At 38.0% G+C, this 111,524-nt stretch overlaps 6 protein-coding genes across 7 annotated transcripts; 3 read left to right on the top strand and 3 right to left on the bottom strand.

Moving 5' to 3' along the window:
- The first annotated feature begins 15,272 nt into the window (after window positions 1-15,272).
- On the top strand, window positions 15,273-15,902 carry LOC126708440 (uncharacterized). The gene has a single exon (XM_050408235.1). It carries the CDS (start codon window positions 15,273-15,275, stop codon window positions 15,900-15,902), a length of 630 nt encoding a protein of 209 aa, XP_050264192.1.
- Window positions 15,903-31,019: 15,117 nt separating this feature from the next.
- On the top strand, window positions 31,020-31,904 carry LOC126708441 (uncharacterized). The gene has a single exon (XM_050408236.1). The coding sequence runs from the start codon at window positions 31,020-31,022 to the stop codon at window positions 31,902-31,904; it is 885 nt and encodes a 294-aa protein (XP_050264193.1).
- Window positions 31,905-48,330: 16,426 nt separating this feature from the next.
- LOC126709154 (expansin-like B1) lies at window positions 48,331-50,993 on the bottom strand. Its single transcript, XM_050409266.1, has 4 exons — window positions 50,794-50,993; window positions 50,495-50,601; window positions 49,394-49,705; window positions 48,331-48,846 (listed from the first exon to the last, which is right to left on the bottom strand). Exons 1-4 carry the CDS (start codon window positions 50,930-50,932, stop codon window positions 48,649-48,651), a joined length of 756 nt encoding a protein of 251 aa, XP_050265223.1. The 5' UTR covers window positions 50,933-50,993; the 3' UTR covers window positions 48,331-48,648.
- On the bottom strand, window positions 48,331-88,039 carry LOC126709155 (expansin-like B1). 2 transcript variants are annotated; one of them, XR_007649326.1, is made up of 5 exons: window positions 87,781-88,039; window positions 87,475-87,581; window positions 86,898-87,209; window positions 86,105-86,409; window positions 48,331-48,535 (listed from the first exon to the last, which is right to left on the bottom strand). XR_007649326.1 is itself a non-coding variant. In XM_050409267.1 (4 exons), exons 1-4 carry the CDS (start codon window positions 87,917-87,919, stop codon window positions 86,212-86,214), a joined length of 756 nt encoding a protein of 251 aa, XP_050265224.1. In that variant the 5' UTR covers window positions 87,920-88,039; the 3' UTR covers window positions 85,898-86,211. The 2 variants fall into 2 exon arrangements, 1 of the variants encoding a protein (XP_050265224.1); XM_050409267.1 differs by lacking the exon at window positions 48,331-48,535 and having other exon boundaries at window positions 85,898-86,409.
- Window positions 66,913-68,352, top strand: LOC126708442 (uncharacterized). The gene has a single exon (XM_050408237.1). The coding sequence runs from the start codon at window positions 66,913-66,915 to the stop codon at window positions 68,350-68,352; it is 1,440 nt and encodes a 479-aa protein (XP_050264194.1).
- Window positions 88,040-98,152: 10,113 nt separating the features above from the next.
- LOC126708719 (ATP-dependent Clp protease proteolytic subunit-related protein 4, chloroplastic) lies at window positions 98,153-110,991 on the bottom strand. The gene is made up of 7 exons (XM_050408597.1): window positions 110,622-110,991; window positions 106,761-106,964; window positions 101,786-101,841; window positions 100,443-100,569; window positions 100,046-100,123; window positions 98,457-98,570; window positions 98,153-98,375 (listed from the first exon to the last, which is right to left on the bottom strand). Exons 1-7 carry the CDS (start codon window positions 110,868-110,870, stop codon window positions 98,304-98,306), a joined length of 900 nt encoding a protein of 299 aa, XP_050264554.1. The 5' UTR covers window positions 110,871-110,991; the 3' UTR covers window positions 98,153-98,303.
- Between the last annotated feature and the right edge of the window lie 533 nt (window positions 110,992-111,524).

Genomic DNA, 111,524 nt, shown 5'->3' on the forward strand with positions numbered 1-111,524 from the left:
TCCTTGTTTTACTTTTTGGCAAGGCTGCCTGCACCTGCGGTTTTCTTAATTTTGTATCTAAAACCTTAATTATTGCTTTTGGAACTAAATCACTTTCTTTTGATTCTAATTAGTCATCCATATTTGCTAAGTCTTATTGTTTAGTAACATTTTCCATTTTCTCCAATGAAGAAAACTTGGATTCAAATTTCTCTCTTTCATTTGTTACATGTATCGGGGTGAAAAAAAAAAAAGTTCATCCAGATTAAATGATTCTGACCAAAACTACTTAAGCAAATCCAATTAAGTGCAAGCACAGTGAGATCAAACAGGAGATTGCTCTGCACGTTTTTTGCAGGATGTGGAAGAAGCTAACGAGAAGTTTCGGGCATGTGGAGGAATCTACTCCTACCCCATTATTTGACAATAGGTTTGGCCGTTTGGCAACATTTTTGTCCTTTATTAATTTTTTAAGGATATATATAATTCAGCGTGAAAGAGTTAAAAGTTGAAACATCGGCTCTGTTTGGGATCTGCTTATATTGTTAAAACTGAAAACTTTTTATTAAAAGTATTGTAAATAAAAGTAAAAATTAATTAAGATAGTACAGTGAGATCCATGAATAGTAATAGAAATAAACTGAATAGTAAAATAAACTGGTAAAATTAAGCCATGCCAAACGTACACATCATCAAATTGAGAGAAAACTCAATCCCTGCTTGAGAGGACTGAAGTGGTGATGAAAGCAAATTGTCTGATTCACAGCCTAAGATGCACAAGTACGGGTATGGGACCACGGGTAGGTACAAGATATGATGATATGACAATTTTTGAAAAAATAGAATACGATGTAGTGGAAGTGTATATATTAATTACTTATTAAATATGTTTTATTAGGTATTTATTTTTCATATATATATATATATATATATTGTTAAGTGTATAACAATTAAGAGTAATTATAGATAACAAAGTGAATCCATGACATTAAATAACGTTTAGAATATAAATCAATCCCAAAAGAGTAAATAAAAACTAACTAGATAAGTATTCAATATTAAAATTAATATATAAAAAATATATATTAAAACCCTTGCAAGTTTAGGCTATCTCTTAGTATCAAGGGGTTGAATTACAATTATATTTTAGTCATATCACTGGTGTATCTTGGACGTATCAACACTTTTTTTTTGAAAAAAGAAAAAGAAAAGAAAAGGATTGGAACACACATGTAGAGGTCGCATGTACAATCATATTGAATACGGATAGTTTAGCAAAAAAAGGGAGTATTTGTGCACCCTAGTCACAACTCACAACCATATAAATATTTATTCTTTCATTTTTGTATGTTGTTTCAAATGGTTGAATCTAATCATACATATCATTACATAGATATTTTGAATTCTTCTTAAAAAAAAAAAAAAAAAAAAAAAAAAAAGAAATCAAGAAAATCAGTTGGGATGCACTTTTGATATCATTTAAGTCAAATCTAAAAAGACATGAGGTAATTACAATTGAGTACCCTTAAAATAGACATTTCCATTCATAGTTTACACATGAATAATTGTTAAGAATATTACAAATTTTATTACATAGCTTTTACAAATAAATGTATGCAATCACAAGAAATTAATTCTGACAATAATTTATGATGTTATATTTGTATTTATCTGTCAAACTTTTTTTTTGAGAATATTTTATTTGTCAAACTAAAATGCAAAAACTATTGGCTTTAAACAACTGGATAAACCCACGGCCACCAAAGCCATCATTAGGTTTAGTTGTAACGCACTAAGAGGTTCTGTTATACCTATAAGTATATAACTATATAACTCAAAGGTATATGTTTCCTCGTGTCAAAGTTTGGGTTAGTGGATTTGGGGTATTCGCACTCATTATAAGTCATAACTCCGTTGCTAGGATTTCGAAAACAACTTGGACAATAACTTTAATTTGGGGTACTATGTGAATGTGGCTCAATTTTACTGTATCAAAGACCACCCTTGGAAAATTCTCTCCTTGCCTCAAAAGATCCTTTCATGAAAGGGTAGCAAGTTATCTTACGCTAAGAGATTTTTCTTCTACTCCATGAGCACTATGTTGGTATTGAAATGGTCAATAAGCTTCTACTCCTTTAGTACACTGCCTGTGTGCTTTGGTTCCCTCTATTGATTTCTTTATTCTATGAAGTTATATTATTTATCAAAAAATAAGTTTCTATTCCTTTAACAAACAAAACTCAGCAAAGCCATCTGTCTCAAGTCAGGCTAAGTAAAAATGTTCCACATATATCTTATAATAGAAAGCCACATTCCACTTTTCATTTCTTCAGTCCTAACCTCATTTCTTTTTAGGAACATGTAGAGCATGCCAAAGCTGCTTTAGCTACTATAGCTGTATTCATGGACCCTTATAGATATATACATTAAATCCATAGTTATTAAACTCGGACTGATCCAGCTGGTTGGACTGGCAATTTGGTGACTTGGCACCTAGACTGGTCCGGGTGTTTAAATAGACTGTTTATGCATATGACCTAGTCAAACCCGGCGGGTTTATGGTGACCCGAGTAACCCGGATAGGTTTATATAACCCGGTTGGGTTTCTAAAATTTGTAAAATTACATCTATAGGTTCACTTTATTGACTTTTTTGTTTTTTAATGTGTTATAATATAGTAATTTAAAGATGAGAAAACTTTAAAAAAGAAAAAAAAAAGAAAAAAAAAAAGGAACTTCTTTGTCTATCTACTACCTTCAAGACTCACATCTTATCAAAAGACTACTATGATATTGTAAAAACTTGATTTTGAATTATAATTGCAAATTTAATTTAAGCATATGCCTATTTTTTAAATTTGCATATTTATATTATGATTTTTCAAACATATATATATATATATATATATGGTTTGATCAGTGACCTGCTGGTTGAACTGGTGACCTAGTGACTCGATTCATAGACTAGGTCAATGTTCGGCCAGGTTTAATAACTATGATTAAATTTATGCTCAATTTTCTTGAACCTTTTTGCTATTTATAGCTTGAACACTAGAAGCCTACGAACATAGGATAGATCAATCCACTGTACTCTTAGAAGATATTTTGGCAGAAATCTTATCAAAGGTTGATAATCCTGAAGCTTCTTAATGCTGAAAGCTTCCCAATGGCATACACAGTCTGGATTGGAGCATGCCCTCCTTGAAATTCAAAATGAGGAGGACTCTATATTTTAGTATTCAAGACCTCAACAAAGAATTGAAAGAAAAATTCAATTTTGCTTTCATTTGCCCTTGAAGCAAAACGGTGTCTAAAACTCATTCAAAACTAACTGAATGGTATAAGTTGAAGCACTATGAATAGAAAAACACAATTAGACAAGTTTAAGCCATTGACATTTTCGATGAAAAACTAAGTTATGTTTGAAGTTTAATCAGATGCTAGATAAAGCTTAGAAAACACCTTTGTACCATTGATAAGCAGTTACTGTGATAGACTGATAGTGGATCACCCTGGAGTAGACCTTTCCTGCCATGCCATCAAAATAGGCTTCCAAACTGCCATTAATAGCTACTTTTTTTTGAGAACTAATACAAAGCTTGACCCTATTTTTGAATTTGTAAAGGCATACTGTTAGGACATATGTGAATCATGTTAAGAACATATGTCAATATTTTATGTAATTGGCTAATCCTTTGACAAAACACACTTTACTTGTAATTGGATAGATCTAGAATGTGTTTAATGCTTCAAGAAACAAGGTTTCAAGTTCAAGTGTTAAAGCCATGCAAGTCTGTCCAAGAATCAAGTGAAGAAGTGCTGGATTTTAAAACTCAACAGCTAGTATCTATCGAGATTTAAAAAGCTGCTGAAGCCTGTGGCTCGACAGCTAGCTCGATAGATGGCTATCTATCGAGGTTTATGAAATTCAGTTTTTCAGAGCTGATTTCAATCCAATCCATGAGAATGTGTTTAGGTCTTCTTTTCTCACAACCCTAAACATATATAAAGATTATTTTGAGAGTTGTCAAAGGTTACATAAGTTGCACAAGTGTGAAGCAAAATTTTGTTTTATGCAAATTGTGACCGAAGACAGAATTTGCCCTAGTTCATCTTTCTCTTGAAGAAGCTGCTGTGTTTATACACTGTAGGGTTTTGTGACCAAGGAGTTTCTTGATTTTCATCGTGTGATGAACTGAAGAACTTTGCAGCCAACATTCTTTCTCAAGTTGGTGATTAAGTCACTTATTGGGATCCGCGCAATTAGTTAGTCACGTACTGGGAGCCATGCATTAAAAGGAGAGATTGTCACTACAGAACAAGTCCAATTGGGTATTGGGGTAAAGGTTCAACTGTAGGTTGGTATAAGGTATTGAGATTCCTTTACTTGTAACCGCTTGTTGTGATAATAGTAGATTATCGGAAGTGATGACCTTAAATCACCTGGTAGGGTTTTTGCCGTGTAGGTTTTCCCTATTCATAAACAAATTATCGTGTCAATTTAATTTCCGCTGCATACTTAGTTTAATTGGTGGTTTGTTTGTGCTGCCACGCATTTTTCATATTAATTTGGTTAATTAATAAACTTGGCTAATTAATCAATTAATTTATCACAAGGGGTCGATACATTCTTGGTCTATCACATACCAATCTTCTCTAAAGTATAGAAAATAAATGGAATCATACGTAGTAGTAGACCTTGTAGAAGACCCTTCTCTATGACAATTCTTCACAAGTTCCTGACCAAGCATTGCACGTTCAGTTACTCATGAAAACTGTTTGAGTAGGACTAATGAAATCATTAAAGTGAGAGACTTTACACATAAGGTTCTAGATATGCAAGATGGTTTTACAAGAAGATTTTGGTTAGACCTTCGTTTTAACCAACATTTTGGGTTCAAGAGCGAGGGTTGTGGGCCTTGTGGCACCAGCTCCAAACAAGAAATTCTCTAGAACTTTTGTTTCAGGAGGGCTTTATGCATTTCCTGTGAATACATAAGTACGCCGAAGTTCTCTCTGCTTTTCGATATAGACATTATGGCCAAAACGGAGCCATGATTTTATTTTTAAGGGAGTCAAATTAAAACTAAGATGATAAAAAAAATTAAAAAACAAAAAATTTAACCTTTTTGCATATTATGCATTTTGTTATATATAAAAATATTTTATAAGAATGACAAAGTTTGGTTACGAACTTGGTTGTAGTCGTTGATTATAATTCGCACTAAAGAAATCAATATAGTTACGTATATTTTGAAAATCTAACCTTTGGAGTGCATGTTCTTTATGTTCTTAATAGGTATGTCAATTTTTGTGCCAATTAGATGTTATATACTATTTGATCCATAAATTTATTTTTATGCATAATTTTAGACTATAAAAACTTGAAATTTAAACATTTAATTAATGATATAGCTATTAATATTTGATTATTTGCAAATTTTGCAAATATAAAGAGTATAAGAAGAAAATGTAATCCAATGGTAGTGTTAGGACATATGTGATTCAATGTTAAGAACATATGTCACTATTTTATGTAATTGACTAATCCTTTGACAAAACGCACTTTACTTGTAATTGGGTAGATCTAGGATGTGTTTAATGCTTCAAAAAACAAGGTTTCAAGTTCAAGTGTTAAAACCATGCAAGTCTGTCCAAGAATCAAGTGAGAAAGTGCAAGATTTTAAAACTCGACAGCTAACATCTATCAAGGTTTAAAAGATGTTGAAGCCCGTGACTCGACAGCTATCTTGATAGATGGCTATCTATCAAGGTTTATGAAATTCAGTTTTTCAGAGCTGATTTCAATCCAATCTGTGGGTATATGTTTGGGTTTTCTTTTCTCACAACCCTAAGCATATATAAGGATTATTTTGAGGACCGTAAAAGATTACACAAGTTGCACAATAGTGCAATTCCACAAGTGTGAAGAAAAGTGTAATCGGAAACCTAGTCTGCCATAATTCTTCTCTCTCTTAAAGAAGCTGCTGTGTTTGTACATCGTAGGGTTTTGTGACCAAGCAACTTCATGATCTTCATCGTGTGATGAACTGAAGAACTTTGTAGCCAACATCCTTCTCAAGTTGCGTACTAGAATCTGCGCAATTAGTTAGTCATGTACTGGGAGCCGTGCATTGAAATGAGAGATTGTCACAATAGAACAAGTCCAATTGGGTATTGGGATAATGGTTCAACTGTAGGTTGGTATAAGGTACTGAGATTCCTTTACTTGTAACCACTTGTTTTGATAATAGTGGATTCTCGGGAGTGATAACCTTAAAATCACCCGATGGGGTTTTTTCCATATAGGTTTTCCCCATTCGTAAACAAATCATCATGTCAATTTATTTTCCACTGCATACTTTAGTTAATTGGTGATTTGTTTGTGCTACCACACGCTTTGCATATTAATTTGATTAATTAATAAACTTGACTAATTAATCAATTAATTTATCACAAGGAGTCAATACGTTTTTGGCCTATCAGGTAGATTTGTCAAAATTTACATCTAATAAAAATATATCGAGTGGAATTGTAACCATTGTCAATAATCAAATTTGGACAATTGTGTGCTGAGATTAACTAAAAGATTTTCTCAAAAAAAAAAAAAAAAAAAAAAAGATTAACTAAAAGATAAGTAAAAAAGAAACTCGTTCATTTTCTAATTCATTTTGTTGTGAAGCATGTAACTTAATTATTTTCACAAGTGGGGGTATGTGGTTGTTGGAAAAAGCAAGGACGCAAAGAAGCTCATTATTTGTATATTTTTTTTTTTAAGATTTAAATGAACCCTAGATTTACCACACGGGGTGTGGCTTGATGGTAGGAGTTCTTGCCCCAGCACTCAGAGAAGAGCGGTTCAAGTGATAACTCTAACAAGGCTCATGTGGTACACGTGGTATTACCTATTACCATCACGTGACGTGGGGTTGATAAGCCTACACTGGAAACCCATTTTTTCATTTAGGAAAAAAAGAACCCTATACTTCAAAATTTTAAATGGGTTTGGGTTAGCACCCCTAAGTATTGAAAGAGATATAAATATTGGACCTTGTTAGGTTACATATCTTTAGATACGGATACCTTCTTTTGCAATATTAGGAAAAATTGAAAGGGCCAAAATGGTCATTTTATGCATCCAATGCTAAAAATCTTCATTTACATGTGCGTAAATTTAATCTAGACTAAAAATTCTTATCATAATGGGTCATTATGGAATTCAATGACAAAGTTGTCATAAAATCACAAGTTTTGACCAAGTCACATAAAAATATGATTTTCAATGGTTAAAATGATTTTAAAGTGAGCATAAATGTGTGGAATTAAAATTGATTGATTTTGATTGGTTCTTAAGAGGAGTAATAGTCAAGAGCCTCGTAGTTCAAATGGTTAAGGATAACTGACTCCATGGGATGACCGACAGCCCATGGAGTCGGTCATCCCTGTAGGATCAATTTGGGTGTAAGGTTGATGATCAAACGAGGAAGGTTTGGCACCCCGTGTCGATCAATCAAAAATTATCCTCATCATTTATGTTTTGTATTAATATTTGTTTGTGAGAATTTTTTTTGGAGGATTTGTTTGCGAGAATTAGTGAGAATTGTAAGTGTGGTTTTAATCAGTAATATTAGTTAATAGTGGACTTTAGTTAATGGTACCCATGGATATAAGCAGCAAATACAATTCTTTTGCAACTAATGTAATGGCAATTAATGGTTATTCTAGAAACTCCAACAAGGAAATAAAAGCTCCTTGATCTTCATAAAATCTACTATTTTCACTTGAATTTCAACAATACAGAAATTGACTATATATCTTCATTCTGCGAACCATATCCTTTAATTTCTTATGCTTGGAGAGGTATTGGGCCACTTACATTTAATAAAGGTAGATTCATACATATCACTTATGTACACACTACATGCATGACCCGCTATAGCAGAATCCCATACAGGTTGCAATATCTGAGAACTTTGCTACTTTGGTTATTGGAATATATATCTGAAGTTCTTTGTTGTCTGAGTGATTTGTAGCCTATCTATCGGGGAAGCTAGCCAAAATGGTTTATGGGAAATTTGGTAGACATTATGCAAACATTGTCATGGGAATTTAATGTTGACAGGGTTAAAACTTGTCTATGTGGTGTCGAATGTGATATAGATTCGTATAGTTTTAGGCTAATTAGAATTGTTGACCTTGAAGGTTTTGGAAGTATCATGTCAACATTGATGTTGGAATGTTCAGACTTGAAAGGGAATTGTTGAATGATTTTTGATTAGGAAAATCTACCCTAGCCGGAAACAAGGACGGAGCCAGGACTTGGAATTTGGGACGACGATTTTGCTACTGCCTACATGTAGAGATTTAGCGTTTGACTTTGCTGCTTAACTGCTAAGGGGTTTAATTTATTTATTTTTGTGTGTTTTTGATGTGTGCCTTGCTTCTAGGTAAGGACAAAATTATTTCATTTAAATTTTTTTTACAGGATCGGGCTGTTTGTTTTTGGTAAAATTAATTGATTAAGCTTAATTGTTTTTATCTTTACTATTGATAATTTTGTTGTTGGGTTAAATCTTTTTGGGCTTGTATATTTTTTTCTAGATTTTAGATCAAGTTTTTTTTATGACATTTAAAAGGAGGAAAATGCTAGAACTACAAACATTTTTTTTTTTTTAAATTACTAATGTAGTGAGTAGTTATTGGTAAGTTAAAAAGTGATATAAGTGGTGGGCCTAGATGCGAACTAATAAGAATTTACTACCTCAATAGTTTGTAAAAATGTTATAGAAAATTGTGGTTATAGCATTACTCGTAAAAAAAATTAATGATATTATTAAGGGAGCAAAGTGTAATTTTATAGAACAAACTTGCTAAAATTAGTACCTATATAATACTAGTATTTTTTTAAAAAAACATTTAGGGGAAGTCATTGCCGCCCTTCGTCTAACTATGCCTCTGTCCCTGGCTAGAAAGCATTTAAAGAGTGTTGATTGACCAAATGGTACATACATAAGAGAAATTATAGAAGTCACATTTTAATATTAATGAGTCACTACGACGTATGAATGCAGTCACACTCTTCTCTAACAGGTTTCATGATTATTAATTTGTTTTGTTTTGCAGTTTTTTTGGCTAAATAAAAAAGAAAATGTGAAATTTTGGGACTAGTTACTTTTAACCATGACGAGTTAAACTCCTATGTTAGATGGCTTCACCAACCCTGGTACTAAGGCATTCCTCACAACTCAAACTTAAGCACTAAGGTGAGTTAAACTCGTGGTCAAAAAAAAAAAAGAAGGTGAGTTAAACTCCTATGTTAGATGGCTTCACCAACCCTGGTACTAAGGCATTCCTCACAACTCAAACTTAAGCACTAAGGTGAGATGGACGAGATGCTTGACCACTAAACTCCCACCCTGAGGTCATAATTATTAATTTGCGATCCACTCTTGATTTGTAAATTAAAAGGAATGGCCAAAGTGAAATTTTCACTCCATTAATTTGTTTTGACATTAATATTTTCTAGATTATAAATCATTTTCTAAAATGTATTTTTTAGAAAACTATATCATTTTCTAATATTTGGTAGTGATCTTAAAATGAGTTGAAAAACTATTTCTTGACTTTCCTTATTAAGCTTGGTGTGAGATAGTGTTGTTTTCCAGAAAGTTTTAGCAGAAAACAACTCTATTTTATGCTAAGTTAAATAAGAAAAGTTAAAAGATAATTTTCCTTTGAATTAGTGTTTTTTTCCTGATATTACTAAATATAAGAAAATACAAAAAATTACCTTTACATACTGTTTTCCATCAAAACAAACAATATATTTTTTTTAAATTACTAATCCACAGCAATACATAGAGTACTTGTGCTGACAAAGCATAAAATACAATCTTTAGACTAGTAGTAACTAATATAGAGCCGGTGGTCCGATGCCCAGTATCTACGGTCTGGTTACTAAAACCTCAGTCAATTTGATTGAACCACTTGGCGGGTTAGCCATGTCCCACACTGCCACGTAGGCCCTATGCATGGCCCTCCATTGCTGACAATCCTTCCGCACCATAAAATAAAATAAATCCATCCATCATTTTAATAATTTCATATATATACCAATTTATTTTTTTGCTGGATAAAAAATGGTAGGATTATGGAGGTAAATCACATCTTACTTGATAGGATATCGTAGACACTCGATTTTGCACTTATAACTTAATCAAGGAAGATGGATAGAGTGACCATTCATATACCCGAAAAAATCATAGTTGCTTTGCATGCATTAATTCATTCACTGCATAACATAAAAATGATCTTAAGATTCTAATGATCGCGATGGTATGACCGATTTCCAAATTGGACTATCAGATTGAAAGATATTACATAATCAAGTTAGCACGGTCTGCATGCATTTTGTTTGGGTGGAATCAACCACGCGTGATTAATTTAAGTTAATTTTGATTGGTTAGATAATTAAAATTAATTAAATAATTTTGTGATTGGTTGTTAGTTAGTGTCAAAAATAGACGTGCTTGCATTGGAATAAAGTGGATAATCAGATAATAATGAAATTGTGGATAATTAAGACTTTTTGGAATATTTATCTACAAAATAATCATCACTTTAGAGACTTGAATATCTAGAAAAGGGGTTTAATTTTTAGAATACGGATTAAAAATGCGTCTAAGTGCAATTTCTGGCTAAAAAATCCTCAAAAAAGGAGTTGAAAATGGACCAAAATTCAAACGCGGATCCAACACCCAAGAGGGCCATTCGGCACTCTTGGAGTGCTGATCGACACTTCCCAAGTGCCGATTGGCACAAACTCAAGGCCCGGCCCAAGGATTCCTGAATTAAGATAAGTTCTACCCTTTTCGATTTTTTAGAGATGAGGATGCATCCTAATTCGTATCTGATCATTCAGCTAATTTTTCAAAGCATTTCAACCTCTATAAATAAATGATGCCTCTCAAAATTTAACACACTTTTTTAGACTTTCTGACCCCTCCCCCCCCCCCCCCCCTCTTTCTGACTCTTCTCTTAAAAAAAAAAAAAAAAAAAACCCTTACGTTAAAGACGTTCTGGAGGCTCTCACCTTAGGAATTTCTTTTTTGTAAGTAAAGTATTTTAGGCTTCAAAGAGTTGAATAAATTTATTTGAATCCTAAAATATTCTTTTACTAGAAGAGCATGCTCATGCAATTGGTTTCTTCCCTTCTTTTTTTTTTTTTTTTTTTTTTTTTTTTTTCCTTTCATTACTTTTTGTTCTTGTTTGATGATTGAATATTGTTTAGCATGCTTTTATTATTATGTTCTATTCTTGATATATTATTGCCATGCTCATATGTTGCTAGACTTTTCTTTAATATGTGATTGTTTACGGTAACTCTTTTTCTTGAGTTTCAAAATTTGCAATGGCTAACAATTTTTTATGAGATCTAAAAACTTATTTGAATTTTCTGATATGATTTTTTAACATAAAACTGATCTGTATTTTCATTAAATATAGATCTGATTTTTCTCTAATTCAAAAAAGATTTGTATTTTCATTAAATATATATATATATATATATATATATCTGATTTTTCTCTAATTCAAAAACTGATCTGAATTTTCAGACCTGATTTTTTTCTAATTCAAAAATTGATCTGTATTTTTCAGGTCTGATTTTTCTCTAATTCAAAAACTGATATGTATTTTTCAAATCTAATTTAAAAAAAAAAAAATAAATAAAATAAGGTAGATCTGTATTTTCATTAAATACAGATCTGATCTTTTTTAGAAAGGATTTTCTTTGTTATAAAATTGCAGGTTTTGAAATTTAAAAGAAGAAATTGAAAGTTTGGTTGAAATTTTGTTTTTGTTTTTTTTTTTAATATGTGATGCATGCATAATAAATTCACTTCATGAATGTGGATCCTCTTTTAAAAAGTCTTTTTTTAATTTGTTATTCATAAAAAATATATTTGATATTTCTTGATAAAATCATTTTTTTATAACAAAAATAGATCTGATCCTGTAGGGATAAAGGCCCAGAATGATATGTTGGGCCTTGGGCTTATGTCCAAGAACACTGAATTATCCGAGGAGAAGCAAGTAGTTATCAGGAGTCCCCAGTGAAAGTCTTATAAGTGAGGAACAAACGGAAGGTGATCTGAGGAGGAGCTCCTCCTTGGATATGATGAATGCAGCTCAAGCATGCATTCCAACAACTAAGGTAACCCTCCAAGAAGCTCCAGCGATAGGAACGTGTCTCATGAATGTGCAAGAAAGATGAAAACTCAAAAATATCTAAGGGAAAGCTGCTACCACCGCATTAAATGCACTACAGTTACTTTTCTGGCCGCATTTATGTGGAGAAGACTTCTGAACAGTGTTGCCTTGGCGAATGCAACTCACAGAAAGCCAAAGAGGGTGTCTGATGGGACATGGTACTTAAGTAAGGGCTCAATTGATCAACAAGTGTAGGATCAAGATGGTCTAGAGAGGGCTATATAACGTGAAAGACCCTCCATGGAAAAAGGAGAGGAAAAACTGTAAACAAATCTGTAATAAAGCTTTAAGAGTAAATATTTAAGAATCAGTATCCTCAGACCAATCCGAGAACGTTATTCCTTAACAAACTTATGTTATCTTTCTCTTTTTAGCATCAAAACCTGTTTTTCTGTTATCTGGTTCATGAGAGCCTAGTTTTCTAACCCATTATCTACAAATTTATTATTTTGGGCTGTTTTGGGCTCAAGTCCATATACTCGTTGGGCTAGAAGTCCAAACCTAGTCCTTACAATTGGCGCCGTCTGTGGGGAGGAATACTTGGGTGTTAGTGAGCGCAACGTTCAACTATGGTAGGTTCAGATCCACGACAGGCAGAATCCATAGGATCCCAACGACAAAATCCTTTTGTTAACCTTGAGCGGAGAAAAGATCGAGAGGGGAGTGTGCATAGTGCCCGAATTGGAAGAAGCCAGTCACGGGGAAAGGGTCATCTCTCTCAAGAAGAGAATACCAGAGCACTGCAACTGGAAATCAACCAGCTGAAGAGAAAGCTGCCCCATGCACAGCGAAGGCGAGCCTTCTCTAGCCTGGACACCTCCCCTGACGGTGAAGAGGATGGTAGCTACAGAAGAAGGTCAAAGACCCCACCTAGCGAGTCTTTCTCCTACGAAGAGGAGCACCACCACAAATGTAGGCATAAGAGCCCCCCTCGAAAAGGTGTGGGAAACGACGCTATGGGCAAGGCATTGGATCAAATCTCCCGATCGCCTTTCACGCGCAGAATTGAGTAAGTAGAACTCCCCTGGCGGTTCACTCAGCCTTCGTTTACCATGTATAATGGCAGGACAGACCTCGTAGAGCATGTGAGCCACTTCAATCAGAGAATGGCCGTCCATTCTAGAGACGAAGCCCTGGTGCGCAAGGTCTTCCCATCCAGCCTAGGACCTGTAGCAATGAGATGGTTTGACAGCCTGAAGGCTGATTCCATAAACTCCTTTAAGGAGCTCACCTAGGCGTTTGGTTCTCGCTTCGTCACCTGCAACAGAGTCCCTCAGCCTAGGGATAGCAATGGGGCGGGGCGGGGCCGAAGGATGGGGTCTTCGCCCCTGCCCCGCATGGATTTTTCTTGCCCCATCCTCGCCTCGCCCCGCATGACGGGGAAAATTTCTTGCCCCATCCCCGCCCCTTAAGGCCCCGCGAAGCCCCGCCCCACCCCGTAAAACTTTATTTCTTGTTAATTTTCCCTACAACTATAACATTTTTTCAAATAAAATGACATGTTTCAATAATAAAAATATACTTGAACCTAATAAATGTTATAAATTACTAAGTAGTGTGCATTATTTTTTTTTTGACTTCGAAGATAGAATTATATTGAAAAAAGGGACTGAAGCCCAAAAACTTACAAAAAGTGAGGATAGTAGCAGACAACAGCCCTCCAAAAAATAAAATAAAATAAAGTAACAAATTGTGTCCAAACAAAGAAAAACTATAAGAAGTATTGGTTGTCTTTTTTTCCTACGCATGTTTAAAAACTAGCACACTCAGGTCCTCCCATTTTGTGACTATTTCATAGAGAATGGGACAAAGTCTCAAACATGTACCTTATAAGTTATAACAGCCAAATGCCCACCCACACACAATGACACAGACACAAATATTTAGGGTCTCAAACTCAGGCCCAGACCTGTACCACATTAAAAAAAAAATTATGTTCATGATGAAAAGTAAGTTGAGAAAGACGAATGAATCATGAATGAAATCAGTAATTCAATAGTATATAAATTTGTTTCAAATAAAGACAAAAGAAAACGTTAAAATTGGTACCTTATTTCCAACTTTGCTAGAGAGAAAAAAGAGGTAGAGAGCCATATTAAGTAGAATAAAATAAGTTGATGATATTTTTGTTTAAATAGTAGGGTTTTAGGGTATGAAAAAATTACAATTTAATCCTTATTAATGCGGGGCGGGGTGGGGATGGGGCAAGGCGGGGCGGGGTGGGTTTAAAAAGTGTAAACCCATCCCCGCCCCGCCCCTAGGTGCGAGTCTAAAATCTTGCCCCATCCCCACCCCACCACCTTTGTGGGGCGAGGAAAACCCACACGAGGCGAAGCGGGGAGGGGCGGGTCAAAGCAGGGCGGAGCAAAATTGCCATCCCTACCTCAACCCCTATCTTCCCTACTATCCTTGAGTATGAGAGAGGGAGAAACCCTAAAAACATACTCGGACAGATATTGAGAGATGTACAATGAGATGGACAGTAACTTTGAAGACGTCACCATCAGTACCTTCAAGAGTGGCCTCCCAATCGAGCATGGTTTAAGGAAGTCCCTAACGGGAAAACCTGTCACTAATCTGCGCCAACTCATGGACCGGATTGACAAGTATAAGAGGGTCGAGGAAGACTAGCAATTGGGTAAAGGAAAGGATAAGGTTATCCCTCAAGAAAGGAGGGATTTCAGGTCGAACCGATACAATAACAATCGGCCATGGAGAGATTTTGCTAGTCAGTTAGGATCTACCAATACTCAGGCAGTCAATGCAGTGTTTCGAGAGCCAGTGCACCAAGTTCTGGAGAAGATTAAGAATGAATCGCTCTTTAAATGGCCAAACAAGATGGCTGGAAACCCCTTAAGGCGCAACCAGAACCTTTATTGCCAGTACCATTAGGATCAGGGGCACATTACGGAGGATTGCAGGAATTTGTAGGACTATTTGGACCAGCTGGTCCGAGAAGGGAAGCTGAAACAGCTGTTGCATCGTTCTAATGGCCGGGGGGGCTAAACAAATTCAGAACCCAAGATGGATGATTCTTCAAGACCGCCCTTGGGAATGATTAATATCATCTTTGCTGCTCCTGGAAAAACTGGTTTTTGTCCTTCTAGAGTAATGTCTGTAGCTCGATTTCCCGCCGAAAGTAATAATTCGGAGCCTAAAAGAACCATAATGGAAATCCGACCCGTTCTGGGCTTTTCAGACGAGGACAAGATCGAAACCATCCAACCCCACGACGATACTCTGGTGGTCACACTCAGGATAGGGGGGTATGATGTGAAGAGAGTGTTAGTGGACCAGGGTAGTGCTGTCAAGATCATGTACCCCGACCTGTACAAGGGGCTGAGGTTAAAACCCGAGGACTGGACAACCTATAATTCCCCTTTGATTAGTTTCGAGGGGAAGACTGTTATTCCAAAAGGTCAGATCAGACTACCCATACAGACTGGTTCGGAAGTGGTGGAGGTAGACTTCATCGTCGTGGATGCATATTCCCCCTACACGGCTATTGTGGCCAGACCCTGGCTCCATGCTCTGGAAGCCGTCTCATCCACCCTGCACCAGAAAGTGAAATACCCTTTTGGGGGCCGCGTCGAAGAAATTGTAAGGAATCAACCTGTGGCTCGGCAATGCCTTGTGGTCGCCATCTCACATTGACATGAAACTAACTCCTCGGCCACTACCGAAAGGGACTTATAGCAATCAAAAACTCCGGAGTTGCCATCCCATGGACTAGTCGAAAAGCCGAAATTGCGAGGATTTGGAAAAATTTGTCATAGGTGGTGATCCGGAGAAGTTCTTTCAGGTCGGGGCTCAGCTACCTCCTCAAGAGAAGGAAAAGTTTTTTGGTGTTCCTTAAAAGAAACATTGATGTGTTTGCATGGGACGCTTATGAGGCCCCGGGGTTGGACCCAAATTTCATCTGCTATCATTTGAACGTTAACCCATTCGTCACTCCCAAGAAGCAATCGCCTCGATGCCCATCGAAAGAACATGCAGACGTTGTCAAGGAAGAGGTAATGAAGCTCAAAAGGCAGAGGCTATCAAGGAGGTCTTCTACCCGAAATGGTTTGCCAACACCATAGTAATGAAGAAGAAGAGCGGGAAGTGGCGAGTGTGCGTGGACTTCACGAATTTGAATAAAGCCTGCCCAAAAGACCCCTTCCCTATGCCTCGAATAGACAAATTGGTGGATGCAACAGTGGGCCATCCTTGGATGAGTTTCTTAGATCCCTTTTAAAGGTATCATCAGATACCACTTGCCTTAGACGACCAAGAAAAGACAGCATTTGTCACTCCCACTGGAAACTACCATTATAAGGTGATGCCATTTGGCTTAAAAAACGCAGGGTCAACCTATCAAAGGATGATGACAAGAATGTTTGAACCCCAGTTGGGAAAAAGTATTGAGGTTTACATAGACGACATGGTGGTGAAGAGTAAGGTGGTGTCCGAGCACGTTAGAGACCTCGGAAGCATCTTTGAAATCCTGAGGAAACATAGGTTGTGCCTAAACGCTTCCAAGTGCTCGTTTGGTGTCGGATCAGGCAAGTTCCTGGGATACATGGTGACTCACAGGGGTATTGAGGTCAACCTCGATCAAATCAAAGCCATTAACAGTTTATAACCACCCCGAAATCCCAAAGAGGTCCAGAAGCTTACTGGAATGGCTGCCGCCCTGAATCGGTTTATTTCTCGGTCAGCAGATAGGTGCAGACCTTTCTTCCTCTTGATGAAAAAGTGGAAAGGATTTGAATGGACCGAAGAGTGTGCATTGGCTTTCCAACAACTTAAAGAATATCTATCGCGGCCACCTATCATGTCCAATCCTGAGGTGGATGAGGTCCTGTTCGCTTACATCACCATGGCCCCTCACGCTGTATATTTGGTGTTGGTACGAGTTGACAATGGCATACAACGGCCAGTTTACTATGTAAGCAAATCACTACATGAGGCCAAGGTTCGGTATCTACCACTAGAAAAGGCCGTCTTGGCGGTGGTGCTTGGTACACGAAAGCTTCCCCATTACTTCCAAGCACATACAGTTGTCGTCCTAACTTAGCTTCCACTTAAAGCTATACTTTGAAGTGCTAATTACACAGGGAGAATTACTAAATGGGGCACGATCCTAGGGTCTTTTAATATCAAGTACATGCCTCGTACCTCTATCAAGAGCTAGGTCCTCGCGAACCTGGTGGCCGAGTTCGCCGAACCCCCATCAGAAGAAGTGACAGAAGCACAACACATGGATGGAAAATCGGTTGGCATGATCTCCCAATAGGACCCCCAATCCTGGAAAGTGTACGTCGATGGCACAACAAACTAAAAGGGGTCCGGAGTGGGGATAGTATTAATATCCCCCAAGAAAATCACTATTGAGAAGTCGCTAAGACTAGGCTTCTTGGCCACAAATAACAAGGCTGAATATGAGGCCCTGCTAATGGGAATGACCATGTTTCAAAAAATGGGTGGGAAGGCAATAAAGATGTTCTCGGACTCAAGATTAGTCAATGGCCAAGTAAAAGGAGAATTTGAGGCAAAGGATGAAAGAATGCAAAGGTACTTAAGTCAGGTGGGACACCTATGGTCAGGATTCGAATCTTTCAACCTGTTGCACATCCCTAGAAGTGGAAACACCCATGCTGATTCCCTAGCCACGCTTGCTATCTCTTCGACACAAGGTCTTCCTCAGGTCATCCTTGTGGAAGATTTGTACAAACCCGTAGGGATGAAGAGAGAAATGGTTCATGTTCACCAAGTCAGGGTAGGGCCTAGCTGGATGGACCCCATAATATCATTCTTGAAGGATGACATTTGGCATGCAGGGCCATCACTCAAGGCTACTAGTGGCCAAAAATGCAAAAGGAAGCATAGGAATACATAAGGAAATGCGATCAATGTTAAAGGCTCGCACTAAACATGCATTAACCGGGAGGAGCCCTTAATCCTCTGTCCAGCCCTTGGCCGTTCACGCAACAGGGCTTAGACATTGTAGGCCCTTTCCCCAAAGCAGCAGGAAACAAGAGATACCTGCTAGTCGGCACGGACTACTTCACCAAATGGGTTGAAATCGAGCCCTTAACAAACATCAGGGACGTGGCCGCTAAGAAGTTTGTTTGGAAAAACATTGTCACCCGATTCGGAGTCCCTCATACCCTCATTTCGGACAACGGCCTTCAATTCGATAGCAAATCTTTTAGGAGATACTGCTGTGACTTGGGAATCAAGAACAGATATTCTACCCTAGCCTTATCCCCAAGGGAATGGTCAAGTTGAGGTCGTTAACAAGGTCATAGTGAATGGACTCAAGAAGAGGTTGGATGATGCAAAGGGAAAATGGGTAGAAAAACTGCCACATGTCCTTTGGACATATCAAACCACGCCTCGCAGATCCACCAGGGAAACCCCTTTTTTGATGACATACGGTGCCGAGGCTGTTATTCCCCTAGAGACTGGCTTCCCTACACTGAGGACTAGCTCTTTCAATATGAGCAATAATAGTGAGTTACTAGAAAAGAGTTTAGACTTTATTGAAGAAAGAAGGGAGAACGCAATGGTTCAATTGGCATACTACCAACACAAGCTCAAGCAAGGTTACGATGTCAACGTGAAGCTAAGGCCATTAACGTTGGGTGACTTGGTATTAAGAAAGGTCCTAGGTACTGCAAAGAACCCAACATAGGGAAAGCTAGGGCCCAATTGGGAAGGACCATACCCATCACCTTAGTGGCTGGTATAGGAGCGTATTTTTTAGAAGACTTAGATGAGCATGTAATACCACGCCCTTAGAATGTAAACAACTTGAAAAGGTACTATTATTAATGAAAGTTTTCTTTATCAATACGTCCATTCATTGTATAAGTGCGTTGTTCTTCTTTTATAAGTGTTTAAACAGAACCTTAGTCATACCTGAAGTCCTCGGACCAGATGCTTTGGGGAAATTAATAGACTATTACATTTTTTATAAGTGTTTAAACAGAACCTTAGTCATGCTTGAAGTCCTCGGACCAAATGCTTTAAGGAAATTAATACACTATTACATTTATTACATAAGTTTTTAAACAGAACTTTAGTTATGCCTGAAGTCCTCGAACCAAATGCTTTGGGGAAATTAATACACTATTACATTTTTTATAAGTTTTTAAACAGAATCTTAGTCATGCTTGAAGTCCTCGGACCAGATGCTTTGGGGAAATTAATACACTATTACATTTTTTATAAGTGTTTAAACAGAACCTTAGTCATGCCTGAAGTCCTTGGACCAGATGCTTTGGAGAAATTAATACACTATTATATTTTTTTACATAAGTGTTTAAACAGAACCTTAGTCATGCCTGAAGTCTTCGGATCAGATGCTTTAGGGAAATTAATACACTATTACATTTTTTACATAAATGTTTAAACAAAACCTTAGTCATGCCTGAAGTCCTCAGACTAGATGCTTTGGGGAAATTAATATGCTATTACATTTTATATTAGTGTTTAAACAGAACCTTAGTAGCAACAACACAATGCTATTCATGATGGTGATAATCCTCAAAGCATATAAAATAAAAGTGCAAGGGATTTCTGAGATAAAAGAAAAAAGAGAAAGACACTTCTATTAAATAAGATGAGTACATTACATTCAAACAAAGTGTCACCACAAAATCCCTAAGTACTATAGAAAGCTCCTAAGTACTAAGCCTTTGCCCTGGGAGTAAGAGGATCTTCTTGCTGGCCTGGCTGAGAGGTAGGAGCATCCTTGGCCTTATTGTCAACTTCCTTAGTCCTGGCCTCTGCTTCTTTTGCCTTAGCTGCAGCATCCTTGTCCTTGGCGACGTATTTGACTTCGGAGGAGGACTTTTTCTCCTTACCCTTGCCCTAATCTTTGGGCCCTTCAGCCCCTTGAACTTGGTCACCAGCTAGGCTAGATCCTTGTGGAACCTCGGGAAGAAGGAGTGCAGCTTGAGTAGTCAGAGGTTGCTCCAAGGACTCATGAGGAAGGATAGAGGGAAGTAGAAGGCCTCGGGATCGCACGAATATCAAGGTGGTAGTAGGTCTTTCCCTACTGCCTCCACTCTGAGTCTGCAGGAACTCCTGCAATATTAAGGGCTTCAGCCCATGTGGCATCACAGTAGTCCCTGCATGCCTCAGCCAGCTCCTTAGTTAGCCTGGCTTGTGTCTCCTCTATGCCAAAAGTAAAGGCTGCTTGTTTCTCAGCCTCCAATGCCTCCTTGGCCAGCTGAGCTGCGTCCCTGGCCTTCTGTAACTCCGCCTTCAAATCCAGCGCAAGTTGCCTAGAAGTGGCCAGCTCTATCTTTGTTTGATAAAGCAACTTGCGCTGATCCTCGGCTTGAGTCTCAACATTCTTGAGGTTGGCCAAGGCGCCATTCCGATCCCTCTCTGAGGTGGTCAGCTTGGTGGCCAAGTCTTTATTCTCCTCCTTTGCGGCCCCCAAAGCCTTCTCGGCATCGAGACGGAGGTTAGCCTAATTCCTGGCATCGTTCCTAGCTTTGTTGACCCACTCCTCGGCCACATAAACCTCTTGGGTAATCTGCATAAGAACAATATTGTAATCCCATGTAAACAAACGAGAAAGCATACTAGTGCTAAAATAAATAAAAAGAATGAGAATGTGGACTTACCAGAGCAAGGTCCCTTTTTAGGGACAGGAAAAGGTCATGCTGCTTCAACTTCCTCGAGACATCCATATCCTTAGGCAGGAGAAGTGGTTGCTCCAAGGACTCAACCACATGTGCATAATGACCTCTCTGATACTCCCTAATGGAGGCGTTCCACAGAATCGCAGCCCCGTCAACCTCTAGTCAAGGTAACCACACACGCTGTGGTAGGCGCACCTCAGCCAGGTTCTACTCTTCTCTACTGTCCATGGATGAGGACCTCTTATCCTTTGGATCCTTGGCAGTCTTTTGCTGCTTTGTGCCCTTCTGAGGGAGCAACTTTCCCTTCTCAATCTCTTGTATCGGCCTTTTCTTCTTTAGGTCCCTCATCACGTGCAGGCCAGGATTGGTAGGGAAAGGAGTGGAAGGGGGAGGAAGAGTTGGAGGAACTTGGGACTTGGGTACTTCTTGTGAAGTTGCCCCCTTGTTCCTAGAGGCCATGAGGTCTCGTAAGCTTCTCCTCTGGTTTAGGGCCATTTCTTCTTCCTTGAAATCGGAGTCAATCTGGGCAACCACCAGTCCCGGAGTATTGGCTGCCGAAAGCCTATCAATGTCAGCCTTGGATTCCGAGAGCACTATCGGCCCGCCTGGAGCTTCACCTTCGTCCTCAAGGTGAAATTAGTCTATCTCGGTTGAGAGGGACAAGCGTGTAGAATCTGTCCCTTCTCTTGGAGCAGCTACTTCCTGGGGAACACGCTGGATGGGCAACTGGAAGTGTGGAAGATCTCTCCGAGCTAGGAATCCTGGCTTGGAGACGTTTATTCGGTTCAATTGAGGGTCGCCAGCCTTTATTGCCTGACCTGCATCCTGGAATATATGAGATAGAGGCTTATAGTCCAAAATTAAAGAAGCAGCCCATAGTTGTCCGTCCTCACTTACGAATATCTCAGATCTCAGCAATTTGTTAAGGGCCGGTACGTTGACAAGACTTAGCCTTGGAGCGACGTGGTTTTTGTCTGCAAAAAGGACACCTGTGGAGGAAATGATGGTTAGGTTAACAAAAACTATCATCTAAGAAGACGAAACCTCAAGGAAACTAAACTACGGGACCTAATCTTAATGCACCCTACCTGGATCCCTTGCCCGAGTTGGGTAGTGAAGACTGTCATGCCACTCCCCGGAGACCAGGAGGTAATCGTCCTTCATACCCTTATTTGACTTGAGAAGGTACGATATCAGTTTGACGATGTTGGACCGGGACTTTAGGTAATATCCCGCACCGGCGAGCTTATGGCACTCGTACAGGTGGACCACATCAAGCCATGTGAGCCCCAAGCCCATCTGCTCATTGAGAGCGTCTACATAGCCCAAGACCCTAAAGAGGTTGGGGGCGCACTGATGGGGAGTCAGCCTGTGGTTAATCAGGTAGTCCCTAGTTACCCTACCCATGGGAAGCGTCATTCCTTCCTTCAAGAAAGCAATCATCGGAATGATGACTTCACCTACTTCTCTATTGGTGAGAATTCGATCTGGGGCACAATATTGCAGGGCTACTCCTTGTGGAATACGGTATTTGGCCCTGAAACCCTTCATAGCGGCCGAGCAGTCTACTAAGTACTTGAACCTACCCATCTAAGTAAACCCAGGGGATGCTAAAAAAAAAATTCTCTCAAAAGAAAAGAGAGCCGAGGAGGCCAGCCGAGGAGAAAACAATCTGAGGGAAAAGTGAAAACTTACGGAAAGTGAATGAGCGACATTGTAGGGAGTTCTGGAGAAGTTGAGAATTCTTGAAAGTTTGAAAGCTTTTGCAAAATGAGGAGAAAGAAGTCCTTCAGGCGCCTTTTATAGGGGGAGAGATTGAGTGTGAGTTATCCCGCTCAAACTTAAAAAAAAAAAGGTCCACCGTTGGATATACGCCTCACAGTCAGATCTAGGGAACAAGGCACTGCCTGGGGCAATCAATGGCGCCTTGCGAACTTCGAAACGACAGCAGCAATTATAAGGTGCGTTAAACTGTACTCCCACACGTGTAAATCAAGGGGTCAGTTGACTTCATCTCTTGGGAGTCAAAATCCCATTTTTTCTCCTCAAATGAGAGGGAAAAACCATAATTTTGAGGGGTTATTGTCGGGATAAAGGCCCAGAATGACATGTTGGGCCTTGGGTTTTGTCCGAGACCGCTGAATTGCCCGAGGAGAAGTAAGTAGTTATCAGGAGTCCCCAATGAAAGTCTTATAAGTGAGGAACAAACGAAAGGTGATCCGAGGAGGAGCTCCTCCTCGAATATGATGAATGCAGCTCAAGCATGCATTCCAACAACTAAAGTAACCCTCCAAGAAGCTCTAGCGATAGGAAGTGTCTCATGAACGTGTAAAAAGGAACAAAACTCAAAAATATCTAAGGGAAAGCTACTACCACTGCATTAAATGCACTACAGCTACTTTTCTGGCTACATTTATGTGGATAAGACTTCTGAACAGTACTGCCTTAGCGAACGCAACTCACAGAAAGCCAAAGAGGGTGTCTGATGGGACAGGTACTTAAGTAGGGGCTCAGATGATCAACAAGTGTAAGATCAAGATGGTCCAGAGAAGGCTATATAATGTGAAAGACCCTCCATGGAAAAAGAAAGGAAAAACTGTAAACAAATCTGTAATAAAACTTTAAGAGTAAATATTTAAGAATCAGTGTCCTCAGACCAATCCGAGAACGTTATTCCTTAAAAAACTTCTGTTATCTTTCTCTTTTTAGCATCAAAACCTGTTTTCCTGTTATCTGGTTCACAAGAGCCCAGTTTTCCAACCCATTTTCTACAAATTTATTGTTTTGAGCTGTTTTGGGCTCAAGTCTATATACTCGTTGGGCTAGAAGTCCAAACCTGGTCCTTACAGATCCTTTTTTATAAAAATCTTATTCTTTCTTTCATATAAAAAACAGATTTGATTTTTCTTTACAAATCAAATTTTCTTTTCTACACAAAACGGATCTGAATTTTCTTAAAAAAGGAGGATACATCCATAAGGTAAATTTATTTGAATTAATTCTAGTCAAGTGCCTGTCATGTATGTTCAAGATATCATTCACCTCATGCAGAAAGGGGTATATTTGTCATTAGAGTCTAGAAGACCAGACTCTATCTGGGCGGAATGAGTGCCTAATACCTTCTCATTCCATAACCTAACCTCTGAGTTTAGGATTTTTGGATAGGTAGATTAGTGTTTTATTCTTTTTTAATTTTTGGTAGATTGTAACTAGAACCAAAGTTTTTTATTCTTTTGCATAGATTGTAACTAGGACTCAAAGCCTTGTAAGGTTTAATTTACCAAGATTGTACTTGTTTTCATTTATCAATGACAATGAAGCATTTTATTATGTGTTTTGTATTTTATTTTTTCTTTTCTTTTTTTTGTATAAAAAATAAGTTGCGACTTCACACCACTTACCCAAAAAGAGAGGTGCCCTTAAAAGCACCTAAATCTCTTTTTTTGAGAGCACCCTCCTCAAGGAAGTTTGCGGTCTCTCACAAATATACCAAGAGATTCTTTCATTGGCTTATGGCCCTGGTGCTAATGAGTCCCACACTACTTGAATTCAAGTGTTATGGCTAGGTGGATTAGGTGCTTGACCACTAGACTTCCATACTAAGGTTCATATGTACACAGTACAGCATTTTGGCAAGCATGTCATAGCTCCAATTACTACCTTTCGAATACTATTAACCAGAAAAAGAAAGAAAAAAAGAAAAAGAAAAAAGAATACTAGTATCCAAAATAATACCTAGTAGTATCACTTAAAAGGGATTAATAAATAACTAATATGTTAGAATCCCAAAGGATTAGTTTAGGAGTTTTTAGTCTTGGTGAGTCATGAAGTTATTGGTTTAAATGTGAGTTGGATTAATTTTAGTTTATTTACGTGTGTATAGATTTTAAAGATTCATTTTTTCTTTAGATAAAACTATACATTTATTGATTTTCAAACAAATAAATTAAGCCGTTAAAACTTTTTTTTTTTTGAGAGAGTTTCAACCTATGGTGTTCGCTCCTGATAATAGCTCTTTATTATCAAATCAAGACACCAATCAGTTTTTGGTGTAGGCGGTGATTGAACCCCAAATCTCTTATACAACTATCAGAAACTTTACCAGTTGAGCTAACTGGAACTCACAATTAAGCCGTTAAAACTTAAAAAAGAAGTTAACCCCCTTTTAAGAAACAAATACACACATACAAATGAGAAAATTGAGGTTCAAACGCAAAAACACAAGTTAACTAATCAAAACACAAGTGAGCTAACTACCTATAAGCTAGCCATATAAAATCATAGAAGGTGTTAGAGTGACTATAAAATGATTAATTGGCAGACTTTATCATCTAAGAAATGAATGTTTGAAATAAATTTTTTGGTGATTAAATATATGTTTATAAGATTTATGTAATAAAATTAGTAGAATTCCTAGTATTACTATTGTCAGTGATGTCGTTTTGTCCAGCAACAAATATATATATATATATATATGTACTATTTATAAGAGGATTTTCCTCATTCAACTGGACTTTTTTCATGTCAAAAATGCCCTCATCAAGTATCCAATAAATTTTCTTACAAGTTTTTAAAAAATAGGGTCAATAACATCACACCAATTTCCTTTTTTTTTTTTACAAGTTTAGGCTTGCTTTTTTTCTTTTTTCTTTTTACTTTCAAAAACAGACATCCTTAAATTTAGGTCTCATTTTTCTAATTTCTTTTCACGTTCTTTAATTATTTTTCTTTTTTTTTTTAATTTCACGTTCTTTTAAATCCTGTACAGCTCAGATTTTTTTTTTTTTTTTTTTTTGTTGCTATATTTTTTCACGTTCTTTTTCATTCTGTAAGGATGAGTTTTTTTTTTAATAGAATTATTGATGTAGATTACCATGGGATAAGGATAGGGTTTTTTTAAAAGAAAATTCAACCTATTGGATGAGGTTTTTTCTTTTTTTGGATAGAATTATTGATGTAGGTTACTGTGAGATAAGGATAGGGGTGGTTTTTTTTTTTTTTTTTTTTTTTTTTTTTTTTTTTTCTTTCAACTTACGGTAGGTTTTGTTTTGATGAGTAGGGTTGTTTTGAAAACATGAGTTAGTGGAAGAGTGGTTTTAATTTTTATTTAAAAAAAAAAAAAAAAAACCCTAATCCCAATCTTTTCAAATACTACAACACTTTCAAATACATATTCAAAAAATAAATTACATTTACCACTTATCTGTTAAAAAAGAAATGCACATTTATCTTTTTATTTGTTTGAAAAAAAAAATCATGTACTACTTTCAAATACAGATATTAAAATCACATTATAAAAATATCTCACATTCATCTCTTTTTCTTTTTTTTTTTTTTAATTATCTATACTACTATTTAAGGAGCTTTCCCTGTTTGGATTCCTTTTTTTTTTTTTTTTTGTTCAAAAATGCCCATATACTCCTATGTTTAAATAAAGACAAAATTAAAAGACAATCTGGTAAAAATGCAACTTTAACTCCGACTAAAATATTGCTTAAAAATAGGGTCACTCTCCTATTAATTTTCAAATTGCTTTATCCACTTATAAACTAAATTCTCAAAATAAAAATTATATATAATAAAATAAAAACACAGATTTTTGTTTTTCTAAAAAATAGGACCACTAAAACAAAATAAAAAATAAAAAGCCTCACTGCATGCGCAAAGCGCATGTGATAAGACTAATAAGTGAATAAAGCAATTTGAAATTCAACAGGAGAAAGACTCTATTTTTTAGGCAATATTTTAAGGGACTTTCCCTATTTGTTATCCTCATTTTTTTTATATTAAAAAAATGCCCCTACGCCCCTATGTTTAAGTAGGGACAAAACTAAATGATAATTTAGTAAAAATATAACTCTAACTCCCACACATTGCCTAAAAAATTAGAGCTGCTCTCCTATTGATTTTCAAATTGCTTTATCCACTTATAAATTAGATTCTCAAAATAAAAATTATATATATAATAAAAATACAGTTTTTTTTTTTTGGCTAAAAAAAAAAAAACCTTATTGGACACGCGAAGCATGTGTGATGAGACTAGTCTCTTTTATGTGGTTCCTAAGATACCCTCAAAAAATAAACCATAACTCCTCTTAGAATTAAGGTTAGCAATGTCAAACACCACTCAACCTTCCCCTAATAAAAACATAAAATCAGTGAACTCACTCAATACACAATCATTCACCTCCCGTCTCACTCTATTTTTTCAAAGCCATTTTGTGAATGAATACTACTGAAAAGGTGTGTAAACCTTTAATTTTGGTACCACATCCTCTTTGTACACAATATTTATTCATTGAATTTATTTCCTGTTCATGTAGATTTTTCGCTAGAGCCATTTTATGATAGAATTGCACAATCAACACAGTTGGAAAGGAACGTATGCAACATTAAACCTTAAATTTTGGTAGTCATTAAATTTATTCTTAGGTTTCATTAAATTTTGGTTGACAAAGTGTTTTTTTTTTTTTTTTTTTTTTTTTAAATGCAGATTTTTTGCTAGAGCCATTTTGTGATAGAGCTGCACAATGAACACTACTGGAAAGGAAGGTATGTAACCATAAACCTTAAATTTTTTTTTTAAATGATATATTTTTAGATAAATAAAACAAAAAAAACATATATCCGATATTTCTATATATATATTTTTTTCGTTTTTAAGTGAGTCTGCAAATCTTATAGGGAAAAGTCTGCTCTTCCTCATCATTACGTTTTTTGTTTGCTTGGTTCTCTTTTTTATTATTTTCCTTTTTCTTTTGTGATTCATGGTTTTGTATTTTGCAACAATATAGGAATACATAAGTTGTTTACTTCGAGTCATACTATTAAAATAGAATTCCTTAAGTTCCCTCTTTTATCAGATTCATGTTAGGAAATAAAATGCCATTCATATTTATTTAATAAATAAAACTATTGGCATGAACAGAAAACAAATTCATTAAAATCTATATATATATATATATAGATCTCTTTTATGCTTTACAAATCTTTACGTAAAAAATGGTATCTTAATTTTAACTACAAGTATTGCCAACGGGAAAAATTCAAAACCCAGCATCACATGACTATACAAACGTGATAATGGACTCCACAGTACTTAATAACAATGTACATGTTCATGATATTGTTCATTGGGAGATTTGGAAGAATAATCAATCAATTTCAAACATGGAGGCTATTGATAATAAGGTACAATTTTTTTTTTAATAAATTCTCCCACTTATTATTTTATCCAAATTAATATTAAAACAAATGTCATGCCACCAATGGGTTAGGTTTGAAAATTGCAAATTTATTCGCTCGGCTGGGAATTTTCTATTAAAGCTGACAAAAAAGTGTTTTGTAAATTGGTGAGGCAAGTCTTAGAGTCACAAGGTGTGAGGTAAGTTATGGCATAATATTTTAAATGATATTAACTAATATGTAATCTTAATTTTTGTAAACCAATTCCTTTTCTTCATTTGAAAGTTTCAAGAAAAGAGACAAACAGAAAATGAAAGTAAAGGACAATGTGGTTTCCAACATCAATGAGGATAAAGGCAAACTGAAAATGAAGGTCAAGGACAATGTTGTTTTCAATCTCCATGAGAATAAAGACACACATAAAATGAAAAAGAGGCTCGATGACGCAGTACTAAAGCAGGTACAATCACTACTACATCTACTTCTACAAATAATTTCATCATACAGTTCTATTAAAATTAAGTTCCTAAATGACAGTTCTTCAAGTCCCAAGTTGAAATAGATTATTTGACATACAAAGAGCTATGCAAAATCATTACAAGGTACGTAAATATATGTGCTTCGACAAGCATATGCTTGATTTGAATTTAAGTTATTATAATGTTGTATATGCTATAAAGTTCCTATGTGTAACAAAAAAGTATTACATTTTACAATGTGAAAATAGGTTAATGGCAAATGCGGCTGGAAAGCAATTGGAATGGCGAACAAAAGATATTGCTCCACCAACTTCTTCACGAAAGCTTGTGCAGCTTGGATATGATTTTTTATGATGTTTCTAATGTAGTGAATTTATATACAATTTCTTTTGATGTAAATATTTCAAATTCCTTACACTGGTCCATTAACTTCTTAATAGTAAATTCCATAAACATTTGCACACACTATTTTAAATGGCTTATAATTACAAAATCACATTACACATTTTCACTTGATGTAAATTTTATATAATTTATTTTGATAGTCTAAAAAATTAACACTAATCACGAATTCTTTGTTATTGGAATCATGACAAAAAACGCTACCTATAGCCGCGTTTGTAAAAAACGCGGCTATAGACACCTTACAACCACGTTTGATATAAATGTGGCTAAAGCTATAGGGCAATTATGTAGAGCATTCTATATTTTCCAGTAAAAAAAAAAAACTTAATAGTGTTATGAGTATTATACATTTGTGGGTGAAATTTTTTTTTATCACACCCTTAGGTTTTTTTTGTTAGAGGCTAGTACATATATACAACACGCCGTGAGGATAATTGCTATTCTCATGGACCTTGTACAGTAGGTTAGGTTATAAGTAATAAGCAGAGTATTTGCATGCAATCCTTTTGTATTCAACGTCAATCACGCCGTAAGGAAACAGCTGCAAACCCACGTTGGGACGCGTGCCAGCCTTGCATAGGCACGAGGGCTGAGGATGACGCCAGTTTTGTCTCCGTCACCATAGTCAGTCACCACTTCATCAACGCATGCAATATTATGCTGCTGTGCAGTTAACCTATTGACTCATTAACAATTATGAATTTGGAAGAAATTCGATTTCATTAGCTTGAATGGATTCTTTGGTTCAAACATTGTACGACACCCAAACACCCAAACTCATATTGGGCCTTAGACCATGAATCAATGATATGGGTCAAGGATCTAATCTGCACATCGACAATAGCCCCGGCCCAAACCCACGAATAGCCACCAACGTGGACTGAGTATTGCCAGGGCACTTAGAAAGCGAATCGTATACGCTCTGCTCACAGGATACTCGGGAAACCGTTCCTAGTATTTATGCACTTGCTCGGTCATGTCGCCCGGACACATCACTGTTTACGTGCCCGACAGAATCTAAGGAAACTCCGCTGCCAAACATATTTACTGGAGTGGGAACCATTTCCAAGGCCACTCATACCTAAAAACCCACTTAAGCCCATTAACATTGGACCCTTTTTTGCACTAAGGGAGAAGATTACGTGCCCGGCAAAATCTAAGGAAACTCCACTGCCGAACATATTTACTGAAGTGAGAACCATTTCCAAGGCCACTCATACCTAAAAACTCACTTAAGCCCATTAACATTGGACTCTTCTTTGCACTAAGGGAGGAGATTACAATGATCATCCCATTAACGAAGGCTATAAATAGGAGAAATGAATGGATCGAAGGGGATTAAATTCTGAGGGTAAGAAAAGAGTAAGAAAGAGAGAAAAAGAGAGAGGAGTTAACGTGTGGAAAAAGGGAGAAAAGTGTTTGCATTGGGTCCCTTAACCTAGGACAACCCAAGGTAGGATACTCAGACCCACCAAATAAATAGATTGTGAGCCCAAGTAGTGGTTTGGCCCATCAAGCCCGTCTTTGGAGCCTACAACTAGCGCCCACCGTGGGGCTCTCCTATGACGCTATAGTTCTAGAGGGACTCAAACTTGAAGACAATGTTTGAAAGGCGTTTGGGGGACCGCGCGAGAACTGGATCCGAAGGGTCTTCTCGGGGGTCGAGTTGGTGAGAACGTAGACAGAAAGAGCGAGAAGATAGGAGGCATGACCAACTAGAAGTGATGTCCGGCACCGGAGAAGGGTCATATCAAACCCAACAGACGGTTTCTAGCGCCACGGGACGTAGGCGAAGGGAGGAACAGGATGAAGAAGTCGAACGGCTTCGCAGATTAGTCAGGGGCTTGGAGCTGGAGGTGAGAGGTAGGCGCCGGGGAGGGGACAGAAATGACCGGTAGCAGGAGGACGGGATCGGGCGGAATAGGTATGAAAAGGGGTCCAATCAGTCTGGACATCAACTGCAACGGAGTCATTCACATTCCCGAGAATCATATCGGTATCGAGACCGTTCGCACTCGAGAGGGTTTCGACGAAATAGGAACCGGTCTCCCTCCCGGGAAATGGGGCAACGTCGAGGCCGTTCACATTCTCAGGAAAATCAAGTAAGGGATTCCCTCTCCCCAGAAGAGGGACGACCCCGGAATGCTGCCATGGACGCCATTAGCTGCGCTCTGCGAAAAGCAGCTCGATCACCATTTTCAAGCAAAATTAAGAGAGCCGAAATGCCAGACAGGTTTGCCCGCCCACCGTTTAACTGCTATGACGGGAAGACTGATCCGGTAGAACACATTAGCCATTATATTCAGATGATGTCTTTGCATACTCATAACGATGCGCTCATGTGCAAGGTATTTCCCTCAAGTTTGGGACCGACTGCATTGAGATGGTTCAATGGGTTACGAAAAGGATCCATAAGAAGTTTCTCCGAGCTGATTCAAGAGTTCAGAGTCCAGTTTGTGACGTGCAACCGAGTACCTCAACCAGTTGATGCACTCCTGTCAATGAAAATGAGGGCAGGAGAGACCCTCTGTAGTTACGCCAGCCGGTATTGGGAGCTATACAACGAGATCAGCAGGGATAATGAAAGGGTGGCGGCAAGCACATTTAGAATGGGGTTGCCCGAGGATTCAGGGCTAAGAGAGTCATTAACCAAAAAGTCACCCAAAAGCGTACGGCAGCTTATGAGACGCATCGAGGAATACAAACGATTAGAAGACGACCAGTTACAGAGCAAGGGCAAAGCGCCAATAATGACTCGTCCCCGGCAGGCAGGTTTCCCGTTTAGGCTGTGTGGGGGTCCGGCGATTCAAGAACCGGTCACACAAATGGGAGAAGTAAACCTGACGTTTAAGGAACCGGTATACAGGATTCTTGACCGGATCAAACATGAGCCGTATTTTCGGTGGCCAAACAAGATGGGCAGGGATCCATCCAGAAGGAATTAAAGTCTTTATTGCACTTACCACCGAGATAAGGGTCACACCACCGAACAATGCTGAGTATTAAAAGACCACCTCGGACAGCTAGTCAAGGCCGGGCACTTAAAGGATTTCATGCTAGACTCAGGGGACAGGGTAGTAGGGCAAGATATCCGGCAAAGGGGAAACCCTCTCCCGCCCCCTGTGGGGATAATTGAAGTGATCCATGTTGCGCCGAAGAAGCTCATTGTGGGAAGAAGGAAAGGAGTGTTGACAGTAGTGCCGGTAGAAGGTAACCCGGATTTACAGTCGCCAGGTAAGAAGATGAAGTTTGCATGGGAGCCTGTCTCATTTGACGATGGTGATCTAGAGGGGACAATTCAGCCACATGATGATGCGTTAGTGGTCACACCCCGGATAAACGGCTTCTTAGTAAAAAGGGTGATGATAGACCAGGGAAGCGGGACCGATGTGATGTACCCCAATCTGTTCAAGGGGCTTGGTCTGAAGAAGGAGGACCTCATGAAGCACACTGCACCTTTGGTTGGATTTGATGGCAAAGTAGTGATTCCTGAAGGGCAAATCCCCCTCCCCGTGATCATGGGAGGGAAGGAGGTTTCTGTGACGTTCACAATAGTAAGCTCATTTTTCCCGTATACTTCCATACTGGGAAGACCATGGATCCACTCAATGAGGGCCGTCCCATCATCATTGCATGTGAAGGTTAAATTCCCAACTGAGGGGGGTGTTATTGTAATAAAAGGGGACCAGCAAGCAGCCAGACAGTGCCTTACTGCCGTAGTAAACTGGAAGCAAGGAAATCAGGTTAATCAGGGAGAAATCACCGGGAAACTGGATGGAGACATGGAGGTTGGGCGGCCCAAACAAGGGCGCGTTGAACAGGAAGATGTGTCCTGAAAAACCCCTTTATAGCAATTAAAGAGTCCCCGAGAATGAATGGGGGCTGGGTGTGTCGAGGAGTTAGCAAAGGTAAAAATATTGCCGGACACCAATAAACATTTTCAGGTCGGAGTAAGCATGAGTCGCGAGGAAAGAGTCCAAGTGTTACTATTTCTGGTTCAAAACGTAGATGTTTTCGCGTGGGATCCCTATGAAGTTCCTGGGGTTGATCCCGGGTTTATCATCCACAAACTCAATGTAGACCCCTCATATCCTCAGAAGAAGCAGAAGTCGAGAAGGTCGGCTAAAGACCACGTTGAGGCGGTGAGACAAAAGGTGGAGAAGCTGAAGAAGGCAGGGGCCATAAGGGAAACCTTTTTTTCGGAATGGCTAGCGAATACTGTTGTTGTCCGGAAGAAGAACGGCAAATGGAGGGTTTGTGTGGATTTCACGGATCTGAACTAGGCATGCCCAAAGGACCTGTTCCCCATGCCAAAGATTGATTAATTAGTGGACGCCACCTACGGGCACCCAAGGATAAGCTTCCTGGATGCCTTCCAAGGGTACCATCAGATTGCCCTAGCCGATGAAGACCAGGAGAAAACGGCGTTCATATCCCTCGATGCCAATTATCATTACACCGTGATGCCTTTTAGGCTAAAGAATGCAGGGGCAACATACCAACGGATGATGACGAGGATGTTCCGGGATAAAATGGGGGATACGATCGAAGTGTATATCGATGATATGGTGGTGAAAAGCAAGCAAGAGGTCCGGCATGTAGAGGATCTCCGAGGGGTATTCGAGGTGTTGCGAAAGCACAGATTGCGTCTTAACGCAGAAAAATGAGTCTTTGGAGTAGAGGCTGGCAAATTTTTGGGGTACTTGATCTCCAACCGGGGGATAGAAGTAAATCCCAACCAAATTGAAGCCGTGAAGCGACTCCGGTCTCTGAGCAACCCGAAAGAAGTGCAGGTATTGACTAGGATGTTGGCCGCCCTCAACCGGTTCATCTCAAAATTTTCGAATCGCTGCTGACCTTTTTATCAGCTTTTGAAGAAATGGAAGGGGTTTCGGTGGGATGATGAATGTGAAAAAGCTTTCCAAGACCTTAAGGAGTACCTAGTGCGAGCACCAATGTTGAGTGCACCAGAGCCCGGAGAGGAATTATTCATGTACCTCTCAGTATCCGAACATGCTGTGAGTGCCGTGTTGCCAAGGGACCAAGGAGTACAACAGCCAGTGTATTACATCAGCAAGACTCTAGTTGACGCCGAGACCAGGTACTTGCCCTTGGAGAAGTTGGTGTTGGCCCTAATACATGCTACCAGGAAATTGTCTCAGTACTTCCAGGCTCATACCCTATATGTGTTGACCGAACATCCCTTACAGTCATTATTGAAAGATTGATCTTACGGGGCGAATAGCTAAATGGGGGACACGGCCCGGGGCATTCGACGTAAGGTATAAGCCGAGAAGTGCTGTGAAGGGATAGGTGTTAGTAGACTTTGTAGCAGAATTCTCTCCCAAGGGGGAAATGGTTTGTCAAGTAGAGCATCGCCCGTGGAAGGTACATGTGGACGGGGCTTCCAGCGCCAAAGGTGTCGGAGCCGAGGTAGTCATAATCACCTCGGAAGGAATCCTCTTGGAACATTCGTTCAGGTTGGGGTTTAGTGCCTCCAACAATGAGGCAGAGTATGAGGCATTGCTGACCGGACTAAGGGTTGTTTCACGGTTAGAGGCCCGGGACGTGGAGATCTATTCGAACTCAAGACTCATTGTCAACCAGGTACAGGGGAATTTTGAGGCTCGAGATCCTCGGATGAAAGCCTACTTGGATTTGGTGAAGCAAGTCATGGACGGCTTTAGTACGGTGAAGGTGATTCAAGTGGCCCAAGCACAGAATAGACATGCCAACTCTCTCGCCACTCTGGCGTCGTCAATTGCCAAGGATATTCCCTGGCATATCAGAGTGGAACTCGTCCCCGAGCCAAGCATTAAGGTAGCAGGAAGTAAGGGGGTTACAGGAGTCGAAGTCAAGGCAGCCGCAACACTTGGTTCGAGCTGGATGGACCCCATCATGTATTTCTCGGCCGATGACCGGATTCCGGATGATGAGAAGAAGGCTAACAAAGTCCGCAGAGTGGCAGCCCGGTATTGGTTGTCCGGAGACTGGAAACTCTATCGTAGGTCATTCGGAGGGCCATACCTATCATGCTTGCACCCGGAGAAAGTAGGTCAGCTCCTGATCGAGTTGCACGAAGGGATATGCGGCAGCCATGTAGGGGGACGATCACTGGCACATCGGGCCATGGCATAGGGATTCTAGTGGCCCCAGATGCAAAAGGACGCCGCAGAATACGTTCGGAAGTGTGAACAATGTCAGAAGCACGCCCCTCAGATACGCCAACCAGCAGGGCATTTGAATCCGATTAGCAGTCCTTGGCCCTTTGCGCAATGGGGGCTGGACATACTCGGACCTTTTTCCCGAGCAACAGGCAATCGAAGATTCGTGTTGGTGGCTGTTGATTACTTCACCAAATGGGCGGAGGCAGAAGCTTTGGCCAATATCCGAGATGTAGATGTGAAGAAGTTCGTATGGAGGAACATAGTCACCAGGTTTGGAGTCCCGGACTCCCTTATATCGGACAACGGGCGCAATCTTGGGATCAGGAACAGGTACTCTACCCCGGCGTATCCTCAGGGTAATGGTCTGGCTGAGGTCGTGAACAATGTGATCGTGAGCGGCTTGAAGAGAAGGCTGGAAGGAGCGAAGGGCAACTGGGCTGAAGAACTACCAAGTGTTTTGTGGGTATATCGGACAACTCCTCAAAGATCCACGGGCGAGACCCCATTCTCTCTCACTTACGGAGCTGAAGCCGTGATACCGACCGAGATCAACCTATGCAGCGCACGGGTCTCAGAATTCAACATGAAACAGAACGAAGGTCAGCTGACGGGGTGCTTGGATCTACTTGAAGAACACCGAGAATCGGCAACCATAAGGCTTGCAGAGTATCAACAAAAGCTTGCCCGTCGCTACGATCAAGGAGTAAGGGTGAGAGAATTCAGTGCCGAAGACCTGGTACTAAGGCAATAGGAAGCATGTGAGATACAAATGCCGGGAAGCTTGCCCAAACTTGGGTAGGACCGTACAGGGTTACAGCTATTGCAAGCGTGGGAGCATATTATCTTGAAAACTTAAATGAAGTACCATTGCCTCGACCTTGGAATGCCTATAATCTAAAGAAGTTTTATCATTGACCGGTCATGCTTAGAAAAAAGAAGAAAAAGTATGTATATATATATATATATATTTATAGGTATTGTACTGGCTCATGGTAAAAATGCAACTAACTTGTCCTTGCCGAGCAGATTATCTTTGTTAATTGTGTCTGGTTGATGGATAAGCAGGGAACTAAGGAGATTCAAGCAACCCCAAAGTATTTCCAAGGACAGAAGCCTGCTTCTCGGTTCGATTCCTATCACTGAGCAGGTGGAAACCTTACTAAAATACTTCCAAGGACGGAAGCCTGCTTCTTGGTTCGATTCCTATCACCAAGCAAGTGGAAACCTTGCTAAAGTATTTCCAAGGATGAAAGCCTGCTTCTCGGTTCGATTCCTATCACTGAGTAGGTGGAAACCTTGTTAAATTATTTCCAAGGACGGAAACCTGCTTCTCGGTTCGATTACTATCACCAAGCAGGTAGAAACCTTGCTAAAGTATTTCCAAGGACGGAAGCCTGCTTCTCGGTTCGATTCCTACCACCGAGCAGGTGGAAACCTTGTTAAAGTATTTCCAAGGACGGAAACCTGCTTCTCGGTTCGATTACTATCATCGAGTAGGTGGAAACCTTGCTAAAATGTTTTCAAGGACGGAAGCCTGCTCCTCAGTTCGATTCCTATCACCGAGCAGGTGGAAACCTTGCTAAAATATTTCCAAGGACGGAAGCCTGCTTCTCGGTTCTATTCTTATCACCGAGCAGGTGGAAACCTTGCTAAAATATTTCCAAGGATGGAAGCCTGCTTCTTGGTTCGATTCCTATCACCGAGCAAGTGGAAACCTTGCTAAAATGTTTCTAAGGACAGAAACCTGCTTCTCGGTTCATGTCTTTTCTCCAAGCAGGGGGAAACCTTGCTTGGATTTCCGAAAATCATAATCATACTTCCTGGTTCAAGCCCAACTAACCAGCGAGGGAAAGCCGTGCAAACATTTGTGGGAATTTTAAAGCAAACACAAGAGACAGAAAATACATGTGCATCATCACAATTGATTGGCAAATAACACAAATTTGAAATCAAGCATGATAAATAAATTTTGTCATCACCAAAACCGGTGGTACCAAGATTCAAAAACCAAGCAAACTGTTTAAAACGGGAAATAATTGTCTAGTCGCCATAGCCCGGCGACTTGGGCAAACCAATCCGAAATTAAATAAAAGTAAGTAAAAAGAATATAAAGCAGGTTCGGCAATTAGGAAGAAAGCTCCACAGGCTGTGTCTCGGAGGCAATCTCGGCGGTGTGGAGCTCGGGCATAGGGGGCTGGGAATGGACATCTTCATCTTGAGGGCCTTCAATAGGGAGGTTGCTGGTTACCTCTGCCTCGATCATCTTTACGTGGGCATCAATTTGCTCCACCAGCTCCCTCAGGCTATCTAACTCCTCCTCTTCATTTGGACCAGTTGGGTTTTAAGCAGCAAGGACAGAAACTGGAATGGAGATCTGATTAGGGTCCCTAAAAGAGGAGTCCTTGGGCACCCCTAGGGCCTGTAGAGCAGCCATCCAGCCCTCCCGGAAAGAAAGCTCCTGAGCTTGTATAACCACTGTCTCCACGCTCTTCTCAGCGTCGGCAAACCCCTCGTTGTACCACTTATTCTCGCACGCTTCAAGGGCCGCCCGCAGATCAGTAACCTCTTCAGATAGAGCGGAGTTTAGGCTTGCTATTTCGGCCAACTTCGTCTCTGTCTCATTCTGCTGCACCGCCAGTTCCGCCGATTTTTTCTCTGCCGAAGCCCGGGATTTCTCCGTAGCAGCAGCCCTCTTCTCGGCAGATTTGGCAATTTTCATTTTCTCCTTTGCCGCTTCCACAGCCTTTTCCTTATCGGCCCTCTCTTGACCAGCCTCCTCGGAAAGATCCTTCACCCTTTCATTTAATATATGGGCTAGCTATGCAACTTGTTAAAAACAAGGTTATTAACGCACGGCAATTCAAAGTTACACCGAATACAAAAATAAAATAATAAATAATAAGGACCTGCGTGGGAGGAAAATGATAATAATGAGAGTGCGAAGGAAGATGACTAACCGCGATGGTGTGCCATTGGAGCCTTCTCCCTATGGATTCATCAGTCGCATCCGCAAATGCGCTTACGTCCGCGGGCAAGAGAAGGCCGTGAGCCAAGCTTTGGGCCACCCGGCCCCCTTCACCCTTCTCCCAGCCCCGAACACTTGCGTCAGCCAGAAGGGGCGTGCCGTCCAGCTCGTACGATGGATACCACAGAGGCGCCGGTCTGGAGGATGAGGCCACATTTGTCCCGACTTGGGCCTGCGGCTCCCGGATGGTGACACCCTGGGAAGGTTGAAGTGGAGATTGGACTTGGCCCTTTCCCGGGCCGGTGAAGGATTGATCGGCAAGCCTTTGCCTCTTGCGTTGCCGCCCGGGAGCAGAGGGAGGCGAAGGATGAACGAGAGGAGCCGGGACGCGCCCTTGAGGTGCAGGCTGCTGCTGCTGGATGGCTTGGCTTGCACCAGGGATGAAACGGCTGACAGTCAAAGTCCTTCTAGTCACCATTTCTTCAGGAGCGGAGTGGATTCTGGAAGATTCACTGGGCTCCGCGGCTTCTTGCGCGGCTACTTGAACCAGATTCGCAGGTTCGGCTTGTATGGCTTCGCATTGAATGGCCTCGTGAGCTAGTTCCCGGAGATGCCTGGGCGCTAATTCGGCCGATTCGTCCCTCACGAGCGCAAGTTCGTCCGAACAAGTATACCGTGGGCCGAGGTCACGAGCTTCTCCTACAGTGATGCTGGGGGGGAGGAAGTTCGCTTGTCGAACGTCTATGTAAGAGAGGAGTGGACTGTCTACAAGGAGGGCTTGGCTGAAAGGTTGCCAAGTGGAGTATACCGGGTCTACGCCGAGAATGAGGTGGGAAGCACGAAGTTGCCCGTCCCAGTGAACGAAGATTTCAGACCTTAACACGAAATTTAGGTCTTGGACATGGACTGTTCTGACTTCTTAAGTGAACACTGAACCGTCTGCAGCAAAAAGAAGAAAATAAACCAAGGTTAGAGTAAATAATGTATTTACAATTTTGGGAAACACGAGAAGTTAAAGGTTAGGATGAATCGACTTCACGCCATGACAAAGGGGGAGGGATGTCACCGACAAACCAATTGCCGAGCACCCGGACAAATTCCTCGGCGGAGTTCCTATTAGAGTCCGGCAAACAAGAAATCAGTTGTACCCTGTTGTCTCTAGTCTTTAAGTAATAGTTTGACTTCTTCTTTCCACAGAGGCTGTACATGTGGTTTATGTCGTGATGGTCTAACTGCAAGCCGAATGCTTGGTTCAGCTTGGCTACACAACTCACTACCCGGAAAAAGTTGGGGGGAAGTTAGTCGGCACTCAACCCGTAGTATCTAAGGGTGTTAAGTAGGAAGGGGTCTATGAGAAACCTGACCCCGCCTTCTAAGACGAACATCAGTGGGAAAAAGGCAGTGCCTGCCCCTCTATGGAGAGCTATGTCACTTTCGCGACAATAAGCCAACTCCACATCATCAGGGATGCTAAAGGCTCGTCTAAAAGTGGCTAGGGGAGCTCCAACATTTAAAAGGTGAGCAAAACCCATTCTATGACTAGAAATTTAAAAGGGGACTCTGGGGAAGGAAACGAAAATAAAGGAAAGGGGGAAGAAAACTTACTTCTGGCTCTAAGGGAGAGGAGGATTCTGGGTTTGTGGACTAGAGTGCAGGGGAATGCTCGGCAAAGAGAAATTTTGAAGTGACAAGAGAGTGAAAAGTGGGAAACTGAATTAGGATGGGTTATTTATAAGGGCCAGGGAAAGCATCAGTTGGTGTGCAATGAATGACATTAATTAGCAATGATGAAGTAGAAAAGGGGGTGACCTTAGAAATGCCCAAAGCAGTCCACACGTGCGCCTCGGTTTGTGAACCGTCAGGCAATAATGACTGCAGAGCTGCAGGATCTGAAGCGTCGCATCTTTTGAGAAGCGCATTTATGGACCGCTGTAAACCCCAAGCATGTCCGTTAGGCTTCTCGGGCAAAACACTGCCTCTCTGACTCCTTGATTCGTCCCAGGGACCTAAGGACGAATCAAGGGGGGCTATTATACGGCACCGAAACACCCAAACTCATATTGGGCCTTGGACCATGAATCAATGATATGGGTCAAGGATCTAATCTGCACATCGACAATAGCCCTGGCCTAGACCCACAAATAGCCACCAACGTGGACTGAGTATTGTCAGGGCACTTAGAAAGCGGATCGCATACACTCTGCTCACAGGATACTCGGGAAACCGTTCCTGGTATTTATGCACTTGCTCGGTCACATCGCTCGGACACATCACCGTTTACGTGCCCAGCAGAATCTAAGAAAACTCCGCTGCCAAACATATTTACTGGAGTGGGAACCATTTCCAAGGACACTCATACCTAAAAACCCACTTTAGCCCATTAACATTGGACCCTTCTTTGCACTAAGGGAGAAGATTATGTGCCCGGCAGAATCTAAGGAAACTCCGCTGCCGAACATATTTACTGGAGTGGGAACCATTTCCAAGGCCACTCATACCTAAAAATCCACTTAAGCCCATTAACATTGGACCCTTCTTTGCACTAAGGGAGGAGATTACGATGATCATCCCATTAACGAAGGCTATAAATAGGAGAAATGAATGGATAGAAGGGGATGAAATTCTGAGGGTAAGAAAAGAGTAAGAAAGAGAGAAAAAGAGAGAGGAGTTAATGTGTGGAAAAAGGGAGAAAAGTGTTTGCATTGGGTCCCTTAACCTAGGACAACCCAAGGTAGGATACTCAGACCCACCAAATAAATAGATTGTGAGCCCAAGTAGTGGTTTGGCCCATCAAGCCCGTCTTTGGAGCTTACAAAAATTGTTTAAGGTTCTTCGGTGGTGGTGATGGAATGATAGAAAAATTTCAAAATCCGCACCAGTTGGTTGGTGTGAGAGTTGAAGTGGAACAAATGATGGAGTAAAGATAAAAAGAAGTCTCTGCAGCTGGTTAGAACGCCACAAGTGAAAGGTAATTATGAGTTAAAGAAAGTTACATTTGTGGAAAATGTCACAAGATTGTGGAGCCAAATTTGAGTAAGAAGTTCAAACTAGCATTGCTTGAACTCCATTGTTGAGCTTATGTTTTGTTGAGGACGAGGTGTCGGGGACCTCTACGACTCTATCCACAAAGTCAGCAAAGAGAAAATCTAAAGAGGCACAAGTGAAGAAACCTCATGAGCTGGAGGTGGAGAATTGTTTAGTCCAGCTCATGAATAGTTCAGAATTAATTTAACTTGATTAGTTATTTGAGTTTAATTTCTATATGTACTAGTCGCTAACCTGTGTGATGCATGAGATAGTTAAATAAAAATAAAAAGTATTTATTTTGCTTAAAGTCAAGGACTTGACTTAAAAAAATGTATAACTTAAAAATGAATGAAAATAAGTAAATTTTTTGTTCAATATAATGGTTTAGAAAAATTATTTTTCTTTCATATCATTGGTTCCATATAACACATTTTGAAATGAGCTATTCTATGGTGATGACTTCACACAATACTCAACTGCAATTAAATCTACCATCCACCACCAATCTAATCTATGTTATTTTGATAGTAGATTTACAAATTACATTCTCATATCCTCCATCATTTAAAAGGTAATTGGAGTAACAATTATATGTAATGTATAAATTTTATTCTTTTACAATATAAAATTATTATGATAGATTATTAAAATAATTAAAATAAAATCTAATGTTCTGAAAATTTTTTGAAATAGAATTTTAAATTTCTTAAAACTTTGTTAATAGAGTTTCTATTTTACCTAAAAGTGAACTATCATAATTAATGAGAATTTAACCATTTTTTGCAAAGAGAAGATAACCATAGGCCCAATTTTTATTTTAGAGAATAAGATGTTACAGTTAGATCTGTACCATGTGTAATACGTTAGTCCATTATGATAGTTCCAAATAATATCCTAATATCTATTGTAAAGACTAGATTAAGTCCTTGGCCCAAGGTGTGATTGGATCCAAGCCCAATAGGCCCAGTACAATGAATTTGTAGAGAGTGAGTTGGAGAACTAGGCTCTAATGAATGACTTAACAGTTAGGATGGACTTCAAAAGATAATCAAACAAAGATGGACTGAAGTTCTCTAAGTAAATTTGTCCTCGGCCCAATCCAAGGAGGTCTATTCCAGTATATATTGATTGAAAAAAGTTACAGATCTAATTCAAGCTGTTATAGTACTTTCTCTTATAAATTTTCGATCCTTTCTCCATGGAGAGTCTTTTACATTGTATAGTTCCCTTTTGATGATCTTGACCCTACACTTGTTGACTATTTAAGCCACTACTTGAATGCTTGTCCCATTGGACATCCTTTCTGGCCCTCTATGAGTTGGGATAACCAATGCAGCACTGTTTAGGAGTCTTCTTCATATAAATGCGGTCAGAAAGTTAGCTACAGTGCATTTAATGCGATGGCAGTAGTTTTATCTTAAATATTTCCTAACTCACATTCTTCCAGTATGTTCGTAACACACACCCCCAGCAGTGGAGTTTCCTAGAAGGTCACTTTGAGTGATAAGATATGCATTCGATCTGTGTTTGGCTTATCCGAGGAGATATTCCTCCTCGGACCACCTTTCCCAACTTTTCCACTTGCATGTTACTTAGGGGACTCTGAATTTAACACTCTCACTACTGTTTATTCGTCCTCGAACCAATCAACATCCTCGGCCAAATCCCAAGGCCTAATATACAATTTTGGGCCCTTATCCCTACACCTATTTATACGAGTTTTCTTTTTAATGATGCCATAAATGATGAAGTTTAATATAAGTCATTTAAGATCCAACATATCCAATAATTAAAAAATAATAATAATGATTTCAAAAGTCTTTTAATTGTAAATTTTTTTAATCATAAAATAAACTTTATCTAAATTTTAAAGGAAAGTATTCGGAATGATCACATTATCGATGCCATAACATAATGGTTACTGTAAAGACTCGATTCGTAACGACCCAAAATGATATTGGGTTCGCACGTAAAAAGGCCCAAACAATATAATTTGTAGAGCGTGGGTATTAAGAACTAGATTAACTTTCGTAGAAGAAAAAGATTTACCCTCACATTTATTGAAGGTTCAGAGCTGGCACAACAATCGGTTTTTCGTTGAAATAGATACAGTTCTTTTGTTTTTCACGTTTTTCTTCTTGAGTCTTTGCTTTTCTTTTTTTTCTTTTTTTTCTATTCTGATTCCTCCTTCTTTTCTGCATGTTCTTCTTTCAGATTATATACCACCCTCTGTGTTCCATCCTCACCACACACGTGTAGGTTGGGTTCGGGGGATTTCTTTCTGTCCCATCTAGCACCTCCTAGAACCTCCTATGGGCAGCTGTAAGGCTGCTTCATTACTATTCAGGTATCACCTCCACATTAATGCGGCCAGAGAGTTGGTTGAGAGGCAATTAATGCGGAGGCAGCTGTAGTTATAAATATTTGTTTGTCTTTTCTTTCTTATCCTTGGTCTGTTATCCCCTCTTCAGTGGTGACATAGTTCTGAGGTCCGATTGTAACAAGACCGTGTCCTGATCATCCTCGGACGCATACTGCCGAGGAGTATGGTGTCCTCGGACGAATACGGAACTCTACTTTCGTGATATTGACTACCCTACCCCCCTCTCGGTGGTTACCCTTACGACCTAACTTGGGCCTCCTCGGACGGATTTGCATCCTCGGATGGGTCGCAGGCCCAACGATCTTGACCTTAATGGGTCTGTTAATTGACTGGCCCCCACAGTTACAAATAGTAATATTATTAGTCATGATTAATAGATGAACAATGAAACTGTAAATTAACAATATTTTAACGATTCAAATACCAAGTTTAAACTACAACAACACATATATAGAAAACTCCAAATATTGGAACATTCTTTTTCTGCCATTTTCATTATTCAATCAAAACCAAAGTTTCAAAGATAATTTTAATTCAATTAAACCTAATACATACACATGAACATAAAAAATTCCAAAAATATCTTTTTCTACCTAATACAGTCACTATTTTTTTTCCTCATATTATTAACCAAAATATCTCTCATATATGTTAACATTAAACCTGATAAGAAAACTTTACATACCAATGAATAACCCTCATTGGCTGGGTATCAAAGTTAAGACATAGTCATATTATTTAAAATCATATATATCAATCAGAGTTCAAACAAAAAAAAAATATATATATCATCCAAATACATATATTAAATCATATATTCAGTAATTAAATATATTTGTGAAAATCCTTTATTCTTTACTTTAAATCAGTAATACAATTGAAATAAATTGTAACTATTATAAACAATTTTCAGTAGTTAAGCTACATTAGTATAAACAAAATAAAACCAATTAGGAGAAAGTTACTTACCTTAGTTAGCTTACCACAAAAAAACTTTTCCCAAATACATTCTCTAAAATCTTTAGATATCACCTAAAACAATTTTTCAAATACTATTTACTTAATAATCATATAATTTAAGAAAACTTATAACAGTAACTGACTAAAAGAAGAATTGCTAAAAATATATAATAATTTTTCACTATTATCTTGCACCAAAAATCCACATATTTATAATATATAAATATATATATATATATATATATATATTTCCATTACTTTCTGCCACTAATAATTCCTTGGGATAAGGCCGATAGATTACATATAGAGTGGATGTCAATTTGTATATATATATATATATATATGGATTTTACTAATGTGTGCACTAAGGGCACACATTAATTTTTATTTTTAGAAAAAAATTTCTCGAGAATTAAAAAAGTTATGACAGTTTTTTCAATTCCTGAAAAAATGTTTTCAAAAATAAAAAGCTTAATGTGTGCCCTTAGGGCACACATTAACCGGGCCCTATATATATATATATATATTTCCATTACTTTCTGCCGCTAATAATTCCTTGGGATAATAAGGCCGATAGATTACATATCGAGTCGATGTCAATTTGTAAAGGATCTCCACTTAGAACCATCTTCTTCTATGCGTGTGTTCCTTTTTTTTTTCCTGCCACCTGCCACCTGCCACCTGCCACCATTGATTCTCTTTTGAGATGAGGACAAAACCAAGTACAAGTAAGGCACATGGACACTTACGGTATAATACACCGATTTTTTTTACATCTGATAGCTTGTCAGACTACAACCCTACTGTCCTACATGACTTTTCCTATTCACCAAATCCACAATTTGGTAAACCTGTACAGAACCGGACCCATTAAACCAAAAAATCTGCAGATTCTTTCCACACTCAACTCCATCTCCAAATACCAAAATCAATGCAACAGACCATATTACAGAGTGGTATTAGAAGCATAGAAGTAGTTTTCTTTAATAAGAGAGAGTACGGACTGGAAAAGAGTGTTATTGTATTTGGCTAGAAGTCTAACTTGCGCGTTAGGGTTTTTTTTTTTTTTTTTTTTTCTTATAAATAGAGAGAGTATAAGGAGTCTAGAGATGGTAGGAGAGTATTGTAGAAAGAAGTGTTTGTTTTATATTTTGTAAGTTTTGTTTAAAAATAATAATAATGATGTGGCAAGTTTTGAAGAAGTCAACAAAAAGTCAAAGACTTCGGTTATATATATATATATATATATATATAAAGAGTTTATTCCTTGTCAAAAGAAATGTGTTCCTTCTCTATATATATAGAAAAAATATATATAAAAAAAAAAAATGTGTTCCCTAATCACCAAAGGATAAGCTTTGAAGCAATATACATTGACATGTACAACGCGGAGGAGTAACTTTGTTTTGTTTAAGAGTTGGAAGATAAAACTTTGTCTAGTGAGGGAGTGATGTAGGACAGAATTTGCAATTTAGTTTTTGTTATTTATTAAATTTGAATTTGAATTGTAATTTTTGGAATTTTAGGTTTAGGATTTTATTTACTTGATTTTAGGTATTTTAATACTTTTTAGGTCAAATTAGGTTCCCATTATGATTAAGTATTAATTAGGATTTATTTTATAATATATTATTTTATTTTTTAAGTTCTATGGAACCTTTTAATAGGTCTCCAAGTTTATAAACGTTTTTTCACTTTTAGATTCAATTTAATCAAAGTAATTTTTTGATGAATTCCAGACTCCTTTCTCCTTGTGGATTCAAGGTTATCTATTTGAAACAAACATGTTTTGTTTCTTGCATCTTGAAATAGATGTGTTCTATTTCTCATAGGCATTTCACTACATTAGTTGGTATTAGAGCTATGACTTATCAGGTCTGTATATTCATATGAAGAGGAATATGTTCAAAACATGAAAGGTCAAACACAAAACAAAATTTATCACATCCAAGTTCATGTGACAAGAAAAGAAAAGGGTTTGAGGGTTGACAAGATGCAACCAATTTCTAAATAAAATATAGAAGTTTAAGAGGAAGCTTGTGAAGATCTCATTATAGAAAAAGATAATAAAATTGAGATTGTGGGGGAGATTAATAAATATCCTAATATAAAGAAATTTCTTGAAGTCGAGATGGTAGAGACTGTTAAGGAAGAAATTGAAGATAAAATTTTCAAAGATCTCAGTGTAATCAATATAGTTGACTGACCCTGAGCTTCTATTATTTTGGTGGGAGGCAGCGAACCAAAGTTTATTGATTTTATTGGGTTTGAAAAGTTTGACGCAATCGTCGACTCTTATATAGTGAATCTTGTCAATTATATGAAGTCCAAGGAACAAGAAGTCCAAGTTGCTTAATTGATGACTTTCAGGTTTTGCAAGAAGACTAAAAAGATGAAGTACTCAAAGTATTTATTCGCTTGGTATGAAAGATTTCAGATCTCAACCATTAACTCAAGGACACTGTTTTTTTTTCTTCTTCAAGTGGAGGGGTTTGATGTAAGACAAAATATGCGATTTAATTTTGATTTTTAATTTTTGGAATTTTAGGTTTAGGATTTTTATTTGCTTGATTTTAGGTGCTCTTAATGCATTTTAGGTCAAATTATGGTTAGATATTAATTATGATTTATTTTAGAATATATATTTTTTGTATGTCAAGTTTTATGAAGCCTTTTAATAGGATTTTAAGTCTATAAATGTTTTTTCAATTGTAGATTTAGTTTAATAAAAAAGTCGGAGTTTTTCTCTATTATTTTATGGGGGATTTTTGACCCATTTTTTCCTTGTGAATTCAAAGATCCTCGTGAATTTGAAGTTATCTCTCAAATAAAGCAAACATGTTTTGTTTCTTGCTTATTGAAATAGTCTTGTTCTATTTATCGTAGATATTCCGCTACATTAGAGAGAGACTAAGCCTCTAGTGTGATAATGAGAGGGCAACTTTGGCTGTGTTAGATTTTGTGTTGATTTTTGTTTGTGAGAGTGGTTGTAATATTTATTATATATAGTGGATCATGGTTAACGGTACATGTCATAGATATAAGTATAGAGCTTGCCAACCACGTTAAGTTTTGTGTGTTATGGTTATAGATATTTTATCATTTTACGTGTCACCGCTAGCAAACCCAAATTCTTTCTAATTAATGGCAATAATAGTTATTCTAGAAACTCAAACAAGGAACGAAAAATTCCTTGGTCTTCATGAAATCTACCATTTTCACTTTAATTTCAACTATACAGAAATTGACTATGTCCTTTATTTCATTCTGCTTGGAGTCTTGGAGAGGCATCAGCCTATCAGGCCACTTACAATTCATACAGATATACTTATGTACACACCACCCCTTATTAACAGGATCCCATACAGGTTGCAATATCTGAGAACTTTGCCAAAATGGTTAACGTTGTCATGGTAAATTTGATGTTGATAGGTATAGAACTCGTCTATGTGGTGTCGAATAGTGATGTAGTGTTAGGCTAATTAGAACTGTTGACCTTGAAGGTTTTGAAAGTATCATGCATTCATGCAAAGCATTGGTGTAATTGGAATGTTTGGACTTGAAAAGGAATTGTATATGAATGATTTCGGATAAGGAAAATCTACCCTGGCTGCAACGCAATTAAAGAGCGTTGATTGGCCAAATAATTGACCATAGCATGTTCATTGAAAGTTGAAACGAAAAGTCATCCTTGATGGCAGCAACAAATGGAATATATATATATATTAGAGAAATCGTAGAAGTCACATTTTAGTACTAATAAGTCACTACGACGTATGAAAGAAATCACACACTTCTCCATCAAGTTGCATAATTTATTAGTAATTTGTAGTTCCACTCCTGATTTGTACATATAAGGAATGGCCAAGTATTTCCAAAGTGAAACTTTATTTATATTTTTATCACTGGTCCATAGCAATACATAGGGTACTTGTGCTGACAAAGCATGCAATACAATCCCTAGACTAGCAACTAAATGATTAACAAACTGTTCCAATCATATACTAATATTGGAAGCTAATGAACAACAATCCTATTATTTATTGAGCAACGCGAATTAAGAGCTAGCACTACCTGTGCTGAGAAAGCATACAATACCGTACCCTAGTTAGTAAAAAGAAACCATTATCAAACTGTTCCCATAATAATCACACTTAAAATATTATTGGAATCTAAAAAAGAGAGCTTCAAGTGAGCTGAATGTATGAGTCATAAGCAGCCCCAGCCTCCCAATCACTAGGCAGAGCATTTTTTGACTCAACCCACTTTATACCCGAGCTGCCACTCACTTGGAACCTCAATTTGATTGGACCACTTGGCGGGCTAGCCAAGTCCCACACTGCCCCGTAGGCCCTACGCATGGCCCTCCATTGTTGACAATCCTCCTGCATCATAAAGCAACCAGATCCATCATTTTAATAAGAGTAATGTTTATTATACAGCGTACATGAGTACACATGTTGCCCAAAATAACTGAAATTGTGACTTAAAATCACAATTTTAATTATTTCAAGCCATGTGTATTGTGTGCACAACAAATATTAATAATTTTATATATGTATATCATTCTAGCTGTTATTTCATGGTTTCAATTATTACCTTTAATTTGAATGCTACTAACCAAATAATACTATAGTAATATCACTTAAAAGGGATTAATATATAACTAATTTATTAAAATCTTAAAGGATTAGTTTAGTAGTTTTTTGTCTTGCGTGATTCATAAAGATATTAGTTTAAGCATGAGTTGGATTAGATTTTAGTTCACTTATATGTGTATGATTTTTTAAAACGTTCACTTTATTATTTTAGATAAAAGTACTATCAATTTTCAACGAAGAAACAAATAAACTGTAACAAAAAGTTAACTAATCGAATAAACAAATAAAACTTGTAATATTTTTATTATCACTCTTTTTGAAGTGCACATACCTGCCAAAATTCAACGGCAGTGATGTCGTTTTGTCCAGCAACGTATAATAGTACTATAGCTAGGTAGCGAGGATAATTGCTACTCTCATGGACCTTAAACATGAGGTTGTAACCAGAGTATTTGCATGAAATCCTTCGGTATTCTATATCGACCACACCGTAAGAAAACAACTGCAAAACAACGTTGGGACGTGCCAACTTTGCATAGGCTCTTGGGCTGAGGATGAAGTCAGTTTTGTCTCCTTCACCATAGTCAGTCACCACTATGTTCACCCCTTCATCAGCGCAATATTGTGGTGTTGTGCACCTAACCTGATGATTCATTCACAAACAATTACGTGTATGATTATGGATACTACAGCAAAGGAGTCACTTTTTTTTTAGTGCCTAACACAATTATTGCCCTTGAACTTCATATAATATTCATATGGGGAGTGTTATCTACTCTCTCCATCCCACTTTGTTTGTCCTCTATTCCATTTTAGGATGTCCTAAAATATTGTTCTATTTTTAAAAATAAAAGTCATTAATTTACTAATATTCCTATTATACCCCTATTTTATTAATAATTCAATTTTTTGATAAATTTATTTAAGGATAGTTTTGGAAACTTATACATTTTTAAAGGTAGACAAGACAATAAATGATGTTATCTTAAAAAGTTTGACTTTTCAAACAGGACAAACAAAGTGAGACGAAGGGAGTAATTCAGTTATCTACGGTAACATTAAATAATACTCCCTTCGTCCCACTTTGTTTGTCCTCTATTCCATTTTAGGATGTCCCAAAATATTGTCCTGTTTCTAAAAATAAAAGTCATTAATTTACTAATGTTCCTATTATACCCATATTTTATTAATAATTCAAATTTTTGATAAATTTATTTAAGGGTAATTTTGGAAACTTATACATTTTTAAAAGGTAAACAAGATAATAAATGATGTTTCCTTAAAAAGTTTGACTTTTCAAACAGGACAAACAAAATGGGACGGAGGGAGTAAAGAAAAAGTAATTATGACTTTGTAAGTTGAAATTGTATCGTATTTATAAAGTATTATTTTGACTGCATTTTGTAAGATAATTAAGCGGCTTCAATTTTACCTGATAGCATGCACCACAACCAGTTCCATTCCTAAACAGCCTAGACACTCCAGCCACGCTGCCATCATTAACAGTCCTTCCAAACTCGCGAAAGCCACAAGCTCCACCTATATCACCATATATATATTATGAGTTCAACTATAACATGATTAGCTAAAATTCTACTTACTGTTTGATTAGCAATTGTTGATTTCTTGCTCTCTCGAGCAAAAATCAATGCAAATCTGTTGAGAAAAAGAATAGAAGTCCAACACACACATTTGCATAATATCTTAAACATAACAAATTAATGCACGTACTTGGAGTCCCATAGCAATCAGGGCTACCATAATAGGTTGCTCTTGAGCGGGTAAAAGTGTCTTCAGAGTAACACCGTACTGCAAGCAAGAGTACCATGACACAAAGAAGAAAGACTTGGTTTTTAAGTGCAAATCCCATGTCTTAAGGGACTAAGTTTCCTAACACTATGAGAGATAGGCTATGAGAGATGGGAAGCCAAGAAATAACAATCCCATATTTATAGTTGGGGTCTTGAGGCAACGTGTTGAGATAAGAGGCAGCTATAGCTACTTTCTTCCACTTGGAAATAAGGAATGTGACGTGGGGCTCAATATTTAGATAAATAATTTTACGTGTACACGATACACCCTCTTATTGACCCTTTAAGACCATTCTATAATGACTTGTATCTATTATTCTAAGAAAATGATTTAGAAGAAATCTCACCAACTTTTTCCGTGTTTTACTTTTTGACTAGGCTGCCTGCACCCGCGGTTTCCTTAATTTTGTATCTAAAACCTTAATTATTGCTTTTGGAACTAAATCACTATCTTTTGATTCTAATTAGTCATCCATATTTGCTAAGTCTTACTGTTCAGTAACATTTTCCATTTTCTCCAATGAAGAAAACTTGGATTCAAATTTCTCCCTTTCATTTGTTACATGTATCGGGGTGAATAAAAAAGTTCATCCAGATTAAATGGTTCTGACCAAAACTACTTAAGCAAATCCAATTAAGTGCAAACACAGTGAGATCAAACAAGAGATTGCTCTGCACGTTTTTTGCAGGATGTGGAAGAAGCTAATGAGAAGTTTCGGGCATGTGGAGGAATCTGCTCCTACCCCATTATTTGACAATAGGTTGGGCCGTTTCGCAACATTCTTGTCCTTTATTAATTTTTTAAGGATATATATAATTCAGCGTGAAAGAGTTGAAACATCATCAAATTGAGAGAAAACTCAAGCCCTGCTTGAGAGGACTGAAGTGGTGACAAAAGCAAATTATCTGATTCACAGCCTAAGACGCACAAGCACGGGTTCGGGACCACGTGTAGGTATACGATAAGAGAATATGACAATTCTTAAAAACCTAGAATACAATAAAGTGGAAATATTATTAAGTATTTATTTTTCATATATTGTTAAGTATATAACAATTAAGAGTAATAATAGATAATAAAGTGAATTCATGACATTAAATAATGTTTAGAATATAAAAAAGAGTATCTGTGCACCCTAATCACAACTCACAACCATATAAATATTTATTCTTTCATTTTTGTATGTTGTTTCAAATGATAGAATCTAATCAAACATATCATTACAGAGATATTTTGAATTCTTAAAAAAAAAAAAAAAAAAAGGAAATTAGTTGTTTTATTCTTCTGTTCCATTAGGATGCACTTTTGATATCATTTTAAGTCAAATCTAAAAAGACATGAGGTAATCACAATTGAGTTCCCTTTAAAAAAAAGGCATTTCCATTCATAGTTTACACAGGAATAATTGTTAAGAATATTACAAATTTTGTTATATAATTTTTACAAATAAATGTATCATTAATCACAAGAAATTAATTTCTATAATAATTTATGAAGTTATAGATATCTGAAAATTTTGTATTTATTTTTCAAACTATTATTATTATTATTTTTTTTTTTTTTGGAGAATCTTTTATTTGTCAAACTAAAATGCAAAAACATTTGGCTTTAAACAACTGGATTAACCCACAGCCACCAAAGCCATCATTAGGTTTAGTTGTAACGCACTAAGAGGTTCTGTTAAACCTATAACTCAAACGTATGTTTCCTCGTGTCAAAGTTTGGGTTAGTGGGTTTGGGGTATTAGCAGTACTGATTATAAGTCATAATTCCGTTACTAGGATTTCGAAAACAACTTGGTCAATAACTTTTGGGGTACTATGTGAATGTGGCTCAATTTTACTTTACACATAGATCACCCTTGGAAAATTGTCTCCTTGCCTCAAAAGATGCTTTTATGAAAGGGCTAGCAAGTTATCTTATGCTAAGAGATTTTTCTTCTACTCCATGAGCACTATGTTGGTATTGAAATGGTCAATAAGCTTCTACTCCTTTAGTACACTGCCTGTATGCTTTGGTTCCCTGTATTGATTTCTTTATTCTATGAAGTTATATTATTTATCAAAATATAAGCTTCTATTCCTTTAACAAACAGAACTCAGCAAAGCCATCTGTCTCGAATCAGCAAAGCCATCTGTCTCGGGTCAAACAAAGTAAAAATGTTCCACATATCATCAATCAATATATTATATATAAGAGAGATACTACGTCCACAACATTTTTACAACAAATCATAGGTGGTTAGTTGTTATTGGTTCAAATTTGAACCTAACACTATAATTAATTTTTTGCCTCAACAATAACAACCAGTAACAACCTGCCACCTAAAATTTGTTATAAAAATATTGTAAAAATATTGTGGACATATCATTTCTCTATATATAAAAGTAGAGACCTCATGTGAGAGTGCATGAGGTCTTGCCATGTGACGCTCTAATTTTGCATTTAACATTTTTTTACCTCTTTTCATTAAGCTTTTTTTTTTTTACTTTTACCCAAAAATTCATTTAACTTATTTTTACTGTTATCTTATTAATTGTTTGAGCCACTATATTAGTATTAAAAACAAAAGAAAAAAAAATTAAGAACTATTAACCACCACCCCTCCGTCATACATGGCATGGTCCTGTTACTCTTTTGCATTTATTTTTGTTTTCATGATTTTTTTTTTTTTAAAAAAAATTAATATTACCTTGAGAATGCTACAAAAGTGCAGTGAAGCTACTGAACAAATTTTTAATATCTCAAAATGTATTTGTTTCTTTACTCTAATTTAGTTTACATTTTTTTTGTATAATATATGTGCAACATTTTTCAAAACTGTCTTACATAAACTATCACAAAATAAATAATCTATGCATTGCACGGCCAACTTACTAGTATCTTATAAAAGAAAGCCACATTCCACTTTTCATTTCTTCAGTCCTAACCTCATTTCTTTTTAGGAACATGTAGAGTATGCCTAAGCTGCTTTAGCTGCCATAGCTGTATTCATGCACCCTTACAGATATATGCATTAAACATGTAGAGTATGCTATTTACAGCTTGAACAATTGAAGCCTACCAACATAGGATAGATCCACTGCACTCTTAGAAGATATTTTGGCCGAAATCTTAACAAAGGTTGAAAATCCTAAAGCTTCTTAATGCTGAAAGCTTCCCAAGGGCATACACAGTCTAGATTGGAGCATATCCTCCTTGAAATTCAGAATGGGGAAGTCTTTATTTTTCAGTATTCGAGACCTAGACAAAGAATTGAAAGAAAAAATCAAATTTGCTTTGATTTGCCCTTGAAGCAAAACGGTGTCTAAAACTCATTCAAAACTAACTGAATGGTATAAGTTGAAGCACTATGAACAGAAAAACACAATTAGGAAAGTTAAGTTTAAGCCATTGACATTTTAGATGAAAAACTAAGTTATGTTTAAAGTTTAATCAGATACTAGATAAAGCTTAGAAAACACCTTTGTACCATTGATCAGCAGTTTCTACGTGATAGACTCAGGGCCGGTTCAACGAATTTGGGGGTCCTAGGAGAATATTTTAAATGGGGCCTTTTATTATATTTAATTATAAATTCATATATATTTTTCAATTAAAATTTATTTTTCTTGCTTTTTGAGAGGCAAAATTACTAATTAAGTTTTTGCATTCAAGTTCTGCTAACATTTCCTTTTCAATTGATAATATGGCTAATCTACTTAATCTTTTTTATGACATAGTTGATCTTAAGTAATATTTTATTAATTTTAATTTTGAAAAACTTCTTTCTGCGGATGCAACTGTAACAGGTATAGTAAGTAATATTCTAAAAGTAATACATGCATTTTTAAAAGATTCTAGCCTCTTTATATAATTTAGTACATTAATTGGAGAGTTTTCATTTATTTGCAAAACTTCTTTTAAAACTTTTAGTTCTGAAAATAAATTTAAGCCATCAATATCAAAATAAGTTTCATGTGTGAGAAAACATTCAAGATTATGACAATTTTTTTGCAAACTATCGTCATCTAGTGATTTTAGTTTTTCAAAATTAAATAAAAAACCAAAAATATTTTCATATATTTGAAATTGTTCAAACCTACTTTCAATTGAAGAAATAGTTTGATCTACTATATATAAAAAATAATTAATTCTAAAATATTCTTCAGCGGATTATGTTGTCTCATCATTGACATTCTCATCAAACTGTTTTTTTTTCTATGAATTATACGTTTTTTTCACAAAATATATGCTCTATTTCCATTTTGGTTGCAATTTCTTTAGATGAATTCATAGCAAATGTAAAAATTCATCTTCTCTATATTTAAAAAAAAAAAAGATATGAGACCTTTTCATTGATCTATAGCAACATCAATATGCATATCTTTCAATTGTAAATTTTTACTAACAGAGTTTGATGTCACAAATAATCCAAGTCCATAACTCGTCCATATGTCTCGTCCAACGACAGAAACAACAATAGGCGAAGAGAATTACAAGCGTACCAGCGACCCTCGTCCGTATATGGACGAGCTTAATACCTCAAGATCTACTCGTCATTTATGAACGACAAGCCTTCCAAGATGATCTCGTCCGTCTTTCACTAAAAGTGGACGAGATCATCCTGGAGGTCTCGTCCATCCTTACTATGGATGGACTAAAAGTGGACGAGCTCCTCATGAAGGTCTCGTCCATCCTCACTATGGATGGACGAGTTCATCGGCCCGTCCGACCTAAGTAACTTCCACAGCGGTTACTCCCAATTCTCCGGACTCCTCGACACTGGGAACGGTTACCAAACAGATAACCGTTCCACACACACACTATATAAGGCTTCTTCGATGAAGGAAAAAGGTATTCAGACATTTTCTTACTTTTAAGAGAATACTTCTTCGTTACAGAAAGTTCAAAGTAACTAACTTGATCATCGGAGGATTTTTGGCCGGTCATCACCGGTCCCCTCTGATTCTGTGTCTTTGGTATTACAGGAGATAGCCCGAAGATCAACGTTCAAGTCTTATCAACCCACTGATAATCAAGGAATCATCAGTTGGCGCCGTCTGTGGGAAGAATTGTTTTACAGTTTGTTTCTCCGTGACAAAGGGTTGATGGTTCGGACTAGATCAAGGGCTACTAGCCCAGGCCATCAGGGAAGCAGCAACCCGCTTCGCGATCGCCAGTCTGCGCCGGTCATGCAGTCATCTGCCCAACATGCACAATCTATGGCAGACGCTATGGCGGAGTTGACTCGCCAAAACCAAGAATTACGAATGGAGATTAATATGAGGAGGCAAACACAAGAAGAATGTGAAGGAAGACAAACAGATGGTCATGGTGGAAGAGAGAATACCGAAGTCGGAAGTCAGTTTAGAGGCACCACTTCGCGAACGGTACCATACTTGAAGGAAGAAATGGACCAAATGAAGAGAGTTATGGAGGAGATGAAAGAGAATATGAAAAGAGCGAATCCGATAGAAGACTTGGTTCACAGGACTGATTCTCCCTTTACGGCCTCCATCAACGGTCACCCACTACCATCAAAGTTCAAGTTGCCTTCTCTGGATTCATATGATGGAACACGTGACCCGTTTGATCACATAGCCACTTTCAAGACCACCATGCATCTTCAAGGAGTGCCTGATGAGATAATGTGTAGGGCCTTCCCAACCACCCTTAAGGGTTCGGCGCGAGTTTGGTTTAGTAAAATACCTCCAAATTCGATGAGTTCTTTTGAAGAGTTAAGCAAGTTATTTGTTAACAATTTCATTGGAGGACAAAGGCACAAGCGTTCCTCGTCCAGTTTGTTGACGATAGAGCAGGGAGAGAACGAGAGCCTTCGGTCATTTATCACCCGTTTTAACAGGGAAGCACTCAGTGTGGATGAAGCAGATGATAAGCTTCTACTGGCAGCCTTCCACAACGGGGTGAATTCAGATCTGTTTATACATAAGCTCTACGAGAAAGAGCCCCAGTCCATGGCCGAACTCGTCCATTCGGCTCAAAATTTTATGAATGCGGAAGATGCAATCATTGCTAAGAAGAGGAAGAGGTCCGAGAGAATGGACGCAAATCCCAGTCGTCAGCACGAGCAGGGTACTCGTCCAAAGAAGGGACGGATGGAGGAAAGGAGAGATCGAGAAAGTAAGAAGCCAGGTCCTCCAGTACGGAACCAGCAGTATACCCCTTTAAACGCCCCACTTGAGCAAGTCCTTATGCAAATCAAGGATGATCCTTCCTTGAAGTGGCCGGAGAAAATGAAGGGTGATCCCAACAAGTGCAACAGGAACAAGTACTGTCGTTTCCATAGGGATCATGGTCATGACACGGACGAGTGTTTTGACTTGAAGCAACAAATTGAAAATCTCATAAGGCAAGGGAAGCTGAGGGGTTTCCTTGGACGAGACCAGAGGGACGAGAAACAAAAGGGAAAGATGGAAGATTCATCGCGACCACCACTCGGGGAGATAAGAGTCATCATTGGGGGAAGTACAACTGGCCAGTCGTCCAAGTCCAAGAAAGCTTACTTGAAGGTAGTACAAAGCGTCCAGCTTTCTGGACGATCACCAATAGTAAGATCCACGGACGAGCGGGCAATTACTTTCACGGACGAGGACGCTGACAGAATTCATCACCCTCATGATGATGCCCTCGTCATCTCCTTACTAATTGCAAACTACACAACCAGAAGAGTGCTTGTGGACAATGGAAGCTCAGCAGACATTTTATATTATCCAGCTTTTCAGCAGATGAGATTAGGACGAGACCAGCTGCGTCCAGTGAACTCCCCCCTAGTAGGCTTTGGTGGGATGAAGGTGCAACCAGTGGGTACCATTTCCTTATCCGTGATAGTGGGGGCATATCCACAACAGATTACCAAGGATGTGAACTTCCTCGTGGTAGATTGTCCATCCTCTTACAATGCCATCATTGGGAGGCCAACTTTGAATAGTTGGAAAGCTGTTACCTCTACTTACCACTTATCAGTCAAGTTTCCGACAGAACACGGGGTAGGACAGGTACAAGGTGACCAACTGGCAGCAAGAGAGTGTTACTTGGCCATGCTGGCCATGGATGAACAAGTTCAAGCAATGAACATTGAAGAAAAGAGGGTTGTAGCAGAACCCACTGAAGCATTGGAAGATATTCCCTTGGATGAAAATAACCCTGAGAGGTGTACCAGGGTTGGAGCAGATTTAGAAGAGAAGATTAAGACGGACCTCGTCCAATTTTTGAAGAACAACATCGACGTGTTTGCATGGAGTCACGATGATATGCCGGGTATAGACCCTAGTGTCATTACCCACCGTTTGAATGTATGTCCTTCCTCCAAGCCTGTGCGGCAAAAGAAGAGGGTGTTTGCCCCAGAAAGAGATAGTGCAATCAAGGACGAGGTCCAAAAGCTGATGGTAGCAAAGTTCATTCGGGAAGTGTACTACCCGGATTGGTTGGCCAATGTAGTAATGGTCAAAAAACCGAATGGAAAGTGGAGAATGTGCGTTGACTTCACTGATCTGAATAAGGCTTGCCCCAAGGACAGCTATCCGTTACCGCGCATTGACCAGTTAGTAGACTCAACTGCAGGCCACAAATTGCTCAGCTTCATGGATGCCTTTTCAGGATACAATCAGATAAGAATGGACGAGGTTGATCAAGATAAGACATCTTTTGTCACCAGTCAAGGCTTATTCTGCTATAAGGTGATGCCGTTTGGTTTAAAGAATGCAGGGGCGACATATCAGAGGTTGGTCAACCACATGTTCCGTCCGCAGATTGGGCGGAATGTGGAAGTCTATGTAGATGACATGCTGGTGAAAAGTCAGGACGAAGGAAGACATCTAGACGACCTGCAGGAGACATTTGAGACATTGAGGCGGTATCACATGAAGCTGAATCCTAGCAAATGTGCTTTTGGAGTATCATCAGGGAAATTCCTTGGCTTCATGGTATCCCACAGGGGAATTGAAGCAAATCCAGATAAAATTCAAGCAATACTGGACATGAAGCCACCGCAAAATACCAAGGAAATCCAATCCCTCACTGGACGAGTCGCTGCGCTTAACAGGTTTGTCTCCAAAGCTACTGATAAATGTTTGCCATTTTTTAAGGTTCTCAAAAAAGCATTCGAATGGACCGACGAGTGTCAGAGAGCTTTCGAAGATTTGAAGGTATACCTTACCAGGGCACCGCTGCTAAGTCCATCAGTGGAAGGAGAAGAACTATATTTGTACCTAGCGGTAACCCCATATGCTGTGAGCTCAGCATTGATAAGAGAGGAAGATAAAGTCCAAAGACCTGTGTATTATACAAGCAAGGCATTGAAAGGAGCGGAAGGACGATATCCACAAATGGAGAAGTTGGCCTTCGCACTAATCACAGCTTCAAGGAAGCTGAGGCATTATTTCCAAGCACATGTCATTAATGTTATGACAGATCATCCTCTCAAAAAAGCAATGAATAGACTGGAAGCTGCAGGGCGATTAATCCAGTGGGCTGTGGAGCTAAGTGAGTTCGATATCAGATATCAACCAAGGCATTCCATAAAAGCTCAAGCCCTAGCGGATTTTATCGCAGAGTTTACCCCAAGTCGTAATGAGGCAGAGGACAGCAAGAGATGGATCGTCCACGTGGATGGTTCGTCTACACGGCATGCAGGAGGAATTGGTGTGGTCTTGCAGTCCCCAGAGGGAGACAAACTGAAACATAAAGTCCGTCTACAGTACCAAGCGACAAACAATGAAGTCGAATATGAAGCCCTCCTCAAAGGGCTAGAATTGGCGAAGTCCGTAGAGGCCAAGTCCATATGTGTCATGGGAGATTCCCAACTGATCATGGGGCAAGTGAAAGGGATGTATGAAGCGAAGGAAGGACAAATGAAGAAATACCTTGGTAGGGTGATGCGCCTTGTGAAAAGGTTCGAAAAAGCTGACTTCGTTCAAATCCCCAGGGAGGAGAACGTGGAAGCTGATACTATAGCAAAAGAGGCCTCAGCAGATGAATCATTAGAGAAGTCAGATGAAGTTCAGTATATGCCGAGTATAGATGCCCAGGAAGTACAGCAGGTGGATAACAGAGAAAATTGGATGACTCCCATTATATCATATTTGAAAGACGGACGACTACCAGAAGAAAAGGACGAGGCCAGAAAGGTGAGGGTGAGATCAGCTAGATACGTCCTTATGAATGAAGTGCTATACAAGAGAGGCTTCTCTCAACCTTACCTTAGGTGCCTAGCTCCGGACGAAGCGAACTACGTGCTGAGAGAAGTTCACGAAGGGGCATGTGGCAATCACTCAGGAGCCAGATCACTTGTCCACAAGGTCGTCCGTGCAGGATATTACTGGCCGAACATGCAAGCTGATGCAAAAGCATACGTTAAAGTCTGCGACCAGTGCCAGCGATTTAGCAATGTCCCCAGGCAACCATCGGAATACCTCACCCCAATGGTAGCACCGTGGCCCTTCGCACAATGGGGATTGGACATTTTGGGTCCCTTCCCTTTGGGAGTAAGGCAGATGAAGTTTTTAGTTGTGGGCATCGATTACTTCACCAAATGGGTGGAGGCAGAACCGTTGGCAAATATCACACAACAGAATGTTAAGAACTTCGTGTGGAAGAACATTGTCTGCAGATTTGGAGTGCCGAAGGTATTGGTGTCTGACAACGGACGGCAATTTGACAATGCACTCTTCAAGGACTTTTGCTTACACTTTGGAATTCAGAACCATTACTCCTCGCCTGCACACCCCCAAGCCAACGGCCAGGCTGAAGTAGCAAACCGATCCTTGTTGAAAATCATCAAGACTCGGCTTGAGGGGGCAAAGGGAATATGGCCAGATGAATTACCAGGAGTTTTATGGGCATACAGGACCACTGTGAGGACCCCTACAGGGGAGACCCCTTTCAAGTTAGCCTATGGAAGCGATGCAGTCATACCTGCAGAAGTGCATATGGCTAATCACAGGGTGATGACGTATCAAGACAAGGATAATGAGGACCAGCTTCGTCTGAACCTCGATCTAATAGACGAGGTAAGGGCAAACGCAGAATACAGGGCAGCAAAGTATAAGAACCTCATGGCTAGGCAGTATGATGCGATGGTGAAGCCTAGGCGTTTCAATATAGGAGATCTCGTCCTGAGAAAGGTCTCTTTGTCAACCAAGAACCCAGCACATGGGAAGTTGGGCCCAAACTGGGAAGGACCCTATAGAGTAATCAACTGTAAAAGGCAAGGATCCTACTACCTGGAGGCCCTGGACGGGAGAAAATTGGAACATCCTTGGAATGTGGAGCACCTGAGGAGGTACTACCAGTAAGAGTGAACCTATGGACGAGACTTGGGTCTTATCTGTCTACTAGCGTACTATTATGAGTGATGCTGTTTGATACTACTATGTTTGGTATTGTTTGTGTGTGAAGTTTGAAACTATGATTTACTTTTTATAGTTGTGTTGTGGTTATGGACGAAGTCATGAAGTATGTATTTATTAAATAAAAAGGCATCAGTGTGCATGTGCCTTGTCTGTAAACAATATTTATGTTATGTACAAAATGTTGTGTGAATTCTCCATGATATTGTCGTCCAATTCAATCCTCAAGAGGGTTGAAAGATCCAAGACGAACAAAATCTCTGGACGCAGAGATGTGACGTCTAAATTTTCTTGAATAAAAGAAACCACATCCATACTCGTCCAACTCATGGACGAGGTAAAGCCAACTGAAACAATCCAAATTCTGGACGAGACAAAAAGTTGGCAAAATAAGTAGATGGTATGTAAAATTAGTTTGCAAGTCTTAAGACGAATCAAGCTAATTAAAAATACTACCTGCTAAGACAAGTTAGACTACATGAAAAATATGTATTCTCGACATGGACGAGCTAGGAGTAAAATAGCTTAGCAGCATCCGTCCATGCAAAGAAAATCACTCGTCCATACAAAGAAAATGAAATCATTTATCCATGCAAAGAAAATAAAACTTCATTCAAAGGGTGGACATCCTACGTCCAAAAACCCTTGATTAGTTTGAAAAGCAGAAATAGTATACTTAAAAAACCCGTCCTAAAACCATGGACGAGTATAATGTATTTTTGTTACATAAAGAAGGTCCAAAAACAAAGGACCAAACACAAAAGTTACAAAAAGAAAGAAAAAGCAAGACTACAAAGGTTAAAGTCTCGTCCTAAGAAGGGGTAGCATTCACAGCAGGCTCGTCCTGAGGAGGCTGAGTACTGGCGTCGTCTTCCACGTTGACGTCATCAGAGCCAGTCTGGAGGAGAGAGCTTGTGGCAGCAGCAAGGTTAAGCTTGATTGTGCTGAAGTCAACTTCAGGAAAGTTTTCAACAGCGTCCATTCTGAAATCTTCAAAACCAGCTGCATAATTGCGATCCAAAGTGTCTGTATACTCTTTGGACGACTTGAACTCAGCCACAGCGTCCTCTCTTGCCTTGGAAAGACGAGCATTCAACTCATTGTTCATCTGTTGTAAGTGATCAATGCGCGTCTCCTTCTCCAATGCATCCGTCCTTAGCTCCTCAATCAACTTGTTACGCTCTTTGACCTCGTCCTTAGCTTTTTCAGCAAACCCAGCCCATTTCTTACAATCAGCGTTCACCTCCTGAATCCTTCTCTCCAACAAGACTCTCGTCTTGTCCAGCTCCGTTGCCTGTCTAGACGCTGCTATAAACTTCGACATGGCCTGTGAATAGACAGAACAACATAGAATGATTAGATGAGGAAAATTTAATAACTGAACAAGGACGAGGGATACTGGCATACCTTGAAGAGGTCATGGACGCCTGAATGTTCAAATTCCTTCAAGCCCATGTTGTAGCACATGTTTATATCCTCGTCCTTGACGGCTGTCTGGAAACGTTCCCAAGCCAGATCTTCGCTCTCAATAATGTTGGTAGAAGGCTGGGACGAGCCAGGCATAGTAAACTTGGCTAAAGGAGTTCTGGGCGGAGTCTTGGACGGAGTGGATTCAACTGGAGTGGACGAGTCCACGTCGACTATCTGGACGGCAGGCTGAGTCTGAGGAGGTTTTGACTTAACCACCTTGGACGAGCTCTGCTTAACCCTTTTGTCTCTACGACTGGGGAGCCCTTCCAGGTCAATACTCTTTGGCAAGAATTTTCTTTTGTCCCCAGCCGTTGGACGCGTCTGACCCTCAGGACGATCCTGGGCTACACCCTCAGGACGCTTCCCTTCTCCAGCAATTTCCTTCCCTTTGTTCTCTTTCATGGTTGACATTCCTAAGACGAGATGAACAAGTTAAGAAATGTATACAAAGAAGAAAAGGGAAAGGAAGTTTAGCTAAAAACTTACTTTTTCGCACAGTAACCTCGTGAGCTATAGCTTCGTCTGAAGGCTCGGGACCTAAACCCCACTTGGCTAGACGTCTAAGCGTGACAAGAGAATGGAAGCTCCTATCTGCGTGTAGACGAGCCCTGTGGACTCGGTCACGATGAAATTTGCTCAAGGACGGACGTTTGGCAGCTACAACACAATGAACAAATAAAGGTTAGAAATTGTAAATGTACCAAATAGGAGTAAGAATAAAAATAGACAAGGGGAAGGGACGTACCTTCTGGACGAAGGTTCCCTAAGTCCCCAGTGTAAGGGGGAAAGGGATCCCTGCCAACGTCCACAGGGTTCCCTGCCCAGAAGCCTGAAAGAAAAATGAACTCCGTCTTCCACTTCCTATCAGACGAAGCTAGGGACTTGATCAACCTACAATCATTCCCTCTAGCAGTAAACTGATAAAAACCTTCAGACTGACTTATGGCAGAAGGTTTATAACAATAAAGGAACTCGTCCACTGTAAGAGGACGGTCCCCACCAAAAACTTCCCTCCACAAAATTTGCATGGAGATAATTAACCTCCATGCATTGGGATTGAATTGACAAACACCTAAACCTAACTTGACTAGTAACTCCCTAGCAAAGGCATTTAAAGGAAACCTAAGGCCACCTAAGAAATAAGATTCATAGACGCCTATTCCAAAACGGGGCTCACAACACCACTCTCCATGGACGGGTAGCCTAGGGTTAAACTCGTCTAGGATTTGATACCAGGACCTAAGGTTACCTAACCTTTGTTCGTCCGTCTTAGAATGGACGCCTACAGCGCAACTAAAGACGGTCTCTACCTCGTCCGTAGGATTGGACGGAGAACCAGCTTGAGAGCCAGAAGCTCTCCTAAGCTGTTCTTGGACGACTTCAATAGGGAGCCCAGGGGCCCCAGAAGAGTAGTTCTCGTCCGTGCTTCCTCCACTCTCATCACTAGCACTGCTAGAGCTAGACCTATCACTAGTATCATCACAATACTCGTCTATAACCTTATTAAGGCTATCTGTAGACGAGGAAGCGACAGACATCCCTAACAAGAAACTTAAACCTAAAGACGAGAAAAAGAAGAGTACCTGGCTCTAGACGGAAGAAGACTCTAGACGCAGAGAACTCCTAGACGAGGCTCTAGACGGTGGATGTCAAGGAAGAAAATTTCTGGAATGAGGAGGGTCAAGGGAGGCATTCCACTATTTATAGGATGCTGACCTGGGTAATCGAAACGACCCAACCAATACAGAAGCAACACGTGGCATCTACCTCGGAAAAATAAATCGACGGAATCAGTTTCTAATAAGAAAAAGACACGTGGTACAGTAATTATTAACCAATTGTCCAAGAACGTTCAACCTTTTGGACGACTCATATGGACGAGGGGGCAACTGATGTCACAAATAATCCAAGTCCATAACTCGTCCATATGTCTCGTCCAACGACAGAAACAACAATAGGCGAAGAGAATTACAAGCGTACCAGCGACCCTCGTCCGTATATGGACGAGCTTAATACCTCAAGATCTACTCGTCATTTATGAACGACAAGCCTTCCAAGATGATCTCGTCCGTCTTTCACTAAAAGTGGACGAGATCATCCTGGAGGTCTCGTCCATCCTTACTATGGATGGACTAAAAGTGGACGAGCTCCTCATGAAGGTCTCGTCCATCCTCACTATGGATGGACGAGTTCATCGGCCCGTCCGACCTAGGTAACTTCCACAGCAGTTACTCCCAATTCTCCGGACTCCTCGACACTGGGAACGGTTACCAAACAGATAACCGTTCCACACACACACTATATAAGGCTTCTTCGATGAAGGAAAAAGGTATTCAGACATTTTCTTACTTTTAAGAGAATACTTCTTCGTTACAGAAAGTTCAAAGTAACTAACTTGATCATCGGAGGATTTTTGGCCGGTCATCATCGGTCCCCTCTGATTCTGTGTCTTTGGTATTACAGGAGATAGCCCGAAGATCAACGTTCAAGTCTTATCAACCCACTGATAATCAAGGAATCATCAAAGTTAACAACAAATAATATACTATACCAAATAGTCATACCTAACCAAAACTCAAAACTTTTAATCTCATATGTTGTTAAACAATCAGCTTCACTTTTTGTTTTAGGATTCATGCTTTAAATGGGTTCCATTCCATAGTCTTCTAGAAAATACTAAAGAAATCAAGATTTAAGAGTAAAAACAAAAACGAGTAAAAAGTACAACAAAAGAGAAGCCAAAAAGGGGAATGAAAACCCACTAGTCAGCAAAGATAATTCCATGAAGAAAACTAGAGAAGACCAAAGAGGCAAAGAGAAGAGAAAACAAAAAACGAACCCGAAATGAAAATCTATGAACACACCAAGCTATTGCCAACACCAATTGATGAGTAAGCCAACTAAAAAAAGTGTTGTATGACACCTAACATCCAAGTCCATTTAGGCCTTGGGCCATGGATTAATAATTTGGGCCAGGGGTCCAACCTCCACACCGCTAAGGATCCCATCCCAAGCCCACAATAACTACGAGTCTAAACTGGGTGTTGTCCGAATACTTGAAAAGCGGACTGCGGGTGCCCCACTCACATACTGCTCAGAAAATCATCCCCAGACAATATACACATGCTCGATCATATCGCCATTTGAGTGCTCGGCAGAACCCTAGGAAATGCCGAACACACTTGCTGCAGTGGGAACCATTTCCAAAGCCACTCATACCTAAACATCCACTTAAATTTATCAACATTGGACCTCTCTTTGCACTAGTTAAAAAGATAATGATGATCCCCCTATTAACAATGGGCTATAAATAGGAGAAACTAAAGAATGGAAAAGGGATGCAATTTTTTGGAGAGAAAAGAGAGAGAAAAAGAGGGTCTGAGAGGAAGAAACATAGAGAAAAAAGTGAAAAGTGATCTCATTAAGTCTCTAAACCTAGAACAACCCAAAGTAGAATACCCAGACCCACCATACAAATAAGTTGTGAGCCCAAGTAGCGGTTTGGCCTAGTAAACCCGTCTTTGGTGCGCACAATTGGAGCCCACCATGGGGCTCTCCTACGACGTTGTGGTTCTAGAGGGACTCGAGCTCGGGAAAAATGTCTGAAAGGCATTCGACGAGTCAAGCGGAAAGTGGATCTGTAGGATCTTCTTGAGGGTTTAGTTGGCGAGAGCGCAGACAGAAGGAACGAGAAGATAGGGAGCACAACCAACGAGAAGAAATGTCCGGCACGGGGGAAGGATTGTACCAAACCCAACGAATAGTCTCTGGTGCTACGGGACGTAGGCAGAGGGAGGAATGAGATGAAGAGCTTGAACGGCTGCGCAGACTAGTCAGGGGTTTAGAGCTGGAGGTAAGGGGTAGGCGTCGGAGAAGAGACAGAGATGACCAACAACGGGAGGTCGGCAACGAGGGAAATAGATATGGGGAGGGATCTAATCAATTCAGATCTCGGCTACGACGAAGTCGTTCACATTCTCGGGAATCCTATCAATACCGAGACCGTTCACATTCGTGGGGATCTCGACGACATAGGAATCGGTCTCCCTCCCGGGAGTCAGGGCAGCGCCGAGATCGCTCACATTCTCGGGAGAATCAATTTAGGAACTCAGTCTCCTCAGAGGAGAGGTGGCCTCGAAATGCCGCCATGGATGCTATGAGTCGCACTTTGCGAAAAGTAGCTTGGTCCCCGTTTTCAGACGAAATCGAGCGGGTCGGAATGCCAGACAGGTTTACCAGCCCACCTTTCAATTGCTACAACGGGAAAACTGATCCAGTAGAGCACGTCAGTCATTATATTCAGATGATGTTTTTGCATACTCATAACGATGCGCTGATGTGCAAGGTATTTCCTTTGAGTCTGGGACCAACTGTTTTGAAGTGGTTTAACGAGTTACGGAAAGGATCCATACATAGTTTTTCAGAGCTAATTCAAGAGTTCAGCGTTCGGTTTGTGACCTGTAGCCAAGTACATCAGCCGGTAGATGCGCTTTTGTCTATGAAAATGAGGACAGGAGAGACCCTCTGTAGTTATGCCAGCCGGTATTGGGAGCTATACAATGAGATAGGTAGGGATAACAAAAAGGTTATAGCAAGCACTTTTAGGATGGGATTTCCCGAGGATTCCGGGCTACGAGAGTCGTTGACCAAGAAGCCTCCCGAAGACATGAGGCAGCTTATGAGATGCATTGAGGAATATAAACGATTAGAGGATGATCGGCTACAAAGCAAAGGCAAAGCACCAATGATAAATCGTCCCCGGCATATTGGTTTTCCGTTTAGATCTCGAAGGGGTCTGACAATTCAAGAGCCGACCATACAGGTGGGGGAAGGGAATGTGACGTTTAAGGAACCGGTACACAGGATTATTCATCGGATCAAACACGAGCCATATTTTCGATGGCCGAACAAGATGGGAGGGGACCCATCCAGGAGGAATCAGAATTTGTACTGCACTTATCACCGGGACAAAGGTCACACTACCAAACAGTGTCGAGTGTTGAAGGATCACCTTAGGCAACTAGTCAAGGCCGGGCATTTAAAGGATTTCGTGCTGGACTCGGGGGACAGAGTCGCGGGGCAAGATACTCAGCAAAGGGGGAACCCTCTCCCACCCCCTATAGGGGTGATTGAAGTTATCCACGCTGCCTCAGAAAAGCTTATTGCAAGAAGAAGAAAAGGAGTATTGACAGTAGCACTAGTAGAGGGTAACCCAGACGAACAGTCGCCGGGTAAGAAGATGAAGTTTGCACGGAAGCCTATCACATTCGATGATGACGATTTGGAGGGGACGATTCAATCACATGATGATGCGTTAGTCATCACAGCCCAGATAAGTGGCTTCTTAGTAAAAAGGGTAATGGTAGACCAAGGAAGCGGGGCTGACGTAATGTACCCAGATCTGTTCAGGGGACTCGGACTGAGGAAAGAAGACCTAATGAAGCACACTTCGCCCTTGATTGGGTTCGATGGTAAAGTAGTGATACCTGAAGGGCAAATTTCACTTCCTGTGATTTTGGGAGGGAAGGAGGTGGCAGTGACATTTACAATAGTAACTTCATTTTCCCCGTATACAGCCATCCTGGGGAGACCGTGGATCCATTCAATGGTTGCTGTCCCGTCTACCCTACATGTAAAGATCAAGTTTCCAACCGAGTAGGGTGTCACCGTGATAAGGGGAGACCAGCAAGTGGCCAGACAGTGTCTTATTGCCGTAATTAATTGGAAGCGGGGGAATCAAGTCAATCAAGGAGAAACAACCGGACAACTAGTGAGAGACAAAGGGACTGGGCAATCCGAATAGGAGCAAGTTGGGCAGGAAAATGCATTTCGGAAGGTCCCTTTATAGCAATCACAGGGGCCCCAAGAAGGAATGAGGGCTGGCTGCGCTGAGGAGCTAGTAAAGGTAAAGATATTACCGGATACTAATAAATATTTTTAGGTTGGAGCGAGTATGAATAATAAGGAAAGGGTTCAAGTATTGCTGTTTCTGACTCAAAACATAGATGTCTTCGCTTGGGACCCCTATGATGTCCCCGGGGTTAATCCCGAGTTTATCGTCCACAAGCTTAATGTAGATCCCTCATATCCCCCGAAGAAGCAGAAGCCGAAAAGATCAGCCAAAGACCTTGTTGAGGCAATAAGGCAGGAGGTAGAGAAGTTGAAGAAGGCCGGAGCGATAAAGGAGACCTTCTTCCTGGAGTGGCTGGCAAATACCGTGGTCGTCAGGAAGAAGAATGGCAAATGAAGGATCTGTGTGGATTTCACGGACTTGAACCGAGCATGCCCGAAGGACCCATTTCCCATGCCAAAAATTGATCAATTGGTGGACGCCACTTACGGGCACCCGAGGATGAGTTTCCTGGATGTCTTTCAAGGATACCATCAGATTGCCTTGGCCGCCGAAGACTAGGAGAAAACGGCATTCATATCCCCCGACGCTAATTATCATTACACCGTGATGCCCTTTGGGCTAAAGAATGCCGAGGCGACATACCAGCGGATAATGACGAGGATGTTTTGAGATAAAATTGGGCATTCGGTTGAAGTGTATATTGACGACATTGTGGTGAAAAGTAAGCAAGAGGCACGGCACATAGAGGATCTTCAAGGGGTGTTTAAAATACTGCGAAAACATAAATTGCGCCTTAACGCAGAAAAATGTGCCTTTAGAGTGGGGGCTGGCAAATTTTTGGGGTACTTGATCACCAGCCGCAGGATAGAGGTTAATCCAGACCAGATAGAGGTCGTGAAGCATCTTAGGTCGCCGAGCAATCTGAAAGAAGTACAGGTGTTGACTGGGATGTTGGCCGCTCTTAATCGATTCATCTCAAAATTCTCAGATCGCTGCCGTCCATTTTATCAGCTTTTAAAGAAATGGAAAGGATTTCAATGGGATGATGAATGTGAAAAGGCTTTCCAGGATCTCAAGGAATACTTAACGCGAGCATCGATGTTGACTGCACCAGAGCCCGGAGAAGAGCTGTTTATGTACCTCTCGGTATCTGACCATGCTGTAAGTGCTGTGATTTTAAGAGACTGGGGAGTACAACCACCCGTGTATTATATCAGCAAGACCCTAGTCGACGCAGAGACCAGATATTTGTCTTTAGAGAAATTGGTGTTGGCCCTAGTACATGCCATCAGGAAGTTGCCTCAGTACTTTCAGGCTCATACTATGTATGTGTTGACCGAATACCCACTACAGTCATTATTGAAAAGATCTGATTTCACAAGGCGAATAGCTAAGTGGGGGACATGACTCGGGGCATTCGACGTAAGGTATAAGCCAAGAAGTTCAGTAAAAGGGTAGGTATCAGCTGATTTTGTGGCGGAATTCTCTCCTAAAGGGGAAATGGTCTGTCAATTGGAACATCGCCCGTGGAAGGTGCATGTGGGCGGTGCTTCCAACGCCAAAGGGGCCGGAGCCGAGATCGTCATAATTACCTCGGAGGGTATTCTCTTGGAGCATTCATTCAAGTTGGGGTTTAACGCCTCCAACAGCGAGGCAGAGTATGAAGCTTTGCTTGCCGGATTAAGGGCAGTCTCAAGGTTAGAAGCCCGGGATGTGGAAATTTATTCGGATTCACAGCTCATGGTTAATCAGGTGTAGGGAAGTTTTGAGGCTCGAGATCCTCGGATGAAAGCGTACTTAGAATTGGTAAAGCAGACCATAAGTAACTTTTGTACTGTAAAGGTGATCCAAGTGGCCCGAGCACAGAACAGGCATGCCAACTCCCTCGCCACACTGGCATCGTCAATTGCTGAGGAGATTCCTCGACTAATCAGAGTGGGACTTGTCCTCGAGCTTAGCATTAAGGTGGTGGGAGACAAAGGGGCTGCAAGGGTCGAAGTCACAACAGTCACAACACTTGAACCAAGCTGAATGAATCCCATCATTGACTTCTTAGTTGACGACCGAGTCTCGGACAATGAGAAGGAAGCCAACAAGATCCGCAAGGTAGCCGCCCGGTATTGCTTGTCCAAAGACCGGAAGCTCTATCGCAGGTCATTCGAGGGACCGTATCTTTTGTGCTTACACCCAGAGAAAGTAGGCCAACTCTTGGCTGAGCTACATGAAAGGGTATGCGGCAGCGACGTAGGAGGACAATCATTGGTGCACCGGGCAATGACTCAGGGATTCTGGTGGCCCCAAATGCAAAAGGATGTTGTAGAATACATTCGAAAGTATGAGCAATGTCAAAAGCATGCCCCTCTGATTCACCAGCCTGCCGGCCATTTGAACCCGATTAGTAGTCCTTGGCCCTTCGCATAATGGGGGCTGGATATCCTCGGACCATTTCCCCGAGCACTGGGTAATCGAAGATTCGTTTTGATAGTCATGGATTACTTCACCAAATGGGTGGCAGTAGAGGCTCTGGCTAATATCCGGGATGTGGATGTGAAGAAATTCATATGGAAGAATATAATCACCCGGTTTAGGGTGCTGGACTCCCTTATATCGGATAATGGACTGTAGTTCGACAGCCGAGCTTTCCATGAATTTTGCAACAACCTCGGTATCAGGAACAAATATTCCTCTCCGGCATATCCACAAGGTAATGGCCAGGCCGAGGCTGTGAACAAGGTAATCATGAACGGCTTGAAGAGAAGACTGGAAGGTGCAAAGGGTAACTGGGCCGAGGAATTACCCAATGTTTTGTGGGCATACCGGACAACTCCTCAAAGGTCTACAGGGGAGACCTCATTCTCTCTCACATACGGGGCGGAGGCTGTGATACCAGCCGAGGTCAATTTGTGTAGCGCGCAAGTTTCAAAATTCAACACGTCCCAGAATGACGATCAGCTGATAGAGCGTCTTGATTTACTTGAAGAATACCGGGACACAGTGACTATACAACTAGCTGAGTATCAGTAAAATCTTGCCCGGCGTTATAACCAAGATGTAAGGGTGAGGAAATTCAATGTCGGAGACCTGGTACTGAGGAAAGCAGTAGGAAGCATGTGAGATACAAACACCGAGAAGCTAGCCCAAACTTGGGAAGGACCGTACAGAATTACAGCCATTGCAGGTGTAGGAGCGTACTATCTGGAAGACATGATCGAAATACCATTGCCCCAGCCTTGGAATGCTTATAATCTTAAGAAGTTTTATCAATGACTGTCCATGCACAGAAAAATGTACTTTGTACTAACTAATATGATAACGATGTAACTAGTTCGTGCAGGCCCAACCAACTCTATTTATTTAAGTACGTCTGGTTGATAAACAAGGAGGAAGGTGAAGAGATTCAAGCAGTTAGTAAATTTCTAAGGACAGAAACCTGCTTCTCGGTTTGATCCCTATCACCGAGCAGGTGGAAACCCTATTCAAAAATTTCTAAGGACAGAAGCCTGCTTCTCGGTTCGATCCCTATCACCGAGCAGGTGGGAACCTTATTCAAAACATTCTAAGGACAGAAGTATTACAAAAGAAAATATATATTCCAGGGCGGAAACATGCCCTGTTCATTAGTGAAACATGCATGCACGGAGGACTCTGAAGTATTTACAAAGAGGTTAGAATATAGATGCATAGTCATAAAAACGATTAAGGTAACTGCCGGCAAATAAACCTTAGTCAAAATCAAGCATGAAAAATCAATTACCTCGTCACCAAAACCCGGTGACATTAAGTTTAAACCTAGAAATTGAATAACTGTTTGGTAAAGAAACCAGAAATTAACTGTTTAGTCGCCATAGCCCGGCGACATGGGCAAACCAACTCAAAATAAAAGTCACCAAATAGAAGCAAATAAGAAATAAAGTAAAAACAGGTTTGGCAATTAAGAAGTGAGATCCATGGGCTGCGTCTCAGATGTCATCTCGGTAGACTGGTGCTTAGATACAGAGGGCTGGAAATGAACATTTTCACCGGAAGGGCCGTCAGTAGGGGGGTTGCTGGTGGCTTCTGTCCTTATCATTTCCACATGAGCGTCAATCTACTCCACCAGCTCCCTCAAACTGTCTGTTTCCTCCTCATCATTTGGTCCAGTAGGGTTCCACACGACTGGGGCAGGGTCTAGAAAGGGAATCCAGACAAGGTCCCTAAGAGGGGAGTCCTCAGGCACCCGGCTCCACGCCCTTCTCCGCATTAGCAAACCCCTCGTCATACCACTTACTCTCACAAGCTTTCAGGGCTACCTGTAAATCAGCAACTTCCTCGGATAGGGTAGCATTCAAACTTGCTGCTTTGGCTAGCTTCACTTCCATTTCATTTTGCTGCGTTACCAGCTCCGCTGACCTTTTCTCAGCTAACGCCCGGGTTTTCTCCGTGGCAGCAGCCCTCTTCTCAGCAGCCTTAACAGTTTTCGTTTTCACCTTAACCATTTTGACAGCCTCTTCCCTACCGACCTTTTCCCGGTCAACCTTCTCAGTAAGGTCCTTCACCCTCTCATTCAGGATATAGGCTAGCTGAGCGGCCTATCAAAGACGACATTACTCATGCACAATAGCTTAAAGAAGCAACATATACGGCAATAATAAGAACGTGTGTAAAAAGCAAGTGTACAAAGAAAGAGAAGTTACCGTGACAGTGTGCCATTGGAGTCTTCTCCCTATGGACTCATCGGTCCCATCAGCAAAAGTGCTTACGTCCTCAGGCAAAAGGAGACCGTGCACCAAGCTTTGGGCAACACAGCCCCCTTCTCCTTTCTCCCACGCCCGTACACTAGCTCTAGCCGGGAGGGGCGTGCTATCTAACTCAAATGTGGGTTGCCATAACTGCACTGGTCTAGAGGATGAGGCCACGTTTGTCCCAACCTGAGCCGAGGGCTCCTGAATAGTAACACCCCTGGACAGTTGGTGGGGAGTTTGAACCTAAGCGTCTCCCGGGCTAGTGGAGGTTAGGTCAGCGACCCGTTGTCTCTTACGAGTCCGCTCGGAAGAAGGAGGAGGTAGAGGATAAGCGGGAGAAGCCTGGACACACCCTTGGGGTGGCTGTTGCTGAACGGCCTGACTTGCCCTAGGGATAAAACGACCAACTGTCAAAGTCTTATGGGTCACCATGTCTTCAGGAACAGAATGCGTCCTGGAAAAGTCACTGGATTCTGCGGCTTCTTGTTCGACTACCTGAACAGGAGCCTCAGGTTCTGCAAGTACAACTTCACGCTAGATGGCCTCGTGAGCACGTTCCCAGAGATATCTGGAGGCTACTTCAGCTGATTCGTCCCTTATAGGCGCGAGTTCATCTGAACAGGTGTATCGCGGGCCAAGGTCTCGGGCTTCGCCTACAGTAAAATTGGGAGGAAGAAAGTTCGTATGCCAAACGTCTATGTAGGAGAGGAGAGGACTGTCAATAATAAGGGCTTGGCTGAAGGGTTGCCAAGTGGAGTACACCAGATCTACGCCGAGGATGAGGTGAGATGCACGGAGTTGCCTATCCCGGTGCACAAAAATTTTGGACCTGAGCACAAAGTTCAGGTCCTGAACGTGAACCGTTCTGATGTCCTGGGTAAACACCGAACCGTCTGTAGCAAAAAATGGCGAGTCAGAGTTAGGGTAAATAAAATAATTACGAACGGAAGGGGTATAATAAATTAAAGATTAGAACGAACCAACTTCGCGCCGAGATAAAGGGGGAGGGATACCACCAGCAAACTAATTGCCACGCACCCGGACATATTCCCTGGCAAAGTTTCTATTAGAGTCCGGCAAACATGAAATTAGTCGTACCCTCATATCTCTAGTCTTTAAATAGTAATTGGATTTCTTCTTTCCACATAGGTTGTACATGTGGTTTATGTCATGACGATCTAATTGCAAACCAAACGTTTGGTTTAACCTACTCACACAACTCACTACCCGGTAAAAGTTAGGGGGAAGTTGGTCGGGACTCAATCCATAGTATCTAAGGGTATTAAGTAAAAGTGGGTCTATAGGAAACCTAACCCCGCCCTCTAGAATAGGCATCAACGGGAAAAAGGCCGTGCCTTCCCCTCTATGGAAAGCGATCTCGCTTTCATGGCAATACGCCATCTCCACATCATCAAGGATGCTATAGTTTTGCCTAAAAGCGGCTAAGGGTGCTCCGACATTCAAAAGATAAGCAAAACCCATCCTAAAGCCTAAGAATCATAAAGAACTCTAGGAAAAGAAATGAAAGCAAAGGAAAGGGGAAGAATACTTACTTTTGGCTCTAAGGGAGAGAAGGATTCTGGGTTTGTGGACAGGTACGCAGGTGAATGCTCGACATAGAGAAATTTCAGAGGAACAAAGAATGAAAAGTGAGAAGATGGATTATGATGAACTATTTATAGGAACCAAGGGAAATGAGCATCAGTTAATGAGCAATAATTGGTATTAATTAGTAATGATGAAGTAAAAAGGAGTGGCCTTAGAAATACCCAGAGCAACCAACACACGCGCCTCGGTTTGTGAACCGACAGGTAATAATGACAGCAGAACCAGAAGGTCTGAAGCAAAGCGCCTTTTGAGAAACGCATTAATGGACCACTGTATCCACCCAAAACGCACCCGTTGGATTTCTCGGGCAAACTGCTACCTCTCTGGCTCCTTAATTCGTCCCCGGGAGCCGTGAACAAATTGAGGGGGGGCTATTGTACGACACCTAACATCCAAGTCCATTTGGGCCTTGGGCCATGGATTAATAATATAGGTCGGGGGTCCAACCTCCACACCGCTAAGGATCCCATCCCAAGCCCACAATAACTACGAGTCTAAGCTGGGTGTTGTCCGAATACTTGAAAAGCGGACTGTGGGTGCCCCGCTCACATACTGCTCGGAAAATCATCCCCGAACGATATACACATGCTCAGTCATATCGCCATTTGAGTGCTTGGCAGAATCCTAGAAAACTCTGCTGCCGAACACACTTGCTGCAGTGGGAACCATTTCCAAAGCCACTCATACCTAAACATCCACTTAAATTTATCAACATTGGACCTCTCTTCACACTAGTTAAAAAGATAATGATGATCCCCCCATTAACAATGGGCTATAAATAGGAGAAACTAAAGAATGGAAAGGGGATGCAATTTTTTGGAGAGAAAAGAGAGAGAAAAAGAGGGTCTGAGAGGAAGAAACATAGAGAAAAGAGAGAAAAGTGATCTCATTGAGCCTCTAAACCTAGAACAACCCAAAATAGGATACCCAGACCCACCATACAAATAAGTTGTGAGCCCAAGTAGCGGTTTGGCCCAATAAACCCATCTTTGGTGCGCACAAGTGCTTTTTTTAGAATCAAGATGGAGAGAGTGAGTGTTTTTTTTCTTCTTTCTTTTTTATGCCTTTTGTTACTTGTCTATTCTTTCTTTTTTCTGCCTTTTGTTATATTTCCTTCTGCATTTTATTACTTGTATATTGAGAAAATTAGTGTCTCTCTTTCTCTCCCTCTCTACATTTCAAGTAATAAACATGAATTTTCTTAATGAAATGTGGTTCAAAGATTTAATCTAGAGGATACTTAGATGTGGTGATTTTTTTTTTTTTTTTTTTTCTGAGAAAGCTAAAGATTTGGTGATTTAATTGGACTTCATGTCATATTAGCTTTTTTGCTTTAGGAGAAAAGGTTAGAAATAACTTATTTCCTCTCAATTTTCAATTAAGGGCTTAAATAATTTAGATGGAACCTCAAATCTTTTAGGCAGGCCTTTCTTTTTTTTCTTTTTTTTTCTTTTTTCAAGATAAGAAAGCAACATTATATAATATATTAATATTGTTGGGGGTCCTCTTACAAGTGGGGACCTTAGGCGATGGCCTAAATGGCCTATAGGTTCAGCCGGCCATAGACTGATAGTGGATCACCCTGGAGTATACCTTTCCTGCCATGCCATCAAAATAGGCTTCCAAACTGCCATTAATAGCTACTTTGTTTTGAGAACTAATACAAAGCTTGACCCTATTTTTGAATCTGTAAAGGCATACCAATCGTCTCTAAAGTATAGAAAATAAATGGAATCATACGTCCTAGTAGTAGACCTCGCAGAAGACCCTTCTCTATGACAATTCTTCACAAGCTCCTAACCAAGCATTGCACTTTCAGTTATTCATGAAAACTGTTTGAGTAGGACTAATGAAATCATTAAAGTAAGAGACTTTACACATAAGGTTCTAGATTTGCAAGATGGTTTTACAAGAAGATTTTGGTTACACCTTCATTTTAACCAACATTTTGGGTTCAAGAGTGAGGGTTGTGGGCCTTGTGGCACCAGCTCCAAACAAGAAATTCTAGACCTTTTGTTTCAGGAGGGCTTTATGCATTTCCTGTGGATACATAAGTACGCCGAAGTTCTCTCTGCTTTTCGATATGGACATTATGGCCAAAACGGAGCCATGATTTTATTTTTAAGGGAGTCAAATTAAAACTATGATGATAAAAAAAATAAAAATTAACCTTTTTGCATATTATGTATTTAGTTATATATAAAAATATTTTATAAGAATGACAAAATTTGGTTACGAACTTAGTTGTAGTCGTTGACTATAACTCACACTAAAGAAATCAATATAGTATTTTGAAAATCTAACCATTGGAGTGCATGTTTTTTATGTTCTTATTAGGTATGTCAATTTTTGTGCCAATTAAATGTTATATACTATTTGATCCATAAATTTATCTTTTCTGCATAATTTTAGACTATAAAAACTTGAAATTTAAACATTTAATTAATGATATAGCTATTGATATTTGATATTTTGCAAATTTTGCAAATATGAAGAGTATAAGAAGAAAATGTAATCTAATAATAAATTCGTCAAAATTTACATCTAATAAAAATATATCAAGTGGAATTGTAACCATTGTCAATAATCAAATTTGGAGATAAACTTTGTCCTTTAAAACAATTTGAGATACAAATAAAAGTATTTTTCTAATTCTGTAAGTGTAAATCAAACTGGACAATTGTGTGCTGAGATTAACTAAAAGATTTTCTCAAAAAAAAAAAAAAAAAAAAAAAGATTAACTTAAAAGATAAGTAAAAAAGAAACTCGTTCATTTTCTAATTCATTTTGTTGTGAAGCATGCAACTTAATTATTTTCACAAGTGGGGTATGTGGTTGTTGGAAAAAGCAGGGACGCAAAGAAGCTCATTATTCATATATTTTTTTTTATATAAGATTTAAATGAACCCTAGATTTACCACACGGGGGTGTGGCTTGATGGCAGAGTCCTTGCCCTAACATTCAGAGAAAAGTGATTTAAGCGATAGCTCTAACAAGATCTATGTGGTACACGTGGTATTACCCATTGCCGTCACGTGACGTGGGGTTAATAAGTCCACACTGGAAACCCATTTTTTCATTCAGGAAAAAAAGAACCCTAGACTTCAAAATTTTAAATGGGTTTGGGTTAGCATCCCTAGGTATTGAAAGAGATAAATATTGGACCTTGTTAAGTTGCATATCTATAGATACGGATACCTTCTTTTGCAATCATAGGAAAAATTTAAAGGGCCAAAATGGTCATTTTATGCATCCAAGGCTAAAAATCTTCATTTACATGTGCGTAAATTTAATCTAGAGTAAAAATTCTTATCATAATGGGTCATTATGGAATTCAATGACAAAGTTGTCATAAAATCATAAGTTTTGACCAAGTCACATAAAAATATGATTTTCAATGGTTAAAATGATTTTAAAGTGAGCTTAAATGCGTGGAATTAAAATTGATTGATTTTGATTGGTTCTTAAGAGGAGTAATAGCCAAGAGCCTCGTAGTTCAAATGGTTAACACTTTTTAGTGTTTCCAATAAAAATATCCAACGTTCAAATCCCCTAATTCCCAAACATTGAAATATATATATAAAGAGGAATAATGAAAGTCAAATAAAATCTTAATTTTCATTAGTTTAATTGAAATATTAATTATGGTCATGCATCCATTAGAAGATAATACAAGTTAAGATCCGTTTGGTTGGGGATGGAAAAGTGGAAGCATAGAAGTGGGGAAGGGATAGAAAAGTTGTTGGGGGAGGGGGGGGGGGGAGATAAAAGAGATTTTAGCTTTCTCTCAAAGTGTTTGATTGGGGGTGGAAAAGTGAATGGATAAAAAATTTACTCTTATGCCCCTATTAAATAAATAAATAAATAAAGCAATTAAAAAGAAAGATGAACCAAAAATAAAACCCAAGTCAGATGGAAAAAAGGGATGAGAATTACCAGAAAAAGGCAAAAACTAAAGAAGAAAACCAAAAAGAAGAAGAAGAAGAAAAGCATATTGGTAGCTGGAAAAGAAAAAATCTAGAGAGTGAGGGGAAAATGACAAAATCTATGTGAACATTGCACATGGGCTTTTCGGTCTACATGGGCAAGAACTTTGCACATGGGCTTTTCAATGATCTCTCTAGTTTTCTCCCCGATTTGGGAAGAAAACATTTTGTTGGGCACATGAAGAAAATACTCAAACCCCACTAATTTTCTCTTCTAAAATCACTCTAATCAAACACTCAAAAAATTATTGTCTCTATTTTTCTCTCCCCCTTTTTTATCCCGCAAAATCACCACAACCAAATGGGGCGTTAATTGTGAAATTTCTTATGATAAAAATTATTTATTCATTTTTCAAAAATAATAATTAGATTTATAATTTGGAAGGGCCAATCCAATTGGAATCATTTCATTCAAAGAAGAGTCTATTTTGATTTTTTTTTTTTTTTTTTTTAAAGGACTTATCCTTTAAATAGTAAAAAAAAAATTAGAATAAATTCGTATTGGGTACAAAAATAAATAAAAATTTTGGAAAACTAGGATTAAAGTGTTGATTAACACTTTGACCAAGTTTCGGAGTACCAACTAGGCCCTTTCCATGCACAAAGTGCTTGGGAGTCTAGAGGGAAAAATGTTCAAGCTGCGGGGTTAACAGCATGTTGTAATTATTTCTCCAAAAAATAAAAATAAAACAAAACAAACTAGGCCCTTCTATTTCTTGAACGGCAATTTGAGAAGTCAAATCAGCACTTTGATTTCACACCTCCAAAAGGGGAGCATGGGCTAGAGGCAAAGATTTGTTAAGTCTAGCCCATAAAAGGAATAGTTTAAGAATTCCTAATTTAAATTAATTAATTATTTGAGTTTTCTTTGTATAGAAGAATAGTTTATTTCTTGTCAAAAGAAAGGTATTCCTTGTCCAATCCATGGTAAATTATATTCCTTGTCTTACTAAGAAAAGTGTTCATTGTCTATCAAGAAAAGAAATGCGTTCCTTATCCATTAAAGAATATGTATTGAAGCCTTATTTAGACATGTTACACATGTACAACACAAGGAATAATTTTGTTTTGTGGAAGAGTTAGAGAACAATGATTTGTCTAGTGAGAGAGACTAAGCCTCGTTTGGTGTGTTAATGAGAGAGCACCTTTGGGTGTCTTGCATTAAATGATTAAATTCTTAATTTCCTAATAACTTAAAGCTTTTTAGACAATTGATAATTTATCATAATATCAGAGTAAGATATCACGTGAAGGAAGAGTATTAGATTAGATGATTAAATTCATACAATAGATAATTTATCAAAATGCATTGGGGTTTTGTGTTAATTTTTGTTTGTGAGAATTTTTTTTGGAGGATTTGTTTGTGAGAATTAGTGAGACTTGTGAGTGTGGTTGTAATAAGTATTATTAGTTAATAGTGGATTTTGGTTAATGGTACCCATGGATATAAGCAGCAACTAGAATTCTTTCTAACTCATAGCAATTATGGTTATTCTAGAAACTCCAACAAGGAACTAAAAACTCCTTGATCTTCATGAAATCTACTATTTTCACTTGAATTTCAACAATACAGAAATTGACTACATTCTACGAACCATATCCTTTAATTCCTTATTCTTGGAGAGTTATCGGGCCACTTACATTTCATGCAGGTTGCAATATCTGATAACTTTGCTACTTTGGTTGTTAGAATATCTGAAGTTCTTTGTTGTCTGAGTGATTTGTAGGCTATCTATCGGGGAAGCTAGACAAAATGGTTTATGGGAAATTTGATAGACATTTCTTGAATGCAAACATTGTCATGGAAAATTTGATGTTGATAGGGTTAAAACTCATCTATGTAGTGTCAAATTGTGATTTAGATTCGTATAGCATTTAAAGAGTGTTGATTGGCCAAGTAATTGACCAAATGGTATATATATATCAGAGAAATTGTAGAAGTCACATTTTAATATTACCGAGTCACTATGACGTATGAATGATGTCATACTCTTCTCTAACCAGTTTCATAATTATTAATTTTTTATTTTTTATTTTTTAGTTTTTTTTGGCTAAATAAAAAAAAGGTGAAATTTTGGGAGCAAGTTACTTTTTACCATGATGAGTTAAACTCCTATGTTAGATGGTCTTGCCAACCTCGATACTAAGGCATTCCTCACAACTCAAACTCAAGCGTTAAGGCGAGGTGGACGAGGTACTTGACCACTAAACTCCCACCCTGAGGTCATAATTATTAATTTGCGATTCCACTCTTGATTTGTAAATTAATGGAATGGCCAAAGTGAAACTTTTGCTATGTTTGTTTTGACACTAATACTTTTTAGAAAATGAACTATTTTTTAGAAAATTATCTTATTTTCCAATGTTTAGTAGTGACATTAAAATGAGTTAGAAAACTATTTCTTGATTTTCCTTATTTAGCTTGGTGTGAGATAGAGTTGTTTTTTATAAAATTTTACCGAAAACAACTTTATTTCATGTTAAGCTAAATACGGAAAATTAAGAGATAATTTTCCTTTCATTCAATTCAATTTTTTTTCTTGATACTACCAAACACAATAAAACAAATAGAATTATCTTTACATAAGTTTTCATCAAAACAGACAATTTTTTTTTTTAATTAATCCATAGCAGTACATAGAGCACTTGTGCCGATAGAGCATATACAATACAATCTCTAGACTAGTAGTAACTGGTTAGCCATTTCCCACACTTCCACGTAGGCCCTACGCATGGCCCTCCATTGCTGACAATCCTTCGGTACCATAAAACAACAAGATCCATCTATCATTTTAATACTTCCATGTGTACACCAATTTTTTTTTTTTTTTTTTTTGTCTGAATAAAAAAAAGGTAGGATCATGGAGGTAAATCACATTCTACAAAGCAAGATATACCATGAGATGCCCTTATTGGCTTGCGGCATTGGTGCTAATGAGTCCCACCCTACTCAAACCCAAGCGTTATAGCAGGGTGGATTAGGTGCTTGACCACTAGATCTTCACACCAGAGTTCATATGTACATAGTACACCATTTTGGCTAGCATTTCGTAGTTCCAATTACTACCTTTTGAATACTATTAACCAGAAAAGAAAAAGAATACTACTATACAAAATAATACCTAGTAGTATCACTTGAAAGGATTAATATATAACTAATATGTTAAAATCCCAAAGGACTAGTTTAGTAGTTTTTAGTCTAGTGTGATTCATGAAGTTATTGGTTTAAGTGTGAGTTGGATTAATTTTTTAGTTCATTTGCATGTGTATAGTTTTTTAAAGGTTCACTTTTTCTTTAGATAAAACTGTACATTTATCAATTTTCAAACAAATAAATAAATATAAACTGTTAAAATTTAAAAGAATTTAACCCCCTTATTTTTTTTAATTAGAAACACATATTTACAAATGAGAGAGAATGAGGTTTAAATACAAAAGCACAAGAAGTTAACTAATCAAAACACAAGTGAGCTAATTGCATATAGGACAGCCATATAAAATCATAGAAAGTGTTAAGAGGCTTAGAGCGACTATAAAATGATTAATTTGCGGACTTTAATAATCTAATAAATGAATATTTGAAATATATTTTTTTGTGATTGGTGACACATGTTTATAAGATTTATGTAATAAAATTAGTAGAATTTCTAGTATTACTGCTCTGATGTCTTTTTGTCCAGCAACATATATATAACCACTATAGCTAGCTAGCTATAGGTAGTGAGGATAATTGCTATTCTCATGGACTAGTACAGTAGGTTAGGTTCTAAGTTATAATTAGACTATTTGCATGCAATCCTTCTTTATTCAACATCAATCACACCGCAAGAAAAAAACTCCAAAGCCACATTGTGACGTGCCAACCTTGCATAGGCACTAGGGCTGAGGATGTCGCCAGTTTTGTCACCGTCACCATTGTCAGTCACCACTTTGTTCACCACTTCATCAGCGCATGCAATATTGTGCTGTAGGTGGTGATGGAATGAGAGAAAAGTTTCAAAATCCGTACTAGTTGGTTGGTGTGAGAGCTGAAGTGAAACAAATGATGGAGCAAAGACGACAAGAAGTCTCTGGTTAGAACGCCACAAATGACAAATGAAAGGTAATCATGAGTAAAAGAAAGTTACATTTGTGGAAAATGTCACTTACAAGATTGTGGAGCTAAGTTCGATCGAGTAAGAAGTTAAAGTATTGCTTGAACTCCATTATTGAGCCTATGTTTTGTTGAGGACGAGGTGTGGGGAACCTCTACGGCTCTACCCACGAAGTCGGCAAAGAGAATATCTAAAGAGGCACAAGTGAAGAAACCTCATGAGCTGGAAGTCCAGCTCATTAGTAGTTTAGAATTTAATTTAACTTGATTAATTATTTGAGTTTTCCATGTGTATAAGAAGTGTTTATTCCTTGTCAAAAGAAAGGTGTTCCTTCTCTATGTATATAAAGAAATGTTTTTCTTAATCACCAGAGGATAAGCTTTGGAGCCATATATATTAGCATGTACAACGCAAGGAGTAACTTTGTTTTGTTTAAGGGATGGAAGATAAAACTTAATTTGTCTAGTGAGAGAGTGATTTAGGTCAGAATGTGCAATTAGTTTTTGTTATTTATTAAATTTGATTTTTAATTGTAATTTTTGGAATTTTAGGTTTAAGCATAAGTTCTTAGAAATGAATTCCTTCAACTTTAGTAAGATGTCTAACAAGTATTACACAAACTATACCCACTAGTCGCTAACCCTCTTACTAGGAAATCCTCCCATGACAACACCAATCAATAAAATCGAAGACATGTACTCCTAAATATAAGAACATTCTATTTTTTGATGGGATGATGAGTAAGTTGGAATTTATTGATTGACTTTTTGATTTGGAAGGGTATGTTAATTTTTGGAAGATTTGTAATGAAGAAAGAGCACAACTTGCATTTAATAAATTAGATGGTGAAGTAGAGGAATGGTAGAAAGACATTCAAATTGATAGAAAGTGTTGAGGTAAACATCCAATTCACTCTTAGCAAAGAATGAAAAAGTGTTAATTGATTTATGGTTTTCACAATATATTATTATGATATACTAGATTATACAAGTGTGAATTATAGATCTATATATATTCATATGAAGAGGAATATGTTCAAAACATGAAAGGCCAACCACAAAACCAAAATTATGACATCCAATTCCATGTGTCAAGAAAAGAAAAGGGTTTGAGAGTTGACAAGATGCAGGCAATTTCTAAAGAAAATATATAAGTTTATGAGGAAGCTCGTAAAGATCTCATTATAGAAAAAGATAAGGAAATTGAGATTGTGGAGGAGATTAATGAAGATCTTATTATAAAAAAAGATCTTGAAGTCGAGAAGGAAGAGACTATTAAGGAAGAAATTAAAGTTAAAATTGTTAAAGATCTCAGTGTAGTCAAACTAGTTGATTGCATGAGTTGAGCTTCTATTATTTTGGTGGAAGGTATCGAACCGAAGTTTATTGATTTTATTGGATTTGAAAGGTTTGATGCAATTGTTAACTCTTTATTTGGTTTGAAGTTCAAGTTGCTCAATTGATAACTTTTAGGTTTTGAAGAAGACTAAGAAGATGAAGTACTCAGAGTATTTATTTGGTAGGTATGAAAGATTTCATATCACAACTATTAACTTGAAGATGAGTTTTTTTTTTTTTTTTTTCTTTTTTCTCAAGTGGAAGGGTCTGATGTAGGATAAAATTTGTAATTTGATTTTTTCTATTTATTAATTTTGATTTTTAATTGTAATTTTTGGAATTTTAAGTTTAGGGTTTTTATTTGCTTGATTTTAGGTGTACATTTGACGATGAAATAATTTCGTTGTCAAAAGTTTTTTCCTAAAAATGGTTGGGCCTTTTGGCGATGAAATTTTTCGCCACCAGGACTTTTGGTGATACGGTATACGCTATGAAACCAATTTTGTAGCCAAAAGTCATTGGCGACAAAAATTAGGACTTTTGGTGACATAAATTTTCAGTCACCAAAAATACATTTTGTTGTAATGTATTTTTAATGCTTTTTAGATCAAATTATGGTTAGATATTAATTAGGATTTATTTTATAACATATTTTCTTGCATGTTAAGTTTTACAAAGCCTTTTATTAGGTCTCTAAATCTATGAACGTTTTTTCAATTTCAATTTCAGTTTAATAAAAATCAATGTTTTTCTCTATTATGTTACGATGGATTCTAGACCTCTTTCTCTTTGTGAATTCAAAGACTCGTGGATTCGAAGTTATCTCTCAAAAATAAATCTCTCAAAAATAAATGTGTTTGTTTCTTGCATCTTGAAATAGTCGTGTTCTATTTCTCATAGGTATTCCGCTACATTATAAAGAGACTAAGCCTCTAGTGTGTTAATGAGAGGGCAACTTTGCCAACCACGTTAAGTTTTGTGTGTTATGGTTCTAAATATTTTATCATTTTACGTGTCAAAGCTAGCAAACCCAAATTCTTTCTAATGGCAATGATAGTTATTCTAGAAACTCAAACATGGAACGAAAAACTCCTTGGTCTTCATGAAATCTACCATTTTCACTTATCTGAGAACTTTGCCAAAATGGTTAACATTATCATGGTAAATTTGATGTTGATAGGTTTAGGACTAGTCTATATGTTGTCGAATTGTGATGTAGTGTTGGGCTAATTAAAACTTTTGACCTTGAAGGTTTTGGATGTATCATGCATTCATGCAAGCATTGATGTTGGAATGTTTGGACTTGGAAAAGGAATTGTATATGAATGATTTCGGATAAGGAAAATCTACCCGGGCTGCAAAGCATTTAAAGAGTGTTGAGTGATCAAATAACTGATCAAAGCATGTTCATTGAAAGTTGAAACGAAATGTCATTCTTGATGGCAGCACCAAATGGTATATATAGTAGAGAAATCGTAGAAGTCACATTTTAGTACTGAATCACTACGACGTAGTATGAATGAAATCACACACCTCCATCAAGTTGCATAATTTTTTAATTTGTAGTTCCACTCCTGATTTGTACATATAAGGAATAGCCAAAGTATTTCCAAAGTGAAGCTTCATTTTTATTTTATGACTAGTCCATAGCAATACATAGAGCACTTGTGCTGACAAAGCATATAGTACAAACCCTAGACTGGTAACTAAAAGGAAATGATTAACAAACTGTTCCAAACATATACTAATGTTGGAATCTAATGAACAACCATCCTATTATTTATTGAGCAACGCAAATTAAGAGCTAGCACTTGTGCTGAGAAAGCATACAATACCGTACCATAGTTACTAAAAAGATCGAAGTCATTATCAAACTGCTCCATTAGTTATCACACTTTGGAATTAAAAAAAGAGAGCTTCAATAGAGCTGAATGAGCGAGTCATAAGCAACCCCAGCCTTCCAATTACTAGGCAGAACATTTTTCGACTGAACCCACGTTGTATCATAGTTGCAACTCACTTGGAACCTCAATTTGACTGAACCTCTTGGCATGTTAACCATATCCCACACTGCCCCATAGGCCCTGCGCATGGCCCTCCATTGCTGCCAATTATCCTGCACCATAAACCAACAAGATCCATCATTTTAATAATGGCAGTATTTATTACATATAATGTGTGCGTACGCATACTATCCAAAATAATTGAAATCACGACTTAAAGTCATTATTTCAGTTATTTTAAGTCGTGCACTATTTGCACAAGTATTAGCCTTTTAATAATTTTATATATGTACACCATTTTAGCTATCATTTCATAGTTTCATTATTACCTTTTGAATGCTAATAACCAAATAATAATATATTAATAGCACTTAAAAAGGATTAATATAAAACTAATTTATTAAAATCTCAAAGGATTAGATTTTTAGTTTACTTACATGTGTATAGTTTTTGAAAAGGTTCATTTTTTATTTTAGATAAAACTGTACTTTTATCAACTTTCAACTAATAAACCAATAAACTGTTACATGAAGTTAATTAATTGAATAAACAAATAAAATTCGCAATATTCTTAACATCACTCTTTTTGAAGTACACGTACATGCCACAATTCAACGGCAGTGATGTCGTTTTGTCCAGCAACGTATAGTAAAACTATAGATAGGTAGTGAGGATACTTGCTATTCTCATGGACCTTAAACATGAGGTTGTAACCAGAGTATTTGCATGAGATTCTTCGGTATTCTATTTCAACCACACCGTAAGAAAACAACTCCGAAACATCGTTGGGACGTGCCAACTTTGAATAGGCTCTTGGGCTGAGGATGAAGTCAGTTCTGTCTCCTTCACCATGGTCAGTCACCACTATGTTCACCCCTTCATCAGCGCAAATTTCTGGTGTTGTGCACCTAACCTGATGATTCATTCACAAACAATTACGAGTATGATTATAGATACTACAGCAAAGGAGTCACTTTCTTATTAGTGCCTAACACATTGCCATTGAACTTCATATAATATTCATACGGGGAATGTTAGATAGTTCAGTTATCTACTGTCACTTGTAGTTAAATAATAGACAAAAAGTAATTATATTTTCATAAGCTAAAATTCTATCTTATCTATAAGTAATTATTTTAACTGTATTTTATTAGGTAATTAAGCGGCTTCAATTTTACCTGATAGCATGTACCACAACCAGTTCCATTCCTAAACAGCTTTGACACTCCAGCCACGTTGCCATCATTGACAGTCCTTCCAAACTCGCGAAAGCCACAAGCTCCACCTATATCACCATATATATTATGAGTTCAACAATAACATGATAAGCTAAATTTCTACGCATTGCTTCGTTAGCAGTTTTTAATTTCTTGCTTTCTCTCTCTCTCACGAGCAAAAATCAATAGAAATCTGTTGAGAAAAAGAATAAAAGTCCAACACACACATTTACATAACATCTAGAAGTAACAAATTAATGCACGTACTTGCGGTCCCATAGCAATCAGGGCTACCATAATAGGTTGCTCTTGAGTGGGTAAAAGTGTCTTGAGAGTAACACAGTACTGCAAGCAAGAGTACCAGGACACAAAGAAGAAAGACTTGGTTTTTGAGTGCAAACCCCATGTCTTAAGGGACCAAGTTTCCTAACACTAGGATGATACTATGAAAATGGGACTTCAGTAATAAGAAGAAGAAGAATACATATGAGAATGAGGTAGGCTGTGATATGGGAAGCCAAGAAATAACAATCCCATATTTATAGTTGGGGTCCTGAGGGAATGTGTTGAGATAAGAGGCAGCGATGGCTACTTTCTTCCACTTAGGAATAGGGAATGTGAAGTGGGGCTCAAGATTAGATTTTAATGATTTTACATATTCACGGTACACCCTCTTAAGACCATTCTATAAAGGACTTGATTGTATCTAAAATGATTTAGAAGAAATCTTACTGACGTTTTCCCTGTTTTACTTTTTGGCTAGGCTGCCTGCACCTGTAGTTTCCTTTATATCTAACACCTTAATTTTTAATTATTTGCTAATTCTTATTGTTCAGTAACATTTTCCGTTCTCTCCGATGAATCCATTCTCTCTTTCATTTGTTACATGTATGGGTGTGAAAAAAAAGTTCATCCAGATTAAATGGTTCTGACCAAAACTAATTAAGAAAATCCAATTAAGTGCAAACAATGAGATCAAACAAGAGATTGCTCTGCACTTTTTTTGCAGGATGTGGAAGAAGCTAATGAGAAGTTTCGGGCATGTGGAGGAATCTACTCCCACCCCCATTAATTATTTGACAAAAGGTTGGGCGTTTGGCAACATTCTTGTCCTTTATTAATTTTTGAAAGATACATATATTTCAGCGTAAAAGAGTTGAAACATCTTCATATTGAGAGAAAACTCAAGCAACCGCTTGTGACTGTGAGGACTGTAGTGACAAAAGCAAGTTATCTGATTCACAACCTAAGATGCAAAAGTATGGGTACGGGTAGGATATGAAATAGGATATGGCGATATGGTAGTTTCTGAAAAAATAGGATACTATACTGAGGAAATATGTGTACTAATTATAGGACAAATCCAGAATTTTAATAAGAGCCGGAATATAAAGAAACAAAAAACTTTATATATGCATCCATATAGTATTAAAAAATTATAAATACTCAAAATTGTTATTTCTAAATATATTAAGATGTAATTATTTACCAACAAAGACAAAAAATAAAATAAAATAAAAAAAATATTATCTTTTTTTTAATACTAGACTGGCTAAGTTTTTTTTTTTTTTTTTTTTTTTTGAAGTTAGAGCATTCACAATGGTAGTGCTAAAAATTTTAGTTTTTTAACACTTCAAAAAGTTACTTTAAAATAATAAAGAAAGCAAGAAAATTTGAGTTTTTTTAATTAAAGAAAGAGATATAATCTTAATAAAATATTGTATTTTATTTTCAACAACTTGCTACAATCAACTGGTATTTATACCAGTTTACTATAGTTGCAAAAAATTTAGTTTTAGCTTCTCCAATAACACATTATTTTTTTGGTTCTTTGTTGGTAAAATAGTTTTTTTTTTTTTTTTTTTTTTTTTTGCTAAAATAAAATCACCATTGTGAATGTTTTTATTGTTTTTAGGACAAAGTTTAGCTACAAAATTGGTTGTAGCCTAAAATTACAACCTTACTCAATAAAATAAATATTACCATTGAAAATCTAACCGTTAAATTACATGTTATTTATACTTTTAATACACATGTCAAATTTTGTATCAATCGGATATTGTTTACTATATGATCTATAAGCTTATATTTTATACATAATTTTAAGGGATAATTACAGCAAACCCACCTGAGGTTTGGCCCGTTTACACGTTACCTACCCGTGGTTCAAAACTTATCACTTTGCCCACCTAAAGTTAGTTCTGTTAGCCTTCCGTAACCCACCTCTCCATTTGCCGTTAGAAAAACACATTTTTATGCTAAAACAAATATAACAAGAATCAAAAAGCTAGGATTTTTCATTCCTCATGAACTTCAATAAGAACAAAGTGGAGGAACAATACACCAATCAAATAACTCAATGAAACTATTTTTAATCCAAAACAATATCAACAATTTCACAACAGGCCAACTATCACAACAACCCAACTATCACAACAGCCACAATCACACCAGTACTTAACCCTTTCTTCAAAGACAACTTTCCTTTTGCTTCACTCATTACAGCCGCTTCTGGTAACGAGCTCGGGTTCGATGGCACCGTCTGAGCCAATGCAGTCACTGGAGATGTATTGGTGAACGAACAAGCAGGCAAAGGACTCGACCCACATAGCCCTTCGTTCCCAGAAAAGCTTCCTTGACCAAAGCACAGCGATGGGTTTCATTTTCCTTCATTCTTGCTTCATGGGTTTCATTTTTTTTTTTTTTGTGGTTTTGGTTGTGGGTTCATCTGATTTTTGTGGTTTTGGTTGTGGGTTCATCAGATTTCCTTCGTTCTCGCATCCGTCTCGGTCTCAGCCTCCGTCTCGGCGGTTTGGAGCAGATCCAGGAAGAGGGCCAGTGGTGGTTTAGAGAGAATGGAGCTCAATCTCGGCCTCCGTCTTGGCCAAAATGGAGCTCGATCTCGGCCTCCGTCTTGGCCGGCGGTGGTTTTCTTTTTTTCTTTTCTTTTTTTGCTTTTGGGTTGTGGGTTTGATAATGATTTGATTATGGTGGGGTTATGGGTTGTGGCTTATGGTGGTTGTGGATTGTGGGCGTGGTGGTGGTGCTGAGTTGTGGATTCTAATAGTGATGGTGGTGGAGTGGGTGGCAACGCTTCGTGGGTTTCAAATTTTTTTTTTTTTTTTTTGGCTTTTTGGTTGTGGGTTTTATTTGATTTTGGCTTGCTAATGGTGGTTGACCTCCATAGCTGCCGTTAGCACCACTATGAGCCACCGCCACGACAGCCAAGTCGCCGTACAAGCCACCATCAAGCTTTAGGTCGAAGCACTCGAACACCACCATCGGCAGGATGAACAATGGTGTTGTTTTTCTCTTTTTGGTTTGTTTCTATTTTTTGTTTAATATATGATTGGGTTCTAAAACTTTTTTTATTACAGTTTGGGTTTGAAAAATGTGAGGGATTTTGGTATGGATTCAGAGGATTTAATTGGTTTTGGATGTGTGTAACTGAAAATTTTGAACTATATTTACAAATGTTGTGTTCTTGTGTTTGTGAGGAAAAGATTTGATGGTTCGTGTTTGATCCGTGTTATGTTCTATTTTTAATAAAATGGTGTTTTTCTAACGGCAAATGGAGAGGTGGGTTACGGAAGGCTAACAGAACTAACTTCAGGTGGGCAAAGTGATAAGTTTTGAACCACGGGTAGGTAACGTGTAAACGGGCCAAACCTCAAGTGGGTTTGCTGTAATTATCCCTAATTTTAAATTACAAAAACTTGCAATTTAAACAATTTATTGAAGACATAGCTATTGATCTTTAATTTTCTAGAAATTTTGCAAGTATGAAAAATACAAGACGAAGATGTAATCCAATGGTGGATTTGTCAAAAGTCACCTCTAATAAAAAGATATTGAGTAAAGTTGTAATTTTAGGCTACAATCAATTTTGTAGTTAAACTTTCTCCTTATTTTCAGTAAGTTTTTTAGTTAGATAGTTACTATTTAGGAGAGGTTAGTTAAACTTATTGAGGAGAAAGTGGCTTAAGGTTTTAGAAAGGAGGCCCAACTACAAAAATAAAATATATTATAACTATAAAAAAAAATAATAATAAATTTAAAAAAATTGGACCCAGGGGGCCTAATCCCCTTGGCCCCCACCTAGGTCCATCCCTAACTAATTACTTATTAAATATATGTTTTTATATATTGTTAAGTATATACCAATTTAAGAGTAATAATAGATAATAAAGTTTTTTTTTTTTTTTTTTGAGGGGGATAATAAAGTTAATCAATGGTCATGATGCTTAGAATAAAAAATAAAAATAAAATAAAATAAAAATTTCAAAAGTAAATAAAAAGATAACTAGATAAGTGTTCAAGTTCAACATTAAAAACAATATATAAAAAATACAAATTAAAATTCTTACAAGTTTGGTCTATTTTTCACTATTATGAGGTTGGGTTACAATCGTATCCAAGTCGTATCACATGCTTATCCTAGATGTGTTGGCACTTTTTTCATTCTAAAAAAAAAAAAAAAAACAAAAAAACAAAAAAAAAAAAAACAAAAAAAACAAAACCAAAACAAAAGCAAAAACGAATGGTACATACATGCAAGGTATTTGGTACAATACATATCAAATAAAGGTATTAAAGTAAAAATGAGGTATATGTGTGCCCTAGTCACAACCATATAAATATTTATTCTTCTTTTTTTGTCATTTGTAATCAAACATGCCACTTCATAGATATTTTGAATTCTTCCTTTAAAAAAAAATCATGTCCCACATCAGTGGGGTGTGTGTGTTTGGGTTTATAACTTGCTCCGCATTACCAACGGTTGCATGCTATTTTGATAATATGTTGTTTCACTATCCTTTTCCATTAATTAGGATTTACTTTTGATATATTTTTAAGTCAAATCCAGAAAGAAATGAGGTAATTACAATTGATTACTCTTTTGAAAGACATCTCCATTCATAGTTTATTCATGAATAATGTTACAAATATAACAAATTTTATTACAAATAAATGCATCATCAATCAGCAGAAATTAAATCCTATAATAATTTATGATGTTATAGAAATCTGAAAATTTTCTATTTATTTGTGAAACTAAAATGCAAAAGCTATTGGCTTTAAACAACTGGATCAACCCACAGGCACCGGAGCCATCATTCGGTTCAATTGTAACGCACTTAGATGGTCTGGTTATACCTATATATAACCATATAACTCATCGGTACGTTTCCCCGTGTCACAGTTTTTTTTTTTTTAATTGGACTCGTGTCACAGTTTGGGTTAGTGGATTTGGGGTAGTAGCACTCATAATATTAAGTCATAGGCTCATAGCTCCGTTCCTAGGATTTCGAAAACAACTTGGACAATAACTTTTGGAGCTTCAATTGGATTTGAACTTTTGACGCATCCAGTCCCATCCAAACACACCTATTAGAATTTTTTTTTTAATTTTTTTTTACTCATTTGATGTCGGCATTCGTGGAGGATAAATACAAGCCAAGTGTAAATTACGCATGGGAGAGGAAGTGCACAAAACCAAAGTTATGTAGTCTCACAATTGCGGTAGTAGGTGAATCTTGATCACAAACGTCCATTTTGGTCCACTTACCTTGATAAACTACACACAAATACTACACACAAAATTATCATGATCATCTCGATAATTATCTATCACTACTTTAATGTTAAATTTTATTCATATATTTCGGAATTTTATGATGCATAAAAAAAATCGTCGGTAAGTCGATAGTCCAAACGGATAGCATCAAAAGGCCAGCAAAGATAAACACGCTCTTGGAGAGCACCTGTTTGGGATCGACTTATTGGCCGACTACCCTTACGACCCTTCAATAGAATTGTGATTTTTATGTACCCTTTTAGAAGGAGTGGTCATAGCTCTTTATATAATATCTTAGAGCTTATCTCTTTGTCGAGAATGTAGGCACATTTTTAGTGATCAATGTTGCGGAGAGATAAAGGTGTTGTAGAATATGGCTTGAATTAGGAGTTCGACTCATTGTTGGATTTGGATAAGGAAGGAATTTTATTCCTTTTGGCTTACTATTGTTTGAAGTTATCAAGTTCTATTAGAAGTCTTGTCTACTACTTGATTTGAAATTCCTTTTGGAATAGGAGTGATTCTCCTTTTGTGTGTGAAAAAGAAGTCTAATTCTTCTTGGTTTTGAATATGCTAGCCGACTCAAGTCTCCTATATAAGCATAGTGCTGCTACAGAAAATTAGAGAGAAAGAGATGAGAGTGGTGTAGGAAAAATAGGCTCTCTCTTGTTTGGTTTTTTGATATTTGTCGGTTGCAATTTGGAATAGTGAGCGAGGTTTGTTACTGCTTGGTTTTAGTTTTGCAGTTTGGTGATTTGCTCTCTCTTGGTGTGTTGCAACTTTTGGATTTGTTTTGTGGCTCTTTCTTTGGTTTGTGCGCAATTGGTATTTGGTATTTGGTATTCGTATTTGGTATTTGTAAATATTTGGTTCTTTGGTTTTATATTTGTGAGAGAGAGTTATTTGGGTGTATTTGGGATTTGGATTTGTGAGAGTGCCTCTACATCAATTTGTATTATCCCAAATTTGTTATAGTGAAATTTGTTCGTCGTCACTCGTGGATGTAGGCTATTGCCGAACCACATAATTCTTGGTATTTTGTTTCTATTTTCTTTTAGATTAATTTTCTTCATTCCTATTGTTAGTTTGGAGATCTTTCTCAAGTCTAAAATATTTTCACAATCAATCTTGATAATTTAAGCTTCCGCTATTTTACAACAAGTGTGGCACAACCACCTTCCCTAAATTGTAACAGATGCGAGCTATCCCTCATCAGAATTATAGGAGATGAGAGTTATCCCTTTGCTTGTGGTTGCGAGAATTTTAGAGGATCTTGTGTAATGGCTTTTATGCATTCACTGTGAGGTAATTGGCTTTGAACGATTGTCTTCGCCCATCAGTCTTGAAAGGTGATGGACGAGTGCCTAAGCCGGACTTGTATGTGTCTCACTTGTCCGTTGGCAAAGATGACAGATGGACATCAAGCTTAATGGATAGCACATTCATTTGAGGAAAGCCACACTGGGAGTGAAGGACAAGTCCTACATAGGACGAACAAGCCTGACCATTTTGGGATGAGTCAATCTATTTAGAAGGGTTGGTCTTCACACAACTACCTTCACTCATCCATCTTTAGGGGTGAGACATGGCAAAACGGGTTGAAATTTGTTGGCTCAACCTGAACCCACCTGTTTTCAACCCGCTCGAACCCGTCCATTTTGTTTTGAATTAAATATGGGCCAACCCACAAACCGTCCTTTTTTTTGTGGGCCAACCCGACCCGACCCATGGCCCACCCATTTTTTTAACTTTATTTTTTCCCCTAAAAAATTTTTAAAAACTATATGGCATTATGGCAAGGTGTGCTAGACTACTCCTAAGTACATAACATTATTATAAAATGCACAATTAATTGTGTGTTATGGTAGTCTTGCCCCCTATTTACTAAAAAAAATAAAAAGTTAAATGAAAGGAAAAATAATATACAAAATGAATAGTAATATACTAATATCTATCTAAGTATCTAACATGTCCAAGTTTTTTTTTTTTAATCCAAGTTTGTCTATTTAATTTTAATATAGTATTAATAGTAATAATGTAATATACTAATATCTATCTAATCTAAGTATATATCTAGCACAAAGCCACAAACTCGGCCACAATGAGTCAGTGACAATTGACAAAGTGACAAATAGTAAACAAAACAAAATAATTCAATAGTGACTCAAACAAAATAATTGCAATTTTTTTGAATAATTAGGAATTTGAGCATTATGAAAGTTGTCATAGTGCCAAAATAAACAAGTAAATAATCTCAATTGGACTTGTATTTAAAAGAGCCTAAACTTAACAAAAAGCAAAATCCAAAGTTAGAAGTTTTCCCTTGGTGGAAAGAACATTACAACCGGTTTCCAGAGCTCTTTTTAATGGCACAAGATCTCATGAGCGCAGGAAAAAAAATGCATCTGAATCAAGTTTTAGCATAGGAAAAAAAATATATTAATCCGTATCGATCACATCTTTTGCTTGAGAACGTGGAAACTATGTTGTGCACTAAAAGTTGGTTATATGGATTTGAAGGTATTTTAATTTATTAATAGAGTGATATAAATTATACATTTTTAACTCTTTATTGATAAGCTTTAATTTGCTTTCATGATACACCTACGTTATATTAAAATATTGTATTGTAGATAAAGATATTGATGAAATTGGCCAACTTGAGCTACAATTCACAAATATGAATGTTTGCAAGGATATGGAAATTTTTATATTTTTTTATTTGTCTGTTTTTTTCCCTTCACATCACATGTCACATGTCATGTATAATAGTAAATTAGTAACAAATAGTCTAACTATTTGAATTGATTTATTCTCTCTAAAAAGTTGACATTTATTTATTTTAAATGTAAAAATATGGATCAACCCAACCCAATCCAACCCATAACCTAAATGACCCGACCTGAACCCAACCCGACCGGACCATTTGCCATGTAATGACAGATGAGTCCTATCAATTCAAACGAGTGGGTCTTCTTCGGACGAGTAGCTCTTGTAGTTTTAAGTTAGCTAAAAAAGTTCTCCATCACAAATAAATGCCTTTACTCTTCCCTTTTTAGGGATAACAGAAGAGTATTGAAGTCGGGCTACCCAATTAGATGGAATTAACTAAAGTAGACCAAGCGGACGATTTAACCAATTCGAAAGGGATAATCTCGCCTATAATGGGTCTAGCTTGTGGCTTCAGTTCCAAAAAGTTGACTAGTGAAGGCTGATTGGTGAAGGCTGGCCGATGAAAATATTCCTCATAGGTGTCAAGTACTTGTTTAGAAATATTCCTTACCAGTATTTATTCTTTCTTACACAAAATATCGTGTTGGATTCTATAATTCATTTAAAATATTGAACATGTTTAGAATGCAATTCCATGTGTCAATAATCTTTGGCACAATTTAGATTCAAATCCTATATTGCATGAATAAATTTACTTGAGAGAGAGAAAGAGAAAGAGAGGGTGTTTCATATCAACGAGTCTAATACATGAACTGACACGACATTTAGAATTTGTTTTTACACACACTTGAACAAGACATCAACAAGGATACCATCAGACCAGAAAACCATTGGTAATCCTTTGGAGGTTGAAATAAACACAGTCTGTCAATTGTTTATGAGTTCCTCAACTGTGATTAAATTCTCACTAGTGATACTATTACCAATTACCACTAAACACTTGATAATGGAATTTGGTGCAACTCTTGTTCCAGTTCTCTAGAAGCTAATCTTGATATAATCTTCGATCTGCTTGAAGTAGGAAAAGAAAATGAAGGTGGATAGTATAATGGAGTACAACTAGCTGATGTATACATCCAATTTACCAACACGTATAACTTGCACACATATTGTACACTAATATTGAAGAATTGGGATTTCTGCCTTGCTCCTCACCGGACACTACGGTGCTGATGTGAACTCATCAAAAGCACAATTTGTGTGCTTAAGTCTCTAGATCCTCCATTCATTTTGATTTACATTGCTATAGCAATCAACAAATTCACAAAGCAAGAAAGATTGACCTATGAAAGATGACCTTTAAAAACATATTATTAATCTGTTCAGACCTGCGAAATGATTGTTTCAAGAGAGAGAGAGAGAGAGAGCTTCAACTAAAAGAAAGTGAATCACTATAATGGGCTTGGACAATGACAACTCTATCCATAAACAGGTCATACCAATAAATAATGGAAGAGACAACGTTGAGACTACAGACCAGACTGCGTGTATGGTTCACATTTCCAGATCTGTAATTCCTCTCATCCCTCTCCTACACTTGTAATTTGGAATGAGAAAGTAGGGACAAAAGGTCATTTGGTGCGAGATGAAACTAAAACTACAAAGCAACAAGGCATACCACCAACCACCAATGCCTCTCCAGAGTCACTTTCAATATCAATTTTTAATTCTAAAGTACTTTCAGTCTCAATTTGAGCAATCATAACAAAACAATCAAAAAACAAATGAAAGGTGTCAAGCAAGAGTTAACCAACAGTCACAATGAGAAACTTTAGCTAATACCCACTGCCAGGAGTCACATTACTCCAGTTTTTGGTGGAGATGACATGGTAATGAAAAGAACAAGCAATTACTTCACAATTCCAGAACCAACTTATCCTCCTCACTAAAGCAACAGATTGCTTCAGGATAGAAACTGGTGAGATCCTAGGCGCCAAAATTCAGAGGCACATGATTTGAGACCAGACTCTAGTGGGTGCAAGGTTCATAAAAGCATTTCCAAATGATGCTTGACTTGTTCTGTAATAGCCTCTTCATTCATTTACCAATAACAGCGTTGGCATCAATGCATATGAAGTGGTGAAATCTTTTTTTTTTTTTTTAATAATAATTATGAAGTGGTGAAACATTACATTTAAGAAAGCTGAGAAATCATCCTATCTATGTCTTGATATGTTAAGATGCCCGTTACACCTTGAGGTCCCATATGACCATCAAACTACCAGAGTTTATGTTAAAATTGTTAAACAGCAAAAACAGAAGTGCATAACAAATCACAAGCGCCATAAAGGATAAGAAGAACAATCTTTGACACAGTGACAGCGAAAAGAGAGAAACTTATTGTTATCCCTGAGCTATTATATAACACAAAATTTATCGAAAGCATTTTAATCATAACAGAATTTAAAATGGGGCAATGACTTGTGGTCGCACTTTACCTGAATATTCCTTACAATAATTAATCCATGTATTCCTACAGTCAAATAAGTTTCGCTTTTTTCAGGTCAGAGACAACTCCCCGGTCTTCAGGACTTCTTTCATTGTATAGTACCTGAGAAAATTATGGAAATTATAATTTAGTGTTGTATAGAATTAGACCAAAAACTAAATCAACTCCATCTACTGGAGGCACCTTGTCAATGATGCCGTATTCAACAGCTTCACTGGGACTAAAATATTTTGGGCGCCTGATGTCCGCATCAACCTGCTCAGGTGATTTTCCAACATGCTTTGCGAGGAGATTAACCTTGAATGTAAATTCAATAACCATGTCAAGCAGTATATCAGGTCATGCTTAAATGCACGTCTAAATGCAGATCTAAATCAACAATCTTCAATATTGGCTATTGCTCTTTTCTTCTCTTTCTTCTTTCCCAGATTTTTTAACAGGTAGATAATATTTTTTTCATACCATTGTTTTTATTTAATTCTTCTTGATGCAGGAAGCATCAAAACCAAATTCATTTAAGATTTGGATTCTAAATTTGAAATTTGAAATTAGTTTTTAATTTTAGGGTTTTAAGGGATTTGACTAGGCATTTTCCATATCAATGTACTCCCTAAACCCTATTAAAATAGTGCTCTTGTAATCCTGAAAAAGACAGATGAATTTGACTAAGATTAATTACTATGAGTTGAGAATATGTCTCCCCCTTTGTTTATTCTATTTGGTGGTGATGCCAAATGCCCCTAGGTGGTGATGCCTAGGGTTTGCAAGCTGATTCTAGGTGGTGAATCCTAGGGTTTGTTCTGTTGTTACTTTTGTTCCTCTTTTTATCTCTATTTTCCAACTGTGTTTGGCATCATTTCTTCTTTTTTTAATTATTTTTTTATAGTGCCGCCTGACCATGAAGCATACAAGGGGAGAATATTTGTAATATAACTAGCCAATATCTTGCGATGCAAATTTAAATAGGTTTATTTTATAAATTTTAATAAGAAATTATTTCTATGACTTATTTATAATACTCATAATATGTCAAAATGTTTGGGGAATTAATTTTAATTATATTAAAAGTCATTGAAAAGAAAGGATACACGTGATTTTGAATACATTTTAAGTTTTTTGCATTTTAAATCATAAAGAAAATATAAATTTTATATATCAAACAGTAAATAGCATCCAATTAACACAAAATTTGACGTGTTAGAACAATGAAAATGTGTGATTCAATGGTGCTAGACCAATTAAAAGTTATTTAGTAATATTAATATTAACAAAAAGCTACAACATGTGTAACTTGAGAGAGAGAGAGAGAGAGAGAGAGAGAACCATATAAATTCCTTGTAAATAAATAATTAGTGTATCACCTATTGATTCCTACAGTATAGATAGATTTATAGATAGATAGAGTCTATAGATAATTAATAATAAATGTCATGCCCAGTGCATAAAACTCCCACTTTTGAGGGTTTGGGAGAGGTTATGGGAGGTAGCCTTATCCCCAATTTGTTTTGAAATGGCTGATTCCACTCGCAACCTATAGATTTTGGTGGAAGGCACTAGCCATTGTACCAAGACCCGACCTCTAATAATTAATACATAGAAATAAATGTATCTATTCATTAACACATGATAATGAATTGATACTTTAACATAAATGCAAAGATTTGATGAGGTGGAAGGATAAATGAAGAAAATTCTATTTCCTCCTCAAAAAATGAGCCACATGGCAGCATCTTGGTTCTAGCTTATATATATAGATTGACCACTAAACTTACCAACTCTGCTTTCACATTCTTTATTTCTTTTCTTGCTAGCTCAATATCACTTGCCTGACCTTGAAACCTGGCAATTGGCTGCAGATTCATTGAGAAATAAGACCACAAGTTTGTAAGAGTTTAATCAATGTATATGCACCATTAAATTAAATAACTATTGACATCCCAAGCATGCAAAGGCTAAGCAAGACTGACACAGAAGGCAAAGACATTGGGAAAGAACAAACATGTTAAAGTATTAGATATCGTATACTTCCCATCTCTCAGGGTGGCACACCTTTTTTTCCCTTCTTTGACAAAATCTATTACTTTAAAATAAAAAATTTTAAAAAATAAAAATAAAATAATAAAATAAAAAACCCTTAAAGAGTATTAGATATCACTGGTCACAAATAACCTGCTTTATCATTATTGTGGATGATGGCAAGGCTGAACGGTTTCCCTTTGCTCCAGCGGCCAAAAGTAAGGCTGCTTCTCCCCAAGCATTACCAACACAGAGAGTGAATATAGGTGGCTTGACGTACCTGCAGTGGAAGAAAATACCTCAGTCATACACGTAACAACCAGCCCATAAACTCATCCAGTTGAATAGACAAATAAAGGACCGAAACCCAATTTACAAACATAAAATTTTTTGCAAAGCTTATTTTACATCATTTAGAAGAAGCTAACCTTTAAAACTGAAGGTACGAATTCCACCAAATACGCAAAAAATTAGCAAATGAGATAAGGATCTGTGAAAATATGTGTATTTCTAAAACTAAGTACATTGATAAGCCAGGGTTGTTACAGTGCAAGAACATTGTATAAATAAAATCAAGGGCAAAGTTGAAACCATTTATGATACATTTTATGCTAGGATGCAATGACATTCTCAGTGGCAGTACTTTTGTCTAACATCTGTCTTTCCCTGGCCAACCAGATTTGGGATATATCTGATTTTATTTTTGATATGTAATATAAATTTTATTGATAAAGAAAAAGTTCTATGTTCATGATGATGAACACAAAGTACTTAAAGCAATTACAAGAAAATCAAATAGAAATTATAAATGTAAGAATGCTTAGAAGTCATGATTTATCATTTAGTGCAGAATCAGCTTTGTTTCCCAAGATACATGCAACAAAGCTCATATTTAAAAATAAATAAATAAAACATTGGAACATGAAACTTGGGGAGATTCATCACATCAGCCAGATCTTGTGGCCGGTAATTAAAGGCAAAGTAACATTCATTGCATAGAAAACTCTGCAAGTTACTATAAGGCCTCAGCATGATTCACAAAGCACATAATAGGTACCATCTGAATCAGTTGAAACATTCTTGATAATAAGTCTAAATTCAAAATTTGCATGAGAGAGCCAACGAGCTCCAGCTGAAGTGGAATTTCCTCCCAGTTGGGTCATTGGTTGCATATGTACCTTACCAATCAAAATGTTGACAACAGAGTGCTGAGAAGAAAGTAAATACAAAAATAATCGCTAAAATTTACAAATGAAAATATAGTGCACAACATATCTAAACAGTTCAAAATAAATCACATAGCTTTATTTTTTATTGGTAAGTTACACACACACCAAGTGGGTCTTGAACTCAAAACCTAACCCTCCACCTAGCAATTGCAAGGGGAGTAAGTGACATAACTATGTGATTTTTAATGAAATTACTTAATATATATATATATATATAAAGAGAGAGAGAGAGAGAGAGAGAGAGAGAACTATGAAAAAAATGATGACCTCATAACATCATAAATTGCAAAAGCCTCAGTCTCGTAACTCAACTTCTCGCCACCCTGAAAAAAAGTGGAAATTTTTTATCAAAGTATGATTCATTATATGAAAATACCTTCATACCATCATAATAGAATTTTGGTTGCTTGTCTAAGATCTCCCCCACCCCCTTTTTCTTCAAACAAATGGGGGAAAAAAAAACAAAAGGATAAAAGCCAATAATTTATATTTGATAAAAAAAACTTAGATATGCTAAAAAAAAGGCCAAGCAATTTTTCATTTTTTTTAAAAAGAGGCAAAGCAAATATGGGGGCAGCAGCCCTGGGGGGTGAATTTTTTTGGGGGGGGGGGGGGGGGGGGGGGGGCTTATTATTTGAAGAAGAAGACTATTCTCATGCAAGCAAAATCTTCTCTACTTTTCACACCAATGACATTAATATGACACAATACAGACAATAATATGGGATTGCCATGAACTCAACCTCTACATTTTATTTAAAGTAGAGACGCAATTGTATCCATAGAACATTGTCACAACCATATGATGGAGTAATTCTTATTGTTGGAAATATCCAATTTGGATGCATAAGGCTAAAGCTATGGGCCCTCATAATCTAAAAGTTCAGGCTTCGTGTATGAATGCCTAGGATTATTCATTGAGTTATTAATATCTTATTTTAGTTTTAAAGTTGACTTTTATTTAAGTAATGAAGCTTGGTATTTGATAGTTTTTGCAGTTGCTCGACAACACATATTTATTTGGTAATAGTGAGACTAGTTAGTTATTAGGCCTCTATGTGTGGCACTTAGCATGCAGTTTTTTCCTTCTTTTTCCCCCTTTTTTTGCTGCCTAAGAGGTGAGGAGGTAATTTGGCTTGGAAGTGTTCCATTCTTGTTTTATGCTGAGCATCTAAAAGTAAAAAGAGAGAGGATTTTGGTGGGGGTGTTCTCTCAAAGTGAAGGAACAATTGAATTTTAATGGGATGGAGGTTTCATTTATAAATATGAAATCTTTGTTTGTGAGATCTCTATTCAAGTAGTCTTGTTGCATGGGAGTTAGTGATAGTGTAATTGGCATTCATTTGTAGATTCTATGGATTCTCTTTCATTTAGATTATAAATTTTTTGTATTATTATTTAGAAGAATTTTGTATATAATTTTCTTCTCTTTTTCATTAAAAGTATTATTTAATAAAAAACCATGAATGAACAATGCACTTGAAGAAAACAAAAACAAAGTGTTTTTAGAGCTACCATTGGTTGGGTTAGATTAGAGATTTCTCAACCCAAGGAAGTCAGGTTATGTTGAAAATACCCCAAACCCAACCCAACCCAACCCATGCTCACCCTATGTATCTCCTCACGGCTCCTTTCTCTTTCCTTTTGGTAAATCCTTTATTTGTTTTTCTACCTTAAACTTTATTGCCACGAATTTTGAATTTGATTCTATATCTCTACCTTCTCTTTAAGGTGGAGTCCTAATTAAGTTTTGATTAATGATAAATTGTTTTGATCAATGATAAATTGATTGTTTTGATTAATGATAGTTTTGATTGTTTTGATTAATGATAAATTGATTGTTTTGATTAATGATAAATTGATTGTTTTTGTAAAGGTGTTTAGTTTTCACTTCTGCTCTCTAATTTTCTGCTCACAAAGCAATAGCTCTATGTTAGCTGTTTTGAGAGAAGCCGCTCATCACAACACCCTATTCTACAAATTTCCCATCAGCTTAAAGCAATCTACAGCCATCCTGCTGTCTTTCCCTCACAAGAATCAAGATTGCCTTTAATTGTTAATTTTTCAAGGTTGTCTGATGTCATTGTCCCTAAAATGCAACCAACAACAACAATAACAAAAACATAGTCCCAATACTTTTCTGCTCACAAAGCAATAGCTCTCTGTTAGCTGTTTTGAGAGAAGCCGCTCATCACAACACCCTATTCTACAAATTTCCCCTCAGCTTAAAGCAATCTACAGCCATCCTGCTGTCTTTCCCTCACAAGAATCAAGATTGCCTTTAATTGTTAATTTTTCAAGGTTTGTCTGATGTCATTGTCCCTAAAATGCAACCAACAACAACAATAATAAAAACTTAGTCCCAATATTTTTTTAGTGGGCAATAGATCCTTAACAAGATTAGCCAGGTCAGCCGCATATATTTTCTTTTGACAGTTACAATGTGTAGGGAGGATTTGAACCCTAGACATCTTTGTTGGAAACACTAGGAGGTGCCAATTGAGCTACAAGAGTTGGTCGCATGTATTCTTTTTCTCCATTCTATTCTATCCAAAGTCATAGCCTCTGTTACTTCTTTGACATGTCCTTTTTAACTACTTATGGTCTTCCTCTACTTTTTTTCTTTCCCTCAACTTGAATCAACTCACTCTTTCTCACTAAAGTACAACCACTACACTTAATCTCACTACCTTCAAGGGCAAAGCCACTTGCCAGTAAACGCAATCACATCAGCCTTTGCCAATGAGCATATACATTTTTCTTCATCATACCTTGCACTTTATGTTGCTTGGTGTATGTACATAAATTAAGCTCTAAGTTTAATTATAATCATTTCTTTTTTAAAGTAGGGAACCTTTCTAAAGAAGAGCCATTTGAACTCGCCTCTAGCTAGTAAAACTTAGTGTGGGTAAAAGCGCATTTATGCGCAAAGTGCAAAGGCTCCAACAAGGCGCATTCAAAGAAGCCTTAAGTGCTTTTTCAATAAGCATGAAGTGCATTATTTTATATTTTCAAAAATAAAAAAAAAATAAAAAACCTGAATTGTAACCATAGGATTTTAACACTATTGATATAAACCATTGATTTGGCATATAAAATTTAATGTTATGGTACGCTGTTATGCACTTAAACCCAACCCCTCCAACTTTGCAAATTCTATGAAACACATTTGGGATTGCAGTCCACCACAGTTCTCATGTTCTCACCAGGAAGAATTGACAAATCTCTTCTTTTGTCTTTACCAGGTATGTTTCTCTCTCTTTATCTTCTTCCATTGAAACTTTTCCTCATTCCAAAACCCACAAACCTGGAACTTTTTGAATATCTTACTACTATTACCTCTTCTTCTCTCTCTCTCTCTCTCTCTCTCTCTCTCTCTCTCTCTCTCTCTCTCTTAATATTTTACTGTGCAACCTGGAACCACTAACACCCCCTCCCTTTCTTCTCTTGTACAAACCTACACCCTCTTCTCTTCTCTTTTATTTTGGGGTGGGGGTTTATTGTAACTTGTCCTGAAACCCAGACCCCTAATCCTTATTCCTTTTTTAGTTTTTAGGGTTTTTTATGGGTACAGTTAACTAGTGCCCTTAGGCATTTGTTAATGGACTACTTTAAGAAAGTTTTGATATAACTTTTATGAGAAATATAAAAAACTAAGAAAAAAATCAGTTACTTTTTTCTTTTACCATAAAAAGTTTCTAAAAATATTTCTTAAATCAATACCCTTAGGGCATCTATTAACTTTTCTCTTTCTTTATTTCTTGGTTTTTTTCTCCCCAAAACAGTATGCTACCCATGTTCATTTTCTACTTATTTTATTTTTTCCCTCTGATTTTCTGCTTGGTACTAATTATCAAATTGCTATGTCCTGAAATTCTTAGTTCATTCATGAAGAAGAAAAAGTATGATATCATTTAATTGTGGTAATTTTTTAATTACTTTAGTAGTTGATGTTGAAAATAGCAATTAAATTATTAAGAAATATTAGCCATTAGTCATAGGGCATCATGGCTAGTGGCTACCTGAGATTCAATAAAGTATATTGCATGGAAGTACTCATATCTAGCTAATCCAAAAAAAAAAAAAAAATAACTTGACTTGCAATTTTAATATAAGTGTGATATGAATTATATAAAATCTTTTATTTCAATTTATATGATTATTTGATCACTTTATTGTTGTATTGCCCATTAATAATTATTCTCAAAATTTTTTAATTAATTTTTAAAAATGTGCGTTTCACTTCAAGCAAGGGGCGCGCTTGTGCATTGCGCCTAGGCTTGCATTGCGCCTAGGCTCCAAGAGGCTGTTGTGCTTAACTGCGGCCTAGGCTTTTTCTAACACTGGTATAACCCATAGCAACTAACTCCACCAGTTAGAACTAGTTGTTGAGTAATCCAGGGGCATTCAATCTTAACGGGCTAAGCAATTTATGCTCATGCTTTGGAGCAAATTATAATCATCTAAACATCGATGCATCGCATATTTCAAATATTTTCATAATGTTCTATAATCTTTTTTTATTTGAATAAATTGTTTTGACTACATTTGGAGAAGGGGGCGGGGGGAGAGGGAAGCCTAATACGAAAGAGTAACCATGTGTTTGGATTGAGAGAAGTGGAAAAGAGTAGTGAAGCAGATAAAATTTTAATAACTTCTCATGTTTGGATTTTATTGACAAGTGTTGAGAGATGAAAGGAAATTGGAACCCATAATATTCTCAGGCAATAATGGTTGGATTTGGTGAGAAGTCAAGGGAAGTGTTCATGTACAACATACAAAGCATATTTTACAACCTCAGTGGACACTTGTTTTTCTTTCTATTACCAAACAAAAGAATGTACTACAAACTTAACTCTCTTCTCATCAGTCTTTTTATAGTCACCTACCTTTCTCTAATTAAAATCAAAACACATGTAAATGTTGCCAAGGTTGAGTCTATGATTGTTGAGCTAGGGAAAAAAAATTGTTTTTGTCAACCTCTATATCAAGAGCTGTCTAAACAAAACCAGCATCGGATTTATCTTTAACAAAAATGAAGAACCCTCTGAACCGCAGACCTTGTTATAATTTATTTATATAAGATAGTGCAAACATTTAATTAGAAAAAAAACAATGTCAATGAAACCACCAAGGAACTTGTCAAACACAAACACACTCCTGTATTTCTATAATAGACATGCACAAAGAATATAAAGAGAGTTTCAGAAGCAAGTTGAGGAGAAGAAGGAAAGGTCTTAACCTTGGTTGTTCCAGTGGAGTTTATATATAGGTAGATAGGCTTCTCTTCATCTTCATATTGAAGGTACAGAAATTCCGCTAGTATCAACTCTGTGACAGAAGGAACAAGAGACATGCCCAAGTAAACAATTCGGTTTTTGTACAAGTACGATGCTAAGTCTGGAGGAGGCTGCTCCCTTGCACTTCCCCTTACAAATGGAATGACCTGTTCACAAATAAATAAGAGGAATGTATTCATAGAATTTGGCAACACAGATGACATCTTAGTGTGAATTATAGAGAACTAGATTGGTACAGGTTACTAGAAGCTCCTGGAAAAGGCAAGCTTAAAGGCCAATACTATTCAAGATTACAGTATAATTTTGATCTGGGGCCTAATTGATGCCCTCCATAGGCTATATTTCCTTTTTGATTGGTAAGTTAGCCGCACCCATTGGATCTTGACCCCAATACCTCACCCTCCACCTAGTACTAATAAGGGGAGGAGGTGCCAGTTGAGCTAAAGCTCATTGGCAACCTCCATAGGCTCAATTACCTGCTATTGAGTCAAATTCTAGGTTCCTTTATGTTAGGAAGCTTTTGGTTAGAATTGTTTTATTCTCTTCAGTTTTAAGTGCTAGGGGCATTTCTGCAATTTCAATATTTTCAGGCACAAGTTGTATTTGACTATTTGTAGTCCATGGGTCATACTATGGGTTTTATTATGTTACTAGACTTTTATATGTAGGTTATTTTTTAAGCCCAAACTTGAGATTAAGTCCTATAAGGCTTATGGCGCAGACAAAATGATATTTTATGAGTTTTTTTTTTTTTTTTTTTTGGATAACCAAGACCTGCCCAAGTGCCCAACACGTGCCCTTTGGACTCGTGGTGACCAGAGAAAACTCGGGATGTGGGTCCCCCCTTAAGCTTGCACATCAGGTAATTGCAACTCAAATGCAACAGCTTAGGATCTCACCCTTACCACTGAGGCATCATTTACAGCTTAGGCTCTCACCTTTACAGCTTAGGCTCTCATAATATTTTATGACATTATTTCAGATTTATCATTATCATTTTCAGTTAGGGAGTACTTCAAATTCTTCAGGATAATTCTGTTGAAGATTTTATGGGATTCATCAAAAGTATCCCTAGAAGCTCTAGAAAAGGCTCCATGAGGTATTTTAATTATATTATCATTGAAATAATAATTTATTCTAGTGAGAAGTCTAATTATTTGCTTGGTGATGATTCCAAGCACCCTTAGATGGTCAAGCCTAAGGTTTCAAGCTACTCTGGGTGGTGAAGCTTGGGGTTGTCCTACATTAGGTTAGCTTTGGTTTTCTATAAATACTAATTTTAAAATTCAAGGGGGAACAAGTCATATGAGATTTGCCAACAATTATGCTGTTGATGTTGTGTGATGTAATCCTTCTCCAAGATGTATACTAATATAAATAAGTGTGATACCAAGGAAATCCTAAATATAAAGCTTAGGGAAACTAAAAGCGAGTCATAGATCTATCTTCTTTCTCTCTCTAATTTCCAGAAATTTATCCAGGCTTCAAAAACTACAATCCAACCTTGATTTCTCACCCTTATAACTCTAAAATCCCTACAATAGAAACCCAACAGAAGTTACATACTATTAGCCTCCAAACCCACAAAATTGGATCTGCTACAATTCCGATTCACAACTACAAACCTGATCTGATTTTGTTTCTTCCTTTTCTCATCTGTTTTGAGCTCCAAACATACCAATCGTTTTAACAACCATAAACAAGCCTTAACCCAGCTTCTTTTTCCAGCCCCTTCCACCCCAAACCCAAACAACCCCAATTCCCCTCATATACCTGCTGCTGGGGACAATTCCTGCAAACAAAACTACCATCACCAGTTAATCTTCATTATTTATTCATTGATTCATTTCAAGCCTATATCAATCTTTGCAGCCATAAGACCCAGCACTGCATATATTGCCATTGGTCGTTGAAGGCCTTTCAAGAAAATATCCGTTAAGCCCACAAATGACTAACATGCGTGATTGGTATTAGAGCCCAGTTTTCCTATGTCATATGTGAAATAAAACAACTTAATACTTCTCACAAGAAAATTAGATTAAGGGAATCTAGACTGTTTTATTTTATTGAAAGACCACATATTTTACTTGTAGAGAGAGAGAGAGAGAGAAAGACCACATATTTCTTAAATAAAACCCAATCAACAACAACTACCATTACAAGTGCATTTTAGCTAGGATATATTCAAAGAAGTGATGGCGATTAAGTTTCTATTCATACAATTACAAGGAATATCACACAGATCCCTGTTTAAAACAGTTAGATGGGTGCAGTGTGATGGGGTCAAGAAATTATGTAACTCCAATGATTCTCACTGGATTGAGGCAACTTTTGTTTTTCCATCTCAAAAGGAAATAATTAAACTCTGCCTTCTCATTTATAAACTATGCAATCTGAATAAATTTCAAAATTATGACCTGTCCATGTACCATGTGACAAAATAAATAAATAGGTTGGTCATCTCTTCCTTCATTGTCCGGTTGCCATGGATTTGTGGTCTATGGTTTTGGGTTTATTTGGAGTAAGTTGGGTTATGCCACAGTCAGTTGTAGGGCTCCAAGCTTGCTGGCAAGGCCAGTTTGGTCGTCATCAAAATGGTCATATATAGATAATTGTCCCCCATATTTTAATGTGGTGTCTTTAGAGGGAAAGAAATAGCAAGTGTTATGAAGATAATGAGAGATCCATACCAGAACTCAAGTTTTCTTTAGAACTTTATTGGATTGGTTGTCTCCTTTGCGAAACCAATCATTCTCTTCTTTTCTTAATTTTCTTGATTCTTGTAATTTGTGTACTTGATTTGTTGACCCCTCTGTACACTCCCTGTGTACTAGGGTGTCCTCTTTTTGATATCAATAAAACTTATTAATTATAAAAATAAATAAATAAATCTGCTGCCCTGGATGTTTATGTTGTTTGTGAGTCTAGCTCTTAAGTAACTTAGTCTCCTTTCAGTGACAGCAGTTGGCCATTGAGTTTCTGACACCTAACAATGAAATCACTTAGCAGCGAGGAAAAAACGAAGTTTTATAAATCCCAATTTGTGTGGCTGGTAAGATTATAACCTTGCAAGTAACTTTTTCGTCCATCAAAGAGGAAAAGAGGGAGATGAAAAATCATTCTGGTGTTGGTCTCTGCATTCCATCGAAAGGAAGCCTTTTGGGGAGCAATCTAATCTCAAGGAGTGAATCTTCACACTCAATTCGTTTTTCAACTCATTCATTCCCCATAAGAGAGCAAGTCTCAAGATAATATCAAAGAAGGACTAAAGGGACTTGAAATATGTCCTCAGGCTTTCATCATTTAACTACATCACACTCATTTCTGGGCAATGAATCAAACTCTAGGTATTTGATATGACCCTCGGTTGAATATTTAGCCCTTTCCGCTTCATCTTCACTCAGATTTCATTTCAACACCATTTTGAATTTTTTCGGTTTTTCCAAGTTTTTCCCTCAGGCATCAATGTTAAAAATCCAAAATTGTTCATACCCCAAACAAACAACCGTGGCATTTACCATACAGTACACATGAAGTCCTCCATTGCTACTTGCTGTTTTCTAAAAGTTTATTAATACACTAGAATTTTCTTTCTTCATTTCGGCTTGCAACTTTGAAGTGTAAGCTCTCTCTCTCTCTCTCTCTCTCTCTCTCTCTCTCTCTCTCTCGTACATTATGAAAAAAGATAAATCCTATCAATTCCTAAGATCGTTGATAATAAAATCACAAGTATTTCCCCTAATTGCAAGATGGAAAAATTGGCAAACAATATGAAAATTGAAGAGAGAGAAAGAGAGGTATACCATGGTGACGACGCCTCGCTTGGGCTTGGAGCTAGGGAAGGACGCCGGATTGAGAGAGGAGGGACGGAGCTTGTGGCCTGAGAAGTCGGAGGAGACGCTGCCTCCGACGAAGGGAGCGACGAAGTTGGTGGAGAGAGAGGCTCTGGGAGAGAAGCTGTGTTTAAGATTTACGTTTCGCGAAGTTCTGGGGGGTGCTACTAGCGTGTGCCGGTGGAGCGCTAAGCTCGAAGCTGCGGTGGCCACCTCCATAGCTTGCAGGGTAAGAGAGAGAGAGTAGTGAGAGTGAAACGAATAGGAGAAGATTAGAGAAATGATGAACCTAGTGGGCTGGCTTTGGGTTCTAATTTTAGGGGAACCAAACCCAAATTGTTAAGTGAGGTTACTTTGAACTTAGGCCACATCTACTCACTTGTTGTGGGCTGATGAATAAGGTTTGACCCTTGGAGGAATGTGACTTGTGGAGCAATTGTAGGACTATATCCTTTTATCAATCTAACTGATTGTTTGTAGCGCTGATGTGGATTCACTATTTTTTTCTCTTCTATTTATAAATATTGACAGTTTTTTTTAAGAATATTAAGTATTTTTTTAACACACACAGGAAAGAGGAAGAAGGTCCTAAAAATACTGATAAGTTAGAGTTATGAACGTATGATACAAAAGATTGAGATCCTTTAATTGCGTTCTTAATAATTATCTTATGCATCTATCATTTTACCGCGTGAAAGTTTTGTTATAGAGTATAATCCATATACTATTGCTATAAGTGGAAAGATGTGTAATGTCTTCTCCAATGCAACGGTAAGAGTACAGAGGATTCCCATCTAATCTATATATATATATATAAAACCGAAGTCTCTGCTAACTCCACAATTTTCCACGTCATCTTTTTTTTTTTTTAAT

The sequence above is a fragment of the Quercus robur genome, chromosome 12 (genome assembly GCF_932294415.1).
Source record: "Quercus robur chromosome 12, dhQueRobu3.1, whole genome shotgun sequence".
Classification (NCBI taxonomy): domain Eukaryota; kingdom Viridiplantae; phylum Streptophyta; class Magnoliopsida; order Fagales; family Fagaceae; genus Quercus; species Quercus robur.

What these genes read in the sequence shown, in the direction of transcription:
- LOC126709155 (XM_050409267.1), bottom strand. Translation starts at nt 87,919, where the DNA reads ATGGGGTTTGCACTCAAAAACCAAGTCTTTCTTCTTTGTGTCCTGGTA. An exon ending in TGATTGCTATGGGACCGCAA is followed by an intron (nt 87,582 to 87,780) that starts GTACGTGCATTA and finishes ATGGTGATATAG; the next exon opens with GTGGAGCTTGTGGCTTTCGC. An exon ending in GTTGTGGTACATGCTATCAG is followed by an intron (nt 87,210 to 87,474) that starts GTAAAATTGAAG and finishes ATGAATCATCAG; the next exon opens with GTTAGGTGCACAACACCAGA.
- LOC126709154 (XM_050409266.1), bottom strand. Translation starts at nt 50,932, where the DNA reads ATGGGATTTGCACTTAAAAACCAAGTCTTTCTTCTTTGTGTCATGGTA. An exon ending in TGATTGCTATGGGACTCCAA is followed by an intron (nt 50,602 to 50,793) that starts GTACGTGCATTA and finishes ATGGTGATATAG; the next exon opens with GTGGAGCTTGTGGCTTTCGC. An exon ending in GTTGTGGTGCATGCTATCAG is followed by an intron (nt 49,706 to 50,494) that starts GTAAAATTGAAG and finishes ATGAATCATCAG; the next exon opens with GTTAGGTGCACAACACCACA.
- LOC126708441 (XM_050408236.1), top strand. Translation starts at nt 31,020, where the DNA reads ATGGGGCAACGTCGAGGCCGTTCACATTCTCAGGAAAATCAAGTAAGG.
- LOC126708440 (XM_050408235.1), top strand. Translation starts at nt 15,273, where the DNA reads ATGGATGATTCTTCAAGACCGCCCTTGGGAATGATTAATATCATCTTT.
- LOC126708719 (XM_050408597.1), bottom strand. Translation starts at nt 110,870, where the DNA reads ATGGAGGTGGCCACCGCAGCTTCGAGCTTAGCGCTCCACCGGCACACG. An exon ending in CCACAATAATGATAAAGCAG is followed by an intron (nt 100,124 to 100,442) that starts GTTATTTGTGAC and finishes ATGAATCTGCAG; the next exon opens with CCAATTGCCAGGTTTCAAGG. An exon ending in AATACGGCATCATTGACAAG is followed by an intron (nt 98,376 to 98,456) that starts GTGCCTCCAGTA and finishes TAATTTTCTCAG; the next exon opens with GTACTATACAATGAAAGAAG.
- LOC126708442 (XM_050408237.1), top strand. Translation starts at nt 66,913, where the DNA reads ATGCCAGACAGGTTTACCAGCCCACCTTTCAATTGCTACAACGGGAAA.